General features: G+C 41.0%; 6 protein-coding genes across 6 annotated transcripts; 2 read left to right on the top strand and 4 right to left on the bottom strand.

Annotated features, from left to right (window-relative positions):
* Window positions 1-150: 150 nt before the first annotated feature.
* MAS1 (MAS1 proto-oncogene, G protein-coupled receptor) lies at window positions 151-1080 on the top strand (the record flags this gene model as incomplete). Its single annotated transcript, XM_083350193.1, has 1 exon — window positions 151-1080. The coding sequence occupies one exon, from the start codon at window positions 151-153 to the stop codon at window positions 1078-1080; it is 930 nt and encodes a 309-aa protein (XP_083206319.1).
* Window positions 1081-23297: 22217 nt separating this feature from the next.
* On the bottom strand, window positions 23298-52221 carry PNLDC1 (PARN like ribonuclease domain containing exonuclease 1; the record flags this gene model as incomplete). The annotated part of the gene is made up of 19 exons (XM_083349801.1): window positions 52131-52221; window positions 50280-50325; window positions 49966-50039; window positions 49450-49483; window positions 49225-49348; window positions 48142-48227; window positions 47090-47187; window positions 44955-45034; window positions 44024-44161; window positions 41212-41281; window positions 40381-40466; window positions 36395-36450; window positions 35206-35270; window positions 32476-32529; window positions 30673-30715; window positions 29439-29535; window positions 26272-26447; window positions 24700-24798; window positions 23298-23370 (listed from the first exon to the last, which is right to left on the bottom strand). The coding sequence occupies exons 1-19, from the start codon at window positions 52204-52206 to the stop codon at window positions 23298-23300; spliced, it is 1575 nt and encodes a 524-aa protein (XP_083205927.1). The 5' UTR covers window positions 52207-52221.
* A 1355-nt stretch (window positions 52222-53576) lies between these two features.
* MRPL18 (mitochondrial ribosomal protein L18) lies at window positions 53577-59473 on the bottom strand. The gene is made up of 4 exons (XM_083368956.1): window positions 59307-59473; window positions 58391-58574; window positions 54248-54482; window positions 53577-53959 (listed from the first exon to the last, which is right to left on the bottom strand). Exons 1-4 carry the CDS (start codon window positions 59371-59373, stop codon window positions 53795-53797), a joined length of 651 nt encoding a protein of 216 aa, XP_083225082.1. The 5' UTR covers window positions 59374-59473; the 3' UTR covers window positions 53577-53794.
* A 2849-nt stretch (window positions 59474-62322) lies between these two features.
* On the top strand, window positions 62323-74873 carry TCP1 (t-complex 1). The gene is made up of 12 exons (XM_083372966.1): window positions 62323-62478; window positions 64857-64942; window positions 66716-66844; window positions 68497-68594; window positions 69784-69894; window positions 70074-70255; window positions 71186-71312; window positions 71802-71977; window positions 72392-72515; window positions 72805-72997; window positions 73267-73430; window positions 74039-74873. The coding sequence occupies exons 1-12, from the start codon at window positions 62409-62411 to the stop codon at window positions 74253-74255; spliced, it is 1677 nt and encodes a 558-aa protein (XP_083229092.1). The 5' UTR covers window positions 62323-62408; the 3' UTR covers window positions 74256-74873.
* LOC310646504 (acetyl-CoA acetyltransferase, cytosolic-like) lies at window positions 74859-98439 on the bottom strand. Its single transcript, XM_083373021.1, has 9 exons — window positions 98311-98439; window positions 89511-89645; window positions 88536-88717; window positions 84897-85014; window positions 84484-84627; window positions 78760-78882; window positions 77813-77967; window positions 77126-77236; window positions 74859-75085 (listed from the first exon to the last, which is right to left on the bottom strand). The coding sequence occupies exons 1-9, from the start codon at window positions 98363-98365 to the stop codon at window positions 74918-74920; spliced, it is 1191 nt and encodes a 396-aa protein (XP_083229147.1). The 5' UTR covers window positions 98366-98439; the 3' UTR covers window positions 74859-74917.
* A 14133-nt stretch (window positions 98440-112572) lies between these two features.
* LOC310646513 (acetyl-CoA acetyltransferase, cytosolic-like) lies at window positions 112573-128847 on the bottom strand (the record flags this gene model as incomplete). Its single annotated transcript, XM_083373034.1, has 9 exons — window positions 112573-113554; window positions 117725-117835; window positions 118440-118594; window positions 119120-119242; window positions 121671-121814; window positions 122083-122200; window positions 125308-125489; window positions 126856-126990; window positions 128793-128847. The coding sequence occupies 9 exons, from the start codon at window positions 128845-128847 to the stop codon at window positions 113387-113389; spliced, it is 1191 nt and encodes a 396-aa protein (XP_083229160.1). The 3' UTR covers window positions 112573-113386.
* Between the last annotated feature and the right edge of the window lie 15332 nt (window positions 128848-144179).

The following is a 144179-nucleotide window of genomic DNA, read 5'->3' as shown; positions in this document are numbered from 1 at the left end:
AGCCAATCTTGTGGGGACAATCAAACAAGCATTCCTATCTGAAAAGCTGATTCATCGAAGTTTTCCTAACTACATACTTTGCCACATTGCACTAATACTTTTTGTGCTTGATTTTTGGCAGATTGAAAAGGATCAACTGATAGCTGCAAGATGGCAGAAACATACTCTTTGTCTTTCCATACTATTGGACAACATAAATATGTTGCAACAGAACTGGAAACTGGATACTCTTTGCAAAAAGCAATTATGGTAGTTTCAATTCCAATCTGCATTTTAGGATTATTTGGGAATGCAATTATCTTCTGCCTTCTCTGCTGCTCAATCAAGAAAACTAACTTTACTGTGTATTTCCTAAATTTGGTAGTGGCTGATTTTGTTGTACTCATCTACTATGTTATTGTTTTTGTTTTATTTTTGAAAGCTGTTCCTATCAGTCTATATTCGTTAAATATAATGGAGCTGACACATGCATTTGGATTCAACGCCAAGACCTATGTGCTAACAGCTATCACTGCTGAAAGATATGTCATGGTTTTTTCTCCAGCCTGGTATCAACTTCATCGGCCCAAGCATTTCTCAGAAATCATGTGTACCATTTTGTGGGGCTTATCTGGCCTGCTAGCCATCATATTATATTATTCTTGCTACTTGGAGACTGATACATTACTTATGGAAACTAATCAGCATTGTGAGCCTACAAAAATGGCCAGAGTAATAATCAACCTCCTCGTTTTTCTTCCCATCATGGTCTTTTCTACATATCTTATTTTCACAAGAATGCTGAGTGTATCCCAGGAAACTCCTCTGAGAAGACTTGATATCACTATAGTGGCCACAGTTCTTCTGTTTCTTATCTTTGCTGCTTCGGTGAGGATTATTGAAATCATAGCCCGTTGGGTTCCAAAAATCCATATTCCAATTCTCTTTCTCATTCTTCATTTTCTTGATGCCATTGACAGCAGTGGGAACCCCTATGTCTACCTGATAGTTGGCTATTTAAAGACAAAGACTGATTGTGAAAAACCTTTCCAAACATTACTTGAGAGAGCTTTGTTGGATGATGGAACAACAGAAAGGTAGGGAGGAACTTATTCAAGAAGATTGTACCAAAGGGATGCTAATCAAAAATTATGCCATTTGTTATTGCCTTGAGTTCCAGAATAAATGGATTACATTTATTGCATAAAGTTTGGCTTTGCTCATTACTTCTAATGTACCTACAAATTTCTATACTATGCTTACCCTCTTCTACAAACAACACATCTCAAATCGTTTACTTAGGGCTGTGCCTCAAGGCTACATAAAAAACACAACAACACCTGATCTTTGAGCAGCCTTGATGACCAGTCCCTATTCTGCCTTAGTAGTGAGGCCAGCAAATGGTACTGTCCATGCAGATAGAATGGAGATAGTAAGGAAAGCAATTGGTGGATTCCCTGGTTTTATTTCACTTCTCACTAAATATCACCAAGAAAAACTTCAACCAATGACTCTCCTCAAAGTGGGCTGAGGCAAGAGTTGATTCATAGTTAGACTTGTGGACAATTTGGATATGTGATAAGATTTCAAACTGATTTGCATCAATACATGCGTATGTTTTTGGATTTGAATTGGATTTAACAACTTAATATGGTTTAAATTCCATACTACAGAGGATTTTAGCTCTGGCACTGAAAAGAGGAGTAAGGCTAGTAAAACAATTATTCGACCCCAGGATTGTTGAAAGCATGATAAAAAGACCAAGAAAAGACACACCTCGTCCTTGTTGACCTTACAAAGGGGAACTGAAGTTTTTGGATGGCCTTTTAAAATTAACATGCCCTAAATGCCATAGCATAGCATTCCTGGAACCCCTGGGCCTCTTTCTTGACTGGTCTACTTTGAAGGGCTGATTGAACTGATTGTTCAAAGCGTTGTTCAAAGAGAAGACTGTAAGAGAAGAGGAGGCAGAGTCTGGGAGCAGAGTCAAGATAGGAATCAGCTGGAGTCATTATGTTCCAACAAGTGATCCAAGTTCACCTCACCAACCCCCCCTTTGAATTCTCTTAGCTCTTATCTAGTGCCAATTTAGTGCTGATCTTATTTGCCCACATTATTGTGCACAGTCATGAGCAGTAAATCAACTTAACTGGAGTTTAATGTGTGGTCCTGATTTTTTGCACCTGGCAGATTAGGAGTAACTTGCACAGATTTTGCTCTTTCAGATCCAGTGTATTTCTTGGAAATACTGTAAGCACCTTCTTGCTATAGATAAGAACAGTGTATTTTTTCAGTGGTAAAAATGATCAGCTTGTAACTATATATTGTCAAGTTACCGGTAGATACTTTTGTGTTTATATATATATATATTTTAAAAAAAGAATACCACAGAAACTAGCATTAACTTTAGTGAATCTCAAATTGTCCATAACTGACTAGGAATGAAGAAGTTGTTCTGCCTGTCTGTTGTTGGCTTTTCTTCACCATCCAATCTATTGTCATTTAAGCACTCCTGGAATGTAGCATTCTGGCTTTTCCCCTAGTTCAGGCATGTCAAACTGCTGGCCCGCGGGTCAGATGCATCACGACAAAACCGTGTCTTCCCCATTGCTGGCAATGGGGAAAAAGTCGCGATACGTCGCGCAACATCACGTGACGTCGCGAGTTTGACATGCCTGCCCTAGTTTTCTATCCTGCCTATTCTATTTCTCTTTTTTTCCATATTTACCAAGTGCCTTTTCTCTTTTGGGCAGAAGCCAGAGGTCTCCCACTGTATGGTCAAGCCTTTTTACAATTAAAGATAGTCCTCCACTTACAACCACAACTAAGCTCAAAATTTATGTTGCTAAGCGAGACATTTGTTAAGTGAGTTTTGCCTCATTTGACCACTTTTCTTGCCACAGTTGTTAAATGAATCACTGCAGTTGTTAAGTTAATAACCCGTTTGTTAAGTGAATCTGGCTTACCTATTGACTTTGTCAGAAGGTCACAAAAGTTGTTCAATGACCTCAGAACACTGTGACAGTCATAAATATGAACCCGTTTTCCAAAGCATTCAAATTTTGGTCACATGACCATGAGGATGCTACAATGGTTGTAAGTGTGGAAAATGATCATAAGTCAACTTTTTTCAGTGATGTAACTTTGAACTGTTGTAATCTGAGGATTACCTGTAAGTGGAATATCAAGATTCTTTAGAGCAAGTCTCAGCCAGTATTCATGAAATAGGAACTGAAAAACAGAGCTAAATATTCTCTGGATTATTTATTGTCTTCTTTTTGTAGAATTACTCAAGAATCTTTAAATTACGTGCAATCTGTGTAATAGGATAAAATGACAAAGGGAATAAGAAAACAAGGAAAGAGTCATTACCAGTTTCTTTATTTTGTTATCTGAAAATTATAATCGCTGTCCTACAAAATATCTTAATGTTGCAACAAGGAAAATAATTGGTTCTGGAAAAAATTATGGAAAGGCAGGAGTTAAAATAGCAATTGGTAACAACTAGGCTTGTATTTGCTTGATCCAGGGTGTTCAAATTTTTGCATGCAGATGCACGCAGCACACCTGCAAGCTCTGTGTCAAGTGCTCTGGAATTCATCCTTGTATCTTTCAGCTGGTACCTTTCAGCCAATTTACTCTATAGGTTTGTTATGGAGATTAACTGGAGGCAAGAATATTACCTAGACTAGAGATTGAACTCCTGGAGGAAAGGTAGAATATGAATGTAATAATACATTTTTTAGACTAGATAATGTAACTGTATAGAATCACGCAAGAAAGTTCAAACAAGGAATTTCCATCCCATCTTACTATTAAGTTCTGAAACCATGACAAAGTTCAACTTCAGTTTTATTGTGGTTTATAATCAGTCAGTGCACAAATATTGAGACACTATACAGATACACTTCTATTTTGCAATCTCATTGTCAGAAAAAAGAAATCCCACAGATTAATGGAATAATGGGGGGGGGAACTGTTCAGAAAATTAAAATCTTGCCTTTTAGGTCCAGCTCATCTGCCAACTGCTGAAATCTATTGACCTTCAAGCCCCCAGACAATAGATTAATGATAACTTTGAAAATGCCATCACAGCGGAATTGAGAACCACTGTGAGGTCATAAGGTTCTCATACACCTTGGCTGTGCTGCAACATATCACCAAAGTTGTTCACACTTTGTCAGTATCAAGCTTCTGAGAAGAAAATAAGCAAGGTAGTAACAAAGGTGAAAAGAAAAAATGGAGAGGAATCATGGAGGCAATTCAAACAATGACTGGGAAGTTGCCAAGTTCATCCTTCTGGAGAATTAGATATTTTATTTATTTATTAAATTTTTATGCTGCCTGCCTCACTAACCAAAGTGACTCTAGGCCAGAGGTACCCAACCCCTGGTCTGCAGATCAGTACCGGTCTGCAGCCCATTGGAAACTGGTTTGTGCAAGCGGGAGGCAAGTATGTAATGCTCTATTTGTGCATGCATAGGAATAGGTTGCATGGGTGAAACCATCCCCCTCCCCTCCACCGCCACAGCCGCTACTGGTCCGTGTTGCTGGAAAGGTTGGAGACCGCTATTCAAGCCAGCTTACAATGGCATAAAAGTATAAATGTGAAAGCATTGGAACTGACAACAATTAAATAGAGGTTAAAGACCAACAGCATGAATGGCACAGGGCAGATTTTTTGACTCTCACTCAACCAACAACTTCCAGTATAGTGCACCCCTACTGGGGCCTAAAGCCAACCTGCAGAGCCATATTTAAGGCCCTTCCAGAAGGCCAAACGTGTGAAGGTGGATCTCACCTCCAGTGGCAAGATGTTCCAGAGGTCATGGGCCACAGCAGAGAATGCTTTTTTCCTTGACTCTACTAGCCAAAATTCCTTGGCCAATGGGACTCCATAGAAGAGCTCTTCTGATGGAGTGAGTAGGGCAAACCAATTCCAATGGGGTGAGACAGTTCCTCAAATAACCTGGACCCTGTGCTATGAAGGGCTTTAAACATGATAACCAACACCTTGAATTGGACCTGGAAATAAACTGCCAAGTAATGCAGCTCACATAATAGCGAGTGTTACACAGGCTACTCTTAACGACTTCCAGAACTGTCCGTGCCACTGCATTCTATACAGTTGGAGCTTTTGAATACTCTTTCAGGGTAACTCCGTATAGAGCACGTTGCAGTAGTATGTTATTTTTTATGTTTTACCTTATTTTTCTCCTGAGAACACCAAACTATAATAGGCGTACACGTCTGTGCCTTCTGACATCTTTCCAAAAGCAAGTCTGGTTTGCAGTGCCAGAGTTGGAGTCCTCATGATGCAGAAAAAAATGGGTAACTTTACAAAAGAGATGGCAAGGGAAGCCCCTCAGTAGCCTGTCCTCCAGAAACTCTTGTGCCAGGAAAATTTCCAGAATCATTCTGCCTTTTTTCTGGCTTCACAGTTTGAGGCCACTGTTTCCTCTTCTCTCACTTGGATCCTTGTTCCTATCAGGGCCTTGCAATTCCTTTCAACTTAAAATATGATACAGTCTGATTGAATTCTGGCTTTATTCTTCTTGAACAGGGGTTGCTGTGACCTAAATGTAAACACTCCCATATAGACGTTGGTTTCCTGAGTACAGCTGATTTTTCAACCTAAATGCTTGCCCTGAGTAATGCGGTGTCCCAAAGGGCTGGTTTTTTGTGCAAGATTCCCTCTAATTGAACATTAATTGCACCTCACATATTGAAATGTTAGTTGGGAATAACAGAAATACACGAGATAAGGTTTTAAAGATGTTAGCATCTCCTGACTTTAAAAAAGAAATTAATTGATGGGAAATGGGCCGTGTAGATTCAGTTATCACTAAATCTGTTCAGAATGGGCTGGTGACCAAAATGCATAAAAATGTATGTTTGTAGCATTCTGCACGCTGTTGGGAGCAGGTTTTGGCAAAATAGGCTTGACAAAGGACAACACCAATGTAGCATTTCCAGTGAAATCATTATGCTGTTAATAGTGTTATAATAGATAAGCCAAAGGACATTTCCAGAAGACAGAATAGCACCCTAGGGCCTATTAAAATCTTAACATAAACCTATATTCTGACTCCAAAAAACAGACTGTCAGCATACATTCCAGTTAGCACTTATCTTACAATAAATATCTGTGAAAACAACACAATGATAGTATTATTGCCAGACAAGGGATACTTTTGAGTGTTTCTTAGTTCTGTAAAATATGTCAGTGGCTTAATAATGAGAATTGTGTTTAATTTTGACAGATTTGAGAAGAATTATTGAACACTGGCTATGTCAACATGACAGAAGCAACTACCTTGCCTTCCCACACTATTACAATGAAAAAAAATCACACACAGCTAGACAATTGGCCACGGATAGGCAGCAAAGGATTTTTCCTGGAAATGGTGGCAGCTTTATCCATTCCAATCTGTTTCTGGGGATTGATTGGGAATGCAACTGTCTTTTGGCTTCTCTGCAGAAAGGTGAAGAAGACAACATTCATAGTTTATGTTCTCAATTTGTTAGTAGCTGACTTTATGCTGGCTGCTTACTTCCTTATAGTGTTTATTGTATTTCTGACATCATTTTATATCAGTTATTATTTTTCACGTGCAATGGAGAATATTAATTTATTGTCAACCAATGCCAGCATTTGTTTACTAACAGTTATGTGTGTTGAAAGGTATTTTATGGTCTCTTTCCCACTCTATTATCAAAATCACCGTCCAAAGCATCTCACAACAAATCTATGCTGCATAATATGGGTCTGGTCTTCCCTAGTTGCCCTGATACTATATGTCGCCTGCTACCCAAAGTTGCTTCCATCCCTCTATTCAGGCAATTCTTTATGTGATGGGGCTTTAATATTTGAATTTATTGCTCAGCTTCTGGTTTTTTTCCCCATCATGTCCTTTTTCGCTTTGTCTCTTTTTATCAGAATGCGGAAAATTGCAAACCCGAGGACCAAATCGAGACTTGATATCACCCTCACAATCATGGTTGCTCTTTCTCTTATTTGTATTTTTACATTTCAAACTCTTGGTTTTATAAGCAGCTGGGTTAACATTCTTCGTGAACCAACTCTATTTCAACTCTCGCTGCTGTTTGACTCCATCAAGACCAGCATCAATCCTTTGGTCTATTTCTTCGTTGGAAATCGGCAAAGACAGAAGACCGCAGAACCTATGTATAAGTTGCTTGAGAGAGCTTTGAATGACAAAGAAAGCACAGATGCTCCAGACACCAGTTAGCTATAGTTGTTCACAAAGGGATTTGGGCATCAGAAATGAAAAAGATATAAAGACATATTATGAAACTTTTTCATTCCATAAAGGCACATTGCAGATATATTTACTGTTTGCTACTTCTAACTAAATTTACTACCTAATGCCTTTAGGGGAATCAAGCTTGTGTTTTAAAAAATGGGATTTCAAGATTTTATAATTGTAAGGACCATTCTGACAGGGGGAAAACGCCTTAAAAAAGCATGATCAAAAGGTATGATCTACACGGCAACCATACAAGATGGACTGTTTATATTGTTTCACTAAAAATAAAACTAGCACTATTTACCTGTACCATTTCATCATGTGTGGCCTTTATAGCTTGGTTAATTTCTCCTATGAATAGGAAATGGCTCTACAAATAGATGTGTGTTTTCTATATTGTATACTTCAAGAAAAAGAATGACAAAAGAGAACACCTAGAAGAAGCTGCCTCCATCACATCTTTCTGAAAACATAGAAACACTAAGAATGCTATGTGCAGGGTAATGCCAGAGAATAGAATAGAATAGAATAGAATAGAATAGAATAGAATAGAATAGAATAGAATAGAATAGAATAGAATAGAATAGAATAGAATAGAATAGAATAGAATAGAAGAATCCTTATTCAATAAATCCAATTTCTTCATTGATTCAGTTAAGAAAATACATTTATTGAGTACACTAAAGCTAAAAGCCACTTGAAACACTCTTAAACTCTTTGTTCTGCCGGTTACACTGTCGATAAGGCATTAACCAATACACAAATGGATAAAAAGTTATTACTCCTCAAGAATAGATTCAGATAAAACAGCATATACCACTGTATTGTAGGAATGATATCTTATGAATAATGAATTCCTTAGACGATTTCAAGACACAGGGACCGCCACATCAAAAAGACTTGCATTTAATCTTCGATGGATGGACTTTCAGTTATCTTAGATAATATTTAAGGCTCTATTAAACATTAGAATAAGTGGTGGTGGGGAAATTATGGTACAACTTATGACTAGCAGTGAGTAAGATAACTGAAGTTTTGAAAGATAAAATCAATGATCTTTATACAGGATTGTTATAAACCAAATAGAAGTTTGTCAATGTGATCCCATAGAATCCCCTTTCTATACGATATATGACCTAAAAGTTTTGATTCTAAAATGTTGTAAATTGAGCTATTTTCAGCCTTCCCAGGCAAACAAGACAGGAAATGACTAGATCAGCTAAATCTGCTTTAAGGCTACATTAACAGAATCTTGTAAATCTCAAGGTACAAAATTACTCCTGCCACTTTTAACCACCTGATCAATTAGGGCGGGTCTTTCCTGCTCCTTCCTCTGACCCATTAATCCATTGTCTGATCATTTCCTATGCAGCATCTCTTTCCCTCATCTCCAATGTTATCCACACATACTATTACATCTATCAGTGTCAGGTGGGAACATCCAGGTCTGCACGTGAAGAATTCAATTAGCTGACATTACTCATGCCTAAATGCGGGAATCTCTTCCAACTGATTGTTTGCACCTGGGTAAGACTAGATAAGGTTCAATGGCATTCAAGGTGAGGTTGGACTTCACCCTCTTGTGCCCGTACAAGGATTCTAGACTGGGGTCCCCAACCCCCAGGCCGAGGCCATTAGGTCTTGAGAAGTTCGGAACTGGGCTGTGGAAGTGGCAGATGAGCGCGTGCATCCCTTGTGCAAGTAGGTGATCGCATGTGCACACTGCCTTTACACGAGCGACGGGCACACACACACACACACACACACACACACACACACACACCGGTCTGCAAAGCCAGAAAGGTTGGGAAACTCTGTTCTAGACTATAATTCTCTGCTCCCCTAGGTCTGCCAGTCTCTCTCCAACATTCAATCCTTTTCCACCTGATAAGACGGCAAGTACGTTAAGAACTGTGAATGTATTCCAATTGCCCAGGGAGTATAATGGAACAGGAGAAGCCTTAGCCTGTGGTTTTTAAATCATTCTGAGATGGCTATTAAAGTAGAGGCAGAGAACTTGTTTTCTGCTCTGTAATCTGAGGGAGGAAATGTTGGGAATAAGGCTATTAATATTTTAAGTGCAACCAAAGCTGTCAACTTGAGATGTAGTGACCAACAAGAAACACACTAAGATGGCTATACTAGGATAGTCAGCTGCCCCTATGCTATCCCCTTCTGAATTTCAAGAGAGCAATTAAGACTTGGTTTTTCCATCTAGCCGAAGAGGAAGGCATGGTATGAAATGTTGGGATACATCGGCCAAACACAGGACTTTGTATATTTTCCTGTGTCTGGGTTAGCTTGCTATTTTTTGGTGGGAGGTAGGTTTGTTTTCTTTTTATAAAAAATTTGATTGCTAGCCACAGAACTCATGGCATAGGAATACAAAAAAATAAGAAGGGAAAATAAAAATAAAACTTATATCCACTGTATATGGAATGCAAGGTGTTGCAAATCTCTGCATGACAGTTTAATGTAGATATTTAAAGCTCTGGACATGATCCGTAATAATTTGATTTGATACTTAGAGCTGTGGGAGAAAACAGCACCCACCAAAGTAGGGTAAAGTTCTTACAGAAAGTGATTGAGGTACCAGGCTAAAAAGCGGGAGACCATAAGTTCAAGTCCTGCCTTAGCCATGAAAGCCAGCTGGGTGACCTTAGGCCAGTCAGTCTCTCAGTACAACCCACCAACAGGGTGGTTGTGGGAAAAATAGGAAAGTGTGTTGGATATGTTCAGGAGGAAAGTGTGTTGGTTATGTTCGCCGTTTGTTCGTAAACAAACAAACAAGTATTAATGTCTTGGTGTCATACTCTAGAACACTGCCAAAGGTGGAAGTTTTGTCCTTCACCACCATTCTAATCAGGCTGACCAAAAGATGCTTTTGTTGACAAAATCAAAATGTATTCTAAAGACTTTTTTAAAAGTAGATATATTTCTTCTTTTCTGCACAACAATTCATCTACAAGACAGACTCTGAAAACTGAAGCTAGATTAAAATACGTAGGTCTCAAGTGATTCTATTGTGAACCTTACCATACTGTTAATAACAACTGCTCTGAGGTCACGAGATTCTAGTATTCCATTTGTTACACAAGGAACACATCATAATTGTGGAGCCAGCTCTATCTTGGCAGAAATATATTGCAATGTGAAAAACAGAAGATTGATCAATGAAGACTAAAAGGAGAACCGGAATCTGATGTTAGTATTGATTATTTTGTTTAACAGATACTTACGTTAAACTTTTAAAACCTGCATTTCTTGCCACGGCATTATTAAGTGACTGATTAAGATGCTTGTAAGGATCAGCCAAAAATACACTGTAGTATATGATTTGTATCTCCTGAGAATATCCAGTCAATGGATTGATTGTTCATCAATCTACAGGAAATGAATGCATCACATCTGAGATACGAAAAACAAAAATAAAGCCTGAGGAAATTTAATGGCACTCTTCTGGAAAGAGGTGTAATAACCATGCCAAAGGTTTAGACCCAAACACTATGGATTAGCCACAACTTCTTTTTTTTTAAAGGGTTAGTTAACTGAGACTGATGTTCAAATGAGAAAACAACAGATGATTTGAGGTAGAGGTTTGGCCAGTTTCTTATGGCTTTGGAAAACAGTGGTGTTGGAAGATCAGTCAAGTGCCATTCATAAGGGCCATAGGATGATGTTCCTCATGCTTGCCAACTCAATGGAAGAATGCATCCCACCCGTCTTCCTATCTCCGGCTTATTCATCTCTGCCCTATCAATTGTGATCAATCCTATTTTCCCCTTGCTACGTCTCATCAGATACTCTTGCCGCTCTACAGTCAATCTATTTCTCCAATCTTCACTTTATGTACTACCACTTTAATCCTGGGAAATGTTTCTTGCCTACTGATATTTTATACACTGAAAACAATTTTTTCTCATCCAGAAGTAATTGACGCTATGTAGGCTGTGATCTAGTTACATAATATTGTAAATTATCGCTTATCCATTCTGGGAAGCAAGCTTTAGGAGGCAGAAAAAGTGCTTTCACTTTTTACATAAAGATATTTAATTATCTCTCTTCCTTGCCTGGCAACCATGTATGATTGGTTTTGTTTTTTGCAATATGCTTTTTGTTCTTGCCCCCACTCCCCAAGTGCCCTGGAAAAAAATAATTCAGTGCTGAAAATTAAGATAATGCATCCTTAGTTAGAATAGTGTTTATTACAAATTATGCTGCAATCCTCAGGTAATAATTAGGAATGTATCTTGCTGCTTGGTGAAATGAAATTTTGTACATTAGACCTCTTGCCCATCTTCCAAAATAAAGCAAAAGAAAAGAGGCATTTCTTTTTCCATACTATTGACTGAAGAATTCACCTCAGATGAATGTGATGAAAAAGACAAACACAAATGGTCTTTTGGAAGAGAATATTTGTACATCGGGGTTGAAATGAGGGGTTCTTGGTGCTCTCTGAGCTTGGTTGTTTTCTTGCAGACGTTTATTACCAAACTGGGTAACGTCGTCAGTGCTACATTGGCAAGAAAACAACCAAGCTCAGAGAGCATCAAGGACCCCACAGATGGTCTTGTTTAACAATCACTTGTTAAAGCAATAATTCAAAATTAGGATGGGGCTGAACAAATGAGTTATGACTGGTCCTCAGAATTCTGGCCATCACAGCATACCACAGTCATATGATAGCTATTTGCCATCTTCCCTCCTGGCTTCCCACAGGCAAATCAATCGGGAAGCCAACAGATTGGAAGTTGCCGTCACAAAGTCCTCACTTAATGATGCCAACTGGGATTGCTGGAATTGCTGGCACTAAGTAGCATGGGCATGTTGTTGTGCTTTAGACCTGTGCCATTTATTGATGGCAATTCCAGTCCTCATTGCCATTGTTAACAGAGAATTACCTGTGTAACTTATGAGATTGTACAATATCTCTCAATACCGACTTAAAAAATAGTTCACTTAAAGTCATATTCTGAGTGTGTACTATATCAGGATACAGCATTTAGTTGGTGGGATATAGGTAACATCATATTGATAGTTTCTAGTTTGCACAAACTTGGGAGTAAAATTGGGCTTTGATGGCACATAGGCTACATTGACCCAATGCGCCACAGTGGCTGAAATTGTGCTGTTAGCATGTGGCATACCATATTGATACAACGACTGATCACCTATTCTATCCTTTCTTTTGCTGAAAACTGAAGTGAAGCTAGAATTAACTCAAGTTATTACAAACTGTAGAGGTCAATATTTAGGGATTCTTCTGAGCACTATCATGCCATGTGGAATATTGTGCCTTGGAATGGAAGAAAGTAAAATGGTAAAGAACATAAGGTGTTCATCTGTTTTCTCAAAGAGGGGTAACAAATCCTTGATGTTATGGTATTCAGTAGGCTGGCTCTTCCCAGTCAAAGCATCTTTTTATCTTAAAGGTGATTTTGTTCAAAGTTTCCCACCTGTTAATAATTGTGTTTGATTTGACAGGCTGAGAAAAAGTGTGAAACATTTTAATAGCAACATGGAGGCACAGGAAAGTCCCTTGTCTTCCCGCTTTCTTGCTACAGAGGAATACAATTTAGAACAAAAAGTACTAATCATCTGTCTTCCAATCTGCATTTTGGGATTCATAGGAAATTCAATTATTCTTTGGCTCCTTTGCTGCAAGCTCAAGATTAAATTAAGCCTGTATTTTGTGTGTGTGGCAGCTGCTAATAACATTATGGCCTTCAGCACCATTTTTGAGTATATTATGTTTTTTAGACCACTGAATTTCAGTTTAATGTATCACCATGTCTTCCATATTTTGCATGTAAGCAGTCATCAAGTCGACTTTTATATCTTTACGGCTATCGCTGCTGAAAGATGGTGCATTCACTTTTTCCCCATTTGGTATAAACAGTTTCGGCCCATGAATTTCTCAGCCATTGTGTCTTTTTTCTTGTGGGGGCTCACCTCCCTGGTATCAATTGTGAGCCACTATATTTGCTCTCCAATAATAGAAATACACTTCAGTGACATTGACAGTTGTACAACATCAACCATAATACAAATCATCACCCAAACAATTTTTATTCCAAGTATGATATTTTTTTCTTTGGGCATATGGATTAGAACTCATGTGAGACAAGAGGAAGCTCCTCCACTGAGACTAGACGTCATCATCGTAGCTACAGTTCTTCTCTTCCTGATGTTGAGTGTACCACTTAACTTAGCCAGGATCTCAATGTATTGGGTCAACAGCATAGATGGATATATTCTGGGTAACATTTGCACGCTGTTCGAGTCTATCATCAGCTCTGCCAATCCTTTGATATATCTCATTGTTGGGTGTTGGAAGAAGCCAAAAATGAAGATATCCTGGGCATTTCTTGGAACAGCTTTATCAGACAACAGCCGTGATTGTAAAATCAAACCCAAACTGAAAAAATCAACAACTGCATGCATAGAAGAAAATGGATGTGCATTCTCTGCTGAAAAATAAATTCTTTACAAATATTGTATGCGCTGTTACTGACTTCTAGTGTATGACTGTGTATTCTGTGCGTTGCCCCCGTAACATACCAAGCCCTCATTCTTTGCAATGAGCAGAGATAAGGAGATCAGCTGGTACAAATTCAAAGCGCTCCAGCCAAACTTCATGCAGGAGGCAAAGGTGACCAACCTGTAAAGCGGACGGGTATTTTATCTTGCAAAAGAAAGTCTTCCATCAGAAGGTGATCTAGTTCAGGATGGTTTTTTTAAAAAGAACCGCAAGAAGCAAAAACAGAGACCTCAAATTGCTCCTCAACAACAAGAGCAGGATAGTAAATGGGGCAGGTGAACAAATCACCTTGGTATGGTATTCTCAGCATGAAAATTATTTATTTATTTATTTATTGATGGGATTTATATCCCGCCCTATCTCCTGAAGGACTCAGGGCGGCTCACAATAAAACATATAATAAGTACATAAATCAAGATAAAATGAAAATTGAGAACATCAGTGCAATAAAAAATTAGAGAATTTTAAAATGAATTAAAAATACTAAATATAAATTAATTAAAATGCCTGTCAGTCTAGGTCAGCTTGGTGGAACAGGTGTGTTTTGAGGCCGCGGCGAAAGGATTGGAGGTTTTGGGCTATCCGAAGCTCAGGGGGGAGCTGATTCCATAGGGTTGGTGCTCCCACAGAGAAGGCCCTCCCCCTGGGGGTCGCCAGCCGACATTGCCTAGCTGACGGTACCCTGAGGAGGCCCTCTCTGTGTGAGCGTACTGGACGATGGGAATTTGTCCCCGGCAGCAGATGGTCCCGCAAGTATCCCGGACCCAAGCCATGTAGGGCTTTAAAGGTAAGTACCAGCACCTTAAATCTCACCCGGAGGGCAACTGGTAGCCAATGCAGCTCACGCAGGAGGGGTGTAATATGGGAGTATCGGGAAGCTCCCATCACAACCCGTGCAGCTGCATTCTGCACCAGCTGAAGCCTCCGGGTGGTCTTCAAGGGCAGCCCCATGTAGAGAGCATTACAGTAATCAATACGGGAGGTAACGAGTGCGTGGGTGACTGTACGTAGGGCATCTCGGTCCAAAAAGGGGCGCAATTGGTATATAAGACGAATCTGGGCAAATGCCCCCCTAGCCACGGTTCCAATGTGATCTTCAAAACTGAGTCGTGAATCTAGGAGGACGCCCAGATTGCGTGCTTTATCAATGGGAGGTAACATCTCTCCTCCTATAGTCAGAGATGGAACCTCTTGGACTAAACGAGATGACGGTATGTACAGCCACTCAGTCTTGGCCGGGTTGAGTCGAAGCCTGTTTTCTCCCATCCAAATCTGTACCGCTTCCAGACAACGGGACATCACATCAAGGGCATCACTGGGTTGGTTCGGGGTGGAGATGAATAGCTGGGTATCATCAGCATATTGATGATATTTCACCCCGAAGCTACGGATGATCTCTCCCAGCGGCTTCATATAGATGTTGAACAGGAGGGGCGAGAGCACCGAACCCTGAGGCACTCCACAATTAAGAGGCCTAGGGCTTGACCTCTGCCCTCCTGCCAACACCGTCTGCGAACGGTCCGAGAGGTAGGAGGAGAACCAACGCAGAACGGTGCCTCCCACTCCCAGCCCCTCAAGACGACGCAGTAAGATACCATGGTCGATGGTATCAAAAGCCGCTGATAGAAAATTATATCGTGCAGGCGTATAAAACATATATGTAATATATAGCTACATGCATATTTCATGCCAATTTGTACTGTTCTTTGGGAACGGAGGGGGCAATGCCTATGCAGTCATCAGCTGAGCCACCACAGAATGAACCAGGGACCTCTTAAGAGTTGATCATTCAATGAAAATTCTACAGAAGAGAAAGAAGTTTAGGCAGTACCCCTAATGCCAAAATACAGGGAGTCCTCGACTTACAACAGTTCACTTAGTGACCATTCAAAGTTACAATGTCACTGAAAAAAGTGACCGATGACCACTTTTCACACGTACGTCCATTGCAGCATGCCCCACAATCACGTGATCACAATTTGGATGCCGGGCAACTGGTTCACGTTTGTGACGGTTGCAGGGTTCCAGGCTCACGTGACCACCTTTTGCGATTTTTCTGACAAGCAAAGCCAATAGGGAAGCCAGATTCACTTAACAACCTTGTCACTAACTTAACAACTGCAGTGATTCACTTAACAATTATGGCAAGAAAGGTCATAAGATGGGGCAAAATTCACTTAACAACTTTCTCACTTAGCAGCAGAAATTTTGGGCTCAATTGTGGTCGAAAGTTGAGGGCTACCTGTATTAGAAGCACATAAAAATGAGGATTCAGAGATGCTCATTTTTATTTTTATTTTTAAAAAAGAACTCTAGCTAAGTACTCTGCTGTAAAAGTACAAATTGAATGATGATCATTTGAAAGCAGCATCCAGGGTCTCTGGGATTCCCAATCATTTTGGGCTAGTGTCAAAAGCCATCATCTGGAATCTTACTTTGTTGTAGGTCCATTCGGAAAAAAAGGGGACTTGCCCATTCAAAAAATGACTATCCTTGTAAACATGTTTCCTTGAAAAACAGAAGGCAAACTACAAGCATTCAAGAGCAAGGCAAAAGTATTTCCGAGTTCAAAATGTTACGTGGAACCCAGTCTTCTACTCCAGGAGCCATTTCACAAAAGTTGTCCTGGTAAGCTTGAGAGATAAATAACTGGTCAAGAATGATAGGTGGGATCTGAACCTCACGTTTCAAAGCGCAGATTTGTTTCTATGAAACGTAACAGAATCTTTAAAAAAACTGATAATTATTGGCTTCTGGCACAGCATGGAGGTAAGGATCACCCATGCTTGATTCCTTACAGGCGCTCCTTGAGAAGAAAGCACAAAACAGCATTCCTCAATGGGTTTGAGAGAGAAGGCAAGCTGACAATTTTATTTTCAAATGATAGATATTCTATGGAGCCTAAAAGCATTCTTGGAAATAGAATGGAAATAGTCTTGGAAATTTTATGCATATATTTGCTTACGGTATGTTCGTTTTTCTCAGGTTTGGGATGGGGTATTTGTCCTTATCAGAAGGAAACAAATAAAGGAGCATAAACTTATTTATTTATTTATTTGTTTGTTTGTTTTTATAAACCACCCTTCTCCCGAGGGACTCGGGGTGGTGTACAGAGTAAGATAGGCAACATAATGAAACAGTATTGAAAAAACATTGCAATCTATGATGATACTATTTAGCAATTCAAATGGAATAAAATTCAGTAGGTAGTTACATGGACGAGGGCACTATAATTAACTACTGTGCTTTGGAGCGTCAAGAAAATCTGCCATGGTTTTCAATTGGATCAAAATGGGAAAAATTGATTCACCTGTGGGGCAGACAACCCATAGTGATTATAAATCATATAAATCACTATCATATCTCATTAAAAGGTGCAAATGTAGAAAGATAACCCAGAAAGCTTCGTGTATTGGGAGAAATTGCATATAAAACAATGCAGATTAAAATAAATTCTAATTAGAAGAAAAATGGAGTAATATATACAATCCAACAATACTAAAATGAGACTACTCCACGGATTCCAAGCTATAATTTAATACTACATACTAATTTATTTGTGATTTCTTTCCAGTTATCTCTGGTTTCTGAGCTGCCAGAGAAGATGCCCCTTAAAAATGATAAACATAAGTCATGGTGGGCCTGCCTCTTTTACTTTATAGATCACCTATTCCTATTGGGAAATTAAGATGGACTCTGTCCTCAAACCAAGACAAAATTCACAATGAAACAGATTCAGGATGATACTCTTTTTGAGCACAATTAAACTATGGTTAACAGTTGCTGTGAGGTCATGGGATTCTCATTCTGTTGCTTGGTCCATACATCATCATAGGCACCTGGTCATAGAATTAGATGTTTATGATGAACCAGAAACTTGATCAAAGACAGTTGAAAAAATATGGGGTCATAACCATGGTAGCATTTACTTTTCTATCTAATTTGATAGACAAATTTATTAACTACAAGAAGTGTCTATTTAAGAGGCATTCTAGGGATTTGTGAACATAATGTTGCATAATGTATTCTGTAATTTGATTGTAAGAATATTTAACCAGTGATCACACCGTTAAAAAGAGATCACAGCACCAAAAGAATAGTCCTTATAATAGCTGGAAGGAAGTTTGGAACTGAGGCAAATGAAAATCATCTTTTCTCTTCTGTGTTTTCTCCAGAAAGAAGGTTAATGTGTTGACCTCACCTGTCTTTCTTAACCTGTTTGCTATTGGCTTCAGAGAGGCAGAGTTAGAGTTTGATCTGCAGGTGACTGGATAAGTAGTCTCTTCAAGTAGATACTGATAAGCTCCAATACAAGTTATTTTACATAATCAGTATCTTAATAGGTGACTGTGGACAGTTCCAGCATAGACAGTGTAAGAATGGAGACCCTGTAGTCTTCCCAATGTTGCTAAACTACATCTCCCAGCATCCCTTCCCTTTGCTGATACTGCCAGTTAATAATACCTAACGGATTACTGGTTACTTACCTTATCTATAGCCTTGGTGGAGCAGTGGGCTAATGCCTCCTTAAGTAACACCAGCTGCCTGCAATTAGTGCAGGTTCGCATCCCACCAGGCTCAAGGTTGACTCAGCCTTCCATCCTTCCGAGGTAGGTAAAATGAGGACCCAGATTGTTGGGGGCAATTAAGCTGACTTTGTAATAATGCCGCTTGGGGTGTGTGTATGAAAGCCCTAATAAGCAGGCATATACATAGAATGAAGGCTACTGCTAAGCTTGTAAGCCGCCCTGAGTCTTCGGAGAAGGGCGGGATATAAATGGAATTTAAATAAATAAATAAATCAGTAATTAAAGAGGTATCTAGAACCATTTCAATTACTAGTCCAGCACAGAAACTACAACCGGTAAATGATTCCAAAGGTCTGGCGTGCCCACAGAGAACACCCTCCCTCTGGAGGCCGCCAGCCGACACTCTCTGACCGACGGCACCCTGAGGAGACCCTCTCTGTGGGAGCGCACGGGGCGATGGGAAGTTGACGCCGGCAGCAGGTGCTCCCGTAAATAATCCAGACCCATGCCATTTAGGGCTTTATAGGTCATCACCAGCACCAGCAATAGCACTAGCAATAGCACTTAGACTTATATACCTCTTCACAGTACTTTCCAACCATTCCTAAGCGGTTTACAGAGCCAGCCTATTGCCCCCAACAATCTGGGTCTTCATTTTACTGATCTTGGAAGGATGGAAGGCTGAGTCAACCTTGAGCCAGGGAGAATCGAACTGCCAAACTGCTGGAAGCTGGCAGTCAGCAGAAGTAGCCTGCAGTACTGCATTCTAAGCACTGTGCCACCACAGCTCAATACAAAATCCCATTAGATATCTTAATTTTTTATTTTATTTTAATCCCATTTATATCCCGCCCTTCTCCGAAGACTCAGGGCGGCTTACAATTTAAAGCACAAATCAATGTGCTTAAAAATAAATCCGCGTGAACAGAGCCCATAACATAATGACAAGAAACTGTGTTTGCTTTTGACAGGTTGAGAAGAATTTCAAAACATGTGAACAGTGTTGTGTCGGAACAGATTAGCAATATTCCATATATGCTGACCCAGCGAATGAAAATGAGACTGAAGTGTCACTGAAAGCACAGCACACTGACATAAGCAATGATCCTCATTGCTATTCCCATCACCATTTTGGGAATATTTGGAAACCTAGTGGTTATTTTTTTTCTTTCCTTTAAAATTAAGAAGACCAGGTTTACCGTATATGTCCTAAATATAAGTATTGCCGATCTTGGTATTCTAATCTATCTATATGTTTATTTTATGCTATTTTTAAAACCAAGTCTTGTCAATGCATCTGTGTCCTATATAATAGAACTGATATACGCAGTTGGATACAATTCCAGCTTCTATATTCTAACAGCTCTCTGCTTTGAAAGGTATTTAGCTGTTTTTTTCTTTACCTGGTATCAATGTCATCGGCCAGAGCATATTTCATTTTTCCTCGTGAGCACATTGTGGGTATTTTCTGGCCTAGTATCGCTCTTGGAATACTTCGCTTGCTATCCAAGGTTCTACATATATTTGGATGAAAATACTTTACAGTGCAGAATCATAAACCTATTTCAAATATTTCTTGAGTTCCTGATCTTTATTCCCATCATGGTCTTTTACACTTTGGCTATTTTTATCCGAAGGCAGAAAAAAAACCAGCAAACTCCCCCAGCAACACTTGATATCTCTATTACGGCTACTGTTGTTCTTTTTCTTGTATTTGATGTATCGGTTAAAATTTTTAATTTTATTGAATTTTGGTTTGATGCAGTACACGTACCAACATTTTCAGTGGCGGTATTATTTGACGTCATAAGCAGTAGTGTCAACCCGTATGTGTATTTTATTATTGGAGGCTTTCTGAGAAGAAGCTTTGATCCTCTTGACGTTTTTCTTGAGAGAGCTTTGAAAGATGAAGGAACTGTGGTGGAAGGAACATAAATGCAGCAAGAACAGTTTTCCAAATGAGCCAAAGAAATACCCATAGAAGAATACACGACTGACTTACAATTCCAGTTCCAAAACAGTTCATTCATTATATATCACCCAGGTCCATTAGTTAAATCAGCCAAATGCTTTATTTGGCTCACAACCCCTTGTCTATTTCTGCCATACAAAAAATCAGTATAAAGAGCTTGGTGGCCAGGAAAGAGAGGTTCCTCTGAGGAAAGAATTTTAATTTTACAAAGATTTTGTTGTGCTTATGAACCATAAGACCAAGAGCCCTAAAGAAAGGAAGGACAAGCAACTGTAGACTGCCTCTACACATGGAAGATTGGAAGGAAGGAAGGAGAAGAGAAAGCTGTGAAGTCAAAGGAAGCCAAAAGGAGTGGAAAGAAAAAAAAATCTACAGATGGGAATATACTGGCATTTGTATATCCCTAAAGACTGACAGAGGTTTATGTTCACAGTATTTAACCCTCATTTCCTTCTGGAAGATTCTGATAGGTACGAAGTGATGTATCTTGACTCTGAGTTACCTACATTGAGAAAGCACAATTGTTTATCTTTAGAATACAATGTACTGCTTTAAAGGACTTTAACCTAATTAGAACACATGGGACAGGTTTTCCCAAAGGGGAAAAAAAAATCTCCAAACTTTTTGGATTTTGTATGTTAATGTCATAAACTTTTTATTTGAAATTTTATACCTAGGATGACATTGTACTGAAAGGTTCTGATGATGTAAACTTAAAAAAAAAACACAAAATAGTAGAAATTTGCCAAATAAAAGGATAAAACCAACAAATGATAACCAATGCAGTGCCTATTTTTTTTTAAAAAAAAATCAAGGGCAAAATCAGAAGCCAAAATAGTTTTTTTTAAAAAAAGCATAAAAATTAACTGGTAGAATTAAAAACCATTCTTCACCTGACAGGAAAAAAATCTAAAGAAAAAAAATCTTGTATTGGGTAATTATTTCTGGAAAGACTGAAGGAGACAGAATACTCAAATACTTCACAAGACAGTTTAATGATGTAACCCAAATGAGGGCAGTACCTTTCATCTCTGCCATTTTACTAAAACAAGCGGGGGGGGGGAGATTCTACCATAAAGATGAAAGAAACAGGAGTAGGAATGTCTGCAAGGGGTCGTGGTAATTAATGAAGTTAAAATGGCAGTTGTGACCATGTAACTGAAGCCCCACCCCTTTTTGACATGTGTTGTAACAACCATAAAGGGGAAATAGATTGCACGATTGTAGTTGCTATCTTGATATTTTTTGACTTTCACTTACAAGTGGCTAGATGAAGGTAAAAATATTTGGAGAACTTGTTGCACTTCTTCCTTTTAAAAGGTGTTCCTCAGATGCCATGTTCAATTATCGTGAAACTGGATACTGTGACATTGTTTGATGGATTTATAGGGCCAACCAAATCCAACAGGCCACTTGTGAAAAGTTATGAAGACATCAGACAGCTTCACGTAAGTTATTTCGCTTTAAAGTCAAAAAGGCAAAAAAAAAAGGCTACTTCAATCCTTACCCAGAAGCTGACAGCCCAGGTTCGAGACCCAAGCACCAACAACGGGATGAGCTCCAGTTACTGGCTCCAGTTTCTGCCTACCTAGGAGTTTGAAAGCATGCAAATGCAAGGAGATAGATATCATTTTGGTGGGAAGATTAACACAGTGTTCTGTGTGCTTCAGCATATAGTCATGCTGGCCACATGACCAAAAGTGATGAAGAAATGAGGCTTAGCCAAACTTCATGCCCATTTAGGCCACATTACAACTATGAAGTTAGATGGATCTTTCAGCTCTCAGCTACTTGAATCACCAGCCAACTGCAAAAACCTCAGTTCCCGCAGTCTACCTAGGAGGAGTTGCTGTCCAGGGTACATGTGGATGATCTCACAATCTCTACTTTCTCCAGAGAGAATATGGTGGCCAAGATCTACCCCTGGCTGCCAATCTCCACTGAATGCCATCAATGCTAACTGACAGGTGCCTAGGTCACCATGTCCTCACTGGAAGTTCTATGAAAGAACAATTCCCAGTAAATATGAGTCATATGTGTCTGTGAACTACGCAAATTATAACTCTTATCCACTTTTAATCTTTTATCCACTTAGGTGCATATTAAATTAATTTTTCCATTTTTTTTTCTACATGGGAACTAAAAACTATTGAAACCTGATTTGTCATCCCTTGGGTCCTGAATCCCATTCAGCTCAAGAGGCCAGAAGGAACAATGGGAAGAAGACATAGCTTCTGGGGCTATCAAAGAGAACTGATTACATAAGTGTATTTTTAATACAATTTTACATACTGCCCCTATACCCAGTCCTGAGTTAATAAGACTGTTAAATTACACACACTTTATGTTCTGAATTATTGTCTCTTTTTTCTATGTTTCTTTTTGTATAGTTGTAATGCACTATTACAAGTATATTCACAGCATTTTTTTTAAAAAAAGTTCAAAGCAAGGACATAAAAGTTTTACTATATACCTAGAAGGGGGAAAACTATTATATTTCTAAATTAAATTTAGAATTTTTCTTTAAGCAAGGTGGGATGGTCTAGTGTTTGGGCATATCCTTCTGCAGAACAATGAACTACTACTACGATTAACTTTTTGGCATCAAATAGAGTTATTCCACTTCTTCAAGAATTTAACATCTATTTGTGTAGTTTATACATTAAATTATTTTGGATTCTCTAGATGAACTGCCCAGGAAGCTTCATATCCCCATTGAAAAGATTGTATACAAGCAGCAAGCACAAAATATTTTGTGCAATACTTACGCTTTAAGAAAATCCACCATATCTGTCCCATTACTCTTTTCCATTCTTCTGTATTTTTTTTTCATAATAAAGAAGTTTGATTTTCACTGCATCCTATTTGAACAAGTTCTCCTTTCCTATTCTTCTTTCCATATTAGGAACCACACAATTTTGGGATCATTGCAATGTGTTTTAATCTATTATTGTACAGCTTACATTGAGAGAAAAAGAAACCAAGCATTTCTCGTGGATGAGCTGTTACACACGACAACTATAAGAGCCTCCAAGCAAGAAAGCCAGCAGAGACCAAGAAGCCACAATGCCACATATTCTGAAAGGGCATAAAAATATAAACACAAATGGAATTTATGTCAAACAACATCAAGAGTTAAAAAGCTTAGTTCTATCTGCCATAGATTCAGTTTCACTTGACTTTATCATTCAAAATGGGCAATTTAATTACAAGGGCATTACACAATGGTTTAGATCAGACATGTCAAACTCGCAACATCGTGTGACATCGCGCAACGTATCAGAGCCTTTTTGCCATTGCTGGCAATGGGGTGGGCGTGGCTTCCAGATGATGCGTCCGGCACGTGGGCTGGTAGTTTGACACCCCTGATTTAGATATTCCATGCTTTAGTTATTGTATAAAATCAGATAATTCCCAAAGCAGCTTATAGCATAAAAATCTTTCAAATATATTAAGTCATATTAAGTAAGCAATTTTAAATAAAGCCAGTTATAATGGAATACAGTATCCAGTTATCACAATCCTGTTAATCCTGAGAATCTTTCTCAGATTCTCTACTTGCTCAGCCTTTGTCTTCAATACTTGAAGTAGCAAAATAACCTCTAGCAGATTCTTCCAAGTATATGGGAATACAGCTCACTTCAGCCTCGGCCTGTGCAACTATGGAGGCCAGAGATGATGAGAACTGCATTTCTTATTCCAGAGGAAATATGGCTGTATATTCATTGAACCATTAGAAAGTGGCCGGAACCATGCTTAAGAGTGCATTATCAATAAAACTTAAAATAAATTCTGCACTCTTTCAACCCTGATTCTGTTCTACCTTCCCATGGCTTTAAGCACTGTACTTCATTAAGGCTAAGGACCGACAGGTTTTGCACTGGTAAGATCCCAACTGTATTCCACAAACAGTGCAATTTCGAAGATGGAAGTGTTTTCAATATATCAATTCAACATCTTGAATAATTAAGCCCCTGAATGATGCTATCCAGGATGGAAACTTAACAGTTACACATAGTTTGAGAATTATCTCATAAGTTCCAGCTGGCAGAAAAGGCAATTGGGCAAGTGTATGCCATACTAGTGTACGTAGCTGTTCTATCTCCAATGGGATGCACAGCTGAGAATGTGAATCTGGGCGATACTGAACAAGCTTTTAATCATTCATATTTTGAAGATTGATGCTTGGCCAACAGAGAGCAGTGGAAAGTAATCATGCCAGACAAATGTAGCACACTTCTCTTGAAGAATGTGCTTCCAGTTGAGCAGCTGCAGCCAGATGCAGAATGCAACGACTCAAGCAATTAAGCAGGGGTAGATTTCTGCATTTCAAGACCCAGACTGAATTCAGATTAATTTTTTGTAAATGGCCATTCCAAAAGGTAGCATAAAGTCAAGCTTACTTACTGTAGGAAGCTAGCCACTCGTGGAGAATGCTTCCAACGGTGATACACGGAAATCTGTAGGTTAGGATGGGCCTTATATGCTTTCAGAACTATCCTGATGCTGTAAGAATAATTTGAAGAGGAAACTCAGCTTGCTGGCTAATATACAGCAAAGAAGAATGCTTCATACAACCAAATGATAGTTTTGCTACCAAAAGAAGCAGGCACTAATCAATGCTGGGAAACTGTTGCCTCAGCTAGTGTTCCTCTTGCCTACAAAATAAGTCCCACTCTTAGCCAGAAGTCTATAGCCACCCACGTAACCCTACCAGAACATGCTTACTCACATTCTCACAGCTCAGAGGGTTTATATGATAGCCCTTTGTCCTAAGGAAAAGAAGACTTCACCTTTCTTTCCCTCAAGCTTCCACCTTTTCCTTTTTTTTTAAATCCCATTTATATCCCGCCCTTCTCCGAAGACTCAGGGCGGCTTACAATCTAAAGCACAACTCAATGTGCTTAGCAGTAGCCTTCATTCTATGTATATGCCTGCTTATTAGGGCTTTCACACACACACCCCAAGCGGCATTATTACAAAGTCAGCTTATTGCCCCCAACAATCTGGGTCCTCATTTTACCCACCTCGGAAGGATGGAAGGCTGAGTCAACCTTGAGCCTGGTGGGACTCGAACCTGCACTAATTGCAGGCAGCTGGTGTTACTTAAGGAGGCATTAGCCCACTGCTCCACCAAGGCTCTTTTAACTGTTCTTTCTAGGCCAAAGCAAAAGACCAGGAGGAACAAACCCACAGCAATTTCTTGTCTTCTCCCGCAAAACATCACATTTCCTTTAAGCCCATCTTCATCTCCCTATTTTGTTTCTAGGATTAAAAATTAAAAGCCCAAGCAGGGCGCTAGCATATAATATGCTTGATTCAGTTTTGCCTTAATAGATTTATGAACCTGTCCATTCTGGCACATAAGCCATGGTTTCCTCAACCAATCTTTAAACCACTGACGAAGGAGGAAGTAGCTGCAAAAGAAAGACTCAGAATTGTTGAGAAATTATCAATATTTTTTCTTATTCTTTGAAGCTAGAAAAAAGTTTTGTTTCGAGATGGGAAAAGAGAAACGTAAGCAGAAGCAGGGGTTGAGAGGAAACAAAAAGTCGGAAAACTAATGGAATTTGAACTATTTAAATTTTTAGATAAGTTCCAGATAGTACATAACTAGAAAGTGAGACCATTTAAAGAAAACAAAAAATAAGGGGAATAGTCCTAAGATGTTTGAGCATGTAAAGACAATTTTAAGAGTTATCCATCTTTCAAATATGTTTGACAGGTTAATTCTTATATTGTTTGGGAAGAAAGAAAATATTACTCATAAAATCATAAAGTAGGAAAGGATCTTAGAAATTATCTAATTCAACCTCATGCTCAATGCATGATCCACTAGAGCCTCACTGATAGATGATCATCCAACTCTGAAAATCCGTATCAAAAGTGAACATACAGTCGGCAGCCTGCTCCATAGGCTGATAGCCCATGCAGTCAGAAAGTTGCAGATTCAGGGGCAATTGGATTTTAATCACATACTCTTTAAAATTATTGGCGAGCAGGAGAAACTGGTTCACTCTTAGCCGACGGACATCAAACCTGCAGAAAGTCCTCAACTCTTGATGAATCTGCTCTTCAGTTACCCCACGCCACCCCTTCACAGTGGCTAATAGGAGGGGAGGACGTGTTGTTAGGTCATCCGCGCCAGAAAAATTCTGAGGAAATAACAAATTTTCAGTTACTGAGAGCACCAGAAAGATGTTTCAGACTATGAATTGAAATATTATGGCATTTTATACAAAAGAGATACACGCTGTGCGGTGATGGGATCTTAGAATTAACGTAAATATTTTTTTTAAAAAAAACCCCAGCTATGAGCATATCCTTTAAATACTGCCTTGCTTATTAAATATACTAGTAACATTTTGATGGCAAAATCTAAGTCCAGTTGACCTTGGCTGATCTAAAGGAAATGTTGGTCAATACTTGCATGGAAAAAAAGTAGGAAATTCCAGAGCTACAGTTTAGAAAGGAACATTAAAAAAAAACATTTGGGAAGAAGGTAATACTGTAATGAACCATTTCTTGTGCTGTTAGTACTTTAACAGAGCTTGGGAACACAGATGAGCCATTAAGGCAATAAAGGGAGGAAGCAAAGCCGTTAGAGAAGAGATTCTGGAGTCCAGGGAAAGGGGAGAATTGTGAGAAACCAAGTAACTAGCTGTTGTGTAGTGAGTTCTGAACAGTAGGAATGATGCCAGGCAGCTGAGTACAGTCAAACAGCTCTTTATTTGGTGACCATAACTGTACTGAGGGTTTAGGGGGTACTTGCACTCTTTATATACCTTTCTGAGTAAACAGCCAACCAATCAGATTGAACCTAAATCTCCCGCCATAATTGACTCCCGCCAAAACGGTTACAGTTCAAATGCTTACTGGTAGTTAACTGTTATACAAGTGCTTAGGTGTTTCTTTAAGCCTTAATACACAACACTAGCTTTCTTTTTTGCCCATCTTAAGAGACACGTAACTCTGGGCAGCTCACAACAAAAGTAAAAATAAAGAAAAATTAAACCACAAGGAAAAACTTGGCACCTCAGCCGTTCTCCTCCAATGCAGCTAGGGATTACACTAGGTATAGGTTAATCTGGAGAATTACTTTGGCAAGATTTCAATGTTATCCGACTGGCATTAAAAATCTCTCTAGAAATTCAGGTGGTACTTGTTTTTTTAAAGCTTGGTAGCTTCAGAGGGGTGGGCAATATTGCTGCAAAACAAATTGCACGGCCTGATCCGGAAAACCACCAAGAACTGAGTACAACTCAAAGGCATCATACCATCACAGACTGCAACAGTTGGAAAAGACCTTGAAGATTAAGCTATATTCCAATTCCTTGCCCTGGGGTTTCTATTACTAAAGCAGAATCTTTATTCTCTTCAATAATGCTACATGGTTGGGAATCCTGGATTTGATATTCAGGATAGGTAAAAACACACTTGGCAGACTGTAGTCCTGAAAACATGAAATGTAAATGTGAAACAATCACATTCATTAAGAATCAATGCTCTTGGAATATAAGTTCAGTATGGGGCTATCATATGAATTTTTAAAGGAAATTTGCTTTTAGAGATAAATGACGACTAATCGCACGAATCTGTAATTAAGGATGGCAGTGTAGCCTATTTCCCACTGAATTCCAGACTGTAATTTGATCCTTTCCATTTTTAAAAAAGTTACATAATGGAATTGCTTAATATATTATTTAAATACCAAGACCTCACAGCAAGACAGGAGTCTTCTGCCATCACTTCCCTCTTTTCCTTCACCTATGGTATCGTATACTGCTGCATGCTGAACTTCTGTCCAGCCACATTAAAACTCAAAAACAAAGAGGGAATGGAGGGGGGGGGAAACCTCCATGACAAGAGGGTGGGGGGATAAAAATGACAAAGAAAACAGTGAGAAGGTAAAAAAACACAACTGCATGCTGCTCAGATGCCCATATTTAGAGAAAAAAGAATGTTGTCAACATTGGAAATTAATGATGTTCCCAAACTTCGTGATAGTCTATTTTAGGTGGGTCCCTGGAAACAAATTTACTCAAAAGACCCTGGAGATTAAATTAGATCTATTTGAGATGAAGAATGTTTCTCTATGCATAAGGACTAGGGCAAAATGTTTAGTCAAATGTTGCAAACTAGGACATGTAGTCAACTACCTTTATTATTGTGCTGATGATTATTATTAATCAGAAAAGCTGGACATTTACTTTCTTCCTATGATATGAACAACATGTATGCTGCCCATAACACTATCTTAATAAATGATCCTGTTTTAACTCCTTGCCTATATTGGGAGAAAGAGAAAGAAGCAGGGGAAGAGAGAGAGAGATCCTTAATTTCACAATTCCTCCCACAACAGACACAAGCTCTGTAAGGTAAAAGGTAGGCTCCCCTGGCTATAAAAATCATGTTTCTTCACTACCCAATAGAAAAAAAGGGCGAGTGCGAGAGGAATCTGGTATAAGCAATTGATGATGTGGAGAGGTAATAGTTTTAATGTTTCTTTTTTCAAATTCTGCTTTTAAACATCCCAGCCTTTCACTGTGTAGCTATAACAAGCCTCCTGCCCCCAAACTTCTTCTCCCTGAGGCCCACTACATAAGCCAGGGATGGGGAACTATGACCCTTTTGCGATCGGTGAACTTCAACTCCCAGAATTCTTGCGCCAACATGGCTGGCTTGGGAATTCTGGGAGTTGAAGTTCACAGACCATAAAAGGGCCATAGTTACCCAGCCCTGTCATAGACCAATCCCTTAGGATTTTAGCAGATGACGGAAGAGCAGCCTTTTTCTGCCTGGGATAGAGGGCGACCGTAACTCAGCCTCTGTACTCTGACTGAAGACTCTCATTGCTTGTGATGCTGTGGCATCATTGTGGCAGCCAATCTAAAATAGAGGGACCTTTTGTTCTTAATTTTTTTGATTTTGAAATGGCTCTAAGGGACAAAATATGCAATCCAATTTGGGGATGGGAGGTGGGGGAATTTAAGGAATACAACTAGTGCCTTAATGAAAGATTTACTACATTAATTCCAAACCCCCTTCCCCAAGGAAACAGGGTTCAAATAGTTAGCCCTGCCCATTCCAAGGGAAATCTGAAGCTGCTCGCCCCAGCCTGCTAGCTTCTCTCTTGTCATACTCACAATTTTCTGAACTCCGCCTCGAATCAAGTTCACCTGATTCACATATGCAGCTAAGACATCAAGGTACTGAGAAAAAGTGGGTGCTGCTGTTTGATCACTAAATGAAATGAAATAAGGTGAGTTGTTAAGAATTTTACAAAGTTGCATTGGACCAAGATATCATGACTGCAGTGTATAAATGCCAAATTTCCATTTAGTGCTTTTTGTCCGGCTTAAAATATTTGTTATTTGAAAAAAAAGGAAGAAAAATAGACAATTTGCACCTTTTTTAGCCTAATAATCATCATATACAATATTCCAGTATTCCTTCTTCGGTTTCTTTTCTTTTTTTTTTTTTTTGTAGTTTTTGAACGATCAAATCCAAGCTTAATGCTTCTTTTTCAAACAAAACTACCTCCAACACTGTAACCTTTTCCGTACACAAAAATTGCTCCATTTTTCTGTAACCTCAGTTGATTTATTCATGTCCTTTTTCCAAACCTACAATACCTACCGACTGTACCAGAAAAATATGTATCATTTCATGCGTAGTACAAATATGAAGAAATTTATCCTTTATCCAAAGCAAACAAACATACTGATTCAACAATCAACGATCCAAAATTCCAAGGCTGCCTCTTGAATAGTTATCATTAATTCAAATCCTAAAAGTTACTTAGGATTTTTGTCTCCTGCCATAAAATAAATTCTTTTAAACTTCCCTCAGTGAAGAATATGACATTTGGTGTTGTGAATTTTTTTAACCACCGTATCGGAAGGTCGGCAGTTTGGCGGGTCATATCCCGAGTGCCGTGTAACAGAGTGAGCGCCTGTTACTTGTCCCAGCTTCTGCCAACCTAGCAGTTCGAAAGCACGTAAAAATGCAAGTAGAAAAATAGGGACCACTACGGTGGGAAGGTAACAGCGTTCCGTGCGCCTTTGGCGTCTAGTCATGCCGGCCACATGACCACGGAGATGTCCTCGGACAAGCGCTGGCTCTTCGGCTTTGAAACGGAGATGAGCACCGGCCCCTAGAGTCGGAAACGACTAGCACGCATGTGCGGGGGAAACTTTACCTTTACCTTTATAAGTAATTTGGTAGGGTTAGCAAATGTAAATCAGCTCTCTTAAAATTCTAACTTTTAGAATATTTATCAGTTATATAGATGTTCTTCAACTTCTACACGAAGCAGTATTCAGTAAAGAAAATTATTGCCATTCACATCTATCATTGAAAAGCCAAACTGTTACTTACCCAGTTTTTCTGCAAAGGAGCAAATGAGCTATTTTAAGAAGAACTAGAAGAAAGGATGTATATACAGTTATACCAATTGTTAGTTACTATTAGTGTTATGACTGGAAAAATAAATGTGAAAACTGTTAAGTGAAAAGAGAATGATCTTCCCCTACCATATTTCATACAAAGTATTAAGAGCTTTGGAAGAGCTTTGGGCCTTTGGAACAAGTACAGATTTGCTGGAGACAGATGGAGGCGACAAGGATTGGCCCAATCACTCAGAAGTGAGTCTGTCTTGAGGGCACCCAACTAACTAGCCCTTCAGGTATTCCCATCTGCAAAAACTACAGTAGTACAATTATGACTGGTTCCATAGGTAAGAATTTACAAAGGACTGAAACATGTGCTCTTGCATGAGACACAAATATTACTGTTTCATTTACTTAAAGAAACGCAGACAAAGAATTATACAAGTGGTCTTTGCTAAATGAGCATTAATTCAGCAACCATTCAAAGTTAGTCATGACTGGACCTCAAAGCTACGGCTGTTGCAATGCCTCTAAGTGATCACATAGCAAGAGCACTTATATACAGCTTTCATAGCGCTTTACAGCCCTCTCTAAGCAGTTTGCAGACTCAGCATATTGCCCTCAACAATCTGGGTCATTTTACCGACCTCGGAAGGATGGAAGGCTGAGTCAACCTTGAGCCGGTCAGGATCAAACCCCTGGCATTGGGCAAAGTCAGCCTGCCATACTGCATTCTAACCACTGCACCAACATGGCTCCAAAATTTGTGTAATTATTTCTGACTACAGCGTGCACTTCAATTCTCCGTACTTACCTATCCCACTCCATCTGTAGCCTTTTGCCCACCCTGCACTCCTCTGAAACCTACTCCTGCTGCCCCTCACTGACCTTTGCCACCTTCTCACTTCTGCTGCTGAGGCACACAAAGCATTGCAAATGGCAGCAGCTGCCTCGACTGGAGAAGTGTGAGGTCTTTTCGTAAGAACAGTATAGCCCTCACTTTATCAAACAAAGGGATTCCCAGAACTACTGTACCATTGCGAAGTGGTGCAGTCAGGGGATGTTTCACCTAAGAAACCGCTTCAACTAACAACAGAAATTTCAGTTCCAAGTAGGATAACTAAATGAGGACTGTCTGCAAATGGAAATCTGGGGATTACCAGTGGGGAATTTACTTTCAGAGGAAAAGCATAGAAATCTATTTTTAAAAAATGAGTTATCCATGGAATTTCACTAGCAACATATGAACATTTACAGATTGTATATACTCATGAGCCGTGAAGGTCAGGATCCAGACATCCTTCTCATATCAGCTTACATGTTAATATAGCCATACATCCTTTACGAAGGCAAAAGCTGCAAAGCGAAAGCTCTAACTATGCTGAAGTTTTCCTTTCTATAACAGAAAATCGGACAGAAGCTACTTGGTTGCATCTGAACAAGTGGACAGCATAATTCTATAAAGAGCTGTGGTGACACAGTGGTTAGAATGCAGGCTAATTCTGCCAACTGCCAGCCATTTGAGTCTCACCAGCTCAAGGTCGACTCAGCCTTCCATCCTTCCAAAGTCAGTAAAATGAGGACCCAGATTGTTGGGGACAATATGCTGACTCTGTAAACCACTTACAGAGAGGACTGTAAAAGCACTGTGGAGCAGTATATACAGCAAGTGCTATTGCTATTGCTATAACTGTAAAGCCACCAGTTTCCCACCCCTTGGTTAGTTCATATCTGGAATTGGACAAAGCCTAAAAAAAGGAATATATTAGATTCTTAAAGATAAAGCACGTACCTGCTCCACAGAGGAATGCATCATAGCCGGCCTCGTGAGGACATTTATTTGTAGCTGAAAGGTTTTAAATGCAGAGAAAAGGTAAAGCTTCCCAGATAGTTTCCTGACACTTTATTACACGAACAATCTAAAGTTTTCATTTTAACTTTTCTATTGTTATTCTCATCCTACTTTTTTTTTAAAAAAAAACAACATAAAAATGATGTTGGCCCAGGGGTTAAAATGCAGTATTGCAGCCTAACTCTGCATCCCACTGCCAGGAGTTCAATTCTGACCGGCTCAAGGTTGACTCAGCCTTCCATGGTCAATAAAATGAGAACCCAGATTCTTGGGGGCAACATGCAGACGTTGTAAAACGCTCGGAGAGTGCTATAAACCACAATAGGGTGGAATATGAGTGATATCGGTATTGCTACGCAAGAATTTTATTACAATCTAAAATTAGGATCCAAGATCATATGCTCCACTGGCAGTTTTGGTTTGGTACTTAGTAATCAGATCAAAGGAGAACTCCGTGAGAAAGCAGGCAATATTCTGGACTCCCAGAAGAAGAAATGGCAGACAGAAGATGGCTCTGTTAAAAGGGGACCAATGCCACTGCAAAGTGAAGATCTCTCAAGTTGATCAGCTCTTTGAAACCTCTTCAAAAGAAGGAATTGACTTGAGATCACCCACAAGAGCTGCAGACAGCTACTCCCTTTGAGAAGACCTCAAAACCTCAATCTGGTGGGTTTTAGAGCTCTGAGAGACAAGGGCAGAGCCATCTGGTTCAAATCAACAGACAGTGTCTTTGAAAAGAAGCAAAAGAAGGCATACTTCCTTTTCTAATCGCTTTCAGAAATTGTTGGATTAGCTGCTTTTCAAGCATTAGAAACCTTAGAATCAATGCATCCGACAGCCCTGGGTGAGTATTCTTTTATCCTTAGCAAAACAAAGTTTTAACTACAAGTTTAAGAACTTAAAAAAATAAATAAACAGCCAAACAAGCGATTGTAACTTTGAATTTAAAAAGTCTCAGAAGGACTAAGGACCCAGATAAATTCGAAAAAAGGTTTTAAGAATTAATTGTAAAGAACCTTTCTCAGGAAAAAAAATTGCTTTTGTTTCGATTTTTTTTAAAATAAGATTTTAAAAATTGGATACTAGAGGAAACTAAAGATTACCAGTAAAGGAGAAGAACACAAACTCGACTTACAATTACAGAATGAAGCAAAATAGTCTAGCATCAGAAATACTGAAGGATATTTTTGAAAAATTGACTTAGAAATTAATATTAATAGTGCCAACAGAGACATCTGCCTTGAAGGCGAGATCATGTCTAAAAGAGGTTATGAAGAAGGAACAGGTTTTATCTGAGAAGAGCAACACTGAGTTAAAAGTGAATTTATAAATGACAGGCTACAAGAATGACATGGAAAAAGATGTTACACTAGACATATAAAAGAAGCCGGCTGATATTTTAATAATTAGAAAGGATATATGAACCAGAAACCAAGAGAGTAACCAAAATAATTTCTTTACAATGGATTTACAAAAAAAAAATCTGGTGACAAGGGACAAAGAAAAAATGAAACAAAGTTTTGCAAAATTATCTGAATGGACTGAAGAGTAAGATTGTTAGAATTGAAAATAAGGAATATAAAGTTGGTTTATTTGGTTAAAGTTTATAAATGTAATTCATAGAGTAAAAATGGTTAAAAGATTAAAAGAGAAATGTTGATAAACAAATCTATAAATAATAAAGGGAAGAAAATATTTGTTATATTTAAGAGGTGATAGTATTCATATTTGTTGTGATAAAAGTGGAAAGTCACTTCTTCATAAGTTTTTTCTTTTTCTTTACTATATTTTTACTTTTTTGCTTTTCTATTTTTCATTTTCCTTTCTTTTCTGTGTATTCTACTTTTTACTGTTTAGGGTTTTTTTACTTTTATAATCATTAATAAAATTATTATTTAAAAAAGAGGAAGTAGGTAATGGCTTGGGTCCGGGATATCTGAGGGAACACCTGCTGCCAGCATCACGTTCCCTTCATCCAGTGCGCTCCCACAGGGAGGGTCTTCTCAGGGTGCCACCGGTAAGAGATTGCCGGCGAACGACACCCAGGGATAGAGCCTTCTCAGTGGGGGCGCCTGCCCTGTGGAACCAGCTGCCAGTGGAGCTGAGGACTGCCCCCGACCTCCGTTCATTCCGCCGGGACCTGAAGACCTGGCTCTTCGAGCTCTCTGGCCCAGGCTGAGGATTAATCTTAATTTTAACTGGGGTTTTATTTATGCAGGGACGAATATAATTTTTTAATTTGTTTTTAATTTTTGTATCTTTGTTTTTTAACCACCCTGTAAACCGCCCTGAGTCCTTTGGGAAAGGGCGGTATATAAATGTAACAAAAATAAATAAATAAATAAATAAATAAATAAATAAATAAATAAATGTCACACTCTATTAAGTTGACCTTGCTATTCCTTATAGATAAGGAGTAAGACAGCAACAGAATAGATAATTCTGTAAAGAACAGAAGGGTAGCTGATACTCTCTTTCAAAGCATACCTGAGTGTCTCCTGCAATGAAGCCAACTGAACAGTGTGACAGCTCTCAAATTTATGCCTATTAATATGATCTTTTCTTCAAGACTATGAAAAATCTCTTTCAAACTAAGCCAAGGACATTCTTTAGATTTACCAGTGATAATGGTTTACCCGTGATAAGACTTTCCTTCCAAACCAGACGTACCGTATCTGAGGCAATCATCTGAGTGAAAGATCTCTGGACAAAGCTGGTCGGTTGGACTCACAACACTGTTAAGAGGGAGAAATAATTTTTAGTCCCTGCATGTTTCTTTCTGACAGTACTAATAATCTTCATTCTCTGGCTTTTCTTCAAAAAAAACCCCACAAAAACCCTAGGTGGACTTTTTTATAAATTGAAGCAAGGAAAGACCAGCTGAATGAGTGAATGTATAGTATATGTGTTCTGCTAATGTTTTAAACAGAATCAGGCCTAAAGACTCACCCTCCTTCCCCCCCAATGGTTGGGACAATATTTTAGGTTGGGCTTTGGGGAAGTCATCTGTCTCCCAATGAAATTCTACCGCTGCACCATAGCAACTTTCTTTTCATGAGGGGTTCAATCCCTTCCCTTCTTCTCTCCTCTTCCACTTCCACTCATGTGGCTCCTTTGAAACGGAGAAATTGAGTGGGACTAGAATTTCTAGAATAGGCCTCCAGTAGTCAGATGTAAAGACCTCATACTGCTATTTTATACTCTCCTGTAACTTCTTAACCACACCATTTATATAAAATTTCTATTGTTAGAAACTATGCATAAGTCAATCCTATAAAGTAGAACAGAATAAGAAACAAGCACTATGTAGGCCTTAAACTACTTTTATTAAAATTGACTACAGTAACACAATCTTGCAAGTGTGAACATGTTCTGCTCAATCCTATTTTGTCTATCATGTGAAGTTTGTGTGTATGTCTGGACGGATGCCTGGCTGAGACTTTATTGCCCCCAGCCCCCAAATCTGGGATTCTGCAACTGTTGTCTCCATCAAGGTCATCCTTTTGACTGTCTACAGTCTATAGATTTATGACCATGACATCAGCAAATTCTATAGATGGATTGACTTTAATGTTATCCTAAAATCTGCTGCTTGAAAGGACTACTTTACTGAGAACCACAAGACTTTTGGGCAAAACATTGTTTTTTTTATTCCTCTTTCAAATGTCAAACTGAGCAACGTGCCCTTTAGTTACGTCTAAATGAAGGAAACAGTGAAGACAGAGTACGAAAATAAAACACCATTTGATTCCTGGGAATTTTTACTAGAATTCAATGAAATGAAATAGTTATTAAGATTACCAATCATATATTTAGTGATTAAACAGGAAAGAGTTCAAGAAAGAGGCAAGTGGCTGACCTGCACAGCATTTCATACAACTCCAAAAGATAAGAAACTTGAGGAAACTTAAATTCCTGTGTTAAAGGGGGAAAAAAGAAACAAAAAGCATTAGGGTCCCGTGGATATGAATCAACTGGCAAGACAGCAAGAATATGGAAGCCAGGTGGAAGGTGTGAAACCCACGGTGTTCCGGAATTTTCTAATAATACGGTCCTCGGGGTCTTCCCCTCTTACCTTTGTTTTCCTATGAGGAAAATAAGATTATAACCCATTTTACTATTAAATTTTCTATACTCTAAACACAAGACCCTTAAATAAGCTTGGTATTTACATGCCCCAGAACTGATTTAAAGTATGTTTATACTAGTTCCTCTGAAAACACATCTCATCTTCATCAGCTGCCCCTCCCAAAAACTGGAAACCTGAGAAAATAGGATCCTACGCTGAAACTCAAGAAAGGACAGCTCCAGTGGCAAGTAATTTGCGCCCCCTAACTCGTGGATTTTAGCACTCGAGTCTCTTCCACTAATTAGTTGCGCTGCGCTGGGCGGCCGCTGCACTGCCCCTCCCCCAGATAGTTCCTCGCTCTCTCTCTGCTCCGCACGCCTGGCACCCCCCCTCCACAGTGGGCGGCGACCCGGCGGCTCAGATCGGATTCACACAGCCAGCACTGCAGTGAGAGAGAGTGAGTGAGCCAGGCAGGGGCAGAGAGCTGCGAGTGCGAGCGCCCCCCCAGATGTTGCGGCCGGTGCGGCCGGCCCCCCCTGCACCCCCCACGCTACGCCACTGGACAGCTCTACTCCTGTTTCTGCAATGAGGATAAGTATTAACAATGATCTTAGCAGCCCATGCTGTTGAGATCAGTGTGCGGAACTTACAAAGCAGCCCTCAAACTGGGGTATAAGCACTGTCACTCTTGAGCCGAGCCAGTGGTTACATGCTTCCCATTAATTTTCAAAAAAAAGAAGTTTCTATTTGCTCAGCCTTAAAGTATACAACTTTTAATAAATGTAGTACTCAGGTTCACAGGGAACCTGCCAACACTTTCTTGAGGTTCCCCCAGCGCTGGGTTCATAAACCTTATGAGGAAAAGGATCAGAGGCCGGCAAGTCTATCACTTCTACTGAACTCTGGGATCACTGTTCCTCTAAGAAATGCTGAACAATGCGACTTCCGGTGGCGACGCGACGTCGAAAGACAGCCGTTTTCGGGCTGCCCGCTCCGCAGCTGTGTTTTTCCATCGTAAACAGCGTCTATCAGCTGTTTAGATGGATTTGAAGCCCTCTCCTCGGGAGAAGAGGAGGGGGTGAGGCCCCAGGTAGGGGTTGAGCTCTCTGGGGCCGCCTGAGCTGAGAGCTTGGGCGGCTGAAGGATGAGCCCCCCCGAAGCCTGGGTTGCTCCGAGCTGCGCAGCGCCTCTGCTCTGGGATTCTTGGAGCAGAGCCAGGCGTTAGCAACCACCCCTGCCAAAAGGAAATACTTTTGATTATCAAGATGCAGGCAGAGCGGTACAGGAGGTCAAGGTGAAGTGGACTCTTTATTTTTACTCTCTAGCTCAATGGATTTTATAGCTTTAAAGTGAAAGTGCGTAATAAGTGGAAGTGGGGGAAGATGGCGGCTAAAACTTCTAAAGCTCTTCGGAATGCGGGGTCTTCCCTGGTGCAAGAGACCTCACTGCAAGCTTTGCTTCCTCCTGCATCTCCTCCGGTATTGACGCTTAAGGATTTACAAGACGCTCTTGGAAAGCACGCACAACTGATGTCTGATATGATGGATGAAAAGTTGAAAAAGCTGGAGGAGAAATTGGAGGAGAAAATGGAGGAGAAAATGGAGAAATTGGAGAAGAAGATGGAAGAGAAGCTGAGAGCAATGAGGGTGGACATTTTGTCTAAGGTTGTATCCGTAGCTGAATGTGTGCAACAGCTGGATGTAAAAGTGGAGGATCTCAGTCAAAAGAACTCTATATTAGAAGCAAAGGTATTAGAAAATGAAAATATAAGGGATAAAATGGATGAAGAATTGAGCCGTGTTCAGTATAATCAGATGCAGAATGCTATTAGAATTAGGGGTTTAAAGGAGAATGGTAAAGAAGATTTAAAGCAGCTGATTTCTGAGGCTCTGGAAGGGGTACTGGGCCAGTCAGCATCTGAAATTGAGGGAAATATGGACAAAGTTTTTCGTGTAAATTCATGGATTGCAAGACAGAGGAAGTTACCCAGAGATGTGGTGGTCTATTTTACAAAGAGAGTAATTAGAGATGAAGTCATTCAAGCTGCTTATGATACTAATTTGGTAGTGGCTGAGCAAGAAGTTTTGGTTTTAAAAGAGATTCCTCCGAAGATCCTAAGGAGAAGGAAAGATTTCGCATTTCTAGTACAGGAACTTAAGAAACGTGATATTAAGTTCAGATGGGAGATTCCAGTTGGGTTGGTGACAACGCACGAAGGTAAAAGACATCGTTTGGTTACTGTGGCCCAGGCACGTGATTTTTATAGTAATGTGTTAAAAGCAACACCCTTATCATTTTTGGAAGCTGCAAAAGGACATGGTGTGGGAAAGTTTCAAGATGTAGCAGACAGACAGGCAGAGGACAATGGTGGTGGAGGGGATCAAGCTACAGTCTCATCGGTTGCTGCAGGAGGCCACAAGATGACGCGTGCCGCCCTAAGAAGAGCGAGACGAGAGCAAGAGCAAGACCAGCGGAAAGTTATGGAATCTTCAAAGTGTGCTTACAATGAAGATGTAGGAGGAGAGCGGTCTAAAGAAGTTTTGGGGGTCATGACAGAGGTGCTCCAAAAGTTTTGGGGCGTTAAGATTGCTGATTAAATTTTTAGATTAGAATGTCAATGGAGTAAAATTATTATAGAGGAGAAAGAAAGTTTTTTTTCTTTTTTTTAATATTTTATATAATTTAAGATTGATGTTATTTGCTTGCTAGAAAAGTATATTAGGGTTACGGACTTAAAGTATGTGTTGAACTAAGAGTGGGTATGTAAGCACCTAATTAATAACAAGTTGTCTTAGAGATTGCTTAAATTTTTTTTTTATATATACTCTTTTTATTTGAACTTTTATTTGAACTTAAGGATGATTTGGAACTGTGAGACATTTGGCGTGATACACGCAAGAACTATTTTAGATTATAGTTTAGTTTGGTTGGAGATTATTAAGATTAACAGAGATAAGCGCTTTTGGTGCGTAACTGAGAATTTGTTTGGAAATTAGAGAAAGGTGGGAGAATGCAAATAGCAGGTGAAAGTTTTTTTTCTTTCCCCCTTTTTTTTTTTGAAATTAATATGAATAAGGACTGGGATTAAGAAAATTTATTTTGAGTAAAGATCTTTTTTTGTTTTCCTCTTTTTCTTCTCTACTTTATTTGTAATATTAATATTGTTTGTATTCATTTTATATGAGCTAGAGAGAGATAGAATTTATACTTTATTGTTGATAATATAGGGGTGTTTATGTTTGTTTTTTGATTTTATGCCCTGTATTTAGCTCTGGGAAGTCGGGGGGGGGGGAGGAGGGAGTGGGGGAGAGGGATAGGGGTGGGGGAGGGGGGATTAAAGTCAAAATGTATTGTAAAACTTTTTAAATAAAAAAAAAAAAGAAATGCTGAACAATGAAAAACGAACAGGAGACTTCCTTGATTTTTATTAAAAGGGGGAAATGACTATATGCTCATTTATTTGAATAAATTAAAATATTTAATTTGAAAGAAAACGTAATATAAAAGTGACAGAGCTTGATCTGTTTAGTCTAATAGTCCAGAACCATTCACTTTATGCCAATGGCTCTTTATTGCCTCATACAAGTGTTGTTGTTTTTTTTCCCCCCAGCCTCAAACTGAGATCCTTCAGCTATTTAATCTGGGAAATTAAGCATACTTTTTTAAAAAAAACGGAAGAACTGAACTATAGTCCCTCACTTTGAGAGGAAGAAAGAACTGCAGGTGAAAACAAGCTGGAACATTTTTAATTAATTGTGCTAGAGAATGAAAATTACCTTCCACGTGGCTTTGGAAATGTTCTTCGTATCCAAAAGCACAGGAAACAGAAAGTGAAGGTTATCTTTGAATTCTTCATACTTTTCTGAAAATCGTTAAGTAAAAAAAATGGGAAAAAGGAGGGAGAACAAATTACAGGTAGTCCTTGACTTACAATCGGTCAATTAATGGCTGTTCAAAGTTACGAAGGAGCCCCCCCCTCAAGGAAATTAGGACTTGGTTCTGAAATTCCAAAGGCCGCCCTCCATAAGGCACATGGCCAGCAACCGGCCTGCATTTACTTCGAGTTTTCAGCAAAAACATGCCACAGAACAGGGGTCCCCAACCTAGGCTGTGGACTGGCACTGGTCCGTGGCCCTCCAAGAACTGGTCCACACAAATGAACGGAGCCCATCCATACTCACGCAGGACCCAGGCAGCATGCAAAACCATGCCTCCCCCCTCCCCAGGCCATGGAAAACCCACCTTCCACAGAACCAGTCCCTGGCACCCAAAATATTGGGGGGTGCTGCCCTAGAGAACAATGGGTTCACTTAACAACTGTGGTGATTTCTTTTAAAAAAAAGGGTTGTAAAATTGGATTGGTCATGTGGGTGACCTGCTTTGCGACCACCGAGGCGTATGACAAAAACGGGCAGACTCCATTATGGTTATTAAGTGGAGGACTATCTCTAATGCTTGCTTGTAAATTTATTAAGCTAATGTCATTAAACTTGCAAGAGACCAAACTGTACCAGTTCTTTCCTAATAGCAAAGATCAAGAGCAATTGCTTGGAGCTGAAAGAGGGATACGCTAGATCCTACACGACTGGTATTCGAAATGGCTTTACCAGGAAGGGGTCTGTAAAATTTCTCATGTAGATAGAGAAGATCCAACAGCATATTGTGTCCCACCAGCGGCTACAGAGAGCGGAAACAAAAACGAAACAAAGCAAAACTCTGTAAGATTGTCAGCATCTCATTGCGGTTCTGCGCTGCTCCTTTAAAAACACTAAGCGCAATTTGCTTGCCAGGGCTATGCTTTGCAGAGGGGCAACTTTCCAGACCCAGAAACAGACTGATTTACGTGTGATCAAATTGGTGTCAGCTTTCAGAATTCTTTTTTCTAAAAACAAAAAAAAAGCATTAATTCAAATGCAACGGGATACACCTTGTAGGCAAGCCTCTCTCTGCTTTGGAATACTTAGCAAGCATGTAAGAGACATCCTAGGTACAATCCTGCTGGATAGAAGAAGCTTCTAGTTTAGTTTTCTTTTTTGCAAGCAGCTTTGACCTTGGAATATGCATTTGAAATCAGGAAGGCTCCCATCTTCAGCCTTACATTGCTACTGTATATAATTATATATTTGGAAATGCATTCAAATCAACTCCATCACAACTGAGAGACTGCTAGATACGTGACTTAGGGCCCATATATACTTATTATGAATGATGTTTAAGACGTAAGAATTCTGTCTTTTTTACCAGTGAATTAGGGGGGAAAAAGCATTGTATTTACAGGTAGTCCTTGCTTATCAACTGCCTCGTACAACTGATCCAAGTTACGACGGTGCTAAAAAAAATTTGTTTTTGTAACCAATCCTTGCATTTACAACCATTTCAGTGCCCCAACGGTCATGTGATCACCATTCAGCTGCTCTGAAACTGGCATGCATTTATGACCATAATATCCCTCAATCGTGTGACCGGTACTCACTTGTATTTTTGCTTCCAACAAGCAGGTAGTGCAGAACATAGATAAACAAAGCAACGGAAATGAAGCAGGTTAGTGCAAGAACATAAATGAAATCGTAAGTTGTGATCATGTGATTTTATGCTTAGCAACCACACTGCTTCACTTAATGACCAAAGGGGAAAATAAGGCTGAAAGCCCACTTGCGGTCGTGAGATTTTCTGCTACGTGACCACGTTACTTAGCAACTGAGCTGCCAGTCCTAATTACGGGTAATGCTCAACTTAATATCATAATCAGGACCAGAATTTCCATTGCTGATCAAATGGGTGATTAAGTGAATCACACCCAGTGTTAGGACCTTGTTTGAAGGGCTCCTTGGGGCTTTCTGCGTTTGGTTTTGTTTCCTTCCTAGTTCATTATCCAAACTAGGTAACATCATCAATGCTAGTCCAACCTTGTTTGCAGTGGTTATTAAACGAATCACTGCGCTTGTTAAGTGAATCGCACAGCCGTTAAGCCAATCCAGCTTCTCCCACTGACTCTGCTGGTCAGATGCCAGTTGGGAAGGTTGCAAATGGTGGTCACATGACCCTGGGATGCTGCAGCCATCATAAATACCTGTTGGTTGCCAAGCGCCTGAATTTTGCTCATGGGGCCACGGGGGGGGGGGAGGAGTGCTGCGATGGTCATAAATCACTTTTCAGTGGTGTAACTCTGAACAGTTGCTAAATAAGTGGCTGTAAGTCGAGGACTACTTATACTATCATAAACAGGCTAATCATTTGCCTTAACAATATGCAACTAATGATACTTGAAAATTGCCTGTAAAGTAAAAGTGTGTGCAACGGAAGCCCCAGGGTTGCATTCAGCCCAAGAACACCAATCTTTTGGAGTGACTTACTTTAAACGTCACTACCAAATTTCAATCTGATAGAAGGAAAAATAATTCCATAAAAAACAGACCTATAGGCATGCAAAATTTAAATTAATTTTAAATGTAAATAAAAGAAACTTTTTAACTTTTGTCCACCCTTTCTAGAGCGTGACCTTTGGAATACCATGTAAAGGTCAATTGTAGGTTTTAGCCAGGAAAGCCTGTCCACTCCTGTTATAGTTTCACGTAACAACAATAATTTTGCACATCGTGGAAACACCATGACTAGAGAATGTGGCACTTAACAATGCATTCAAACTGAAAGTTAATTTCCACAAACAAAACGTGGAATCCAGCAATTTCACAAACAAGATTTCAAGATTATTCTAAATCGTGTGGAATGTATGTGTCCTACATATGTGAATATGGTTCCTGCTAGGACAAACCCATCCTACTCATGCCGGCAGAGAAGGCCTACTATGGGTCCCATCAGTCGAAGAACTCCGACTATCAGGATCCAGAAGAACAGCCTTCTCTGCCAGAGGACCCACCCTTTGGAACATCCTACCTTCTAGGGCAGGGGTAGGCAACCTTGGCTCTTTTATGACTTGTGGACTTCAATACCCAGAATTCCTCAACCAGCCATGCTGACTCAGGAATTCTGGGAGTTGAAGTCCACAAGTCATAAAAGAGCCAAGGTTGCCTACCCCTGTACTAGGGTAAGCTCTGACCCCACCCTCCTATTCTTCCACAAGAGCCTGGCTCTGCCTGGAGACCCAATGGGGGAGTTCCGGACTGGAGGCAACTGCTGGCTTGATGACAGACTCCACCTTCCTCCCCTCTTGCTCTCTGCTCCCCGCATGTCCATCTTTTTTGGTTATCATATGGATGTATTCTCACTGTTTTCTTTTTCACTGTTTATTCATCGTTCTATTATTTCTGTTTTGTTGTCACTCACTTCATTTCTTCCTTTTTATTGTTGTAAGCCATCTGGAGTATCCCCAGGGCGAGATAGGCGACAAATAAATAATAAATATTTCATAGGTCAGGTTTATATAATGAATGAACTTTCTAACAGAAAACTGGGCTTTACCTTCTTAGCTTTCACAAGTGTCTGAAAAATATTGGTGAAGCCCCTTGCAGAAAAAAGAATTTGTTCTCTTTGACATGGATCGAAAGCAGTGTTTTCCAGGACCCAGCGGTATTGTGGATTCATCTTTTTCACCATCAACTAAGAAATAAGAACGGTAGCTGTCAGTAACTCATTCTTTCATTACATCTGCCTGGGTAAATGTTTTAATACACTCAGTCTTTTTAATTTTCAAAACACATTTGTCTGTTATGTGAAAACAATACCTCCATGGCAAATTACATTACTTTCTACTCTTCTTCAATCCTTCTTTCCCTGTTCCACTTATCTGTTTTCATTTCATGCTAGTTGGTATCATGGTTAAATCAAGTTTCATTTGTCCAATGACATGGGTCCCAAAAACTCTTTATAAAATGATACTGCAAATTTTCTCTTAAGACAATCACTCCCTTTATTATTCTTGTATATTTCAAATAGTTGATTGTTTCAATATTTAGTATTTTCATTTAATTTTCCATAAACACTTATTCATTTAACATTCCATAATAACATTTGTTATTTTAAAAAAACTAATACAATTTCTAGAATTATTTGTAAGTGGATATTTCCTTAAAAGTATTGTTCCTTAACAATTAGGCAGAATCTAAATGTAACTCCATGTATGCCCATGCCTTACATATAGCATAAGCTGCTAATAGAGAAGCAATTTATGTACCGTAATTTCCAAGGCTACATCACAAGCCAATTTTGTTCTGTGCCCAGTGATACGTCAAGCCTAATTTAACAATTACTTTTGTATAATCCCAGCTAAACGTTTGTCAGAAATCTCAAAGTAACAAACATGGAAACCTGTTCAATGGCAGGAACAGATTGATTTTGAGGATATTAATACATATATCAATCTTACCTCAATATCCTACAATATTAAACTCACTTTTTCATCTTCCAAAGGAATAGTCCAAATATCTGGAAAAGCTTTTCTTAGAATGAGCTGTAGTTCAATCACTTGAAAGCCTATAAGACAAAGTAGAAGACAAATAGCATAATGGAAAGTTGAAAATAGTATAATTACAATATATTTTTCTGTGACTAAAAAGGTTTTTCAGCCTTGCATTAAAGCATTTTAGTGAGCAACTGATCGCAGTCATACAACTGAGAGATGAGAAAGCACCAAAGAAAAATGTTAACACAACATAAGAAACACAAATAAGAACACAAGAAACACTCATACCAATAGAAATGAGATTCATACACATTTTCTTATCCTTTTTTTCAGTATATTATTATGATTGGTCACACAATCAACCAAATGTTTAGACTGGATCTGGCATTTTTATTCACCCCATTGAGTCCTTCCCAAGGCCCTAGGATAGGCCAATGTTGTTTGAAGGTGTTAAAGGTATCACAGTAAAGCTACCTTTTGCAATTGACTGACAGCGATTTTGTCAATGCCAATGGTGTTAAAGTGGTGCTCCAGATGTTTTGGGATTGCACCCAAAGTGCCTATTACTATTGAATATTTTTGCTTTCTTTTGCCATAATTGCTCTACTTCTATTTGCAGGTCTTTGTGCTTTGTAATTCTTATGGTTGGTTGCATAGCTAGCCAGATGTTTAGAGTTGGCATTTTTATCTACCTATCAAGTCCTTGTATTACACACATATTAATAGGTATAGCTCCCTGTAATAGAGTCTTTCAAGGGGTTGGACTAGATGATCTCCAAGGTCCCTTCCAACTTTATTATTATTATACTACGCTACCAATATACACACCCATGAAGGAGAAAAATTCTGTCATGCACATTAAAACAATCACCCACCACCACCGACTTGGAGAAAAAAAAATTGAGTTTTGAAAGAGAAATGGACAAAATATCAGAAAAGTCTCTGAATCAAGGCTGGGAAGGAAGAGAGTTTGCCATTCCCCCACAGACTATTTCAAATTTGAAAGCAAAGAAAAAGAGAATTCAAGATAAAAAGGGATTTTGTTTCTGTAGAAATGGTTAATGTTTTAGCCAGGAATCTATACCACATTCTTGACTTATATTCCTGTGTTGTGCTAAAGTCTGAACATTTTTTATTTCTCTGTACCACTTAAAATAATTCCTATATTTATGCATTCTGAAGGCATGTCCAAAATAAATCCTTGCTTTCTCCAGGCTTCTCAAAGTGTGGTCTGAGGATCACCCTTTCAAGACCTTTCAGGTGGTCTGCAAAGTCAAATAAGTAAATAAATAATTTAAAATTCTCAGTAAACACAGTAAATATTGATAGATCTAATGAAAATAAATCAAAGCTCTCTGGGCTCCTCAATCATTTTTAAGAATGCAAAGAGGTCCCGGGACCAAATTGTTTGCTGTAGAGTATCCTTGGGAACTGCAATATTCTCTTTCCTTATTCCAGACCAAAATCAACTTGTGGTCTACCCAGAATATTCTATTTCTGTTAGGGATGTTTTTTGTTTTCCTAAATTTCTAATTTTTTTTTAAAAAAATTTAACTTTAAATTATGTTTACATTTTATCTTTCCTTCCTTTTAAAAAATAAAGATATTTGTTTTTCTCTTATGGTCTAATTCCTAATGGGCTGTGTGGGGTAAGGACTGAATCCTTTAGCCCATTTGCATGCTCTATGCCCACAAAGTGGCTTTACAGATATAAATTAAATTAATTTATATTAATATAATATACTAATAAATTAATAAAAATAAATTAAAAACTTTTTTAATTTTTATCTCTGAAATATGTTTGTCTCACAGTCTAGAGTTGGGATAGGAAGCCAACTGAGGCAGTCGCTGAAAGACAGGTGGTGGAAGAAGAACTACAAAGATGCTATCAAGAATTATAATGATAAATTTGATTGGGGTGATAGTTATAAGATTATTATCTTTGCAAGGCATACCATAAAGCAAATCAATCTGCAAAAGTCTTTATTACATATTGTTCGAATGGTTTGAAACTATAATTATCCCCTTTAAATTGAATACTGCTCCCTAAAAGAACAATATAAAAAAGATTTTCAAGGCACCAATAAAGAATTTTTAAAAATGAAAGGATCTTAATTAATTCATACCATATATATCATGCAGAACCACAGTATCTTCCTCTTCTGCTGAGGATATCCAACAAGTTACTTGATCAATCACTTTTTTCACTTTGTCTTTATCAAAACTACAGTAAACAGAGTAAGAAAATTGAATGATACTATTCTCCAACTCAGCCTTTCCAGTACCTTCAGCTTCTCAGAAAATTAACTTTATCAACAGTAAATCTCTAGAAAGGCCCAGCTTCTCAGTAAGATGCTTTCTAGAAGCCAAACAAATAACAAATTATGCGCTATAATGACCATATATTTAGTGGTCAGATAGAATGGTAAGCTAGATACAAATGTTCATACAACAAAATGCCTTCACAAATGCTTCACAATCTTCATTAGTAGCCCGATTACTTTTCTTGAATAAAAATGCTATGTATCTGCCATGGAGAAAATTGAATCCACCTCTAGGAAATTGTAACAAAAAGGACAAAGCAGGTAGCATATAGATAAGGAGTGGGAAATATGTGAGTAGTGAACTGCCTAATGCAGCATGAAACATACACTGAAGATGAGAAGAACAGATGCTATGAATTTGAAGTTAAATAAAGGATAACAGCTCACAAGACTAGAGAAGCAAAATGGCCACAGACATGTGAGAAGGAACACAAACAAAAATTCAGGAAGAATGGAGGACAAATAAAGAAGACCATGAGGGAAAAGTGTCTGAAATTAAGGTGATGGTCTTTTATCTATTAAGGAATTGCTTTTTAATTTATCCTAAGGCCCACCAATAATTCTACCAAAGAACCTGCATCTCATACAATATAAACAAAATTTTCCAAAGAAGGATTTCTGTATGTTTAGAGGCCTCATGTTAATCATTCACATTTTAAAGATTTTCAGTGACTTAACCTAAGTCTCACTTAGACTATTTTTGAATTTCGGTTCTTGGAGAGTGCCATTGGTTGACAGCTACTGTTCTAAGAACAGAATCCTGTCGCTCTAATTACTTAAGTGCATAAAGAAACACAGAAGAAAAAAAACACACCCAACATTAGTATAGAAACCATAGTGTGGAAGAGGTTTACCTTTGGACCATCCAATTACCAGATAACAGATGCTGAAGTTTCTTCTCTTGTGTTTCATTCATATAAGGGATTCCATCTTTAAGAAACTAAAGGCAAATAAATAGTGCTACATAGTATGAAATTCAGGCATCAAGATTGTTTTCTCCAGACTTAAAAGAAAATCATGTACTAGGGTTAGTCAAGAAAAGTAAAGGTTCTCTTAACTTCGCTTCTAATAACTACATGGACATATTCCTACATTAAATAATAAGGTATTCATTAAAAATTCAAGATTAAAAAAAACAAAAAATGAACTATTTATCAACCGCAGTTAATAAGCACTGTTCATCCTATGGTCAAGTAATCTGATAAACTCAAGTGCTGCAAGCTGTGGATTGACAAAAAGGGTGGAGGAAGAAATCATTTTCACAATAGATCACAACAGCATAAAATTGTGTATATATATACCAGTCAAAAAGGCTGGTCTAAATTATTCTACTTAGTTAGAATGATGGACAATTAGTAGACTTGCAATCCTTAAAATCTCTTATCTACCGTGCTAACCTTTCCATTCCATACCAACCTCTACCCTACATTCACCATGGTCTTTGGGAGGAAAATGTTGATGAAGATTCTCAGTCATCTAGGTAGTTTCATGACAAATGGACTTTTCTTTTTTAGTTTTAAATGTTTCATTGCTTATCCAAATAGCTTCTTCAGTTTGAAGAAGAAGCTACTTGGATAAGCAATGAAATACTTCAAAGCAAAAAAAGAAGAAGTCCAGTTGCCATAACTCAACTTCCAGACATCTTTCTGGGAAACTGGCCACTTACAAATCCTACTGAGGAATCTTGATCAAATGCTGGATCTTCTCCCTCCTGAGACAGGACCCCTGCTCTGACCTCACATAAAGAATGAAGCAATTCAAGGGGCCCTCAGATACTGACAGTGATAAAAATTAACTATCTCATTCAAGTGGAAATGAAATGTTGAAAATATATTTTATTATTACTGCGTTTCAATAGCATTTTAAGGGCAAAATCCAAATCTAGTTTCTTTCCTACTTAAAGTCCTTTCCACTCTATTAAACAACATAAAATATACCTTGTTATAGTCAAAGCCATAATGAGACAGGAACTGAACACTAGATGCTTTGCAGGAGAACTCAGAATCCATTTGGCCAAATGTGGCAGGGAATAGGAAGAAGTTATATGAATGCACGATATACCTATAAAAATTAACCAAAATAACTAAGGCTGACTAACTGGCAGGGAAGACCCAAAAGTTACCATCAGGTAAATATAATTGACAATAAAACAATTTACTTACTCATTTGACATCCCCTTGCAAAATATGGACAAACCTAAAAGAAGAAAAAATGCAGTTGCACGTGCAGCAATATGCTGACCACAGGGTCTCCTTTGTTTGTGTTTTTCCAACTTCTGTGTTAACTAGCATCTTCAGGGATGGATTGTGGATGAGCCCCCTTTGTATATATCATCATATATGTTCTATTTGGGAGCAAATGTGTTGGTCTTATGTGTAAGAGATTTGTGAATCAACATCTTGGGTGGGTGTGGGGTTGGTTGGTCTACCATGAGCCTTTACAGGAATTGCTCATTCATACACTCTTATACTGCAGATAGCAAAATTTTCCTCTCAGTTTCTTTAATACAATTGGGGAAATCTACATAATATGTATTCTTTTAAGATAAAAACAAAAAAAGGTTTTGAGAAATTAAGGTGACCTTGAAAGGGATTTTGTTTCAGATACTATTTCTAAATTTCGACTCCAACATTTTAAGCTACCTTAAAACCTATCTTTTAGAAACTAGAAGAGCTCACCAAGTTGATTCACTGTAAACCGCTGAACACTCTGTCTGGCTTTCCGATACCATTCAGCAGGTAAATCAAAGAGACTGGGAAAAAGAAAAATATGAAGGATTTCCATGTTGTTCATCATGTTCCTAACTTCTATGGCAGGGGTGTCAAACTGTCGGCCTGCACGTCGGATGTGTCATCAGGAAACCGCGCCCACCCTATTGCTGGCAATGGAGAAAAAGCTCCGATACGTAGCGCAACATCACATGACATCACGGATTTGACATGTCTGTTTATGGGGACATCACTAGGAAATATATTTATTCCAACAAGCTTACCTAGGCTGCCTGTCAGAATGCAAACCTGTGAATTCCATATCAAGGCCTGCAAAAGACAGAACATGTGCCTTTCACTATTATTACAGGATGGATACAAAGTTTTATTTAATTCATATATCTTACATAACTAGGTTTTTATGCTATTCATAACAATTCATATTGAATATATTGAGTTGAAAATATATAGATGTAGTAGTTAACATGCTCCTAAACTTTAAAACAGGGATTGAGGGATTTCTTCACAATCTATTGTGCAAGATACTTACAGCTGCAATCCTAGTTTTTGAAAGTATAAGATTTTTTAGCTTCCCCCATTTCAATAACTTTCTCATTACTCTGAGTATGAAATGGAAGTGAAGTTGAAAGAAAGGTGCTAAGAGGAAGTAAAAAGCCAAAAGATTACCCACTACTATAACAGCCTTCTAACTTGTTCCAAATTATGAAGTAATTTATATCTGATTTTTGTAAACTTGAGAGATGTATACATTTGATTATTCAATAAAGTGCTTTGTTACAAATATTTTAATGCACATACAGATTTTGTCCATCATCCGCAGTATCTTCTCACCTATCATATTCTATAGTAATGCATTTAATATATTCTTCAATGTGCTTTATATCAGTTGGACCAAATTCTTGTGTTCACATATTTGCTAGTGCTAAGTATTGATACTATGTCTTTATAAGTCAATTTTAAATATTAGCAAAACTTCTACTATCAAGCATAAGATTCAGATATGGAAGGCCATAGAGAAAGAAGGGTGCCAGATCCAAGTTCTTCAAATAATCTCACTATGGGGAAAAACATGACTAAAGAATTTATTTAACTGGGGAATACTAAATGCAAACTTTACAAATTTGGAGAAACACATTTGCCCTGGAAATAACTTATTTTTAAACTATGAAATTCAAGGCAGTGTTTTTGCTCCTCTTGCACAAAGTATCACCATACTCATTTAGCATAATCCTGGAAGCTTTCTTAGAATTAAATGCTTAAAACACTGTTAGGGAAATACTGTACTGATCGTGCTACAACTCTCAAAATCCCGTATTGGCTAGGATGGAAATAAAAGAGCTCTGCAATGATTTCTCGAGTATAAATTATGTCCAAAATCAGAAGGCATAATCTATAGCAACATATGGATACCTATTTTCATAAAACTCATCACACTTGCATACAATCCTCTCCTTATATCCTTCTTACCACAACCCTGTAAAGTAGGTTGAGATGATTGTGATCATATACTAAATCATGGTTTGCTCCATCAGCTATTTAACAAGCCACAGCTGTATGATTTACAATATCAAGATGTGTAAATTATACTGGCTGGCTGGCTAGCTATTTTATTTTCTATTTCATATATCATCTTTTGGCTCCATAAGCCGCCCTGGAGTCATCCAAAGGGCCAAGTCGCAGTGGTGGGATTCAAACATGTGAACAACCAATTCTCTCTGTGGATGCCACTTCCAGAAGTCCATTCTGGGCCTGAGCAACAACAAAAAATTAACTACCGGTTCTGCCGGAGTGGTGCGGACTGGCTGAATCCCACCACTGGCCAAGTGGGAATCCAATCAGTGATCCAGTCCCCCATCTACAGTAAGCAGATCCTGGTAAGCCCCTGAAGTAGATCCAGCAATTTGGGGTGGGGGGTGGGGGGGTTTGTCAACAACAGCTTTCTCCATTTAAAACACCTCCCAAAGTTTAAGGAGGCAGGCGCCATTCATATAACAGCTGAGACCCGAGTTAGCACGCATAAGGGTAGACGTGCGTGAACAACAGGGCGGTCCTCTTTCGTAGTTAACCTATAAAGATGGGGAAGGTTCGCCTTCCATATCACGCCCCTGCCTCACCCACAAAGTCGCAGCCAAGGACAAGCTCCTCTAACCGAGGCAGCATTTCTGGAAACTGTGCGGCCCCCACATCCATCCCGCCCTGGCTGCTTTCTCTCCGCGGGGCCCGCCAACTCCTGCCCGCTTCTCCTGGGAGGCTAAAGGGGGCGGGACCCCGCCTCGCTTGCTAGCCCGCCCTCCTCCCTCGCTCGGCATTTTTAAGACTTTCCCTGAGCATCTGCGTTCCTCGATCGCTTAAAAAAAATAATGATTGTCTGAATCCGGCCATCGGTGCTTTTCGTTATCCCTCTAGCAAAACAACCTTTGGGGTGCTATTAAGAGTGCTTAGTTTCCCTCAGTGATTATAAGGGGCTGAGGAGCCACTCTTTTTACAGTTGGAACGATTATTGGCTAAAGTGCAGATCTGCTATTGAGAAATTAACACGATTATATAAATGGGGTCGTTTTGGCTTCTGAGTTCGATAGCATTTATGTAATAAGACTTAAGATTACTAATGTTTACATGCCACATGACTCCTAGCGACTCTGGACCGTTAATATATACCTGCAGGTTGTTTCCCCTTTTGTACTCTTAGGGCTGTTTAACTACTTTACTGAAAGAAAACAAAATATTTTTTATTTTTTTTATTTTAATCCCATTTATATCCCGCCCTTCTCCGAAGACTCAGGGCGGCTTACAATCTAAGCACAAATCAATGTGCTTAGCAATATATAATAAATAAAAATAAAAACTGCACTTCCTTGGCTTAATGCAGTATCTTGCTGAATATATTGTGTCCACGCATTCATTGAGAATGAGTCAAAATCATACCTATTTTGTTTTCTTTAATCAACTTCTCTAGTTGCAGGAATTTAATCATTCCTCTCAAATGGTATCTTCTCTAGTAGACCAGAAAGCCATGGTAACAATGACCAATCTAGACAAATAGCTATGAGATATTTTTTTTCCTAAAGAGCAAGAGAATAGTAGTTTGGTGCTGTGGTTATAATACAAATAAAACCTCTTTTCTTTATGCCGAATATCTCTTATCCTTTGTTTATGAGGTTTGCTAGAAAAGAGACAAATGGAAGATATTGCAGAGCAAGCATACGGATAGTCCTAATCAAGCTTCTATTACAGAGATGAAACCCATTAAGAAGCTTCCAGAGTCAGCAGAAAATGTACCAGACTGCTAAAATTTAATTAATCCCATGTGGCTGAAGGTCCAGAATGAATTTTGGAACACCAGCTTCCAATGTTTTCCATTAAGTAGATCATAATATATTAATCACTTTTGTGGACCAACAAAAGTTTTAAACACTGTCAAAAGAAATCTGATATATACATATTTGCAACAAATCAACTGTTTCTATCATTAAAAGAAATAATTCATCACAGTCGAGTGGTTTATTGTAAAATGCAAAAGGAAATAATAGAGCCTATTGTTACTGCAGGTGAATGCACACCAGACCTATCATTTATTGTTAAAGAGAAATAACAATGTTGGCTTTTTTTAAAAAAAAGAGACAATATAGACACATTGGCTAGGGAACCACCTAGAACAGGTTATTGTTTTATGCTGTTATAATAAATATTTTATGAAAACAAGAAAGCAAACAAAAAACTGTCACCAGCAGTTGTACATCTGTTGGATTTTTATTTAATATAAAAAGATTAAACAGTATTATGTATTAAGAGCGATGTGTGATTGACTGTCCTCCAAGGATGGAACTGCAGGATTCTGAGGCTGTACTTCCTTGGGCAGCTTGTCACCATATTTATTATAAATTCTTTCAAGTTCTGTCAGTTGAACACCACCTTCAGTCATAGCCTGTTTGAAACGTTTCAGCTATTTTCATTTAAAAAGAAAGACATAACTGTTAATTTCCTCAGTTCTATTAGTACTTTCAGCATTCACAGTATATTACAGTTCTCTTAAAATTCCCTTCTCCTCCCAAATAATGCAGTTCTCATGTTAAGAGTACATGCCAACTCTGACATAAAACATTCATTGATATTTACATTTTTAATGCTTTGGCCATAAACCATACTATAAGTAAGCGGCAAAATATTGTGGTCAAGAACATAAAATGTAGGGTAAGTAGCAACCAAAGTAAGAAAAACAAAATCAACTTGCCCCTTCGCCACGTTTTTCCCATGGAATTGTAGCCTTGTCATCCACAAAGTTGATTCCAGCTTCGAGACAACGTTGTGCTAATACACGCCCCACATTCTCACATGCTGCCACACCAGTTGTTTTATAAAGATGCTTCTTAATAGCCCACTCACGAGTGGAAGCAGAGACTACAATATGACCGCTGCAATGTTCAATGTAGCCTTCCACATGTTTTTGGGTTTTTTCAAATCGTAACCTGAATTGTTTGATATGAAAAACAAAATGTTTTTTTTTATGAAATTCACCCGCAATAACAAAATTCCTATAGTTCTGTACTTGTAAATCTTATGTCTCATATTTGAAATTATACATATCTCAGATTATTTGTACCATTTTGTTCTCACTTTTCAAACATAAATGGAAAAAAGTCTGTATTAGGATGTGTACTATGTTATCTTGAATGAAAGGTTCATCTCTGAGAAAATGCAATTTGTATCAGACCCCGTCCGACGAATCGCCCAAAGAGTGAAACCGGAACGGGAGCTGGTTCTTCCAAGCTGTGTTTATTATCCGCATAAACGTTCGCTCAAAGACAAATGAAGTCAGCGTTGACTTTACAGCACAGTCAACGCTGTTAAATAACCGACAAGGCTAACTCCCACCACCACACCCTTAATTACAGCACCACGCCCCCACCCTACTTAAACCCCACCTCCCATGGTTCCCTCCTTTTGGCTCCCGTCCCGCCACCAATGCAGCCGGTAAGTTACCCCCAGCCTAACCCTCCCTCCTTTTCCCCAGAGTTCTGCCTTGACTCTTCGTTCCCCGCACCACCCCAGATCGCCGCGAGCTGCTCGCTAAACCCCTTCCCGGCCCACCGGTTGTCTCCAGCACCCCCTGACCCACCCAGGCACCCATTCGTGCCCTGCGGCTCGGGCGCTGGGCAGCCACCGCCTCGTTCTTCGCACGGCCCCTTCCCGGCCTGTAAGCAGCTTCTGGAGCCCGGCTGGCTGGTCCGCGGCCTCCCCAGCTGACAGGCGGCCCGCCGCTGCGCCGTTCTTCTCGCTGTCCCCGTTCCCGATCCGTTGGAGCAGCGTGGGCGTGGCCAACCGTCACTGGAAGCTGGCAGCATGGCGACGAGACGAGGAGGCCTGTGAACGACCCTGCGGCCTGGTACGTTGCTCCGGGCGGTTACCGGGTCGCTGGGAAGGGCCGCGTGCTGACCCGGCCCTCCGGATGACGACGGGCGACGGCGGGAGGCTTCGGGGCCTGACAGGGTGCTTCCGGAGTGCTGGGGAGGGCCGAGTGCCGTCCTGGCCCTCCGGGAGACGACGGCCGCCGGCGGGAGGCTTCGGGGCCTGACGGGGTGCTTCCGGAGTGCTGGGGAGGGCCGAATGCTGTCCTGGCCCTCCGGGAGACGGCGGCCGCCGGCAGGAGGCTTCGGGGCCTGACGGGGTGCTTCCGGAGTGCTGGGGAGGGCCGAATGCCTTCGGGGCCTGACGGGGTGCTCTGTGGGAGCCTGGCGGCCTGGTGAGCCACCCCGCGGCCCGTCCGAATGTCGGGCGTGCTCGGCCCGACATTTTGCACAGACGCCATAGTTGTTTTCTCAACAATGGCCTCGTTTATGTGAAACAGCCTGTCTCTGGATACCTGGACCACAACTCTCCTATTGGGCTTTCATAGAGTTAAACATATATGGCTTTCCAAGATAACATTTGAGGGATTTGAATACTAATCTATCCCTTCCAGGTTGCATATCAAAGGTTAAATTCTAGAATACTTGCTCATTTTGTTTTATTGATTTTAATTCCATTTGTTGATGGATGTAAACTATTTACATTTTTTGGCAACTGAATGGCACAAAAAACATTACAAATAGATTCATACATGCATGCATATATGCTGTACCGATGAAAAAAATCATTCCTCTAGAACAGGGGTTTCAAACTGCCGGCCCACGGGCTGGATGCGTTGCAACAAAACCGCACCCACCCCATTGCCGGCTATGGGGAAAAGCTCTGATACGTCATACGACGTCACATGACGTCGCGAGTTTGACATGTCTGCTCTAGAATAAATGGGAAGTGCCACTAAGTAAAGGATTTCCTGCAGAAACTTCTGTGATGGTAGATACTCAAGTGAGCTCCAAGTCTCTTTGCTCTAGAAGATCCCCCCAAAACAACAAACCTTTATTTTTACATTTTTAGCATAATATTTTCCCTAAATTATATTTTCCAACCATAGATATCCTATTAGTGAATCTACAAAGAGGGCATAATCAGAAACAGAATTTAAAAGATTCAAGAAAATAACTATAACTTCAAAACACTATGGCTGAAATAACAAGTGGACTATTACAGGCTGTAGGTAATCTCAAGTACCAGCAAATTTACTTTAAACAAACTATATAGTCTTGAAGTATGTCTACAAATGCACACTATAATGAAACAGGAATTCAGGTAGTCCTCAACTTACAACAGTTTGTTTAGTGACCATTCAAAGTTACAACAGTACTGAAAAAGTGACTTACGAATATTTTTCATACTTACGACCAGTGCAGCATCCCCATAGTCACATGATCAAAATTTGGATGCTTGGCAACTAGTTCATATTTATGACAGTTGCACTGTCCCAGGGTCATGCAGTTACTTTTTCCAACCTTCTGGCAAGCAAAGTCAATGGGGAAGCCAGATTCACTAACAACTATGTTACTAACTTAACAGCTGCAATGATTCACTTATCAAATGTGGCAAGAAAGGTCGTAAAATGGGGCAAAACTCACAACCAATTTCTCATTTAGCAACATAAATTTTGGGTTCAATTGTGCTCATAAGTCGAGGACTACCTATACTACACCACATTCCATGCTAAGGCAGGTGCCACAGGCTGTGAAAATATTGTATGTTTTGCACTATAACAGTGGTTCTCAACCTTTTCTTCACCATGGGCCCCCTTTAAACACCTTTTGTTGCCACGGATCATGGCCATGGTCCCCCAAGACTTAACTCAAGATTTAAATCATAACATTTCTTCAAGCTTTTGTGGACACTCTGTGATGACATCACAGCCCTCCCAGAGGTCCATAGACCACCGGTAGAGAACCATAAAACAAATGCAGAAGTGCCCAGTGAATTAAAAATACAGTACATTAGCTTCCTATATGAGTTGCTCTATAACTTGCTATGTTCACACAGGGCATTGCTGTCAATACGTAGGCAGAAAGAGTAGGGAACTATATAATTCAAACAGATAGAGGACTAGTATACAATAGCTCTTTAGACTGTCACTCATGCCCTGGTCATCTCATGGCTTGATTACTGCAATACGCTCTATAATGGAGGTGCCCCTGAAGATCATCCAGAAGTTTCAATGAATGAAATGCAGTTATCCAAACAATGATGAGTATATCTCAGTAGGCCCACATAATACCTCTGCTTCATGAGCTGCATTGGTGGCCAGTTTGCTTCCAGGTACGATTCAAGTACTATTCATTACCCATAAAGCCCTACATAGGCCCTGGTTACTAGAGGGTTCATCTGTCTCCCATAGTATCTGTCCTTCAGTTAAACAATGCCATCCATTAATACTCTGGAAGTGACCGTTCTTTGTCATAGCACCTGTTCTCTGAGATTACCCCTGAGATTCGAATGGTCCCCATCCTGCTGGTGTTTCCAAGGTACCAGGCTCTTCATCCAAGCCTTTTGTAGAAAGATTATTGAAGCCTCCTTTTATCCTGGTTTGTTTGCTTTTGTTTCCAGCTTGTTTGTTATTCTGCCATCTCTACCCTTTCATTTCTTGTGTTTATTATTGTCCTTTTCATGTTTTAAATTAGTTGTAAACCATCCAGAATCACTAGGCATTGGGCCCAATATTAAATTTAACAACAACAACAACAACAACAATAATGGAGGAGGATCTATAACTAGTAGTCAAAGCATCTCAAATATCAATATTGGGAATTTGAAATCAAAAAGCAAATTGGAACTCCTGCAGATTCATATCAACACTAGGATAGAAAAGATTGAGGCTGACAACATCAATATCACTGACAACATAATTGCCTTCTTCAGAATAGAAGAAATATTTGATAAAAATTAATTCTTCACAAGTAATATGAAGTTCTATATTATTGAACATTGGTTATTTTGCATTTTTCTAATTTACCTGTACCAATAATCCCGTTTTGGCCATGAGGTTTTCCAACCTAGATCCTTTCTTGCTATAGCCAATCTTTCTAAATTATGTGGGTTTCTATTTGTGAATTCAGGAGCAACAATCTCATTTTCTTTTGTATCCACTTCATCAGGAAGAGGTATGGAATTGGGAACAGAAGAATTAAATTTAACTCCTGCAAGAAAATAAAGAAAAACAAACGTATGCTTAAAGGACCTATAAAACAACCATGTACATCCAAAAGATTATCAGTATAATATATAAATGAAAATATACTACAGTCAGAGACTGATGGTGAAATGGAAATAAGGAAAACAGATAAAAATGCTTAATATTGTTAATTTAGGCAAGCTGAATCTTATTTAAAACATTTTATATTTCCAATCATTAAAGAATACCTGGCACATCGTTTCTAATTTGTGGTTTAGAAAGGCTGCAAAGATGTCCCTTAAATGTTTAACTGCAAAATGTTCATTTCTAGATTGGCTATAGTACAGTATAATCCCGACACCACCTACAGCAAAACAACTGAGTGCTCTCCAAAGTACAACTATCATAATTTTATTCAGCATTTTGCCTGCAATTCAAATTAAAACCATCCGGAGAGCAAAAGGCTAAGAAGGATAGCGGCTTGTCAAAATATTTTGCTAATCGCAGGAGCTGCGTGCTTGCGCAGATTTTGAAAGGGATCTGCTTCCGAGAGGGCAGGTTTAGAATCCGCTGTTCGGATTCAACCTCAAAAAAAAATAAAGTTGCTGTACCAAAAAAAAGACCCACGCAAAAAGAGTTAGAAAAACCTCTCGCTGGCTTAACCGTTCAGTTTCCTTCTCTCTCCCTGCCTTTCTGAATGTCGTATTAAAAGACTCATGCTTCTCCATCAGAAATCTGAATTTTGAAGACTCTCTACCGTGCTCGGCTTGGCGGAATGTCTTGGCCGCCCCGCTCAGCGGCAGAGTCAACCTCCTGAACGCCATCACGTCTGGGAAATTACAGGAAGGGACCTAACCGGACCTACAAGAAGCTGGGGGGCGCCATCTTTTCCTCTGCGGAACTAATTTTCCTCTGCGGAACAAAAATCGAAAGCCTGATTGGTCAACTTCATATTACTCCGCTTCATTTCCTCTAGAATGGCCCTATAAGCCAATAACCATGCGGATGAACGTGGCTATAGATTTGTTAACTGTAGAGCAGTGTTTTTTCAAACTTGGCGACTTTTAAAGGTACGAGGATTTTAATTCTCAGAATTGCCCAGCCGGCATATTTGAAAAACGTTGCTATAGACTAGAGCAGGGGTAGGCAACCTCGGCTCTTTTATGACTCATGGACTTCAACTCCCAGAATTCCTGAGTCAGCTATGCTGACTCAGGAATTCTGGGAGTTGAAGTCCATGAGTCATAAAAGAGCCGAGGTTGCCTACCCCTGGACTAGAGGAATGGAAAACTTTTTGAGTTTTAAATCGGGAACTTTACCACTGCTATAGCAATGTTTTCCTATCCTGTTTCCCCTCTTCTGTGCACCAGAAATGTCCTTAAATATGTTCTTTGTTTTATGCGAAGGATACGTTTAAGGAAATAAAAAAGCTCAACATATTTTCACGGACATCTCTAGATGTAAGCATGGTGTTCAACAGCAAGTTTTACAGGTATATAGAGGCTTCTAAAAAAAAGTAAAATTGAAGTGTAAACAAGAGACCTTGCACCAAAACGTGGATGAATTCGTTAGTATCAATCCATCCTTTACTTCTTGATCTGCTTTCACGAGCTTTGGAGAATAATACAATGTAATAATAACCAGTATCGTTCCTACCGAACGTGACATTTTATTGGCCCAGGATCACCCAGCTGGCTTTTTGCCTAAGGTAGAACCTATGGTTTTTAGCCTGATGTCTTAACCACTACCTCGAACTGGTTCTCAATAATCATAATGATGAAGATTTTTATTTTTATTTATTTTAATTCCATTTATATCCCGCCCTTCTCCGAAGACTCAGGGCGGCTTACAAGCTTAGCAGTAGCCTTCATTCTATGTCAGGGGTGGCAAACTCAATTTCAGCATTGTGGTTGCCCTCAGGGGGCCGGGTGGGTGTGGCCAGGGTGGGCGTGGCCTACTGGGTGGGCATGGCTAGAGTGCGTATGGCCTACTGGGTGGGCATGGCCAGCTCTACATCGTTGGCATCAAGGGTGACTATGGGGGCCTGGGCAGGAGTGGGACAGATCTGAGGCTCTCTGGCAGGAGGAAGGTCTCTGGGCCAGGGCCAAGGCAGTGGGGGCCGTTCCCTCACTGTTTCCAGGATGGCTTCGCGGGCCACATGAAACCACTTCACGGGCCGGATCCGGCCCCCGGGCCTTGTGTTTGACATGTCTGTTCTATGTATATGCCTGCTTATTAGGGCTTTCATGCACTCCCCAAGCGGCATTATTACAAAGTCAGCTTAATTGCCCCCAACAATCTGGGTCCTCATTTTACCTACCTCGGAAGGATGGAAGGCTGAGTCAACCTTGAGCCTGGTGGGACGCGAACCTGCACTAATTGCAGGCAGCTGGTGTTACTTTACATTAGCCCACTGCTCCACCAAGGCTCAGTAATGATGACAGTTCAGAACTTATAAAACGTTTGTTTCCATTTCATCTTCCTTAATTTGCAATATTAAGAGTGGTCCTATTGAGATAGCCAGCATACTTTTTTTTCAGTATTAGAAAATAATCCAGTGTTATCTTAAAGTAAGCTAGTGCTAGTCGTTTCCAACTCTAGGGGCCAGTGCTCATCTCCGTTTCAAAGCCGAAGAGCCAGCGTTTGTCCGAGGACGTCTCCGTGGTCATGTGGCTGGCATGACTAGACGCCAAAGGCGCACAGAACGCTGTTACCTTCCCACCGTAGTGGTCCCTATTTTTCTACTTGCATTTTTACGTGCTTTCTAACTGCTAGGTTGGCAGAAGCTGGGACGAGTAACACACGGCACTTGGGATTCGACTCGCCAAACTGCCGATCTACAAGCTCAGCGTCCTAACCCACTGAGCCACCGCGTCCCTTTGTGTTATCTTAACCGGGGAGCAATTCTGAGTCAGAAAAAGCTGGCTCTGTAGTCCTGTATACATCTGTATACGATTGGGAGTGAACAGATTGACTCAGCCTCCCATCCTTCTGAGGTCGGTAAAATGAGGACCCAGATTGTTGGGGGCAACATGCTGATTCTGTAAACCGCTTAGAGGGCTGTAAATCACTGTGAAGCGGTATATAAGTCTGAGTGCTATTGCTAGTCTATACGATCTTACAACTTCTCCAAGAATAACCGAAATTGCAAACATTCAAATATCAGACTAATAAACGCTTGGGGATCTCTAAGCAGCATCTACAAATGAGTGTGTAATTGTTGGGATGCCGCTTTTCCTTTTTTGTCTCTCTCTATTTAGGTGAGTTTGAGATTCAAAGGAAGCACTTAATTTATATCCGGTGCAACCTTGATTTGGAAAAGGACCACGTGATCGCGTACTTTATGTAACCTTTATGTACTGGTTCAGTGTTTTAAAAAGCCTTTGCGGAACGGAATCTTAAATCTAGTCAGATCGGCTGTTATAAGGAACAAAAGACGTCGTTGATCATTCCTTTTATGGACCATTCTTTTCATTTGGGTTTCTTTTTGAAACGACGAACCCGGCAAGCTAGCAGCAGCCCTTAACACCCTACTTGAAGGAAGCGACTACTCTAATCCGCAATAGAATCTTCTAGAACACATTGACCCACCCGTCTGTTCTCATTGGTCGTCCCGCGGAAAAAAGGGTGGGTCATTTGTAGCCCGGTCGCCAATCGTCTTCAAAGACCCAACGGGCCGAGCTGGAGAGTTCGTTTCTTTTTTCTATGTCACGCTAGTTTTTACGACAGCCGATTCGCCTTTCATTGGTCGATAAGGCTTATCGCCGAGGGGCGGAGCTACCCAGAAGGCCTCGCCTCGCCGTCCGCAATCCCTGCAGGCTCGCGCGCGTTGCCGCCTTGGTCTCTTTTGTCCGGGAAAATGGCGCTGGAGGGGCCTTTGACGGTCTTTGGGGAGCGGACCACCGGCGACAACGTCCGGACGCAAAACGGTAAACTCAAAAAGCTTTTTTTTCCCTCAGGCTTTTTAACCCGGCACAGTCGGGAGTCGCCGTTAACGGTCAGGTGGCCGTCGGCGGCGCGTGGAAACGTGGGCGCGGGCCTCGACCAGGGCCGGCCACGCTGTCTTTTTGAACTCGCGGTTTCGCGAGCAGGATGAGCCGGTCTGGGTGCGAAGTCGGCCCCGCGGAAGCAAAGCGGTGGTTGCCGACCGGCGGCACGTGTTTTCCTAACCCCCCAAAGGGGAGAAGGGTGGCGGCGTTGGCGCCTTTTTTTTTAAGTTGCGGGCGAGGATGAGGAAAGAGGGGCCGCTTTTTAGGAGCCGTCCGGCCCTTGGCTGCCCAGTTGTGGTTGTGCTCCACGACGGAAGACCTGAGATAACTGCCTGAGGTTGCTGTCCGCGCTGCAACTGACTGACACGTCCAGTTATCTCTCGAGTCTCACGTGGGAGAACTTCAGTCACGCCCCGTGTCAATTGGTCGTTTGGCGCGATCTAAAGACGTATCTTTTTGAACAACCTGGCCTGGCCTGGCCTGATGGGAGGGGGTTGGGTTTTTATTACTTTTAAATGCGTTTTATTCTATCGTAAGAGTTCTGGGCACTTGTTTAATCCTTTTTTCAATTTTTGTATTCTGTTTTTTAACATGTATTGCCCTGTTCACCGCCCTGAGTCCTTCGGGAGAAGGGCGGCATACAAATAAAATTAATTAATTAATTAATTAATTAATTAATTACTGGCCGGGGTTTAGAGCCTGGATCGCTTCCCTTATAAGTACACTGGCAGTTGAGAAGCAGCGTTGTTAATCCTAGTGGTCTCTAGGGCAGCGTTTCCCAACCTTAGGAACTTGAAGATGCGTGGACTTCAACTCCCAGAATTCCCCAGCCAGCTATGCTATGCTATGCTAAGCTGGCTGGGGAATTCTGGGAGTTGAAGTCCACGCATCTTCAAGTTCCTAAGGTTGGGAAACGCTGCTCTAGGGGAAAGATAGGTTATCGGTGGTTATCTATGAGCGTTTTAAAATTGCTATAGAAAACAGACCGAATATGTTCAGCTATTTAAAAGTAAGCTTGAGAGCCGAAACATTTTGGTCCTTAACTGTTACACCGTAATTTTTTCAGAATGAGATTTTTTCCTTTACGTCTCTCGTGAAGAATGTTAGTTAGTTCTTCTCTTGAAGTTAGAGGTGTTTAAATTAAACGTCTCAATTTCTGGAAGACATTTCAAAGACATAACAGTCCTGTAAAGAGGGTTACCACAGTTTCTATTTAAATATCCATGTCTCTTGCTTTCTGCTCCTGCAAGAAATATAATGTCGTCGAAAATAAATTGCATTGGATTCAGTTTTGATTATTAAGTCTCAGTATTGTATTGCAGTTAAGGTTTGAAGGTTTAGGGAGACAGTAACCACTTTTGTGGTGTTAAGCAAACCGTGTTTCCATGTGGTTACCAAGAGTCCAGCTGTACTACAAGACTGCTTTACTGATTAGTAACAGGTTAGAGAAGAAAACATAAATGCCGTCTCTTTTACTCTGGATCCTATGGTGATATGCATTTATGTGCCTCTTGTTTCAGTGTTAGACATTTAAAAATAGATTTTCATAATCCAACTATATATGAGAGATTTTTTTTCAAAAAAAAAATGCTGTTATATTTCAATTTACTAGATCAGGGGTATTAAACTGCCGGCCTGTGGATCTGTCGCATAATACGGAGGCTGCACCCACCCCAGCTCTGGCAATGCAAAAATATGATTCAGCAAGTTTGACACCTGTGTACTAGATTGCCATACATTTCTCTTATTAAAATAGTTCTAGAAGAAATTGCTAGATGTTATGTCCCATTGTACTGACTCTTATTTGCACTACAAAATAAGAGATAATCCTTATGGGATAAATAAATGTCTGTCACAGTCTGATGGAGAAGAATGAATATCAGCTTCTTTCTATATGAAATGGCAGAACAAAGCATTACAAAGACAAGTCTGACATTTTTAAGACTGAATCATGTTGTTCCTTTGTTAGTAGCTGATGCAAAGAACCTGAAGTTAATTATGCACGAAAATCTTCATAATGGTCTAAGTTTTGATAATAAGCTGAATGGCTGTTTCACAAACTCTGGCCTGTGTATAAAACGTCTGCTTAGTGTAAGTTACAGCATAGTCTGTTTTGAAATTCAACTACAAAATACATTTGTGTATGTAAATTTATGCTGTTAAACCCTAAACAAAGTAATTGCCAATTTTATTGCCCAAAGCTATTTGCTATTTTTAAAAATATTTAAAAGCATATATTTAGCACTTGAATTGCATCAGTTAAAATTTTAGGGAACAATTCTGTTTGTGAAGAAAAAAAATCTGTTTTGTTAAAACAGTTACAGCTGCTGCTTCAATTGCCAATATTGTAAAGAGTTCACTGGGTCCGGTTGGCTTGGATAAAATGCTGGTGGATGACATTGGTGTAAGTAGATCTTCCTTTTTGAAACTACCAATAGAACATAATTTGTCTTAATTTTAAAAGAAGAAAGCTGAACAATCATTATATTCAAGGTAGCTAACTAATATGGTGAGAGATGGATAGGTAGGATTTTTCTCCACCCCAAGATTCTATTCATGTCTCCCTAATCTGGGAAAGAAAAAAAAAACCCTTTACCCCTACTTCTGTATATATGTAGTCTTCACACAGATGTCAGAGAAGGTAGTTTAGAATACTCGGAAATCTTTTCACAAATAACCAAAATTATAGCTTCTTTTGCTGTAGGAATAGCAAAAAAAAATCTTGGTAGCAGTTTTTGGACTGCCACACTAAGTCAACATTTATTTTAAATTTTGTATTTCTAAAATAAATAGAAACAGAAATAGAAACAGAACAAAAACAGGATAAATAGAATGAAATAAAAAACCTTTTAGCCAAAAATAGCATGATAGAAGTATTCCAGTATTTGAGGGGCTGCCACAAAGAAAAGGGCATCAAACTATTCTCCAAAGCACCAGAGGGCAGGACAAGAAGCAATGGTTGGAAACTGACCAAAGAGAGAAGCAACCTGGAATTAAGGAGAAACTTCCAAACAGCGAGGACGATTAATCAGTGGAACAGCTTCCTTTAGAAATCGTGGGCGCTCCATGAGTGGAGATTTTTAAGAAGAGACTAGACAGTCACGTGTCTGAAATGGTAATTGGTTCTCCTGCTCGAGCAGGGGGCTGGACTAGAAGACCTCCAAAGTCCCTTCCAGCTTCACTTCTATTCCTTTGCTAAAGGAAAAGAGAGATGCTGCTTTGGCTTCAGTTTGATAGTTTCACACTGATGATTCCATATCAGGAAAATATTTTCTGTTACTTTGGGCTAGTTACAGTCAGCCCAACCCACTTCACAGGTGGTTGGTTTTATGGAAAATAGGAAGAGGAAGGAGGATTAAATATGTTATTTATAAAAATAATACGGGCAGGATGAAACTAAATATTAATTCTAGACCTTAATAAGGACAATAGCTTATTTTTACACATTTATTTATTTTAATAAATTTATATAGCCATCCAACACATAAAAGGGACGCGGTGGCTCAGTGGGTTAGGACGCTGAGCTTGTCGATCGGAAGGTCGGCAGTTTGGCGGGTCGAATCCCGAGTGCCGTGTAACAGAGTGAGCGCCTGTTACTCGTCCCAGCTTCTGCCAACCTAGCAGTTCGAAAGCACGTAAAAATGCAAGTAGAATAATAGGGACCACTCTGGTGGGAAGGTAACAGCGCTCCGTGCGCCTTTGGCGTCTAGTCATGCCGGCCACATGACCACGGAGACGTCCTCGGACAAGCGCTGGCTCTTCGGCTTTGAAACGGAGATGAGCACCGGCCCCTAGAGTCGGAAACGACTAACACGCATGTGCGGGGGAACCTTTACCTTTACCAACACATAGGTAGCTCTGGATAGCTTACAAAATTTTAAAACCCCACCATATAACCCTCTCTTACTCCCACCCCCCACAGCATCAACAACACAATCAAATCAGCCACTTGATTGGCTCTGTATCCATTTATAGTCACCAGGCCCATTGACAAAACGATGGTTTTTAGGGTATACATTATGCAGAAAAGTAGCTATCATTTAGTAGCACCTACAACTGGATTGTTAGATATATGATGGTTAAATAGCTAAATACATCACTAATTGAAAGGCAGTTATTTTGTGATCCCAATCAGTATTAAGCTGCATGAATGATTTTTGTGTATTTGGACTATTAGGATGTGACCATTACTAATGATGGTGCAACTATTCTGAAGCTGTTGGAGGTAGAGCATCCTGCTGCAAAAGTACTGTGTGAACTAGCAGAATTGCAAGACAAAGAAGTTGGAGATGGGACTACTTCTGTGGTATGTATGGGCATATCATCTGCTCTCACAATCATATCAACATTGAAGTAGCATTATTAGTATTTAAAACTTACATTTTATAATGCAAGTATGTGAAATTAACCTCTGCCCCTTTTATTAATGGCAAACACTAACTTATTGTACCAAAACAGGATAATTAGCTCTGGCACTGTCTTCAGTTAAAATACAGTCTCACTTGGATAGGAAGAAATAGTATGATGTATCGTCAGAGAAGATACAATTCTAATTCCATTTTCAAGGCTACTTAAGTTTCCCTCTAAAAAAATGAAACAAAAACTTTCCCATTTAACTACCATTTATTTTCTCTACAAAATAAATGGCTATGCTGATGGGATAAAGGAATAACTGCCAAAGTCTGAAGGAGAAGACCTAACAATTATCTTTTTCCTATATGAAGTGGCAGAACATAGAACAATTTTAATTCTATAAAGTTAGTCCTAAAGCATTTGTTCAGTGACTGTTGAAGATATGATGATGCTGAACAAGAAGTTATGGCCAGTTCTTGAAGTTGTGACCATCACAGTGTCCCCTGTCATCATGTGATCACGATTTGGGTGCTTGACAACTGACTCACAATTACAATGGTCACAGGGTTCTGGAGTTAGATGGTCATCATTTATGATCTTCATTGCTGGCTTACAACAAGCACAATCAATGGAGAAGTCGTCAGGAGATCGCAAACGGGACTGTGATGCTGCAACTGCATGGGATTCCCCTAATAACTGCAGCTGGAAATGGCTTTTTAAGTTGGCATGGTCATGCGAATGTGCTTTTATGACCACATCACTTAGTGACAGCGTCCCTGGTCCCATTTACTATAGCTAATCAAGGGCTACTTTCAGAAAAAGAAGGCATGTATTTGTCTAATTGTGATGTAATCAACATTACAATTGAATTGTGACATGTGAGCAACTAACATTTTAATTTCTTGTCTATAGCTAGAGCTTTCTTATTGATCTTGCCACCCTGCTAAAAGAAATGCAAAATTGAGGACAAATAATCATTTTAAACTCTAATGTTGGATTAAATAGTTTGTGATGCAAGAATTTAAATCCAGAAAATGTTCTTAGGCTCCCGAGGTAACTCTAGGGTAGTCTTCCCAAGAGAGGTCCCCTGGGGATATTTTTGCAAGTACATGCCAATGTCCTTGGCTATTCTGGCTCAGACTTTTAGTTGCAGTCAACAGCATCTAAAACGTCAGCTAAAGGCCTGCGTGCTTCCTTGTCTTCAATGGGGCAAAATTATTTTCAGATTATTTTTTTGTCTTCTTGGGTTCATCCTATCTCCTTGACTTCTGATTAATTTGTGATTATATTCCATGATCGTAGAGAATATGATATACCACTTTCAATGTTGAAAATTTCCAGTAATGCTCAAAATGAGATGATCTGCACAGCTTCAGGCTCAACAGTACTCAAAACAAAAAGTTCTATACACCTGTAGCTTGGACCGTATGTTAGAGAAAGTTGAATATCACTGCCTCTTGAAGCTAATGCAATTTGTAAGTTTTCCAAGAATGTCTTTCATTTGCTGGAGTGAAAGTTTATGTGTTTTTTTGTTTGTTTTTTACTGTTTGTATCAAGGGCATAACTTTCACAGAGTAGTTTTAAATTAAGTGTTCTTTTTCATAGGTAATTGTTGCTGCAGAACTTTTGAAAAATGCAGATGAATTGGTGAAACAGAAAATTCATCCGACTTCTGTCATTAGTGGATATCGTCTTGCTTGCAAGTAAGACCTACTGAAGCACTTCAAATGAGCAATTGTATAAAATTTGCCTGTTAACTTTTACAATTAAGTTTCAAAGTATCACCCAATTCACTTTTTCTTTAATGAATATAGCATTTTTCAAATATTGATGGCCCACATATCACTTTTCAAATATTGATGACCTCTCCTGTCAGTCATGAGGAACAGATAGAGCCCTTTCACTGAGAGTACTATGGTGGTGGAGTGCTTTATCTGCCCCCAAAAACAAGCAGCTGGAAAGGTGGTTTTGGACCTAGATGCAAGCAGGTGTTTATGAGTGAGCAAGTAAAAGATGACGTCAACAGTGCTTTGTCAGTATAGATTAGGCAGCCTGGCTGAGGAATTCTAGTAGTTGAAGTCCACAAGTCATAAAAGGGCCAAGTGAAGACCCCTGGTATAGATTTTCCCCTTCAATGGAAAGAGGATTGTTACTGTCATGATGTTTGAGATTTGTTAAAACTCTTTGTGCTACCTATACCCCAGTTGTGATTCAGTAAAACATAAGCGCTTGGGGGCAAGATAGCCAACAATGGTCTATTGACAGGGAACAATTTTTATACTGTCCCCATTTATGGCTTTTGACCAAACAAATATTTGTCTTTATATAACTATAACTACCCCACAGTATTTTGGTCCTGGTTTTTAATTTACTTAATTTTGGTTCAATTTATATTTAATGTTTTAATATTTTATCAATCTTGTCAGGGCTTTGGCTAGAATATAGAATTGATCTATAATACTGTCCATGAAACTTAAATTTCAAAGCTTATATGTTTAATGATTAAGTGCAATATAGATATAATATGCTATGTTTAAAAATTAGATTTTTAAATGTTTAGTAATATGTTTTAAAATATTAGCATAGAAATAAATTCAGGGCCATTGATAAAGTAAATTTGACATATTTTATTTTTCTAATCTGTACACAACTTACTGTTCGGGGGACAGAACATTCTGGTTCTTTTCTTCTGAAAAACTCCAGAAGTAAATAGTTGGTCTACTCACCAGAATAGCCAGAACAATAGAATCTGGAAGAAAATAGAACTCCTGTTTTTCCCTGAAATACTAAGTTTTGCACACTCCTATTTATATTCACTTTAATCAACATTTCTAAGTTGAAAACATTCGGTTTGAATTCTGACTATTCTATGAAAATTCTTTTCCCCAACAGGGAGGCAGTTCGTTACATCAATGAAAATTTGGTTATTAACTCAGATGAGCTGGGCAAAGACTGTCTTATTAATGCAGCAAAAACATCAATGTCATCCAAAATCATAGGAGTGTATCCTTTCACAGAGTAAATTAGGAACTGGTATTGTGTAGAAATCAGGTACTGACTGAAGTATCTAATTTCTGAAGAAAAATTGCATTTTTATTACCATTTGTAATTCTCAGTGGTGTGAGGGGATTTACATTTCATGTATTCACTCACCTACGTTAACCTTAACAGTGTTCTTGTAGTGACAGTGACTTCTTTGCCAACATGGTAGTAGATGCTGTACTTGCAGTAAAATACACAGACCAAAAGGGACAACCACATTATCCTATCAGCTCTATCAATGTTTTGAAGGCACATGGTCGCAGTCAGAAAGAGAGTATTCTTGTAAATGGCTATGCATTAAACTGTGTTGTGGGATCCCAAGGTAAGATCAGTTCCCCCCAATAAAATAGAACATGGATGCAATTTTAAAAGTTATTGCAATTTTATATCTGTATGTAAACATTTTTTTGGAAATGGTCTTTTTGACTGATAAGCCGGCTAGAAGACATAGAGGTTGGAATTATTTTACACATTTGTAATATAGTTGAGGCAAGTATCTTCAGATTGAGTTTCCTTCCCCTTTGCTTGAATGGAGATGACTTTCCTAAATTAGGTCTCTATTTTCCCTATCAGGGTAAGGTATGAAACTTCAGTTAGGTATAAGTGTAGTTCCATTATATCACTCAGTTTATCTTTAACTTAACTCAGTTTAACATTATATTACTCACTAGCTTTTCCCTCCTAAATTGCCTGAAAAGATCAGGGTAGAAAGTAATATTTAAAAGACAGAGAAAGGTGATAATATTCAGAATGGAACACACAAATTCTTGGTTATAAATGTACTCTCCCCAAAGCATATGGGGGAAGTTTTTGTCTCCACAAGAAAAATAATTGTTTTATACATCTCTTTGGAAAGAGAATTTTCTGTAAATTGACATAAGAATATTGATGATTTTGCAAGATTAATATTAAAGAGGGTGGTTTGACGATCTCTCAGAAAGTTAACTTCTCATTTTGGTAGTAATCAAGGGGAAGTACGATGCATTTGATGTATGCAATGGTATTCCTTCAAAAACTTGAAAGCTTTGGTGAATTTCAAATATTTTAAGATGGATTATTTAGTTTGGCCTCACTGTTTATAATGGAGTGGGACCTCTTTCCCATTTGTGAAAGTATATACAGTTAGTTTTCATAAACTATACTTATTAAAGTCAATAGGAGAAGCAAACCAAGGGATACTTACGAAAAAAAGGTATCACTGTGTTTTTAAATGCATTATATGGAATTTTAAGAGCATTTCTTTTTCTTTTAGGTATGCCTAAGAGAATAGTTAACGCCAAAATTGCATGCCTTGATTTCAGCCTACAGAAAACTAAAATGAAGCTTGGTGTTCAGGTGGTAATCACAGACCCAGAAAAACTGGATCAGATTAGACAGAGGTATTCTATAAGGACCTTTTTTTAACTAAAATGAGTTTTGAAATAGGAAATATAAACAAATCTGTACATTTCCATCATTTGTCCCACGCGTATTAAGAGAATGGCATCTTAAATACAAATTTTGACAAGCAATATAACAGTATTCTGTCAAAATATTATTCTTTCTATATCCAATAGCTACATTAATCTGTAATTTGCAAGATCTGGTTAAGCTCTTTCCTCTTTGCCTGGTAAATGCATTTTTAAAAGTTAGTAATGTCTCTCTTTTTTTGTTTACTGGTAATATCCTGAAGTGTCTTCCTTTAATTAGTTTTGGAAATTAATGATCCAGTGTAACAATGCAGAGATTTCATCTACATTGGAATTTTGAGGAAGGCATGATTAAAGCATTATTTTGACATACTTTCCAATTATTAATTAAAAACTTTTGTGATTTTCTTGAATTTAAGTTTATAGTTCTGTTTACTCAGTGTGTACTTTCTTATGCAGAGAGGCTGACATCACTAAAGAAAAAATTCAGAAGATCCTGGCTACAGGAGCAAATGTTATTTTGACCACTGGGGGCATTGATGATATGTGTCTGAAGTACTTCGGGGATGCTGGTGCTATGGCAGTACGCAGAGTTTTGAAGAAAGATCTTAAACGCATTGCTAAGGCTTCTGGAGGTAATCCCGAGTGCCGCGTAGCAGAGTGAGCGCCTGCTACTCGTCCCAGCTTCTGCCAACCTAGCAGTTCGAAAGCACGTAAAAATGCAAGTAGAAAAATAGGGACCACTACGGTGGGAAGGTAACAGCGTTCCGTGCGCCTTTGGCGTCCAGTCATGCCGGCCACATGACCACGGAGACGTCCTCGGACAAGCGCTGGCTCTTCGGCTTTGAAACGGAGATGAGCACCGGCCCCTGGAGTCGGAAACGACTAGCACGCATGTGCGGGGGAACCTTTACCTTAAATATAATCATGTTTGTCTTGTCAAACAGAGCTTAATTATGTAGATGATTGCTATTGTTAATATTCCTTCAGGCTAGTAGATATAGATATATAAAATTGTGATGATTTATCAAATCTTTACTTTGTATTAGCCACTGTTTGTTCTAATCTGGCAAATCTGGAAGGTGAAGAAACTTTTGAAGCATCAATGCTGGGACAAGCAGAAGAGGTGGTTCAAGAACGAATTTGTGATGACGAATTGATTTTGATTAAAAAGTAAGAAAATACATACATTGTATAATTTGGAATGGATGCATTTTGTTGCAACCTTTGAAAGTATTTCCCATTTAATTGCTGCCATGCTATTTTCAAATTGTATGAGCAGTTATACGCGTGGGATAAATTACTTTTAGTCCCCCTATAAATGTTGAGACAGTAAATGTCTTGACTTGGTTGATGAACTTTGGACAAACAGAATTCTAGCATTTCCCTACCCTCAAGGTTAGAGATTTATAGTTTGATAATTATTTCACAAGGAAAAAAAATTCTCTCTTTTCTGAAACAGTACTAAGGCACGGACCTCAGCTGCCATTATATTACGAGGAGCAAATGACTTCATGTGTGATGAAATGGAGAGGTCTTTGCATGATGCTCTTTGTGTGGTCAAAAGAATACTAGAGTCAAAGTCTGTTGTACCTGGAGGTGGTGCAGTTGAAGCAGCACTTTCAATTTATCTAGAAAATTACGCAACTAGCATGGTAAGTTTTTAGTTAAAGTTTAAATTATGTTTTTCGTAGGAAATCAGACTTATATTAACATTCAGTGCTACCTGTATATGAAAAGGACTGGCGGGAGCTATTTAACAAGTCCTATTTCCTGCTTGCTGCAGATCATATTAAAGCTTTATCCTTGGTGGCTATTCAGTCTTTATTTTAGCAGATCCAGCAAGTGTAGTTTCATTGCCGTTCTCCATTATGTTACCATATATTAACATAAATATTAATAGAATTTTTCTTGTTTCAATTAGGGATCACGGGAGCAGCTTGCTATAGCAGAATTTGCAAGATCTCTTCTAGTTATTCCAAATACATTAGCAGTTAATGCTGCTCAAGATGCTATAGACCTTGTTGCAAAGCTCAGAGCATTTCACAATGAAGCCCAAGTGAATCCAGATCGCAAAAATTTGAAGTGGTAAGTGTGCATAGAATTGATGGCAGTGTCAGAATATTGATTTGCTTTATGCATTTTTGCTTAATCTTGTTGAATGAAACAGAACTGGGCATTAACATTCAGCATTCTAACCCAAAATGATGCTTATTTTAAGATGCTTGTATATAGAATGTGTTTAAGTGGTCTTCTATAGGTGACTTATCACTTTATTAGAAGAAATGGGAGTGTTGTGTATATATTTTGGATATGCAAAACCTAGATTTTCAAATGTGGAGTGTTTTTGATAATTCCAGAATGTTCTGGTTTCTTTCTGGATAACACTTGGACTGGCAATTTCCTAGAAGTTATCCCCCAAACTGGAAGTGGTTTGTTATGTTCTGGAACAAACTTTCCCTTACCATTTTGTAAGCCTCCAGAGTAGCTTTATCAGTGAGATGGGCAGCATGTAAATTTTAAGCAATAAAATATATAATAAAATGGTTGGGTATTGCAGAGATAACTACTAGGTACTATTTAACTTCTGTTGCATTCGATGTTGGAAAGTTGATTTCTTGCTTCAGGTTTAGGGTTTCAGAATAACACATTTGAAACGTACATTCTTATTTAAAAGTATTTCTCTTTTTTTGAAGGATCGGTCTTGATTTAATCAATGGGAAACCACGTGACAATAAGCAAGCTGGTGTATATGAGCCTACTATAGTCAAAACAAAGAGTTTAAAGTTTGCAACAGAAGCAGCAATTACTATTCTTCGAATTGATGATCTTATTAAGTTGCACCCTGAAAGTAAAGGTGAAAAAGGAGGATGCTATGAAGACGCAGTTCAATCTGGAGCAATTGAAAACTAAATGAATTTTTATTTGCCTATTCCTGTGAAATGCTCTCAAGTCTCTAGTAACTAGTTTGTTGATGAAAGCGAGCTGTCAGGCTTCTGAATAACCAGAAAATAAATGAAATATGGCCATATTTTGTATTTGCATCAGTATCATAACGCAGAATGTAAAGGGGAGGAGGTTGGAGAAAACCTGAAGGCTTCAGCAGTAAGTCAAATTGCAGCCAAACACTTAGCCTTTGGTGCGTTTCTTGTTAAGTATTTTGCGACAGAATAATGAAGCAGAATACAAAAACCCTCCTTTGTGTACACACAAACTGTGGTCGTAGCTTTATGCTAGTATTGGAGAAGGGGGAAAAATTTATAATGGCTGTTTTTCTTAAAGGCAGGATGAAGTTACCTGCACGTGTTAATATTAGGGTTGCTGTGAATGCTATGTATCAGCTGCCTTCTGCTTTTAAAATATTCAGTGGATCCCTTGTCTTCATGAGGAATCTGAGGCATGAAGAGACCAAGTAGTTTGCTGCAGAAAGTTCTGTTTAAACTGACAGCAGGATGCTTAGATCTTGCCTAGTATCAAGAAATAGGTATAGTATTGCCTAATATTGTTTCTTTATTACTTACTAATAAAGATGAGTCATGTTACAAATTAGTACAACATCACAAGAAAAGTTTCCTTTATCTTTCTACACACATAGCTATGCCCATTCCTCCTCCTATACATAAAGCCGCAACTCCTCGTTTTCCACCTGTTCGTTCTAGTGAGTGCAGAAGTGTAACAAGGATTCGACACCCAGATGCTCCAAGGGGGTGGCCAAGGGCAACAGCCCCACCTTCAATGTTAATCTGCCAAAATAAATAAAACAATACATCAGAAGTATCTGTTAAATGTAGGAATCTTCCTTTCTTATTTTGGAACCTAATGTTTAGACCGGATTGGAAACCTCTGACAATAGATTTTATAATGAAGTGAGCAAGACTTATTTTCACGTTGAGATCAGAGGAAAGTGTGTGATTGAGCCATTATTTACACACACACTTGCCTGCTTCTACTTCATACCTACCTTTAAATTTTCTTAGCATTTTTAAAGCAAGCACCTCCTATTTGGCTATTCAGTTTTTATCCCCAGCCACCAAATCTGTGGAAGGAACATTCTGCTGGGACCTTAAACTTTAATACTCTCCTACGAAGTACTGGAGCTAGCATAATGGTGATCATAACTTCTTGCAGTTCTAGGTCATGGCTTTTCAACCAGTGGTACGGGTACCACCTGTGGTACATTGGCACCTGGCAGGTGGTACGTGAACATCCTAGAGAAATAGCGGGGAAGGGGAATGAGCTGAACCGGTGGCAGCACTGCACAAGCCTGAGCAAGAAATGGCTGGAGCTGCAGGGCTCAGTGGAAGCGCCAGGATCAGCACTTTCGGGGCTCAGTGGGAGCACCAAGATCAGCACCAGGCTCCAGCTGGAGCTCGGTGCTGATCCTGGCACTTCTGCTGAGCCCAGAAGAACCGCCGATCAGCTGGAATGGTGCAGCATCTCCAGGGTCTTGTGATTTACATTCAGATGCTTGGCAACTGATTCATATTTATGACGGTCAGAGTGTCCCAGGGTCATGTGAAGTGACCAAAACCTGCTTCAACCATCCAGCAGATGGGGGGAATAAAAACCAAACACCCCCACTGCCAATCCTCAACAGAAATGCTCACAACAGTGAAAACTTCGGACAGGAGAAAGAGCGCCGCCAGGTGGCCAGGCAGGTGTCTTGCTCAGCTGTGGCTTGGAAGGCACTTTTTTTTTCAGTGCCATTGTAACTTCGAACAGTCACTAAGTGAACTGTTGTAAGTCAAAGACTACCTGTACTTCATCACTTTTCCTTTTTTTTTTTTTTTTTTTGGTCATCACGTTTTTGACACCTTGCTAGGCGACTGGTGGTACTTGGATGTTGCCATATCCTAAAAGTGCTACAATGGGTGAAAAGTTTGAAAAGCCCTGTTCTAGGTAAATCAGTCATGTCTGCATGATGAGGGAATTCCTGCAGTGCAATAATACTGTTCAGTTGCAGAATCTACTAATGCACTTGAAGTAAATGGACCACCAGAGAAAGGACGAATTCTATTTTACGAAGTAAATGGTTAATAGCTTTTACTGTCAGAGACATCACTGATATCCAGCCTGAATATTAACCAGGACGTACAACTCACTGATTCTGATCTCGCCCCCTGGGGAAATGGAGAACCAATCTAATCCTTTGTAGGACAGCCCTTTAGATAAGATTCTTTCCATACATCCCTTCAGTCTTCTCTTCTACAGCCTAAATATATCCAATTCCTTCAATCGTTCAACGTAGAACTTTGTTCTCTGAACTAGCTTTAATTTTTTTATGTCCTTTTTGGACTGCAGTGCCTAAATATATTCCCTGTGGACAGCTACTAGAGATGTACAACTCAATGTAAGTTTTGTTTCCAAAGGTCAATGAAATTGTATTTCAATACTAGCATCACTGAGTGCCAAGTTATATCTTATGTTCAATATGTCTGCATTTAAAAAGCATTTTAAAAAAAAGTGAACAAGATTTAGAGAGGTTATGGATCACTGCAGAGAGAAAGATAAGCTCGTAATCACGGAAGTACTAATTTGCACTGGAAGGAATTCCCCATTTATATAGTTTGTCAAATTTCCTCAAATAGATACGCTGCAAATTATTTCAGATGACAAACTACTTTGAATGTTACCCATCCCATCTAGCAAATATTTCAGGCTTGCATCAAGCAAAATATATTTCCGTGCCCTATTCATCTGGAGCAGAATATGCATTCTAGGCTATAAACAAACAGATTTACAATATTTCAGGTATTGTGCTTTTATGGCAATGTTGAACATACCTTTTCTGGTTTCAATTTTAGTTCTTTTCTTATTGCGACACCTAGAGCAGCAAAAGCTTCATTAATTTCATACAGATCCACTTGATCCAATGTCCAACCAGCTTTTTCAACCTACAAAAGACCAACAAGCTTGTTCAATTAACATGGCTAAAAATCATGGCTGAATTCTGTTAGAAAATGAGTTCTATCCCCCCCGCCAAATATAATTATTTGTAATAAGAGAGATAAATGAGGATCTGATTACAAATACGATGTTCATTTCTAATAAAAAATTTGACGCTCAAATCAGTAAGATATGGTACTGAAATAAACTAATTTCTAATTTAAGCACGCATACGGGGATAGGCCCACAAATGCATGATGTTGGAGTCATCCCGTTCTATAGCTATGGAAAAAATGCTCAATTCAATTAACTCTTGAGTGTTCAATCTTCACTAATGACCAATGCACTTGTTTTCTTTCCACAAAAGTGTGTGCACATATGCAAGTGTGTACACGCACATTTAATATAAAAAAAAATACCTGGAAAAATTCAGTAACAGTTAATGAAACATTTATTAGCACAGCTACCATAATTCATCAGGATTGGGACGGGTTATACATATGATATGAATATACTAGGCTTTAAAAAGTTTAATTTTCAGAATTAACACTAATTCAGTGGAATGGACCCTCTTCCCTGCTTACAGCTTTTCTTATGGCCGTGATGGGTGCTATTCCCATAACTGAAGGATCAACACCAACTTGAGCCGAAGACACGATCCATGCCAAAGGAGTGAGATTTCGTTTAATCGCTTCTGATTTTTTCATAAGAATTACAGCAGCAGCACCATCGTTTATACCTGAAGAGAAAAAGAACTAAACCTAGCTTTAAAGTATCTAACAAAGCCTGATACCTCCAGATATATCAGTTTTGCCCAGCTTTATCTTCATGGACGTATCCATCATAAAGCAGTAATTTCCAGTGGAAATTTTTAGATTTGGCCAGGATGAGGCATGAAAGGAAAAGAAATTTTCCCCGGAAAATATCTACTCCTTTAAGCTAACACTGCTTACCTCTGAAACATTTTTTGGCTAGATATATAGCTTTTTAACGGACGTGGTGGCTCAGTGGGTTAGGACGCTGAGCTTGTCGATCAGAAGGTTGGCAGTTTGGCGGGTCGAATCCCGAGTGCTGCGTAACAGAGTGAGCGCCTATTACTCGTCCCAGCTTCTGCCAACCTAGCAGTTCGAAAGCACGTAAAAATGCAAGTAGAAAAATAGGGACCACTACGGTGGGAAGGTAACAGCGTTCCGTGCGCCTTTGGCGTCTAGTCATGCCGGCCACATGACCACGGAGACGTCCTCGGATAAGCGCTGGCTCTTCGGCTTTGAAACGGAGATGAGCACCGGCCCCTAGAGTCGGAAACGACTAGCACGCATGTGCGGGGGAACCTTTACCTTTACCTTATAGCTTTTTAAACAGTGTAAAGTTCATATTTAACAGGAGGATATGTAGGCAGTACCAGAATCAATACTTTTCCAGTTGTAGTTAATGATCACTAGCACGGTTTTCTTTCTTTCTTTCTTTCCTGATTGCTAAAACCAGAACAGATGATTTTATGGCTTATCTTTAAATTGCTCAACCAACGCACCTGAGGCATTTCCTGCAGTCACAGTTCCTATCCCATCGGTTACGAAGCAAGGTTTCAGCTTTGCCACTGTTTCTATGTTGCACCCATGGCGAGGGTGCTCATCTGCTTTAACTTCTGTGGGACCTGTCAAAAACAAGAATTTCAGCAACAGCCCCTTTTGCTTTTTCCAAAGATATGCACTGCCCTTACCGATGGTATTTAACGTCTGATAAACTGTCAAGATGCATAAGGATGTGTCAAACATATGTTGGAAATGTAATCAGCCTGAAGGTACATTTTTATCATCTTTGGAAGAAATGGGAAAAGGCACAGCAATACTGGAATCCACAAATGAAACCAGATTTTTTTTTTAGGCTTGATAGATTAAATGTCTTGGGGGAAAAGGGTCTGTTTTTATTTATTTATTTATTATTTATTTATTAATTTAATTTGTATACCGCCCTTCTCCCGAAGGACTCAGGGTGGTGAACAGGGCAATACATAATAAAAAAACAAGGTACAAAAATTAAAAAGTAATTAAACAGCAATGCCCGTAATAAATTAATACAGATTAAAAGGTTAAGATCAATTTATAAAACCCGACCCCATCCCATCAGGCCAGGCCAGCTTGTTCAAAGAGGTAGGTTTTAAGATCGCGCCGGAAGGAGCGGAGATCATCAGCAAGACTTTTGTATGTACATCAGCAAGACTTTTGTATGTACAGGAATGGAAGCACTTACAGATTCCCACAACGGAAGAATCGATGGTGAAATGAATGGAATTGGTGGAAACAAAAAAAAATACTTTGATTAAAGAGAAGACTCTAGCTTTGTTTCCACTTGGAAAACACTTTTTGATTTTTTGCTTGAATTCAAAACAAATGAAACTTTGATTTTGGTATTTGACAATTAGAACTGTTTATGACTATAGAAATATTGTGTTACCGTTGATCTTAGAGTAAAAGGTTACTGTATGTTATTTTTGTGCCTCTACTAAAGACAGTGGGAAGTTTTTTTTTTCCTATTTTCTTTTCCTTTTCTGCACTCCTAGTCCTGATCCCTTCTTGACTTTTTCTTTACGACTTCTTTATATTTCTATTTTCTTACATTTTTTTCTTATGAAACGTAAACGTTTCATTTTTTAAAAAAAATGCACTGCCCTTCAATAGAGTTGTAGAAGAGTCATCTGCAGTGGCATTTTATCCTGGAATTCTAACGTCCAGTTCACAAGCTATAAACTATATGCTTCTTATTATTAAAAAGTAGTAATATTATGCTTATTTCTCCCTTTGTATGACAATGACTATTAGAACTTTTCAGTGACTGCAGTTTCCCACATTCCTTAATTACATGTATTCTAGCCTAGGAGTGATAAACTGAGTTCATATATTAAGTCATAGAGTTCTACGTTGGGCTTTAGATACAGTATGAACCCAATTTATGTTGTTTGGTTGATTTTGGCTTAGCATAAGATGTAAAGTTTATCTGCTGTGATTTATTCAATAGATCACTATTAAAAAAAACTACAGCGTAGAAAAATATATTAAACTCATAATAAGGTCCCAAACATTGATTTAGTATGTCTTGAAATTAATTCACAAGAAATTCTAAAATTGGGCTTAGACAGGGGCCTCGAGCGGAGATGTATTAAGAGGCCTCTGATTCACTTTTTAGCCAGTTATTTTAAAAGGTTAGGGAGGGTGAGGGGATTACTAACCGGCACTCAGTCCGGGCCGGTTTGGGGTCCCGGCGGGTCAGGGCGTGGGTTAGAGGCGGCTGGTTCTGGATGTGTTGGGGTGGGGCTTCAAATCCCCACGACGATAGGGAATGGCAGTAGGTGTGTGCACGGAGGGCTGTATCGACATCCGGGATCGCGCCCCTGCTGCTTGCGAGCGGTGACGCGCTCCGACCCTCCAGTTAGCACCCTTTTCCCCGGGGTTGAGGGTGATCAGGCCCCTGAGCTCCGGCTGGTTTACCTTAATGCCAGATCCATTGCCAATAAGGCTCCCCTCGTTTGTGACTTGATCGAGGAGGAACGCGCGGATCTGGCATGCATTACAGAAACCTGGTTGGGCTCGGAGGGAGGGGTCCCTCTGATCGAGTTATGCCCCCCAGGTTTCTGTGTGCTATACCAGCCATGGGCTCAGGGTAGGGGCGGCAGGGTGGCGGTGGTTATAAGGGAGACTTTATGCCTGCGGGAGACTACCATTGTCCAGATTGGCGAGAGTGAGTCCCTCCTCCTGAGATGTGTTTCTCGGGTTCAGATGAGCTTGTTGCTTACATACCTGGCGCCCAGCTGTGTGGCAACAGCTCTGCCCGAGCTGCTCGACACCCTCTCAGGGTTGGCGGTGGAGTTCCCCAGGCTCATAGTGCTGGGTGACTTCAACCTGGCTTCACTGGGAAGGTCATCGGAGCTAGCCCGGGAGTTCATGGCTTCCATGACGGCCATGGACCTGACCCAGGTAATTCAAGGCCCGACTCATGTGAGGGGACACACCCTCGACCTGGTGTTCCTGTCTGGACAGTGGTTGGATAATTTGGAAGGGGGTTTACCGGTTGTTACCCCCCTGTCATGGTCCGATCATCATCTCCTGCGGCTGGTCTTCCGTTATGCCACCCCCCGCAGCTGGGCGGCGGAACCAACTAGATGGTTCCGCCCCAGGCGCCTAATGGACCCTGAACGGTTCCAGATGATGCTTGGGTCTATACCCATCGCCCTCACTCACAGCCCAGTTGATGCCTTGGTGGATGCCTGGTAAAAGGCAGCCACTAAGGCACTCAACTTTGTTGTACCCTTGCGACCTCTGACCCGGCGCAGATCCTGTTGGGCTCCATGGTTTTCTGTGGAGCTCCGGGAGATGAAGCATCGGAGACAGGGTCTAGAGAGCAGTTGGAGGTCCAGCCGTTCCGAATCTGACCGATTGCAGTTAAAAACCTTTATAAGGTCTTATCTTGTTGTGATAAGGACGGTGAGGGCCAATTACTTTGCCGCCCTCATCGCGTCCGCAGATAATCGCCCGGCCGCCCTGTTTAGGGTGACTCGCTCCCTTCTTAACCAGGAGGTGAGGGAGGATCCCTTACAGCAGACATGTCAAACACAAGGCCCGGGGGCCAGATGCGGCCCGCGAAGTGGTTTCATGCAGCCCGCGAAGCCATCCTGGAAACAGTGAGGGCCCCCACTGCCTTGGCCCTGGCCCAGAGACCCTCCTTCTGCCAGAGACCCTCAGATCTGTCCCACTCCTGCCCAGGCGCCCATAGGCACCCTTGATGCGAACGATGTAGAGCTGGCCACGCCCACCCAGTAGGCCATACGCACTCTAGCCACGCCCACCCAGTAGGCCACGCCCACCCAGGCCACACTCACCCGGCCCCCTGAGGGCAACCGCAATGCTGATGCGGCCCTCAATGAAATTGAGTTTGACACCCCTGCCTTACAGGGACGGGCCGAGGAGTTTAGTCATCATCTGACGGACAAAATCGCTCAGATCCAGACCGGCTTGGACTCTGACTGGGCGGAGTCTGACGCGGAGGAATCGGACGGTCTTGAGCATGTTATCTGGACTGAGTTCGACCCTGTTTCCCCTGATGATGTGGACAGGATCATGGGGAGGCTGAGCTCCACCACCTGTTTGTTGGATCCGTGCCTCTCCTGGCTGGTTTATGCGGCCCGGGAGGGGACACGAGGCTGGTTCCAGGCAGTAATAACTGCTTCTTTGAAGGAAGGTGTCTTCCCCCCCCCCCCCGCCTTGAAGGAGGCGGTGGTGAGACCCCTCCTCAAAAAGCCTGCCCTGGACCCGGCTGTTTTAAATAACTATCATCCAGTCTCCAACCTTCGCTTTTTGGCGAAGGTTGTTGAGAGTGTGGTGGCGCATCAGCTTCCTCTGTTCCTGGAGGAAACTGATTATCTGGACCCGTACCAATCGGGTTTCAGGCCCGGGCACAGCACGGAGACGGCATTGGTCGCGCTGGTGAATGATCTCTGGCGGGCTCAGGACAGGGGTTGTTCCTCCATCCAAGTCCTATTAGATCTCTCAGCGGCTTTCGATACCATCGACCATGGTATCCTACTGCGGCGTCTCAGGGGGCTGGGAGTGGGAGACACCGTTTTACGGTGGTTCTCCTCCTATCTCCTGGGCTGCTCGCAGTCGGTGTTGACGGGAGGGCAGAGATCCACCCCGAGGCCTCTCGTTTGCGGAGTCCCTCGGGTTGGTTCTCTCGCCCCTCCTGTTCAACATCTACATGAAGCCGCTTGGTGAGGTCATTCATGGTTTTGGGGTGGGGTATCATCAGTATGCTAATGATACCCAACTTTTTTTCTCCACCCCAAACCAACCTAGCGATGCCCTCACCGTGATGTCCCGTTGCCTGGAGGCGGTCCAGGTCTGGATGGGGAGAAACAGGCTTCGTCTCAATCCTGCCAAGACTGAGTGGCTGTGCATATCGGCATCTCGGGTTAACCAAATTATTCCACCTCTAACGATGGGGGGGTGAGGTGTTACCCCCCGTTGACAGGGCTCGCAACCTGGGCATCCTCCTGCATTCACGGCTCAATTTTGAAGACCATATAGGAGCCGTGACCAGGGAGGCTTTTGCCCAGGTTCGCCTGGTGCGCCAGTTGCGACCCTACCTGGACTGAGATGCCCTACGCACAGTCACTCATGCACTCGTGACCTCCCGTTTAGACTATTGCAACGCTCTCTACATGGGGCTGCCCTTGAGGACCACTCGGAGGCTTCAACTGGTGCAGAATGCAGCCGCGCGAGTTGTGATGGGGGTTTCCCGATACTCCCATGTAACACCTCTACTCTGCGAGCTGCATTGGCTTCCGGTTGCCCTCCGGGTGAGATTCAAGGTGATGGAGATGACCTATAAAGCCCTGAATGGCTTGGGTCCGGGTTATTTGAGGGAACACCTGCTGCCAGCATCAAGTTGCCTTCGTCCAGTGCGCTCACATAGGGAGGGTCTTCTCAGGGTGCCGCCGGTAAAAGATTGCCGGCGGATAACACTCAGGGAGAGGGCCTTCTCTGTGGGTGCGCCTGCCCTCTGGAACCAGCTGCCCGTGGAGCTTAGGACTGCCCCCGACCTTCGATCATTCCACCGGGACCTGAAGACCTGGCTCTTTGAGCTCTCCGGCCAGGCTGAGAATTTTTAACTGGGGTTTTTATTTTTAGGGATAATTTAATCTTTTTTAATTCTTTTTTAACTTTTGTACTTTGTATTGGTTTGATTTTAAAATACCCTGTAAACCGCCCTGAGTCCTTCGGGAAAAGGCGGTATATAAATTTAATAAAAATAAATAAAAAATAAAATAAAATAAAATTCAGGGGGATTATTCTTTAAATTACTATTAAATTACCGGTAATACATTTTTTTTTACAAAAATACATGGTATTCTATCAGGAAGAAACTCTGGTTCAATCTATGAACCACTTCAAAATTGACACTGTGGCAGCAATGAATATTAGATGACATTTTTTCCAGATCTGTAATTATACTTCTCTTTCCAAAATCTAGATGGTTATTAACTGGCAGGACATAATGGTTACATTCATAAATTATCTTCATCTAGCAGTAAAGACTAAGTAAATACGCTTGAGGTTACTAAGTGTCCCTTCCTTTCCCAATACACCAATTATTCTAATTTATGAGGAAGAATTGAAGCAAATAAAAATGAATACAAAAGTGGGTCATAATACTTAGAAACAGGTCCCAGTCCCTTGTCCAGTATGTCAAACTGCTCACTGACCTTTTCTAGAAGGTACAGAAACAGGTACAATCTCTTTATTAAAATATCCACCCTTCTGGGCATTTTCAGCCTTATTTTGAGACATTACAGCCTGCTGGTCTTGTTCTTCTCGACTGACCTTCCATCGTTTAGCCACATTTTCAGCTGAAACAATTTAAAAATACAGTAGATACTTTAATCACAATGCATCACAATGCAGTTATTGTATACTTATTACATTTATTACCCTGAATCTTCAAATACTGAGAGAGAATACATTGTTTCCAGCACGTAATATTCACACGTTCGTACCAGTTTTCCTCTCATCCTTGTAATGTTTGCTTTCTGTCCACTCTTCCTTTTTTTTTGGTGAAATCAAGTTGGGACACGCTTTCATCTAACCTTTTTGAAAAAGCTATTTCCACGTGGCTTACCTGTAACACCCATGTGATAACAGTAGAAAGCATCTGTCAAGCCATCTACGATAATACTGTCTCGTAAGGAGGCTTCCCCCATCTTCACCCCACCACGCAGATGAATGACATGAGGAGCCTGGGGAGAAAAAGCATTTTGATCCATTTAGAACATTGAAAGCAAATTTTGTTGCAACTGGATAGAAATAATCTCTGGAGTGCCCATTCTCACTGTATGACTCTTCTGTTCAACTGCCATTAGTAAATCTAATATACAGAAGCAATCTCAACTCAGTTGTAGAGCACATGCTTTGTACGCATGAGGTCTCGGCTTCGATCCCCGATATTACCCAGTAGAAGAATCACACGATATGTATGAAGGCGAAAGAGTGTAAGAAAAAAGAAGCTTCCATACTGTGGGACAGCCCACAATGTCTTGTGCTGTGCTCGCTACCCTCTGTAATGCTTTCCTATTCGCGGCTGTCAGACCAGCATACCAAACCACAATGCAGTACAAGAGGACGCTATACTACTATAGCTTTTATACTACTATATACTTTTATCCGTCTACTATAGTAGACGGATAAAAGAAGGTCATTAGCCATTGTTCTACCCTGTTCTTCCGCAAGACCCTGAGAAAGTGAAGCCTCTGTTGGGCCTTTCTGGTAGACTCCCAGGAATTTAAAGGAAGAAACTCTTTCCACACAGCCCCCCCCGATGTAGAGTGGGGCAGGTTCCTCTCTTTTCCTCCAGACGTCTAGCACCATCTCCTTTGTCTTGCCGATGTTCAGGTGCAAGTTGTTCTCTAAACACCATAGGGATAGTTTTTGTACCTCCCCCCTGTGTGCTGTCTCATCTCCACCTGTAATAAGAGCCACTACGGTGGTATCATCTGCGAACTTAATGATCGCAGTGGATGGGTCAGACGATGCACCATCGTATGTGTACAGTGAGTACAGGTAGGGGCTAAGCACGCAGCCCTGTGGCGAGCCCGTGCAAAGCTTCAGGGGGGTGGAAGAAACAGACCCGACCCTGTAGCCAGTCCCTTAGAAAGTCTTTAATCCAATTGCAGATGGAGGGGGAAAAATTCAAGTCAGTCAGCTTTTTAATAAGGATGCTCGGCAGAATAGTGTTGAAAGCCGAGCTATAATCAAAGAAAAGCATCCTGACATAGCTTCCAAGTTTTCTCCAGATGGCTTGCTACAGAATGTAGAGCAGTAGCTATGGCATTGTCGGTCGACCTATTCCCCCTGTAGGCAAACTGATGTTTGTTGAAGTCTGGTGGGAGGCATGTCCTAAGATGTTGGAGAACCAGTCTTTCAAAGTATTTCATCACTACAGACGTTAATGTGAGAGGTCTATAGTCACTCAGGCACTCAATTGCTGTTTTCTTTGGGACTGGGACAATGGTAGCTGCTTTCAAGCATGATGGTACACAGGCCGTTTGCAAAGAGATGTTAAAGATCCTTGTCAGGACCCCTGCTAATTGATCGGCACAATTCTTAACCACTATCCCCAGCACCCCATCTGGGCCTGCAGCTTTGCTGGGATTCACAGCCTTCAATACAGCTTTCACTTGATGTTCCTACAAGGTGAGTGACTGAGAATCAGAAGGCCGGCCAGCAGAGGCTACGGGGTCTGGTCTTTTCACCTCGTAGCGAGCGAAGAAGATATTCAGCTCCTCTGCCAACGAGGCATCGGTATTAACCATGTTCCTCATGTTGCCCTTATGGTTGGTTAGGTGCTGCAGTCCCTGCCACACTTGCTTTGGGTTGTCGTCTGCTAGGTGGTTCTCCACCTTGTGTTTATATTGTTGGATTCGAGCTGAGAGGAAGGTGAAGGCTTGAAATGAGCTGAAGAATATTTCACTTTAAGATTAGTGGCATATCCAGTGCAAAGAAGTATACACACCCACTATATGCACAATAATCTCCCTGCTATTTTTTATCAGAAGCAACAGTGAGACAAAAGGATCAGAAGAACAGTTCGGCCTCTGCCATGGAAGTTTCAGAAGTCATTGTCCCATTCAAAGATGAAATCTCAGGCCAACATCCAAATGCCATCAGCATGAAGGAATGCCAAACAGTAGTATCTCTTCTTTGCTGATTGTGTTTGTGTATGTGCATGTTTGTGTATCTTTATGTTTGTGTATGCATGCAATGATTTTTATATATATAAAACTAACCCTAAGCCTACGTACATTCACACAGACACGTACATTAAATAGACTCTGTTCAGCTATCTTTCTCTCTGGCCAAAGTGCTTTCCCTACTTCTTCTATTCATATATACTATAAAGTCAAGGGACAGAATGGATAGGTTCATTTCACGATAAACCATGGTTCGAATAACTCTGGTTATTTTAAAACTAAGACCACAGCAAACAGGCTGCACCTTAGTTATCCAGTGTGATTTAAACCACAGCTGCACAATCCCCCTCCCCCCGAAAAAATGACTAAGGTAAAGGTAAAGGTTCCCCCGCACATGCATGCTAGTCGTTTCCAACTCTAGGGGCTGGTGCTCATCTCCGTTTCAAAGCCGAAGAGCCAGCGCTTGTCCGAGGACATCTCCGTGGTCATGTGGCCGGCATGACTAGACGCCAAAGGCGCACGGAACGCTGTTACCTTCCCACCGTAGTGGTCCCTATTTTTCTACTTGCATTTTTACGTGCTTTCGAACTGCTAGGTTGGCAGAAGCTGGGACGAGTAACAGGCGCTCACTCTGTTACGTGGGACTCGGGATTCGACCCGCCAAACTGCCGACCTTCTGATCAACAAGCTCAGCGTCCTAACCCACTCTATTTCAACTTAGTTTCTCTCCAAGGTTTAGCAACAACCTGTTTTTCCTGTAAAATTATTTTATTCTTGCTCTACTGGTTTTTATCGACATTCTGGCATGAATAGCAGCTAATCTAAAGCGCTAAGTTGTTCCTTCCTTTGGCGGGAGCATGAAGTGCTAAGCAGTTTATTTAGTGGAAAGTACTAATCCTTCTGAAAAAATAACATGTTGTTGTTGTTGTTTTAAAAAAAACACAACCTTGCACCATGTTTTATAAACTTTTTAAGAAGCTTTATAAACCCACAAAAATATGTCCTTATATCTTAATCCAAAACAATCCTGGTTTATTCCAGATTTGGCTTTTGTACCTTGCATGAATCAGAAAGTAACCTTGCAAAGCAGGATTACTCGATCTCCAGTGTTTGAATGTTTAACTTATGTGTTGGCCTTTGGCTGTAATAATAAATTGATTGATCTCGTGTTGTATTCATAGCAATTACATGAGCCACTCAATTTCATCACTCGAAGGTTTGGATATTGGTGATGTTCATCTATGATTTGTTTTTGGCATCGAGCCATGCTCTGTTTAGCAAACTGTGGTTTAATAACTCTGGCTTAAGCTTGTGTGCCAATAAGTATCTCAAATCAGTGAGGGGCTGGACATGGCCCACTTCTGTCCAGCCTCAGTCCACTGAAGCCCAACCTCTTACTGGTTGGGAATGTAGCTGGCGAGATAGAAGTCACCCTTGATAACGCCTAATGTGCAGCTTGTGTACTGTTTAATGCAGTAATTCACCCATGGAAATCATTCTTCCGTGCCTTTACGGCATAACCTTTCTAGAAGCAGCAAGCCTTAACCTCTATGAAAATCAAGCAGCCTTACCTTGCTCATGTTTTCCATTCCACCAGCCACCACAATACTGGAATCTCCTGTCATAATAGACTGAGCCCCGAGACATACGGCTTTCAGGCCTGATCCGCAGATCATTTGACAACTCCAAGCTGGTATCTCATATGGAATCCCTGCCCCGACACTGGCCTGTCGAGCAGGATTCTGGCCAGCACCTGCAGACATAAACACACAGGGACAACCATGCTAAATTCTTTCAGCTCATTCTCCTACCTCACCTCTTAGTGCCAGACAGGTGCCCATGTTATCTGCCTGTAACGTTACTCATAACCAGTTTGAGTTTTAAATTAATAACCCGACTCTTGTTTCTAGGCACTGCTTTGTAAAAATGAATGTTTGACTCTTCCTTACAATGCCCATGTCTTAATTTTATAAGTTACTTTTATTCTGAATTCTCTTAGGCTGACCTTCATTGTCTTTGGGCTATATTTCAACACTGCTGTGCACAGGTGAAGGTAGTGTATTGTTTTGGTTTTTTGCTTTTAACCTTCAGTGTAATGTGAATGTGAAGTTTATTCCAAGGGCTGTCTGCATTCATAGGAATTTGCCTACGTTTTATGACCAAAATCAGCCAAATAGTTTCTGTTTCTGAGGACTGGATCAGTTAGATCTCCTCACTCTTAGCGCAGCACCTTAATCACTACACCATACTGACTCTCATAGAGAAGCATATTCATGTCAAGAAACTGGAGAAGGCTGAGGAGAAAAAGACCAATGGGATGCAAAGCAGTAAAAGTAGGGGCAAGAATACAGGCAGATAAAACAGACTGACACATTGCTGATTTAACACACCCAGAATTGTGTGAGACCTAGAATATATGGGAAGAAAGTACAATTTATAATAAGTAAAATTCATTTTATGTGTATGCGTGTGTAATTTCTGCATTACAAAAATGAACAGAAGAGGCCACATCAAAATCCTGGATAAATGCTTCATCAGGTTCATACCTGCTGCCAATACCTGTCCAAGTATAACTTCAGATATTTCTTTAGGATCAATTTTTGTCCTCTCCAACAATTCTTTAATGACTACTGAAGCCAATTCATGGGCGTGCAGGGTTGACAAGGCACCATTGAAGGATCCTAGATAAAAATCAGAAATAGATGTTTAATTTTACTCTATTCCATCTTTCCTTTTATTCTATTCTTCTTTTAAGCATTCTAGGTAACAAACACAGATTACAATTCTAGGGAAATAAACAAATATTATATTTTTATGGGTATACTTGAGGTTTAAGTTATATCTATATTGTTCATTAAAAGCCTGGCATTTTATTTTATTATCTGGTCTAATGTACTGTCAAGACCTGATTCTTCCAATATGGTAGCATTTTCTTGGTCTTCCAGAGTTATGTATAGTTATGTGTAGTGTATACATACATACATACACACACACACACACACACACACACACACACACACACACATATATATATATATATATATATATATATATATATATATATATATATATATATAACACAAATATGAGCTGTCACTACTGTGACCACTGCCTGTGGATAGCCTTGGGTTAGGCTGAAACAGGAAATAAAGATTTGTCCCATGTTTGGGGCCTAGCAAGGTAATCTAAATACTTAACAAACATTATATACATACATACACATATACACATATACATATATATGTCAGTTCTATGCTGCTATTATCCCCAAAATTAAACAGAACCACTAGATTCATTTATGAATCAGAAATCAGTCTTCAGTACAAGGCTGTAATAGGGAAAACACTATTCCAGTTGTCATACCTAGTAAACTTCAATAAATTCATTTTGTGTATCTATTTCTTACATCCCTATGCTAAATAGACCTCGAACTATTAGAACAAATACATTTTATTTACAGCTTTTTCAATTAGAAAAACAATGCAGAAAACAAAAGGAAACTTGGAACAACTAAACGCTAAGACAGAGGACCCAACTGACCAACAGACCTAGCCAACTGAAAAATCAGAAAATGGAAAGACAACATTGAAAATGGAAAAGACTTTTTACAAATCAAGAAATCAGAATATATTTGAGGAAAAGGAAGAAGAACGGATTGAATGGAAGATAAAGTTATCAGGATAACTGTGGGAAATTGGAGTAACAGGGAGGCAGCTTAATGAATAACAATGGGCTTGTTCTTCCAAAAAAACCTTTAGCCAAATGGTCTTTCTTATTCCAGATAATATATATAAAAATAGAGGGAGAACTATTTGATGTTTCAAAGGCACTGATATGGAAGGCTAGCTGGCAAAGGAAGAAAGCCAGACTAAGGCTGAAGAAAATAATGGTGTTGATTTTATTACAGGGGATATTATATTACCAATTAGATGGTTGAATATGGTGGAAAATAGATAACTTTTAGAAAATAGAGTAATATTATAATTAGATACATAAGATGTGTAAATAGAATATTAAACTTTGGTATGAAAAGGGAAAAAGGGAGAAGTTGAGATAAGGGAAGCTTCTGGTCACCTAAATATAAAGTACTTGGAAATCATAATAGTGTTTTCTTGAATATTTGATAGGAAATTAAAAGTTTTTTTGGGGAAAAGCAATAACAGCATATTGTTTATACAAGGACATTAAGTGCAAACACAGTCAATAATAATAATAATAATTAATAATAATAATAATAATAATAATAATAATAATAATAATAATAATAATAATAATAATTTTATTTATATACCGCCCTTCTCCCGAAGGACTCAGGGCGGTGAACAGGGCAAGCATAAAAAATACAAAAATAGCTGCTTTCTAGCTTAATGGACTTTATAAATTTAAAAGTGAAAGTGCGTAGTAAGTGAAAGTAAAGATGGCGGCTAAATCTCCCCCAAAAACTCTTCGGAGTGCTGGAACTTCTCCGGTGCAACAGTCATCATTGCAAGCGTTGCTTCCTTCTGATGTATTGACACCGAAGGATTTACAAGATGCTCTTGAAAAATATGCCCAGGTAATTCTGGAAACAATGGGTGATAAATTTGCAAAGATGGAGGAGAAAATGGAGAAATTGGAGGAGAGAATAGAAGAGAGGATGGAAGAGAAGTTCAGAGTGATGAAGGTAGACATTTTGTCTTCAGTGTATAGAGTGGCTGAATGTGTGGAAGATTTGGATGAAAAAGTGGAAGATTTGACTCAAAAGAATGCCATATTAGAAGCAAAAGTACTGGAGAATGAAGATTTAAGAGACAAAATGGACAGAGAACTGAGTCTTGCTCATTATTACCAGATGCAGTATGCTGTTAGAATCAGAGGTTTAAAAGAGAATATTAAGGAAGACTTAAAGCAGCTGATTTCTGAGGCTCTGGAAGTAGTATTGACTCAGCCAGCATCTGAAATAAAGGGAGGCATGGATAAAGTGTTTCGTGTGAATTCATGGATTGCTAGACAGAGAAAGCTACCTAGAGATGTGGTGGTTTATTTTGTAAAGAGGGAAATTAGAGATGAAGTTATTCAAGCTGCCTATGATACTAAAGTTGTGATTGCTGATCAAGAAGTTTTGGTTCTAAAAGAAATTCCTCCAAAGATTTTAAGGAGAAGGAAGGATTTTACATTTTTAGTGCAAGAGCTTAAGCAACGAGATATAAGGTTCAGATGGGAGATTCCAGTTGGGTTGATGGTGATGCATGAAGGTAAAAGGTACCGTCTGGCCACTGTGATGCAGGCGCGTGATTTTTACAATAACATTTTAAAAGCAACCCCACTATCACTTCTGGAAGCTGCAAAGGGATCTGGAGAAGGAGAACATCAAGAGGCTGAAGATGGACAGACAGAGGAGAATGGTGCTGGAGGAGACCAAGCTACAACTTCTTTGGATGATCCTAGAGAGCAGAGGGTGACGCGTGCTGCTTTAAAACGATCAAAAAAAAAAAAAGAACAAGATCAGCAGAAGTCTATGGAATTTCCAAAACGTACTTACAGCCAAGCAGTGGGAGGAGCACGGCCTAAAAAAGATAGTCCTATTAAAGCAGTGCTCCAAGAGCTTTGGGATGATATGCATGGCAATTAAATTTTTAACTTGGAACGTTAATGGACTATTAATGGACTAAATTCACCACAGAAGAGGAAGAAAGTTTTTCAATATTTAAAACAATTCAAGATAGATGTTATATGTTTGCAAGAAACGCATATTAGGGTTGTGGACCAAAAGTATTTATCGAACCCAAGGTTGGGCACGCAATTTGTTGCTTCTGCAATGAATAAGAAAAATGGAGTGGTTGTTTATGTTAAAAGTGCTTTAACAGCGGACTTAATTGAAGCAGATAAGTATGGAAGATACGTTATGATAGAGTTGCTGCTAGAAGGTAAAAAGATGCTTTTAGTTGGATTATATGCTCCTAATCAACAACAAGCTGACTTTTTTTAGTTTATTTCATATAAAGCTTACCCAGTTGGATTATAAATCTTTTATTTTTATGGGGGATTGGAATGGTGTTTTGGATGTACAGATGGACAAGGTTGGAGCTTTTAAGCGCGTCCCAAGTCATGCTAGACTGCCTAAATCCTTTTTTGAAATGAAGGATGACTTGGAACTGCGAGATATTTGGCGTGAAAGACATTCGCATGAAAAGGATTATACTTTTTTTTCTGACAGATATCAATCTTTTTCCAGGATCGATTTTATTTTGTTGACTAATGACTTTTTTTCAAGGATTAAGAAGGAAGGATTTTTTTTGAAATTAATATGAATAAAGGCACCTCTATGGACATGGTTTGGGATGCTAGCAAGGCCTATATGAGAGGGGTGTTGATATATATGAACAATAAACATAGATGTGCTGTGGAAGCTAGGAGGAATGAATTGGAGAATGAAATAAAGGAAAAAGAAAAGGCTTTGATTTTGAATCCAGAGGATGTGAAGTCTAAGGAGGCTATTAAACTGTTAAGAGGAATGGATTGAGTATATCCAGAACAAATATGGGACTAAGAAGTTTCATGTAGCATTTGAATAAGTCTTCCTTTCTTTTTTTTGTTTTGTTTTTTTAATATATTTTATATTAATAGTGTTTGTAGTTATCCAATATGAGCTAGAGAGTGATAGATTTTAGAGTTTATGGTTATTAGCATATGGTTGTTTATGATTCTTTTTTTTGTTTTTTATACCTTGTACTTAGCTCTGGGAAGTCGGGGGGTGGGGGGGTGGGGAGGGGGGGAGGGGTAAGGAGGGAGGGATAGGGGAGGGGTAGGGGGGATTGTTAAAGATAAAATGTATGATAAAACTTTTCAATAAAAAAAATACAAAAATACAAAAGTTAAAAGGGATTAAATATATGCCCAAGTAAAAACAGTAAATACAAATATTAAAATAGCAATAAAAACCCCACCCATCCCCCATCAGGCCAGGCCGGCTTGTTCAAATAAGAATGTCTTTAGGTCGCGACGGAATGAGCTAAGATCCGGAGCTCAACCGGTAACCGATTCCATAGCTCCGGGGCGCCCACAGAGAAGGACCTCCCCCTGGGGGCCACCAATCGACACTCTCTGATCGGTGGCACCCTGAGGAGGCCCTCTCTGTGGGAACGCACAGGGCGGAGGGAAGTTGATGCCGGCAGCAGGTGTTCCCTAAGGTACTCCGGACCCATACCATGTAGGGCCTTAAACACCATTACCAGTACCTTGAATCTCACCCGGAAGACAACTGGTAACCAATGCAGCTCACGGAACAGAGGTGTAACATGGGAGTATTGGGAGACTTCCAACACAACTCTCGCGGCTGCATTCTGTACCAGTTGGAGCCTCCGAGTGGTCCTCAAGGGCAGTCCCATGTAGAGAGCGTTGCAGTAGTCTAGACGAGAGGTCACGAGCGCATGAGTGACCGTACATAAGTCATCCCGGTTTAGATAGGGCCGCAACTGGCGCACCAGGCGGACCTGGGCGAAGGCCCCTCTAGTCACAGCCACTATGTGATCATCCAGAGTGAGCCGTGAATCTAGGAGGACTCCCAAGTTGCGAGCCCTATCTACGGGGGGTAATAGTTCACCCCCCATAGAGAGAGATGGAATATCCTGAATAACCCGGGATGCAGGTATGCAAAGCCACTCAGTCTTTTCGGGGTTGAGTTGAAGTCTGTTCCACCTCATCCAGACCCGAACCGCCTCCAGGCAACGGGACATCACGTCGAGGGCATCACTGGGGTGGTATGGGGTCGAAATAAAAAGCTGGGTATCATCAGCATACTGATGATACCCAACTCCAAAGCCACGAATGATCTCACCCAGCGGTTTCATATAGATGTTGAACAGGAGAGGCGAGAGGGCCAACCCCTGAGGAACTCCACAAACGAGAGACCTCGAGGTCGACCTCTGCCCCCCTGCCAACACCGACTGCGAACGTCCCAGGAGATAGGAGGAGAACCACTGCAAAACCGTGCCTCCCACTCCCAATCCCCTGAGACGCCGCAGCAAAATACCATGGTCGATGGTATCGAAAGCCGCTGAGAGGTCTAATAGGACTAGGACAGAGGAATATCCCCTGTCCCGAGCCCTCCAGAGATCATTCACCAGCGTGACCAATGCCGTCTCCGTGCTGTACCTGGGCCTGAAACCCGATTGGTACGGGTCTAGATAATCCGCTTCCTCCAGGACCAGAGGGAGCTGATGCGCCACCATACTCTCAACAACCTTCGCAAGAAAGACCGGATGAAAGTTGTTCAACACAGCTGGGTCCAAGGCAGGCTTCTTGAGGAGAGGCCTCACCACCGCCTCTTTCAAGACGGTGGGGAAGCTACCCTCACTCAAAGAAGCAGATATAACCGCCTGGAACCAGCTTCGTGTCCTCTCCCGGGCTGAATAAACCAGCCAGGAAGGGCACGGGTCCAATAAACATGTGGTGGAGCTCAGCCTCCCCATAATCCTGTCCACTTCCTCCGGAGTCACAGAATCAAACTCCTCCCAGGTAATATTGACAAGACCGCCCGTGTCCTGATCGTCAGACTCTGCCCAGTCAGAGTCCAGACCGGTCCGAATCCGAGCGATTTTGTCTGACAGATGTTGGTTAAACTCCTCGGCATGACCCTGCAAGGGTTCCTCCCTCACCTCTTGATTAAGGAGGGAGCAAGTCACCCTAAACAGGGCAGCCGGGCGATTATCTGCGGACGCGATAAGGGTAGCAAAGTGATTAGACCTCGCCACCCTTATCGCAGCGAGATAAGACCTAATGTAGGTTCTTAGTCGCAACCGGTCGGATTCGGATCGGCTGGACCTCCAACTGCTCTCTAGGCCCCGTCTCCAACGCTTCATCTCCCGAAGCTCCACGGAAAACCATGGAGCTCGACGGGATCTGCATCGGGTCACGGGCCGCAAGGGTACAACTCGGTCAAGAGCCTCCGTGGCTGCCCTTTCCCAGGCCTCTACTAAGGCATCCGCCGAGTTGTGAGCAAAGGATGCAGGTGGGGACCCCAGCGCTGCCTGGAACCTCTCAGGGTCCATTAAGCGTCTGGGGCGGTACCATCTAGTTGGTTCCAAACGCCCACGGTGGGGAGTGGAAAAACGGAAGACCAGCTGCAGGAGATGATGATCGGTCCATGACATCAAGATATGTATAGGCTAAAAATTATCGATAAATGTAAGGAAGATGTTTCTACTTAGTTGAAAATAAGAATTGTGTTTGCCCAATATGAGATAACAGATATTATTGGAAAGAGAGAGGAAGTATTTGATGTTCTAATATTAGACTTAAACTAAAAAATTATGTATATTACTGAACCTATAATGGGTTTTGATTTATTAGGGGATACTGTATTATCAATTAGATCACTTAACATGGTGGAAAATAGATAACTTTTAATAAACAGAGCAATATTATAATTAAATAGATGTGTAACGAGAATATTAGAGTTTGGTATGAAAAGGGAAAAAAGGAGTAGTTGAGATAAGGGAAACTTTTGGTCACCTAAACATAAAATACTTGGAAATCATAAGTAATAGTGTTACTCTGAATACCGATGGGAAATTAAAGCTTGAAAAAAAAGCAATAACAGGACATTGATTGTATACAAGGATTAAGTGCAAATGCAATTAACTACATGTCTTACGTAGTTGTTTAAGAAGCTGATTTAAGGAGGTTTTTTTAATTCTTATACAAAACTCTAGGAAAAGCCTTATGAAATATAAAAGCCCCATAGGATTGACCAACTGCACCTACTCCATCAGAAGTGGCAGGCTGCAGACCAAGTGATTTCCACCTTTTGAAATATTGTGTCAGACAAGGTGAGGTCTGCTCCAATCTTGCCCTCCTGAAAGGAACTGGAAACCTGGTTCTGCCAACTGGCTTGGTGGCCCAATGGGGGCATCCTATTCTGGATTTTTTTTCCTAGATTAGGAGAAAACCCCACCCTCACCCCATTTGCGTCCCTTTTATCCAGTTTTGTTTCCTTTCTACGTTCTCGTTTTTAAAGCATTTATCATGCTTAATTGTTTTAATGCTGTAATTGTTTTTATATTATTGTTTTGATAGCGTAAGCCACCCGTAGTCACTTGACAGTGAGATGGGCGGCAAATCAATATAATAAATAAAAACGTGGAATAACTAATCAGAAGAGGAAAGAAGGATCAAAGAGGACGGGGACCATAAGCCAAGCTAAGATGCGAGGCCGTGTTTGGAAGCCAGGGCTCCAAGGCTGACGAGATGCTCTTCACTGTTTTTCTTTGCGTTGCAAGACCAAAGGATTTTATTAATGGAAGGAAACGAGAGCCGGCGACCAGGCAGTCCTGGTTCTACCGACCAAACGCCAATCAGAGGACGAGGGACTCTTGAGCAAGAGTCGCCAGGCAATCACGGCGCATCTTCACGCGGTGGCTCTATAACTCATTGCCCAATCATTGCAAGGAAAGTACAGGCGAGGGAGGAGCCTTCGGTACTACGCAAAAAACAAACAAAGCAACTTGCTGTGAATAAAGCCAACGGGGCAAACAAGAGGGGATTCGGTTTTTATATCGTTTATCCTCCCGTACTAGCATTAACCTTTTATATATATTAGGTGAGGTGTACACATTTGATAAATAAACCAAATGGGCAACTTACACCCAACCTTAACATGGAGCTTAGCGAGTGGCAAACACAGATTCCAACACTCGCTCTGCTAATCATTTCCCGTGTGTCAAACTGTTCGCCTAATGAATCTCGATTGCAGACAAATAAGGGAGCCAAGAAACAAAGATGCCAAGCTAGCACGAGCTTTGTGGAGGACAGACTGAAGTGTAGCGTCGAGGGGTAAGCAAATGGGTTAGAAGAACGATTTAGCCCGCTATTTGGGCATAGAGTAGCTACATTTCTTTTTTTTTATTGAAAAGTAGCTACATTTCAATCTTCTTAAACTCAGTCGGATTTCCAGACACACCGTTAGACAGCGGTGTCCGTTTCCAATCTGTTATCCGAATAGTTCTTAACAGTTAAGTGAGCAGGTAACAAAGCCCTACTACATACATCCTCGCCCTCGCAGTTCTAGAGTTCTCTCGCTCTCTCGCGGGACATCCGTAGTACAATTCCTACCACAATCCTACTACCTCGGCTCATTTTCTTACCTTTCTGCCATGGGAAGGAAATAGGGCAAGATTTCCTCCCTTAACAGGCAGCATAGACGGGGGAGGGGGGGAGGGAATGGGCGAAGGCAAATTTCCCGCAGGCATCAGAATGAATGGACCACTCAAGGTTGGGAGCAAGCGTAACGTCGGTCCATGAAAACGCCCGTTTCAGAGCAATGCGAGGTCGAGGCACGAAATAGCAGCGGTAGTAGTTTCTACTCACCGACCGGGGTCCTTGCAGCAGCAACGAAAACAACGGCCTCGTCCCCGCAATCCATGATGCCTCAAGGTAGTAGAAGCCCCGTCGCTCCTTTGCTCTGGGCAAAGAGCCTCGCGCCTCCCTTATAGCCAGGCAGCGATGGGCACCCTAGTCCTGATTGGTTACCCCGGGCCCCGCCCACCTCTTTCTTTGCCTGGGAGAGGGCTGGAGTCCGAAAGGGCGGCGGTCGTCACGTGATAGAAACTGGGTTACGGCTGATGGAGGACTTTTCAATCGGAGACAATCGAGAGGAGAAGGCCGGCCTTTCCATCCCTTTCGGCGCCGGTACTGCGGGTTCTACGCCGGCAGCGATGAAAACCAGGAAACCTATTTATTCGTTACGGTCACTGTAATAATAATAATAATAATAATAATAATAATAATAATAATAATAATAATAAAGAGTAAGACCAAATTGCCTAACTTATTTGGACTTTCTTACAGATATCACAGTTATTTTGAGGGTCACATCTTTTCCCCCCTCCAAGTTTAATTGCAGCTTTTTGTCTCTTGCCCTCAGATTTACACATAAATCCCTGGATCTGTTTGGGTCCCACCTTTTAACCCAACCTCTCTAAGGCCCCATAAAAGCCTTATTTTGGTTGCTAAATGCCACACAGCAACATTTCTGGAATTACACTAATTTTCGACATGTTGAACAAGATATGTAGAATTTTAGGGCAGTCTTCTTCAACTTGATGCCCTTCAGATGTGCCAGATCAACTCCAAGGAACATATAGGCAACAAGGCTTTTATATTCGCAGTGAAATTCAGAGGTTTGTTCGGTACTTTTAACATATCAGAAATGTAAAGTTGCTTTCCAGGCAACAATCATAATTCTGTCCCATAGTGAAATTTTGGAACATCTACTCTATAAACTTGAACTGGGTCAATTGGTGCATCACAGTGAAATCCTGAGTGAACTTGTTAAAAATTACGTTAGGTTTTGTGGTTGCCACAAATTATATATCCTGGGATTACTCTTGAATTCAAAAGTTCTCTTAGTGCTTCAGACTTTTTGCAATTCAAAGGATCTGTGCACATGGTTAATTCTCCATTTAAGGCCACTTTAAGGTTTTTTACAGGTAGTCCTCGTCTTATGACCACAATTGAGTCCAAAATTTCTATTTCTAAGCAAGGCAGTTAAGAGAGTCATATCCCCTTTTTATAACTTTTTTGCCACGGTTAAGCAAATCACTATAGTTGTTAAGTGAAATGTGTTCATTAAGCAATTATGGCTTCCCCCATTGTTAGAAGCTCCCTAGGAAAGTTGCAGATTATAATCTCAGGATGCTGCAAGCATTGTAAATACATGGTCGTTGCCAAGCATGTGACTGTGGGGATGCTGCAGTGGTCATAAGTGTGAGAACCGGCCATGTCACTCTTTTCTGTTCCACTGTTACTTTGAATGGTGATGAAATGAATGGTTGAAAGTTGAGGACTAATTCTATAGCATGAATTAAAGTCCACTTAATGACATAAACAAATTTGTAATAATCAACTGGAGGTTTTTTTTAGGTTAGCAGGATTATATGGTGGATGTTCAAGGAGGTCAGTGATATTGATAATGCATCAAAATAACAGCAACTAAGACATGCACACACATTTTTTGAGGCTCCCAGTTTTTCCTTTTCTGAGGGAACCGGTTCTGAGTGGCTCTTTCACTGTTTCAGGTTGCTGACCCCTGTTCTAAAGTATAAAGTTCTCATAACACGTCACTGCCAGAAACAATTGCCATACACCAAATAAGGAATGAATTTCTAGTCATGTCATCTAAACACACAGTTTAAAAAGGTTAGTAAATCAGCAACCTTTTTGAACTGAATGCCAGCAAAATGTTGAAACAATCACAGTAGAGAAGACTAATAGCACTGATGAACTGGAGTGCAACTGCAGATTCTTCTTATTCAAATTATCGCATCTTACATCAGCAGTTACAATATTGACGTCCAAAGAGGTACAACATTCAGAATATTCCAAAGTACATTCGTGACAGTTGATTAAAGAAAGATTACCCTCTTTCCATTTTTTAAAAATCATATAGATTATACTTTCACTACCTGTTATATAGCACTGTTATTCATAGCATAGAACCTAACTTTCTGATCCTTTAGGAAGTCTGTTGCAACAACACAAAAGGGGAGATGTGATATCATGACATACTAAGTCCCATCACTTATGGGAACTCAAGTAAAGCTGGTAATACTTAGTGGTATGTCTCTAAACCTGGCCAACGAAATGACGTCGACAAAGTTCTTTTCAGTATTTGGAGTCTATGGGAGCATGGGTAAGAAGAACTCGGCTTAAACTCAACCCTTGTAAGCCGAGCGGCTGTGGATTCTAGGTCTCCTTAGATCTTGGAATTTTCTATCATTGGTTCTGAATGGGGTTGCATTGCCCAGCAGGGGTACATTATGATCTTTGTGTGTCCTAACCACTTTTGTCTTGATTGGTTTCCTCTCTTCATAAATAGTATTAAACATATTTTCAGTGTTTTAATTGCATTTTATAGAAACATAGGGAATAGTAAATGATATTTTTATTGTTTTGTAACAAAACAATAGTTTTGAGTTATTAAAAGATGAAACTGATTTTCATCTTTTCATGAAATAATCCAGGAACTTCACATTAAAAGCGTTATAAAATTAAAATTTAGGTAATAAATTTGTACTTATACATGGAAACATTGCTATCCAAATGTAATATTTACTTTTCCCTTTTAGGTTTATGTAATTTTATATAGCATGCTCCTGTGAAAATTGTTAAGAAAATTTAATAGCCCTAGTGACATTTAGTATATGACTGAGCTTTTCATTTGAACTGAATTACATGTATATTTTACATGTATTCTAATTCTATTTATCTATTTATTTATATTTTCAAGACAAAAAGTACAATAAAAATAGGCAATGTGAGCAGCCAATTTCATTCCAGCAATAGTTTTCTATCCCTTTAAGGATAGGTGGAGCACACTTTGGGGGGGGGGGGAGCTCTGGTTGTTGAAAAAGGCCTAAGGCATAAACCAAGGTTTACAAGTTATACTGGATGAGTTCACACACTATGCTCTAAACTACACCAAACTCATGGTAGTTTAGCCATTACAGTAGATATAAACTAAATTATTAACTGCTTACTTGGAAATAAATAACCTAATTTAAATAATGTATTGAAGAAGCTTCCAATTTTATTTTTTCACATCGATTTTGAGTAAGCAATTAAATGAGTTAATTTACGGTTATGTAATAGTATTTATACTAACTAGGTAGGGAGACATTACAGTACTTGAGTTTCAAAGTTTGCTCTTTATAGCCTAAACACACACACCACACACAAAGGTTTGATTTTAGAAATGTGGAATTCAGAACTTGAAGAAAGGTGCTTGTAAAAATAAGGGAAAATAAATAGATAGGCATGTTTAAAAGGAGGAATATCCTTGCGTATTTCAAGAAGAAAGCAATACTACAGTATTGTACTATACTCAGGTGTCAACCAGCTATTGCATCTAGAATATAAATATCTGGACAATCATTAGCTGACAGTGGAAAAAAATACACTAAATCTCTTAATTGCTACTTAGTAATAGTCTAGATTTTGTATTTTACACCTGCTAACCCTCCTTGAGAAGATCTTTAATTTAGATCAATAGGATTTGGGGTATTTCTATACTGACCACACTGAAAGTATTTGGAACCCCTAATTTTATAAAACTGAATAATTTGGACTGCTTCTTCTGTCAAAAGTCATAATGTGAATTATATGGTACACTGCAAGAGGCTTCTTATATTTTGCTGCATCGTCACCTGGAATGATAAAACGAGTATGTAGAATTATAAAAAATCTCAACCTTTCCTGTTCCCCAACCGGTGCTGCAGGCTTCTCCAGAAAAACAGAAACTTTAAAAGCACTGCTGCTTTGCTTACTCAACCTCATCAGCTTAAATATATATATATATATATATATATATATATATATATATATATATATATATATATATATATATATATATATGCATATCAGTCTCCCTTAATTCTTTGTTAGCAATTTAAAAAAAAATTACACAAATATGAGCTGTCACCGGTGTGACTACTGCCTGTCGATGGCCTTCAGGTTAGGCTGACACAGGAAATAAATATTTGTCCCATGTTTGGGGCCTAGCAAGGTAATCTAAATACGGTAGTTAACAAGCATATATACATATACATACATATATATATATATATATATATATATATATATATATATATATATATACACAAAGGACGCGGTGGCTCAGTGGGTTAGGACGCTGAGCTTGTCGATCAGAAGGTCGGCAGTTTGGCGGGTCGAATCCCGAGTGCCGTGAAGCAGAGTGAGCGCCTGTTACTTGTCCCAGCTTCTGCCAACCTAGCAGTTCGAAAGCACGTAAAAATGCAAGTAGAAAAATAGGGACCACTACGGTGGGAAGGTAACAGTGTTCCGTGTGCCTTTGGTGTCCAGTCATGCCGGCCACATGACCACGGAGATGTCCTCGGACAAGCGCTGGCTCTTCGGCTTTGAAACGGAGATGAGCACCGGCCCCTAGAGTCGGAAACGACTAGCTCGCTTGTGCGGGGGAACCTTTACCTTTACTATATATATAGGTAAAAGGTAAAGGTAAAGGTTCCCCCGCACATGTGTGTGTGGATCTTTGGTCATTCGGGTTTTTCCCCACATAGAATTGAAGGTGTAGGAGCAACGTTTCGACGGAATCCCATCCGTCGTCATCAGGCTGGTGGCTTCAGCTTCCTTGTTCTGGGAGAAGCATGTGGTCAGCTTCCTTCTTCTGGGAGAAGCATGTGGTAGTAGCTGTTTGTTCCTCTTTTTTAAACTGCCAGAGGGGGTGTGTTCTGTGGGTGGAGGTGTGCTCTGATTGGGTGGGGGATTAGGTGTGTTCTGATTGGGTGGGAGTATGTTTTGAATGGTGGGGGTGTTCTGATTGGGTGGGGGTGTGTTTTGAGTGGATGGGCTGGTCTCAGCTGCCAGCCTTAGACCTGAGCTGGTGAGTTGTGCTGCTTTTGTTCGGCTTCGTGTTTGTGGTGGTGCCATGTTTTTATAGTGGGTGTCAGTTTGCTTATTGTGTGGTTTGGAGGGGTTTAAAGTGGCTGATGTTGCAGCTATAGTTAGGTTTTTGTTTTGTGGTTGTGCGTCGTTATCATTGTGGGTTCGGATTTGCTTTTTGAATGGTTGTGTGGTGGTGATGTCATGTGATGTTATCATGAGTTTGGGTCTGGTATCATTCTTGGTGGTTGGGACTCGTCTGTCAATCAAGGCGGGTTTCCAAATGGCTGGTAGGCGAGAGGTATCATCTTGTTTGTTCATGCTGTGGGGGCGTTTTTCTATCTCAATGGCTTCTCTGATTATTCTGTTGTTAAAATGTTCGATTTTGGCGATAGTTTTGGTTTTTTTAAAATCAATTTCATGTCCTGTGGTTTCAAAGTGTTGGACCAGGGATGAAGTTTGTTCTCCCTTTCTGAGTGAGTTTTTGTGCTCTTCAATGCGTGCACTTATTCTTCTGTTGGTCTGTCCGATGTATGTGGTGGGGCAGGTGGTGCATGGGATTTCGTATACTCCTTGGTTTTCTAACCCAATTATGTCTTTGGGGTTTCTTAGGATGGCGGATATTTTTCTGTCTGTGTAGAATGCTGTTTTGATGTTGTGTTTTTGGAGGATCTTGCTGATTCTGTCTGTGGTCCCTTTTAAGTATGGGAGGAGGGCTTTGCCATTTTCTTGTTCTCTGTCTTGGGTTTTTGTGGGTGTCTCTCTTCGGATTAAGTTGGTAATCGTGTTTCTTTGGAATCCATTGGCTGTTAGTACATTAGTGAGAGTGTGTAGTTCGGTTTTTAGGTGTTTTTCGTCAGCTAGGTGTTTTGTTCTGGAGATGAGTGTCTTGGCTATGGAGTTGATCTGTGCTGGGTGGTGGTGTGAGAGTGCGTTCAGATAGCAGTTTGTGTGGTTTTTTTTATGGTAGATAGTATGTCCTATGGAGCCGTTGGATTTCTTGTAGACTAAGACATCAAGGAAGGGAAGTTGATTGTTAGCTTCTGTTTCCATGGTGAATTGTATTTTGGGGTGTAGGCTATTGAGGCTATTACAACCCCTCCTACAAGTGTTTAGAACCCCTCCTGTCAAAACTCACCTGTCAAAATCCCTTGACTTACTACATTGTGCGAACCTAGCTGTCAGTGTTTCAGAAACACAATTTATGCTAATCATACATGAATAAATGAATGCATATCAGCTTCTTTCTATTCAAGGTAGCTAAGTGCACAAGCAGAGGGCCGTATCGACACCGGGAGGGTCATCTCCGCTCTCTACAAGCGGTGAGACGCTCCGACCCTCTGTCCCTTCCCCGAGGACCCGGGAGCGAAGATGTGCAGCCTCCTGAGCTCAGGCTGGTCTACCTAAATGCCAGGTCCATTGCTAATAAGGCTCCCCTTGTTCGAGATCTAGTTGAGGGTGAGCACGCGGACCTGGCTTGCATCACGGAAACCTGGCTGGGCCCAGAGGGTGGTGTCCCTCTGGTTGACCTCTGCCCGCCTGGTTTCCGGTTGCTGCACCAGCCTCGGCCTCATGGTAGGGGCGGAGGAGTGGCAGTAATTATCAGGGAGACCCTTAGCCCGCGGGAGACCACCGTTCCTCAGATAGTCGGGTGTGAGTCTCTCTTTCTGAGATACGGTCCTGGGGCGCAGTTGGGCCTGCTGCTGGCGTACCTTCCACCTAATCGCGCAGCGGCAGCCCTGCCTAAGCTACTCGATGTCCTCTCGGGGTTGGTGGTTGAATTCCCCAAACTCATAGTTTTGGGCGACTTCAACCTACCGTCCCTAGGAGGATCGTCCGAACTAGCTCAGGAGTTCATGGCTTCCATGACGGCCATGGACCTGTCGCAAATAATTTCTGGACCGACTCATGAGGGAGGCCACACCCCCGACTTGGTTTTCTTATCTGGACGGTGGCGTGATGATCTTGGTGGGGGCTCCCCAACCGTTATGCCCCTGTCATGGACCAATCATCACCTCCTACGGCTAGACTTCCGCTTTGCCACCCCCCACCGTGGGTGCGCGGAGCCAACCAGATGGTACCGCACCAGGTGTCTAATGGACCCTGATAGGTTCCAGGCAGCGCTTGGGAACCCACCTGCACTCCCTGCTCACAGCTTGGCGGATGCCTTAGTGGAAGCCTGGGAAAGGGCAGCAACAGAGGCACTTGAACGAGTTGTACCCTTGCGGCCCTTGACCCGGCGCAGATCCCAGCGAGCCCCATGGTTCACCGTGGAGCTCCGGGAGATGAAGCGTCAGAGACGGGGCCTAGAGAGCCGTTGGAGATCCAGTCGATCCAAATCCGACCGGTTGCGACTAAGAATCCACACCAGGTCTTATCTCGCAGTGATAAGGGCGGCGAGAACCAATTACTTTTCCGCCCTTATCGCGTCTGCAGATAATCGCCCGGCTGCCCTGTTTAGAGTGACTCGCTCCCTTCTGAACCAAGAGGTGAGGGAGGAGCCCTTACAGGGTCGAGCCGAGGAATTTGGTCAATATCTGTTGGATAAAATCGCTCAGATTCGAACCAGCCTGGACTCCAACTGGGCAGAGTCTGAGGAACAGGACATGGGCAGTCTTGTCAACGTCATCTGGGAGGAGTTTGATCCTGTGACTCCAAAGGAAGTGGACAGGATTATGAGGAGGTTGAGCTCCTCCACATGCTTATTGGACCCGTGCCCTTCCTGGCTGGCTTATGCAGCTCGAGAGGGGACACGAGGATGGTTTCAGGCGGTCATCTCTGCTTCTCTGAGTGAGGGTCACTTCCCCGCCTCCTTGAAGGAGGCAGTGGTGAGACCTCTCCTCAAGAAGCCCACCTTGGACCCAGCTTCATTGAATAACTTTCGTCCGGTCTCCAACCTTCGCTTCCTTGCGAAGGTTGTTGAGAGTGTGGTGGTGCATCAGCTTCCTCAGGTCCTGGATGAAGCGGATTATCTAGACCCGTGCCAATCGGGTTTCAGGCCGGGCTACAGCACGGAGACGGCATTTGTCGCTCTGATGAATGATCTCTGGAGGGCCCGGGACAGGGGCCATTCCACTGTCCTAGTCTTATTAGACCTTTCGGCGGCTTTCGATACCATCGACCATGGTATCTTGCTGCGGCGCCTCAGGGGATTGGGAGTGGGAGGCACGGTTCTGCGGTGGTTCTCCTCCTTTCTCCTGGGACGCTCGCAGTCGGTGTTGGCAGGGGGACAGAGGTCGACTCCGAGGCCTCTCATTTGTGGAGTCCCTCAGGGGTCGGTCCTCTCGCCTCTCCTGTTCAACATCTACATGAAACCGCTAGGTGAGATCATTCGTGGTTTTGGAGTAGGGTACCATCAGTATGCTGATGACACCCAGCTTTTCATCTCAACTCCAAACAGCATCAGTGATGCCCTCGACGTGATGTCCCGTTGCCTGGAAGCAGTTTGGGAATGGATGGGGAGGAACAGGCTTCAACTCAACCCGGACAAGACTGAATGGCTGTACATACCGGCATGCCAGGATACTCAGAGCATTCCATCCCTTAACATTGGGGGTGAGTTATTACCCCCTGTTGATAGGGCCCGCAACCTGGGTGTCCTCCTAGATTCACAGCTATCCTTGGAAGATCACATAGGAGCTGTGACCAGGGGGGCCTTCACTCAGGTTCGACTGGTGCGCCAACTACGACCCTATCTGGACCTGGATGCCTTACGTACAGTCACCCATGCACTTGTGATCTCTCGCCTTGACTACTGCAACGCTCTCTACATGGGGCTGCCCTTGAGAGCCACTCGGAAGCTTCAGCTGGTGCAGAGTGCAGCTGCACGAACACTTTTGGGGGCTTCCCTATACTCCCATATCACACCTCTCCTCCGTGAGCTGCACTGGCTTCCAGTTGCCTTCCGAGTGAAATTCAAGGTGCTAGTGATGACATACAAAGCCCTACATGGCATGGGTCCGGATTACCTACGGGAGCACCTACTGCCAGCGTCAACACCCCTCCGTCCTGTGCGCTCCCACAGAGAAGGCCTCCTCAGGGTGCCACCGGTCAGAGAATGCCGGCTGGTGGCCCCCAGGGGGAGAGCATTCTCAGTGGGTGCACCAACCCTCTGGAACTGCTTGCCTACCGAAATCCGGATGGCCCCCAACCTTCGCACCTTCCGGCGCGACTTAAAAACCTACCTGTTCCAGCAGTCCGGCCTGGCCTGATAGCTCTTGGGGTTTCATTTGTTTTTTACTATTGTTTAACTGTATACTTACCTTGCTCTGTACACCGCCCCGAGTCCCTCGGGAGAAGGGCGGTATATAAAAACAAACAAACAAACAAACAAATAAATAAATAAGTAAATAAGTAAATAAGTAATATGATGGGAGGATGGACAGGAAGGATTTTTCTTCACCCCAACATTCCTCTTTACGTCTCCCTAATCTGGGAAAGAAGAAAAAAAATCCCTTACCCCTTCCTCTTTGTATATGTAGTCTTCACACAGGTGTCAAAAAATTAGCCTAGGATACTCAGAAATCTTCTCACAAATGGCCAAACTAGTAGCCTCTTCTTTTGCTCCAGAATAGCAAAAAAGCCTTGGTAGCAGGTTTTGGACTGCCTCACCAAGTCAGTATTTATTTTTTAATTTTGTATTCCAAAAAAAGAGAGAGAGAAATAGAAACAGAATAAAGAAAAGCAGGATAAATAGAATGAAATAAAAAGAAACTTTTGGTCAACTTTTTAGCCAGAGTTGGCATGCATGCTCCCCTCCCTCTCTTTTCCTTTGCTGCAGGGAAAGAGAGATGCTTCTTTGGCTTCCGTTTGAAAGAGGTGCTTTCACACTGATGTTTCCATATCGGGAAAATATTTTCTGTCGGTTTGGGCCAGTCCCAGTCAGCCCAACCCATTTCACGGTTTGGTGGTTGTATGGAAAATAGGAAGAGGAAGGAGGATTAGGTATGTTATTTATAAAAATAATACAGGTGGGATGAAACTAAATATTAATTCTAGACCTTAATACGGACAGGAGGATCTTACATGTTTATTTATTTTAATACATTTATATAGCCACCCATCTCAACATAGGTGGCTCTGGATGGCTTACAAAATTTAAAAAACCCACCATATAACCCCCTCCACTCCCACCCCCCACAGCATCAACAACACAATCAAATCATCCACTTGATTGGCTCTGTCTCCACTTATAGTCACCAAGCCCATTGATAAAACCATGGTTTTTAGGGTATACATTATGCAAAAAAAAAACCCAGCTATCATTTAATAGCACAGGTGGATTGTTAGATATATGATTGTTAAATAGCTAAATACATCACTAATTGAAAGGCAATTATTATATTCCGTGGTCCTAATCTATATTAGAGTACATGAATGATTTTTGTGTATTTGGAATATTAGGATGTGACCATTACTAATGATGGAGCAACTATCATTGGATGTAGAGCATCCTGCTGCAAAAGTACTGTGTGAACTAGCAGAGTTGCAAGAGAAAGAAATTGGAGATGGGACTACTTCTGTCGTATGTATGGGCCTATCCAGGTGCTACTGCCAGTAGGGACAAGAAGCATATTTTTAAAATAGTCAAGAATGCCAGCAAGGACTGTGATGTGGATGCTATTGTACATCTTGGCACTAACGATCTGTCCCAAAAAGATGTATTCTCTGTGCAGAATGAATAAACCGAATAAACTGCATGAATTAGAAATTCAGGTAAAGGAGGGCAGATATGATATTTTTGCCATTACGAAAACTTGGTGGGATGAAACCCACAAATGGAACACACAGCTAGAAGGATTTAAATTATTTAAAAGAAACAGACCAAATAAAAGAAGAGGCAGAGTTGCTCTCTCTCTCTATAAGAAATAACTACATCTCTACAGAAATACAGCACAACAAACATGAAAACTGTCTTGAATGCATTTGGGTCAATATAAGCGGGGGAATGACATTGGCACCCAACCAAACAGAGGAAATAGATGAACTTTTTGGTAGTCAGTTAACTAAGGTATGTAGGAAGCACTTCACAATAGTAATGGGGGACTTTAATTACCCCGGAATCAACTGGAGACAAACTCTGCACCAAGTGGAAGATCAAACAGATTTCTGACAAACCTAGCAGACAATTTTGTCTCTCAAAAAGTAGAAAAGGGAACTAGGGGATCAGCCATATTGGACCTAATTCTCACTAACTGAGATGAAATGATAGAACCTTGTGGGGGAAGTGATCATGCAATATTGGAATTCAACATTATGCAAGCACAAACAATAGAACACAGTCAAACTAGAGTCTTGGACTTTAAAGAGAGCTAATTTCAATAAACTTAAGAGAGGGCTTGGGAAGGATTCCATGGATGAGAATCCTCAAGGGGAAAACAACTCAAGAAGCTTGGGAAATTTTGACAAGTGAGATTATAAAAGCCCTGTCTAGCACAATACCAACGGAGAAGAAAAATAACAGCTCTCAAAACAAACCAGCATGGGTGCATAAAGAACACTGATAAATTGAAAGACAAAAAGGACAAGTATAAAAAGTGGAAAGAGGGGCACATAACTAAGGCAGAATATCAGCAAATAGCCCGAGCCTACTTAAAAGGAACTAAGGCTTGCAAGAAAAGTCAAAAATAACAACAAGATTTTCTTTCAACATGTAAAAAACAAGAAAAAGGTTAAGGAAATGATTGTGGGAAAGTGGAAAGAAGGTAACAAGCAACAGGGAGGAAGTAGAACTACTTGTTTTTTTGTATCCATCTTTACACAAAGGGAAAAAACAGTCCAACCTATCAAAAACAGTACCGTAAAAAACAAGATCGGCAAGAAAATGGTAAGTGAGCACCTGTCCACCTTAGACAAGTTCAAATCACCAGGACCAGATGGATTACACCCCAAGGTTCTGAAGGAACTGGAAGATGTGATCTCAGAGCCACTGAACTATATCTTTCAAAGATCCTGGAGCACTGGGGAACTACCAGAGGACTAGAAAAGAGTTGATGTAGTTCCCATCTTCAAAAAAGGGAAAAATGGATCCAGGAAACTTAAGATCTATTAGCCTGATCTCAATACCTGGGAAGATTCTGGAAAAGAGAATCAAGTAAGGACTCAGCGAACAAAGACATTACCAAAAGCCAACATGAGTTTGTCAAAAATTTAATTTAATTTAATTTAATTATATTAGATTTATATACCGCCCTTTCCCGAAGGACTCAGGGCGGTTTACAGGGCATTTTAAAATCACACCAATACAAAATACAAAAGTTAAAAAACAATTAAAAAGATTAAATTATCCCTGAAAATAAAAACCCCAGTTAAAAATTCTCAGCCTGGGCCGGAGAGCTCAAAGAGCCAAGTCTTCAGGTCATGCCAGACAAATCTTATTGCATTCTTTGACCAGATGACAAAATTAGTGGACCAGAGGGATGCTGTGGATATAAAAGAGCCTTGGTGGAGCAGTGGGTTAATGCCTCTTTAAATAACACCAGCTGCCTGCAATTAGTGCAGGTTTGCATCCCACCAGGCTCAAGGTTGACTCAGCCTTCCATCCTTCCAAGGTAGGTAAAATGAGGACCCAGATTGTTGGGGGCAATAAGCTGACTTTGTAATAATGCCACTTGGGGGCCCCATGAAAGCCCTAATAAGCAGGCATATACATAGAATGAAGGCTATTGCTAAGCACATTGATTTGTGCTTAGATTTTAAGCCGCCCTGAGTCTTCAGAGAAGGGCGGGATATAAATGGGATTAAAAAATTTTTTTTACTTGGGCTTCAGTAAGGCATTTGATAAAGTAGACCACACCCTAATACTTGATGAGATAGGAAAATGTGGGTTAGACAGCATTTGCCAGAACATATTATAGAACAATTATATACAATAAAGCATTTGTTCAGTGACTGTTGAAGATATGATGATGCTGAACAAGACGTTATGGCCAGTTCTTGAAGTTGTGACCATCACAGTGTCCCCTGTCATCATGTGATCATGATTTGGGTGCTTGGCAACTGACTCACAATTACAATGGTCACAGGGTTCTGGAGTTAGATGATCATCATTTATGATCTTCATTGCTGGCTTCCAACAAGCACAATCAAAGGAAAAGTCAGCAGGAGATTGCAAATGGTGATCACCGGACTGTGACGCTGCAACTGGATGGGATTCGCCTATAACTGCAGCTGGAAATGGCTTTGTAAGTTGGCATGGTCATGCGAATGTGCTTTTATGACCACATTACTTAGTGACAGCGTCCCTGGTCCCAATTACTGAGGACAAGTAATCATTTTGTCTTGGGAGTTAATTTTAAACTCTAATGTTGGATTAAATAGTTTGTGATGCAAGAATTTAAATCCAGAAAATGTTCTTAGGCTCCCGAGGTAACTCTAGGGTAGTCTTCCCAAGAGAGGTCCCCTGGGGATATTTTTGCAAGTACATGCCAATGTCCTTGGCTATTCTGGCTCAGACTTTTAGTTGCAGTCAACAGCATCTAAAACGTCAGCTAAAGGCTTGTGTGCTTCCTTGTCTTCAATGGGGCAAAATTATTTTCAGATTATTTTTTTGTCTTGGCGGGTTCATCCTATCTCAACTTCTGATTAATTTGTGATTATAAATGCAATTTGTAAGTTTTCCAAGAATGTCTTTCATTTGCTGGAGTGAAAGTTTATGTGGTTTTTTTTTTACTGTTTGTATCAAGGGCATAACTTTCGCAGAGTAGTTTTAAATTAAGTGTTCTCTTTCATAGGTAATTGTTGCTGCAGAACTTTTGAAAAATGCAGATGAATTGGTGAAACAGAAAATTCGTCCGACTTCTGTCATTAGTGGATATCGTCTTGCTTGCAAGTAAGACCTACTGAAGCACTTCAAATGAGCAATTGTATAAAATTTGCCTGTTAACTTTTACAATTAAGTTTCAAAGTATCACTCAATGCATTTTTTCTTTAATCAATATAGCATTTTTTTCAAATATTGATGGCGCACGTATCATTTTTCAAATATTGATGACCTCTCCTGTCAGTCATGAGGAACAGAGAGAGCCCTTTCACTGAGAGTACTATGGTGGTGGAGTGCTGTTATCTGCCCCCCAAAACAAGCAGCTGGAAAGGTGGTTTTGGACCTAGATGCAAGCAGGTGTTTATGAGCAAGTAAAGAATGAAGCCAACAGTGCTTTGTTAGGACAGATTTTCCCCTTCACCAATGGAAAGAAAGGATTGTTACTACTATAGTCAAAACAAAGAGTTTAAAGTTTGCAACAGAAGCAGCAATTACTATTCTTTGAATTGATGATCTTATTAAGTTGCACCCTGAAAGTAAAGGTGAAAAAGGAGGATGCTATGAAGACGCAGTTCAGTCTGGAGCAATTGAAAACTAAATGATTTTTTATTTGCCTATTCCTGTGAAATGCTCTCAAGTCTGTAGTAACTAGTTTGTTGATGAAAGCGAGCTGTCAGGTTTCTGCATAACTAGAAAATAAATGAAATATGGCCATATTTTCTATTTGCATCAGTATCATAACGCAGAATGTAAAGGGGGAGGAGGTTGGAGAAAACCTGAAGGCTTCAGCAGTAAGTCAAATCGCAGCCAAACACTTAGCCTTTGGTGCGTTTCTTGTTAAGTATTTTGCGACAGAGAATAATGAAGCAGAATACAAAAAGCCTCCTCTGTGTACACACAAACTGTGGTCGTAGCTTTATGCTAGAATTGCAGAAGGGGGGAAAAGTTATAATGGCTGTTTTTCTCAAAGGCAGGATGAAGTTATCTGCAGGTGTTAATATTAGGGTTGGTGTGAATGGTATGTATCAGCTGCCTTCTGCTTTTAAAAGATTCAGTGGATCCCTTCTCTTCATGGGGAATCTGAGGCAAGAAAGTCCCAAGTAGGTTGTTGAAGAAAGTTCTATTTAAACTGACAGCAGGATGCTTAGATCTTACCTAGTATCAAGAAATAAGTACAGTATTGCCTAATATTGTTTCTTTATTACTTACTAATAAAGATGAATCATGTTACAAAGTAGTACAAAATCAAAGAAAAGTTTCCTTTTATCTTTCTACACACATAGCTATGCCCATTCCTCCTCCTACACATAAAGCCGCAACTCCTCGTTTTCCACCTGTTCGTTCTAGTGAGTGAAGAAGTGTAACAAGGATTCGACACCCAGATGCTCCAAGGGGGTGGCCAAGGGCAACAGCCCCACCTTCAATGTTAATCTGCCAAAATAAATAAAACAAACAAATAATACATCAGAAGTATCTGTTAAATGTAGAAATCTTCCTTTCCTATTTTGGGACTTAATGTTTAGATCAAGGATTGGAAACCTCTGACAATAGGTTTTATAGTGAAGTGGGCAAGACTCATTTTTACGTTGCGATCAGAGGAAAGTGTGTCTGTGATTGAGCCATTACTTACACAACATGCTTGCCTGATTCTACTTCATTGCACAACATGCTTGCCTGATTCTACCTTTACATTTTCTTAGCATTTTTTTAAGCAAGCACCTCCTATTTGGCTATACAGTTTTTATCCCCAACCACCAAATTTGTGGAAGGAACATTCTCCAGGGACCTCCAACTTTACTGCTCCCCTACGCTCTGGAGCTAGCATAAAATGGTGATCATAATTTTTGGCAGTTCTAGGTAAATCAGTTATGTCTGAATGATGAGAGATCCAAAATTATCAGGAAGATAATATATCTTGCAGTGCAATAATACTGTTCAGTTGTAGAATCTGCTAATGCACTTGGAGTAAATGGACCACCAGAGAACCTCCAGAGAAAAGATGAATACTATTTAATGAAGTAAACTTGCTGTTAATAGCTTTTACTGTCAGAAAAATCATTCTGATATCCAGCCCGAATATTAACCAGGACTTACAACCCACTGATTCTGATCCCGCCTCTGGGGAAATGGAGAACCAATCCAATCCTTTGTAGGACAGTCCTTTAGGTAAGATTCTTACCATACATTCATTCAGTTTTCTCTTCTACAGCCTAAATATATTCAGTTCCTTCAAATGTTCCACGTAGAAGTTTGTTCTCTGAACTTGCTTTAATTTTTTGATATCCTTTTTGGACTGAAATGCCCAGATATAGAATAGAATAGAGCTGGAAGGGACCCTGGTGGTCTTCTAGTCTGGCCCCCTGCTCAAGCAGGAGGACCTATACCATCTCAGACAAGTGACTATCTAGTCTCTTCTTAAAAACCTCCAGTGTTGGAGTGCCCATGATTTCTGAAGGCAAGCTTTTCCACTGGTTAATTGTCCTCACTGTTAGGAAGTTTCTCTTTTAATTCCAGGTTGCTTCTCTCTTTGATCAGTTTCAAACCATTGTTTCTTCTCCCACCCTCTGGTGCTTTGGAGAATAATTTGACCCCCTCTTCTTTGTGGCAGCCCCTCAAATACTGGAATACTGCTATCATATCACCCCTATTTCTTCTTTTCTTTAGACTAGCCAAACCCAAGTCCTGCAGCCCTTCTTCATATGCTTTAGTCTCCAGGTATTGAAGCTTACTGACCCTAAGATGGAGCCTTGTGGTACCCCACTGCTTACTTCTCTCCATGTGGATGTAGTACTCTTAAGTACGGTTTGTCAGCCAGCTATAAAGCCATCTGGTGGTGATGTTATCTATTCCACCATTTTCTAGCTTACCAAGCAGTAGATTGTGGTCTACTTTGTCAAATGCCTCACTGAAATCTAAGTACACTATGTCCACATCGTTTCGCTGGTCTACTAATTTAGTCACTTTATCAAAGAATGAAATACGCTTGGTTTGGCATGATCTATTTTTAACAAACCCGTGCAGACTAGCAGTTATAACTTTGTTTGCTTCTAGTTGTTTGCAGATCTGGTTTTTTTTGTTATCTTTTCCAGGATCTTCTCAGGTATTGATGTTAGACTGATCGGTCTGTAGTTTCCTGGGTCTGTTTTTCTTCCTTTCTTGAAGATGGGGACATCAGCCCTTTGCCAATCCTCAGGTACTTCCCCGGTGCTCAAGGATTTTTGAAAGATATGGTGCAATGGTTCTAAGATAACATCTGCCAGCTCCTTCAGAACTCTGGGATGTAATCTGTCTGGTCAGGATGATTTATATTTGTCATGGTTGGATAGGTGTTCTCTTACTATTTTCCTGATTATTTTAATTGCTGTTTCTAGTTTTTTGCAGTACCGTAGTTTCCGGCGTATAAGACTACTTTTTAACCCATGAAAATCTTCTCAAAAGTCAGGGGTCATCTTATACGCCGGGTGCTGAAAATTTAGGGACAGGGCTGGCTGGAAAACCTGGAGCGGATCTCCCATTTAGTCTGCGCAGGGAAAGCGGGACCAATTGGAGAAGAAGCTGCAGTCTGTGATTTTTTACAGGCTGGGGTCTGGGCGTCTTTTCTTCTAAAGTTGAAGACCAGCTGTAGTATATCCCAACTTGAAAGGCAGGTGGGGAAGCCAGCAGCCAGAGCAGCAGCTTAGCTCTAAGGACACATTTGACTCAGGAACTGGGCGGGCTGGCTGGAAAACCTGGAGCGGATCTCTCTTTTTTTTTTTAATCCCATTTATATCCTGCCCTTCTCCGAAGACTCAGGGTGGCTTACAATTTAAAGCACAAATCAATGTGCTTAGCAATAGCCTTCATTCTGTGTATATGCCTGTTTAATAGGGCTTTCACACACACCCCAAGCAGCATTATTACAAAGTCAGCTTATTGCCCCCAACAATCTGGGTCCTCATTTTACCTACCTTGGAAGGATGGAAAGCTGAGTCAACCTTGAGCCTGGTGGGATGCGAACCTGCACTAATTGCAGGCAGCTTGTGTTACTTAAGGCTCTGCGCAGGGAAAGCTTTAGAGTGAATTAGGAAAAGTGAAAAAATGAATTAATAAAATAAGGAATGGTTGCTGGAATCAGGGGCTGCCACAAAGAAGAGGGAGTCAAGCTATTCTCCAAAGCACCTGAAAGCAGGACAAGTAGTAACGGATGGAAACTAATCAAGGAGAGAAGCAACCTAGAACTAAGGAGAAACTTCCTGACAATTAGAACAATTAACCAGTGGAACAACCTGCCTCCAGAAGCAGTGAATGCTCCAACACTGGAAGTTTTTAAGAAGAGACTGGACAGCCATTTGTCTGAAATGGTATAGGGTTTCCTGCCTTTGCAGGGGGTTGGACTAAATGACCTCCAAGGTCCCCTCCAACTACTACTACTACTTCTTCTTCTTCTTCTTCTTCTTCTTCTTCTTCTTCTTCTTCTTCTTCTTCTTCTTCTTCTTCTTTTCTTTTTCCTTATTCTTCTTATTATTATTTAATCCATTTGCACTGTTTTATGTTTACACGTTTGATGACAAACAGCCTTATGTTTATAAGTGACAGTTTTCCTACTAAGCACCTGCATGTCATAAGCATTTGAATTAAAATTACCATATTAAAATCAAATCTGATGTTTTTTAATTTTTATTTGGTGTGCGTTGGAAGAGGTGTAGTCTTATACGGCGAGTATAGCCCAAACCCTATAATTTAACAGGAAATGTAGGGGGCCGTCTTATACGCCCAGTCGTCTTATACGCCGGAAAATACGGTAGTTTATCTGGTATGTTGGGCTATTTCTTTTTCTGTGAGGACTGATGCAAAGAAGGAGTTAAGCAGCTCTGCTTTCTCCCTATTGCCTGTTACTTCCTTGCCATCTTCTCTCTTTAGTGGACCTACAGTTTCCTTGACTTTTTTCTTGTTGTTAATATGTTGAAACTTTTTTTTATTATTCTCGATTTCTGTTGCAAATCTTTGTTTATTGAGCCTTTGCTTTCCTGACTTCGCCTTTGCATGTTCTGGCTGTCTGCTGATAATCAGCCTTAGTTACAGTATGTGTCCCTCTTTCCATTGTTTGTACTTGTCTTTTTTGTCTTTCAGTTTGTCTGAGAGATCTTTGTGCAGCCATGGTGGTTTGTTATTTTCATTGTGAAGTGCTTCTAGAAGTATACAGCTCAACTTTCTCCCCCCCCAAAGTCAACGAAATTTTATTTGAATACTAGCATCACTAAGTACCTAATTATACATCTTTGCATTTAACAAGATGATTTTTTAAAAGTGAACATAAGACTCAGAGGTTCTGGATCACAGCAAAGAAAGATAAGCTCTTAATCACTGAAGTACCTCTTGGCACTGGAAGTAATCCCCCATCTACATTATTTGTCAAGTTTCCTCAAATTGATATCCTGCAAATTATTTCAGATGACAAACTGCTTTGAATGTTACCCTTCCCATCCCACCTAGCAAATATTGCAGGTTTGCATCAAACAAAATATATTTCCGTGCCCTATTCAACTGGAGCAGCATATGCATTCCAGGCTATAAACAAACAGATTTGCAGTAATTGTGTTTTTATGGCAATGTTGAACATACCTTTTCTGGGTTCAGTTTTAGTTCTTTTGGTATTATAACACCTACACTAGCAAAAGCTTCATTGATTTCATACAGATCCACTTGATCCAATGTCCAACCAGCTTTTTCAACCTACAGAAGATCAAGAAGCTTGTTCAATTAACACCGTTAAAAAAATCATGGCTGAATTCTGTTAGAAAGTTCTATTCCCCCCCCCCAAATATATATTTGTAATACTTAATAGATAAATGAGATTCTGGTTACAAACACAATGTTCATTTCTAATAAACAATGATGCTCAAATCAGTATTTAAGATATTGTGCTGAAATAAACTCTAATCTCAAATTTAACCACACACACAGGATAAGCCCACAAATGCATACAATTCCAATGTCTCCACTGATGCTGGATTCATCCCCTTCTATAGCTATGAAAAAATGCACAATTCAATTAACTCTTGAGTGTTCAGTCTTCACTAATGATGGATGCAATTGTTTTCTTTCCACAAAAGCATAGGTGACCATGCACAATTACACACACACAATTTAATATGCAGAAAAAATACCTGGAAAAATTCAGTAACAGAGAGTTAATGAAACATTAGTAAAGCTATCATAATTCATCAGGATTGGGACAGGTTATACATATTATGGTATGAATATACTATGCTTAAAAAACAATTTAATTTTCAGAATTAATGCTTTAATTCAGTGAATGGACACTGTACCTACTTACAGCTTTTCTTATTGTCGTGATGAGTACTATCGCCATAAATGCAGGATCAATACCAGCTTGAGCTGAAGACACAATCCGTGCCAAAGGAGTGAGATTTCGTTTAACTGCTTCTGATTTTTTCATAAGAATTACAGCAGCAGCCCCGTCACTTATACCTGAAGAGAAAAAAAAATATTAACTTTTTAGGTTGGATATATAGATGCTTTTTTAAAAAGTTCATATTTAATTGAAGAGTAGATAGTACCAGAATCAAAATTTTTGCAATTGTAGTTAATGATCAGTAGCACAGTTCTTCTTCTTCTTCTTCTTCTTCTTCTTCTTCTTCTTCTTCTTCTTCTTCTTCTTCTTCTTCTTCTTCTTCTTCTTCTTCTTCTTCTTCTCCTTCTCCTTTCCCCCCCATTTTGAGGAAGATGGTCTTAGAATTAGGTATAAATTTGCATGGTTTTTTTTGTTTTTGCTTTAGTTAAATCTACTTGCATTCTTCCTCTGCATTCTTCATCCAAGACCTTAATCACAACACCACACTCCAATAATTCATGTTTCTTCCATTAAATTCAAACTATATTAATTGAATTAGAAAAATGTCTCCCCCCCCCTTCATCCAAGTGAAATAAAGTTAGATTGCGAAAACTGGAATAGATGATTTTATGGCCTATCTTTACATTGCTCAACAAACCAACCTGAGGCATTTCCTGCAGTCAGAGTTCCTGTCCCATCGGTTACGAAGCAAGGTTTCAGCTTTGCCACTGTTTCTATGTTGCACCCATGGCGAGGATGCTCATCTACTTTAACTTCTGTGGGACCTGTCAAAAACAAGAATTTCAGCAGCAGCCATTTTATACTTGGTGCAAAAAAAGGAAAAGTGCAATTTTCCTATTAGAAATTCTAGTTCTCGTGCTTTTTTTCAAAGATACACACTGTCCTTACCGATGGTATTTAACATTTGATAAACTGTCAAAGATGTATAAGGGTGTGGCAAACATACGTTGGAAATGTAATTAGCAGTTTTATCATCTTTGGTAGAAATGTAAAAAGGCTAAGAAATACTGGGATGAAATATGTATTCAGAGAATTCTTGGAATAAATGCACAATTGAAATCAGAATTTTTTTTAGGCTTGATAGATAAACGCTTTGAAAAAAATGGGTCTGTTTTTATTCATCAGTAAGACTTTTGTATGCACAGGGATGGAAGGACACACAGATATACCTGCAAACGGAAGAATTGATGGTGAAATGAATGGAATTGGTGGAGATGGCAAAACACTTTGATCAAAGACAAGACTCTTATCTAGCTTTGTTTCCACGTGGAAACCACTTTTAGATTTTTTTGCTTGAAACCCAAGACAAATGAAACTTTGATTTTGGCATTTGACAATTAGAACTGTTCATGACTATAGAAGTACTGTGTGTTACTGTTAGTCTTAGAGGTTACACTATGTTACGTTTGTACCTCTAGCAAAGAAAGTGGGAAGTCATAATTTTCCATCTGTTTTTCCTTTTCTGCACACCTAACCTTATTCCCTTGACTTTTTCTTTTCTACTTCTTTATTTTTCTATTTTCTTACATTTTATTCGTTAACACTTTTAATAAACTTTTATTTTTTTAATTTTTTTAAAAAAATGCATTGCCCTTCAATAAACAATTGTAGAAGAGTCATCTGCAGTAGCATTTTATCCTGGAACCTCTAATGTCCAGTTCACAAGCTATATACTATATGCTTCTTCTTATTAAAAATATTAATATTATACTTATTTTTCTCTTTGTATGACAATGACTATTAGCCAACTTTTCAGTGACTACAATTTTCTTCATTCCTTGTGTTCTAGTCTAGAAGTGATAAACTGAGTTCATGCGTTAAACCATAGAGCATCAAGTTACGAAACCTGCTGTCCTTAGGATTGCTGCATACTTCTAGCTTGCCAACTGTGCAAGAGTTTTTGAATCCACAGGTGTTCCTTTATCAACGCGAGAGCAGAAACTGTTGAAGAGTTGTTTTGACGAACTAAAATTTTTTCTCATAATAATTACTGGAAGATATATTGTACAATGTGACCTGAACTGTCAGAGGGGGAAGGGCAAGTTTCATTCTTTTAATTAACTGCTTCCCACCATTTTCTCAGAGATAGCTTTAATTCTATCGTACTGGTTTGCTAATGCCTAATAAAGTTAATGTTAGAGAACGCAATGCCTCTGGTGTTTTGCTTCGTTGGGCTTCTCAGCCGGAACTTGACATAGGAGTTCTACTTTGGGGTTTAAGTACAGTATGAACCTAATAATCTATTTTGCTTGGTTGATTTTGGCTCAGGATAAGATGTAAAGTTTGTCTCCTGTGATTTATTCAACAGATCACTATTAAACAAATTTTAACATAGAAAAATATATTAAACTCATAATAAGGTCTCCAAAATTGCCTTAGTATATCTTGAAATTAACTCACGAGAAATTCTAAAGTTCAGCGGGATTATTCTTTAAATTACTATTAAATTAATACAATTTTTTGTAAAAAAATACACAGTGTATCAGGAAGTAACTGGTTTAATCTATGAACCACTTCAAAATTGACAATGTGGCAGCAATATATTAAGTCACAGAGTTCTACGTTGGGCTTTAGATACAGTATGAACCCAGTTTATGTTGTTTGGTTGATTTTGGCTTAGCATAAGATGTAAAGTTCATCTGCTGTGATTTATTCAATAGATCACTATTAAAAAAACTACAGTGTAGAAAAATATATTAAACTCATAATAAGGTCCCAAACATTGATTTAGTATGTCTTGAAATTAATTCACAAGAAATTCTAAAATTCAGGGGGATTATTCTTTAAATTACTATTAAATTACTGGTAATACATTTTTTTTACAAAAATACATGGTATTCTATCAGGAAGAAACTCTGGTTCAATCTATGAACCACTTCAAAATTGACACTGTGGCAGCAATGAATATTAGATGACATTTTTTCCAGATCTGTAATTATACTTCTCTTTCCAAAATCTAGATGGTTATTAACTGGCAGGACATAATGGTTACATTCATAAATTATCTTCATCTAGCAGTAAAGACTAAGTAAATACGCTTGAGGTTACTAAGTGTCCCTTCCTTTCCCAATACACCAATTATTCTAATTTATGAGGAAGAATTGAAGCAAATAAAAATGAATACAAAAGTGGGTCATAATACTTAGAAACAGGTCCCAGTCCCTTGTCCAGTATGTCAAACTGCTCACTGACCTTTTCTAGAAGGTACAGAAACAGGTACAATCTCTTTATTAAAATATCCACCCTTCTGGGCATTTTCAGCCTTATTTTGAGACATTACAGCCTGCTGGTCTTGTTCTTCTCGACTGACCTTCCATCGTTTGGCCACATTTTCAGCTGAAACAATTAAAAAATACAGTAGATACTTTAATCACAATGCATCACAATGCAGTTATTGTATACTTATTACATTTATTACCCTGAATCTTCAAATACTGAGAGAGAATACATTGTTTCCAGCACGTAATATTCACACATTCGTACCAGTTTTCCTCTCATCCTTGTAATGTTTGCTTTCTGTCCACTCTTCCTTTTTTTTGGTGAAATCAAGTAGGGACACGCTTTCATCTAACCTTTTTGAAAAAGCTATTTCCACGTGGCTTACCTGTAACACCCATGTGATAACAGTAGAAAGCATCTGTCAAGCCATCTACGATAATACTGTCTCGCAAGGAGGCTTCCCCCATCTTCACCCCACCACGCAGATGAATGACATGAGGAGCCTGGGGGGAAAAAGCATTTTGATCCATTTAGAACATTGAAAGCAAATTTCGTTGCAACTGGATAGAAATAATCTCTGGAGTGCCCATTCTCACTGTATGACTCTTCTGTTCATCTGCCATTAGTAAATCTAATATACAGAAGCAATCTCAACTCAGTTGTAGAGCACATGCTTTGTACACATGAGGTCTCGGCTTCGATCCCCGATATTACCCAGTAGAAGAATCACACGATATGTATGAAGGCGAAAGAGTGTAAGAAAAAAGAAGCTTCCATATTGCTTGAATGAATGAACCTTTATTGTCAAAGTACAACCTGTATACATTGAGATTGGCTGAGCCTCCCTTCGTGCCCCCACCACCACAGCTCACAGTGACAACAAACCCACCATCTTGTTACACCATGTGAGCTAATTGCACAACACACCGGCTTCGCAAGTCACTCATACATAAAGTTATTTCCCGTTCAAGAGCCTGACAGCCCATGGATGGAAGCTGTTCTTCAGCCTGTTGGTATGGCTGGCTATACTCCTGTATCTCCTACCCAATGATAAGAGAGTAAAGAGGTACCGACCAGGGTGTGAGTTGTCCCTGAGAATTTTCCTCACTCTTCCAAGGCAGCGAGCCCTGGCAATGTCATCCAGTGGTGTCAGGGGACAGCCCACAATGTCTTGGGCTGTGCTCACCACCCTCTGTAATGCTTTCCTATTTGCGGCTGTCAAACCAGCATACCAAACCACAATGGAGTACGAGAGGACGCTCTCTATAGTAGACTGGTAAAAGAAGGTCATTAGCCATTGTTCTACCCTGTTCTTCCGCAAGACCCTGAGGAAGTGGAGTCTCTGTTGGGCCTTTCTGGCCAGCTGGGTTGTACTGACTTTCCAGGTAAGATCTTCACAGAGGTAGACTCCCAGGAATTTAAAGGAAGAAACTCTTTCCACACAGCCCCCCCCCCCGATGTCGAGTGGGGCAGGTTCCTCTCTTTTCCTCCAGCAGTCTAGCACCATCTCCTTTGTCTTGCCAATGTTCAGGTGCAAGTTGTTCTCTAAACACCATAGGGATAGTTTTTGTACCTCCCCCCTGTGTGCTGTCTCATCTCCACCTGTAATAAGACCCACTACGGTGGTATCATCTGTGAACTTAATGATCGCAGTGGATGGGTCAGACAATGCACCATCCTATGTGTACAGTGAGTACAGGTAGGGGCTAAGCACGCAGCCCTGTGGCGAGCCCATGTAAAGCTTCAAGGGGGTGGAAGAAACAGACCCGACCCTCACTGTTTGTAGCCAGTCCCTTAGAAAGTCTTTAATCCAATTGCAGACGGAGGGGGGGAAATTCAAGTCAGTCAGCTTTTTCATAAGGATGAAAGCCGAGCTATAATCAATGAAAAGCATCCTGACATAGCTTCCAGGTTTCTCCAGATGGCTTGCTATAGAATGTAGAGCAGTAGCTATGGCATCATCTGTCAACCTATTCCCCCTGTAGGCAAACTGATGTTTGTTGAAGTCCGGTGGGAGGCATGTCCTAAGATGTTGGAGAACCAGTCTTTCAAAGTATTTCATCACTACAGTCGTCAATGCAACAGGTCTGTAGTCATTCAGGTTTTCTTCGGGACTGGGACAATGGTAGCTGCTTTCAGGCATGATGGTACACAGGCCGTTTGCAAGGAGATGTTAAAGATCCTTGTCAGGACCCCTGCTAATTGATTAGCACAATTCTTAACCACTATCCCTAGTACCCCATCTGGGCCTGCAGCTTTGCTGGGATTCACAGCCTTCAATACAGCTCTCACTTGGTGTTCATACAGAGTGAGTGGCTGAGAATCAGAAGGCCGGCCAGCAGAGGCTACGGGGTTTGGTCTTTTCACCTCATAGCGAGCGAAGAAGATATTCAGCTCCTCTGCCAACGAGGCATCGGTATTAACCATGTTCCTCATGTTGCCCTTATGGTTGGTTAGGTGCTGCAGTCCCTGCCACACTTGCTTTGGGTTGTCGTCTGCTAGGTGGTTCTCCACCTTGTGTTTATATTGTTGGATTCGAGCTGAGAGGAAGGTGAAGGCTTGAAATGAGCTGAAGAATATTTCACTTTAAGATTAGTGGTATATCCAGTGCAAAGAAGTATACACACCCACTATATGCACAATAATCTCCCTGCTATTTTTTAGCAGAAGCAACAGTGAGACAAAAGGATCAGAAGAACAGTTTGGCCTCTGCCATGGAAGTTTCAGAAGTCATTGTCCCATTCAAAGATGAAATGTCCAACGTCCAAATGCCATCAGCATGAAGGAATGCCAAACAGCAGTATCTCTTCTTTGCTGATTGTGTTTGTGTATGTGTATGTTTGTGTATGCATGCAATGATTTTTATATATATAAAACCCTAACCCTATGTATTATTACTTCCTTTGGTGGGAACATGAAGTGCTAAACTATTTAGCGCAAAGTGATAATCCTTCTGAAGAAATAACATGGCTGTGAGTTTTTAAAAAAAATTACATCATGTTTTATAAACCTTTTAAACTTCAAGAAGCTTTATAAACCCGCCAAAATATGTCCTTATATCTTAATCCAAAAATATCCTGGTTTATTCCAGATTTGCTTTTGTACCTTGCATGAATCAGAAAGTAACCTCACAAAGCAGGATTACTTGATCTCCAGTGTTTGAATGTTTAATTTATGTGTTGGCCTTTGGCTGTAATAATAAATTGATTGATTGATCTCCAGAGTTGTATTCATAGAAATTTCATCACTCAAAGGTTTGGATATTGGTGATGTTCATATATGATTTGTTTTTGGCATCGAGCCATGCTCTGTTTAGCAAACTGTGGTTTAATAACTCTGGCTTAAGCTTGTGTGCCAATAAGTATCTCAAATCAGTGAGGGGCTGGACATGGCCCAATTCTGTCAAGCCTCAGTCCACTGAAGCCCAACCTCTTACTGGTTGGGAATGTAGCTGGCGAGATAGAAGTCACCCTTGATAAACGCCTAATGTGCAGCTTGTGTACTGTTTAATGCAGTAATTCACCCATGGAAATCATTCTTCCGTGCCTTTACGGCATAACCTTTCTAGAAGCAGCAAGCCTTAACCTCTATGAAAATCAAGCAGCCTTACCTTGCTCATGTTTTCCATTCCACCAGCCACCACAATACTGGAATCTCCTGTCATAATAGACTGAGCCCCGAGACATACAGCTTTCAGGCCTGATCCGCAGATCATTTGACAACTCCAAGCTGGTATCTCATATGGAATCCCTGCCCCGACACTGGCCTGTCGAGCAGGATTCTGGCCAGCACCTGCAGACATAAACACACAGGGACAACCATGCTAAATTCTTTCAGCTCATTCTCCTACCTCACCTCTCAGTGCCAGACAGGTGCCCATGTTATCTGCCTGTAACGTTACTCATAACCAGTTTGAGTTTTAAACAGTGGCGTAGCGTGGGTTGTCAGCACCCGGGGCAAGGCAACCGGAAGCGGAAATAGAGGGGCGGGCGGGCGGTGACGTCACGGGCTGAAAAGACGCGCCCCGCAGCGGCGTAGACTTTCCAAGAAGAGTCGCGCGCATGCGGGATGCTTCCGGGTCCCTCTTGAGGGCGGCTGGGCGGGGCTCCGACCTGCAAGAGCCGCTGCATTCAAGCTCGCACGTGAGCCCCGCTAAATAAAGCCACGCATGCGCACGAAGCTAGGCCGGCCGGCCAGCAGGTCCGTCTTCGCTCGGCCAAACCTGCCAGGGCGCCTGCGGGGCGCTTGCGGTTGGCCTGAGCCTGGGCGGAGAGTTGGCCGCTTCTATTTATTTTATTCAGTTTATGTGGCCGCCCATCTCACTTGCCGGACTCATTTCGCTTTGCAAGAAAGAGCAGCTCGAGAGCGGAGCCAAGCCAACTCTGTGCAGCCCTTGGGGCTCCCTGAGCAGCTCAGTGCAAGCGCGCCCCCCCCCAGATGTTGCGCCCGGTGCGGCCGGCCCCCCCTGCACCCCCCACGCTACGCCACTGGTTTTAAATTAATAACCCGACTCTTGTTTCTAGGCACTGCTTTGTAAAAATGAATGTTTGACTCTTCCTTACAATGCCCATGTCTTAATTTTACAAGTTACTTTTATTCTCAATTCTCTTAGGCTGACCTTCATTGTCTTTGGGCTATATTTCAACACTGCTGTGCACAGGTGAAGGCAGTGTATTGTTTTGGTTTTTTGCTTTTAACCTTCAGTGTAATGTGAATGTGAAGTTTATTCCAAGGGCTGTCTGCATTCATAGGAATTTGCCCACGTTTTATGACCAAAATCAGCCAAATAGTTTCTGTTTCTGAGGACTGGATCAGTTAGATCTCCTCACTCTTAGCGCAGCACCTTAATCACTACACCATACTGACTCTCATAGAGAAGCATATTCATGTCAAGAAACTGGAGAAGGCTGAGGAGAAAAAGACCAATGGGATGCAAAGCAGTAAAAGTAGGGGCAAGAATACAGGCAGATAGAACAGACTGACACATTGCTGATTTAACACACCCAGAATTGTGTGAGACCTAGAATATATGGGAAGAAAGTACAATTTATAATAAGTAAAATTCATTTGTGTGTACGTGCGTGTAATTTCTGCATTACAAAAATGAACAGAAGAGGCCACATCAAAATCCTGGATAAATGCTTCATCAGGTTCATACCTGCTGCCAATACCTGTCCAAGTATAACTTCAGATATTTCTTTAGGATCAATTTTTGTCCTCTCCAACAATTCTTTAATGACTACTGAAGCCAATTCATGGGCGTGCAGGGTTGACAAGGAACCATTGAAGGATCCTAGATAAAAATCAGAAATAGATGTTTAATTTTACTCTATTCCATCTTTCCTTTTATTCTATTCTTCTTTTAAGCATTCTAGGTAACAAATACAGATTACAATTCTAGGAAAGTAAACAAATATTATATTTTTATGGGTATACTTGGGGCTTAAGTTATATCTATATTGTTCATTAAAAGCCTGGCATTTTATTTTATTATCTGGTCTAATGTACTGTCAAGACCTGATTCTTCAAATATGGTAGCATTTTCTTAGTCTTCCAGAGTTATGTATAATTATGTGTAGTGTATACCTTTTTAAAGGGACATGGTGGCTCAGCGGGTTAGGACTCTGAGCTTGTCAATCAGAAGGTCGGCAGTTTGGCGGGTCAAATCCCGAGTGCCGTGTAACAGAGTGAGCGCCTGTTACTCGTCCCAGCTTCTGCCAACCTAGCAGTTCAAAAGCACGTAAAAATGCAAGTAGAAAAATAGGGACCACTATAGTGGGGAGGTAACAGTGTTCCGTGCGCCTTTGGCGTCTAGTCATGCTGGCCACATGACCACAGAGATGTCCTCGGACAAGCGTTGGCTCTTCGGCTTTGAAACGGAGATGAGCACTGGCCCCTAGAGTCCGAAACAACTAGCACGCATGTGCGGGGGAACCTTTACCTTTACCTATACCTTTTTATATATACATAAGTCAGTTCTATGCCAAAAATTAAACAGAACCACTAGATTCATTTATCATCCTGCAGTAGAAGGCTTTAATAGGGAGAACACTATTCCAGTTGTCATACCTAGTAAAGTTCAATAAATGCATTTTGTGTATCTTTGTTACATCCTTATGCTAAATAGGACTCAAACTATTTGAACGAATAAAATTTATTTGCAGCTCTTTCAATTAGAAAAACCTGGGCAGTCTAACTTTTAATTATGCGTACAAGAGACTCCATTGTTTGTTAAATATAATCAAGAATTATTCATATATCTAACCTCGATGTCTTACATAGTTGTTTAAGAACCTGATTTCAGATTTTTTAAAAAAATTCTTACCATACAAAACTCTAGGAAAGGTCTTATGAAATATAAAAGGCCAAAAGAATTGGCCAACTGTACTCATGCCATCAGAAGGCAGCAGACCCCGTCAGCCAAGAAATTCTGGCTGGCGGGGTCCAGGAAAAGAGCCTTTTTCTGCTGTGACTTCCACCCTTTGAAATATCTCGATTGCAGACAAATAAGGGAGCCAAGAAACAAAGATGCGAAGCCACCTCGAGCTTTGTGGAGGACAGATTGAAGGAATGTCAGTGTAGCATTGAGCGGTAAGAAAATAGGTTAGAAGAACGATTTAGCCTGCTATTATGCATACAGAAGCTACATTTCAATCTTGTTTAAACTCAGTCGGGTTTCCAGACATAGCGTTAGACAGCGGTGTCCATTTCCAATCTGTTATCCGAATAGTTTTTAACTGTTAAATAAGCAGGTAACAAAGCCCTACTACATACATCCTCGCCCTCGCAGTTCTAGAGTTCTCTAGCCCTCTCGCGGGACATCCGTAGTACAATTCCTACCACAATCCTACTACCTCGGCTCATTTTCTTCTCTTTCTGCCACGAGCAAGGAAAAAAGTACAGAATTTCCTCCCCTAACAGGCAGCATAGACGGGGGAGGGGGGGGGAATGGGCGAAGGCAAATTTCCCGCAGGCATCAGAATGAATGGACCACTCAAGGTTGGGAGCAAGCGTAACGTCGGTCCATGAAAACGCCCGTTTCAGAGCAATGCGAGATCGAGGCACGAAATAGCTCCGGTAGTAGTTTCTACTCACCGACCGGGGTCCTTGCAGCAGCAACGAAAACAACGTCCTCGTCCTCGCAATTCATGATGCCTCAAGTCCCGTCGCTCCTTTGCTCTGGGCAAACTTCCCAGCGCCTCTGTTATACTCAGGCAGCGATGCTCACCCTAAAATATCTCATTGATTACCCTGGGCCCCGCCCATCTCTTACTTGGACTAGGATGGCTAGAGTAGACCGAAAGGGTGGTCGTCGTCACGTGACAGAAACACCTAGCCAATCAGGCTTTTGTATTGGCAGAGAAATTCAGAGGTTTGTTTTAACTTTGCAGGCAACAATCACAATTCAGTCTCATAAGTGAAATGTTGGAGCATTTACTCATGTGTCTATAAACCTGAACTGGGCAAATTGGTGCATCATAGGGTCAAACATTTTTCACGAGGCAACTGGACTTTCTTGTTGTTGTTGTTTTCTTTGAAGACGTTTCACTTCTCATCCCAGAAGCTTCTTTTTAATCAAGGTACTTGATTTTTAATCAAGGCACTACAGAATGTGTCCAAAACGTACAGAATGTGTCCAAAATACAGGACATATGACTCCTGTGGTACAGAGGTTTGGCAAATGTTATAAAAATTTCATGAGATGAAAATTATAAAGTATTTTATGACAACACAAAACTGCATAAAAGATTTCTTGTGATCAGCTTCTATTGTTTGACTGTGCTATACAGTTCAATGTGGGCTATTCTGAAGGCAGATACATCTTTGAGTATCTCCCTGAATTTTAAAGAATTTTTCAAGTACATTAGAAGCTCTTATTTATTTATTTAGCGTATGGCTGGTCACACACAGAATTAAAAGCACTTCATATTTACAAGTTAGAACAGTTAAAACAATTTTTTTTAAAAAAAGAAGCAATTATAAAACCTAAGAGGAAAACAGAAATAACATTTCAGAGTTTCATGTCGAGTTTGGAGATCCAGTCAGTAGCTGCCGTTGTTACGCAGAGGAAGTCCTTAAAATCTCCTGGGTATCTTCTATTAGTGCATTCCCTCACTATATGTTGGATAGTCTGTCGGGGAGCCCCGCAATCACATTGTGCTGAAGGTGTCTTTCCCCATTTATACAGAGAATCGGCACACACCCCATGAGTCGTTCTAATTCTATTGTATGTCACCCATATGTGTCGGGGTAGATTAAATCCTGGAGGTATACTATTAGGATTAATATGCTCAGATATATCTTGGGAGGTATAGCTACTCCATGCTTCCATCCATTTTTGTATAGTGCTCTGATGTTCGGCCAGCAGCTTAAGCGCTCTGCCACTGTTGAAAGCATTGAGGAATCTGATAAGGAAATAACTCTTGACAAAGGGTTATTAAGCCAAAGGGTCACTGGTTGTCCAGAGAATACAGTAATAAAGAGCAGCTAACCAGATAAATACCATGGTAAGGTATTAAATGGTAAGGAGCACAATATGAAATCTGTCTTAAAATAAATCATATCACAAATCACATAATTCGCAGCACTCAATGAAGTCATTATCAATCAGTTCCAAAAAATTACCAGTGAAATTCCGAGTGAACTTGTTAAAAATTATTTTAGGTTTTGTGGTTGCTACAAATTATATAACCTGGGATTACTCTTGAATTCAATAGTTCTCTTAGTGCTTCAGACTTTTCATAATTCAAGGGACCTGTGAACATGGCTAATTCTCTATTTAAGGCCACTTTAAGGTTTTTTACAGGTAGTCCTCGACTTATGATCACAACTGAGCCCAAAATTTCCATTGCTAAGCAAGGTAATAATCAACTGGCGGCTTTTTTTTTTAGGTTAACAGGATTATATGGTGGAAATACCTTTGTTCAAGGTGGTCAGTGATATTGGTAATGCATCAAAATAACAGCAACTAAGACATGTATGTGCACTAATCATAATTACAGTTCTTATACTTCAAAGCTACAGTTGCAAGAAAAAGTATGTGAACCCTTTGGGATTACGTGGAGTTTTGCATGAATTGGCCATAACATGCGCTCTAAACGTCATGTAAGTCACAACAATAGAAAAACACAGTCTGCTTAAAATAATACTACACAAACATTAGCTGTTGTCATGTTTTAATTGAACATAAGATGGAAACATTCACAGTGCAGGGTGGGAAAAGTATGTGAACCCCTAGCCTAATGACTTCTCCAAGAGCTAATTGGAGCCAGGAGTGAGCCAACCTTGACTCCAATCAGTGTGATGATATTGGATGTGTTGCTGACAGCTGTCCTGCCCTTTAAAAACACACACCTGTTTTGGGTTTACTGGTCTCAAGAAGCACTGTCTGATGTGAACCATGCCTCGCAGAAAAGAGCTCTCAGAAGACCTACGATCAAGAATTGTTGACTTGCATGAAGCTGGAAAGGGTTACAAAAGTATCTCCAAAAGCCTTGATGTTCATGTGTCCACGGTAAGACAGACTGTCTACAAATGGAGAAAGTTTAGCACTGTTGCTACTCTGCCTAGGCGTAGTCGTCCTGTAAAAATGACTGCAAGAGCACAGCACATAATGCTTAATGAGGTAAAGAAGAATCCTAGAGTGTCAGCTAAAGACCTACAGAAATCTCTGGCACATGCTAACATTTTTGTTGACACATCTACAATACGGAAAACATTAAACAAGAATGGAGTACATGGGAGGACACCACGGAGGAAGCCATTGCTGTCCAAAAAAAAAAAATTGCAGCACATTTGAAGTTTGCAAAAGAACACCTGGATGTTCCACAGCACTACTGGCAAAATATACTGTGGACAGATGAAACCAAAATTGAGTTGTTTAGGAAAAACACACAACACTGTGTGGAGAAAAAAAGGCACAGCACACCAACATCAAAACCTCATCCCCACTGTAAAACATGGCGGAGGGAGCATCATGGTTTGGGGCTGCTTTGCTGCCTCAGGGCCTGGACAGATTGTTGTCATTGATGGGAAAATGAATTCCAGAGTTTATCAGGACATTTTGCAGGAAAACGTACGACCATCTGTCCGCCAACTGAAGCTCCTCAGAGGATGGGTGATGCAACAGGACAATGACCCAAAGCATACAAGTAATTCAACAAAACAATGGCTTCAACAGAACAGAATATGCCTTCTGCAGTGGCCCAGTCAGAGTCCTGACCTCAACTCGATTAAAATGCTGTGGCATGACCTTAAGAGAGCGATTCACACCAGACATCCCAAGAATATTGCTACACTGAAACAGTTTTGTGAAGAGGAGTGGTCCAAAATTACTCCAGATCATTGTGCAGGTCTGATCTGCAACTACAGGAAACGTTTGGTTGAGGTTAGTGCTGCCAAAGGAGGGTCAACCAGTTATTAAGTCCAAAGGTTCACATACTTTTTCCACCCTGCACTGTGAATGTTTCCATCTTATGTTCAATTAAAACATGACAACAGCTAATGTTTGTGTAGTATTAATTTAAGCAGACTGTTTTTCTATTGTTGTGACTTACATGACATTTAGAGCGCATTTTATGGCCAATTCATGCAAAACTCCACGTAATCCCAAAGGGTTCACATACTTTTTTCTTACAACTGTATACTAGCCATGACAGCCGACCACACCTGGCTGTAGTGCACCAACAATCTTTATTGTTGGTTGGCATAGCAGTGACCTCTGTGTTCATTGGCCACCTAGCACTGACATGTTCCGCCTGTTTTTTCCACTTTTATTTTAATATTAAAAAAAATGAGGTAGCCCATTCAGAGTCAAAGATACTATGCGTAAGACAGAGAAAGGTTGAGCCTTCTGCCCTGCTTTGAGCTCTCATTACCCAAAGAAACATCTGCAAGAGAACAACCAAACTCAGAGCACTAAAGACCCCACAGTTTAACCCTGAGCTACAAACATTGTCTTCTGTTGGTATTAGCATTTCTGTTTCACCCTCAAATGCAAACTGTAAAAACACACAGACAAAAACCAGAAACAACAAAGATGCCGCAACTGAAGCAGACTCATTTTCAGCTGCTTCTGCTTCCCATGATTGGATCTGGGAGAGAAAAAGGAAAATCACTTTTCTCCCTAGTTCTGATGTATTCAGTACAATAAGTAAGATGATTACAAAGCTACAACCATAAAAAGAAATGATATGATATGTCTCCATATTAAGCTATGATATGTCTCCATATTAAGCTATAATAATATAATATAATCAGTGGTGGGATTCAGTCGGCTCGCACCACTCCGACAGAACCGGTAGCTAATTTTTTGTTGCCCAGGCCCAGAATGGACTTCTGGAAGCAACATCTACACAGAGAATCGGTTGTTCACATATTTAAATCCCACCACTGAATATAATACAATATAATAATAATAATAATAATAATAATAATAATAATAATAATAATAATAATAATAATAGTGGTAGTAGTAGTAGTAGTAGTAGTAGTAATAGTAATAGTAATCTAAGCCCAACTAAGCCAGCACATATCAGGCAAACCATTCTCTGTATTTCACAAGAAAGTTCTTACTCATAGATATTTAAATTATAATTAATTCTGGTTACCAAAGGATGAACATGTTGAAACTATTATATAGCAGTTCAGATTATTTCTCCTCTATGTACTTCAGTTTGCTGACAAAACAGGCCTTAAATAAATGAATATCTTTCAACTCAAGTCTCAATTTGCAGTATATAACCCTATAGATTGTACAGGAGTTTTTGAAAGGAGGAAATTTACGTTCGAAAGCACGGGTGTCAAACTGCCGGCCCACGGGCCAGTTGCATCATATGGAGGCTGCGCTAACCCCAGCTCCAGCAATGCAAAAAAAGTTGTGATATGTTGCGACACGTCACATGACATGGCAAGTTTGACACCTGTGTTCTAAAGTATAAACATATCGTGACATGTCACTGGTAGAAACAATTGCCATACAACAAATAAGGATAAATTCCTAATCATGTCATCAGACATACAGTTTAAAAAGGTTAGTAAATCAGCAACCTGTTTGAACTGAATGCCAGCAAAATGTTAAAAACAATCACAGTGTGTCCCTATTAAGGATTAGATTAGACTTGTAGCATTGATGAAGGATGCTGATTTTACAACTAGAGTCCACCTTTTTCCAGTTTACCAAGCAGTAGATTGTGGTCAAATGCCTTACTGAAATCTAAGTACGCTATGTCCACAGTGTTTCACTGGTCTACTAATTTAGTCACTTTATCAAAGAATGAAATAAGTTTGGTTTGGCATGATCTGTTTTTAACAAACCTGTGCTGGCTACCAATTATAACTTTGTTTTCTTCTAGTTGTTCACAGATCTGTTTTTTTTTTTGTTATCTTTTCCAGGATCTTCCCAGTGAAGGGTTCTGTAACTGGAATAAAGGGAAATTGTTTAGTCTAAATGTTGCTTTCTTGCTTTCTGTAATTGGCTTTTGCACCAGGGAAATCTCATGCAAGCGTGGGTATTGTGTAGTGGGTCCGACGCAAGAGAGACACCAGCCGGTGTGTGAGTTCAGCTCTTTATTGGAAGGGGAAGTGAACTGAGGAATGAGGGCTACCTGGCCTCCTTATATACCTGGCCAGGTAAGCTAACAGCCAATGGGGTTGGCCCTAGGTTTCCCGCCGAAACTGTCCAGGCCAACGCCCCCTGATGGCTGTTGCTATGCAGATGCCTGCATACATAACACCCCTCCCCCCTTAGAGAAGACCCACATAACAACAACAACATGCAACTACTATAACTATGAGTATATATATAAAAAAACAGTGGTGTCCTTGTGTGAGGGTCACTTGCACACATAGTCCGACAGGTAGGCTGGTGTCCTGTGTGGACGGGTGGATCGTCTGGGTGTGCTTGGCCCCTGGGCTTGGACCGTGGGTTCCTGAGGCCTTTGTGCAGGGCTGCAAGGAACCGGCATCAGGAAGTCCTCCTCCTCTGGTCCCTGCCCTGTGACGTCCTCAGCTGGGTTGACCCCTCCTGGGGTGTGGTCCTCCTGTTGTTTGTGTGCGTTGAGTTCAGGGACGTGTGTGACGCGCTCAGGGGCGTGTGTGACGTGCTCAGGGACTCTTCCTCTGAGCTGATCGATGTGTCGCCTTATGCGTCTGTCCCCCTCCACCCCTACAATGTACGAAAGGGGTCCTGTTTTCCCGACCACTGTCCCCGGAACCCAAGGATGTCCAGCCCCATAGTTCCTTGCCCAGACCAGGTCCCCCAGGTTGAGGACCCTGTGTGTGGGTGATGATGGCAATGGTGATGGTAGTGATGCTGGTGGTGATGGTGATGATGGTGATGTTGCCCTACCGGTTTCGGCTGCTACCCGGTCTGGGTGTAGGCGGTCCAGCTTGGTGATGAGGCGCCGTCCCCATCGCAGTTCTGCTGGGCTCTTGCCGGTAGCCACGCATGGTGTTGTGTGTTGGGCTAGTAAAAATTTGGCCAGTCTGTGGTGCCAGTCCCCGCTGATGATGCGCCGGAGTGCATCTTTGGTCGTCCTTACCATCCGTTCGGCCTGCCCGTTGGTAGATGGATGGAAAGGCGCAGAGGTGGCGTGCCTAATCCAGTTCGCCTTCAAGAACGCCTGGAAATCAGCAGCAGTAAACTGAGGCCCATTATCAGACACAATTACGTCGGGGAGGCCGTGTGTGGCAAAGAGAGCTCTGAGCACCTGGATTGTCCTCCCCGAGGTCATGTTGGGGACAGGGACTACCTCTAACCACTTGGAGTGACTGTCCACCACTACTAAAAATAGTTGACCCTGGAATGGCCCCGCATAGTCAATGTGAATGCGGGACCATGGCGTGTGTGTGGCCTCCCACCGGTGTACTGGTGCATGTGGCACTTCTGGCCTGGATCTCTGGCACGTATAACAGGCCTTGACCCGATCCTCAACCTCCTTGTCCAACCCGGGCCACCAGAGGTAGCTCCTAGCCAGTGCCTTCATCCTGACCACCCCCGGGTGCCCTTCGTGTAAGGAGTCCAATACCCTGGCGCGTAGTGCAGGTGGAATGATGACCCTGCTACCCCAAAGGAGGCACCCTTTGTGTGTGGAGATTTCATTGCGTCTAATGAAATAGGCCTGAAACTCTGGTCCCGGGGATTTGTCCTGCCACCCTGTGCAAACCCATGAGTGCACCCTGCCCATGATGTAGTCTGTGGCTGTGTGGCTGGCAATGTCCTTGGCAAGAACTGGGCACTCGGGTAGTTCCTGCAGGGCTAGGATCTGTGTGGCTGGTGCTGGATCTGGGTCGTGTGTCTAGGGGGAGCCTAATTAGACTGTCTGCGTGGCCCATCTCCTTCCCTGGCTTGTGTACCAGCTTGCAATTGTATGCTGCAAGGAAGATGGACCACCGGAGCATCCTGGGGGACAGAATCTGGGGGGTTTGCCTGTCTGTGGTGAACAGGCCCAGGAGTGGTTTGTGGTCCGTGAAGACAGTGAACTCCCTGCCATATAAGTAATCGTGGAATTTCTTGATTCCTGCCACGATTGCCAGGGCTTCTTTGTCTATTTGGGCGTAGTTTCTTTCTGCTCCAGACAGTGTCCTAGAATAGTATGCTATGGGGACTTGTGCCCCGTTGGGCTCAAGGTGGCTTAGGACAGCGCCCACACCATAAGGGGATGCATCGCAGGAGATACAAATGGGCTTGGACTCGATGAAATGGGTTACTGTGGACTTGTCCGACAGCAATGCCTTCAGGGCCTTGAAGCTCTGATCATGGGTGGCCGTCCAGGCCCATGTTGCCTGTTTGTCTAGCAGCCTGTGGAGCGGTTCAGCGATGGCTGCCTTGTGTGGGAGGAATGTATGGTAGAAATTCAGCAGACCCAGGAATGCCTGAAGCTCTGCTTTGTTCTTGGGTGTGGGTGCTAGTTTGATGGCCTTCACCTTGGATTCTGTGGGGTGGATTCCCCTGGCGTCTACTCTGAACCCCAAAAATTCTGTGGAAGGAACGCCTATGCTGCATTTTTCCTTTTTGAGTTTGAGGCCAGCTGTGCGCAGCCTTGCCAGCACTTCCCTAAGCCTCCCTGCCAGTTCCTCTGCTGATGCTCCTGCGATCAGGATGTCATCAAAATAGGGGCAGACTCCTGGAATGCCCTTGAGTGTCTTTTCCATAACCTCCTGGAAAATGCCGGGAGCAACACTGACTCCAAACTGCAGCCTGTTCACCCGGAACGCCCCCCTATGGGTTACTATGGTTTGGATGTCAGCTGTTTCCCTAGTGACCGTGAGTTGCTGGTACGCCTGTGCAAGATCGAGCCTTGCAAAAATGGCACCGCCTTGGAGGGAAGCGAGAACGTGGCTGACCGCGGGAACCGGGTAAGCGTGCGGGTTTAGGGCGCGGTTCACCGAGCACTTATAGTCGGCGCAGATCCTTATTTCCCCGTTGGATTTGAGGGGGGTCACGATGGGGGTTTCCCACTCCCCTCCATCTACAGGCTCTAAGATTCCCTGGGCCACCAACTTGTCTAGTTCGCGCTCGATTTTGTGTTTGAGCGCAAACGGGACTCGCCGTGGCCGGACCCTAACGGGGGAGACGTTCGAGTTAAGCTTGAACGATATGGGGGTCCCGGTGTACTTGCCTAATGACCCGTCGAAGACGTCGGCGAACTCCTGGCAAACGGCCTCAACGGAGTCCCCCTGGATCCGATGGATCCCGGATACTGAGATTCCCAGGGCCTCAAACCAGTCCAGCCCGACCAGGCTGGCTCTGCGGCCCTCTACCACTACAACGTCCAGGTGCCCTTCGCGACCTTTAAACCCCACTGAAATGGTGGCCTTCCCCTTCACCTTGACCGGCGAATTCTGAAAATCGGTTAGGGTTAATTTAATAGGCCGTAATTTAATCCGTTGCTTGCTTCGGCTAATTATGTGGTTAAGGGTCTCATCTGAAATAATCGAGACCGCTGATCCGGAGTCAAGCTCCATGCTGCAAGGGACACCTTGCAAACAGATTGTTAATCTAATTTTGGGTTTGAGCAGCCGGCGGCTACCCGTGTGGTTAATGGCCAGCCGGCTCTCAACATAGCCAATTTTTGTTTTGGTGGGGGCCCCAGTACCTTCGAACGGCGGTTCCTCTGGCTGCAGCTCGTGGATCTCCTCTCGGGGGCGGCGGCTATGGCAGACGGCGGCTTTGTGGCCTGTTTTCTTGCAGGCCCGGCACGTGGCGGACCGGAACTTGCAGAAGCTGCGCATGTGGTTCCCACCACACCCTGCGCACCTCTGGGGAACGGCAGTGTTGCTGGGAGGCCTGGGCCTGTCTGGGCGTCTGGCTCACTGGTCGGGGGTCGACTTCCGCTGGAGGAGGTCGATGCTCAGGTCGTCCTCCTCTGTGGCCCCTTGCCGGTGGACGCTGGTTACCTGGTTGCCGGGCCGGGTTCCCTGGCAGGCTTGGACAGCCCCGCAGGCCGCTTCGTGGGCTAGGATGGCGTCCTCGGCTTCCTGGAGAGAGACCTCCTCTCTTTCGAACAGGCGCTCCTGCAACCGCCTGTCGCGTAGGCTGCAAATCAGCCGGTCCCGTAGTCGCTCCTCCAAATTTGTGAACCTGCAAGCGACGGCAGCTTCCCGTAGGGCGGCAAGGAAGTCGGCGCCGGTCTCGTCGGGGCGCTGGTCCCTTTTCTCGAATTGTGACCGTGCAGCCACCTTGGAGCGCCGGGGCCTGAAATGTGCGTTGAGCCTGGCCACGAGGTCTCGGTACGCGACGGTGTTGATGGCCTCCTGGGGGAACAGGTTCGTGGCGACTTCCAGCAGCGCTGGTCCCCCAAGGCAGAGCAGGGCGGCCGCCTTTGCACCGTCCTCCGATATCTGATTGAACCGCATGTACAGTTCAACGTGAGCCAGGTAACGGGTCCAGGTTTCGGGGCGGCGGGTCTCGAATTCGCGGGGTTGTCCGGCTCTAGCCATGGCGGCAGTTGATCGTGGATGTGGCACTTGGCGTTGCCGGTTCAGCTGGTGGTCGTGGGGGGAAGAAGGAAAAATGCCTTTCCCTTCAGCTCGCGGAGTGTTTCCCCAGTGACTTCAGCTCTTGGTCGGCAGCAATCCCACCTTCGTCGCCACTATTGTGTAGTGGATCCGACGCAAGAGAGACGCCAGCCGGTGTGTGAGTTCAGCTCTTTATTGGAAGGGGAAGTGAACTGAGGAATGAGGGCTACCTGGCCTCCTTATATACCTGGCCAGGTAAGCTAACAGCCAATGGGGTTGGCCCTAGGTTTCCCGCCGAAACTGTCCAGGCCAACGCCCCCTGATGGCTGTTGCTATGCAGATGCCTGCATACATAACAGTGGGAAACATGTACATGGATGCAATGTACTGAAGGAGGGAATAAGGGAGTGTACAGGAATGGTTGATGTCTTCCTTATGATGTAATGGCTCTGATGTCTTATTTTCATTGGCTAACAAAGTTTATAAAGCAATGCTACTAACTTTCTAAGGTGTGGCACTTCCGGACGTAACTCAGCTAGCGTTCCAGATTGTATGCCACCCAGCTGCTTAATTTGATCAAATAAAGTGCTGCTTGATCAAGGAGTCTCCGCTGGGATTATCTGATTAGATTGATATGATATCTAAATCCAAGTAAGGGACTGGGACCTTACATCAGGTATTGATGTTAGACTGATCGGTCTGTAGTTTCCTGGGTCTGTTTTTTTTCTTTCTTGAAAATGGGAACCACATCGGCCCTTTTCCAATCCTCAGGTACTTCCCCAGTGCTCCAAGATTTTTGAAAGATATGGTGCAATGGTTCTGAGATAACATCTGCCAGTTCCTACAGAACTTTGAGATGTAATCTGTTGGGTCAGGGTGATTTATATTCATCAAGGTTGGATAGGTGTTCTCTTACCATTTTCTTCCTTATTCTAATTTTTCTTTCTAGTTTTTTTGCAGTAGTTTTTCTGGTATGTTGGGCTATAATTTTTGTGTGAAGAAGACTGATGCAAAAAATGAGTTGTCTGCTTTTTCCCTATTGCCTGTTACTTCCTTGCCACCATCTTCTCTCTTTAGTGGACCTACAGTTTCCTTGATTTTTTTCTTGTTGTTAATATGTTGAAAGAAACTTTTTTATTATTATTATCCTTGATTTCTGTAGAAAGTCTTTGTTCATTCTGAGCCTTTGCTTTCCTGACTGTTCTGGTCACCTGCTGATAATCAGCCTTAGTTACAGTATGTGTCCCTCTTTCCATTTTTTGTAGTTGTCCCTTTTGTCTTTCAGTTTGTCTGAGCGATCTTTGTGCAGCCATGCTGGTTTCTTATATTCCTCACTGCCCTGGGCTCTCATTACCCAAAGAAACATCTGCAAGAAAACAACCAAACTCAGAGCACTAAAGACCCCACAGTTTAACCCTGAGCTACAAACATTGTCTTCTGTTAGTACTAGCATTCCTGTGTTCACCATCAAATGCAAACTGTAAAAATATATAGACAAAAGAGAAAAACAAGAAAGATGCCGCAACTGAAGCAGACTCGTTTTGAGCTGCTGCTTCTTCCCATGATTGGATCTGGGAGACAAAAAGGAAAATCACTTTTCTCCCTAGTTCTGATGTATGCAGTGTAATAAGTGAGATGATTACAAAGCTACAACCATAAAAATAAATGATACAGCTGTCTCCATATCAATCTAACCCAACTATACCAACACTCATCAGGCAAACCATTCTCTATATTTCACAACAAAGTTCTTATTCTCAGGTATTTAAATTATAATAGAGTCTGGTTACCATAAGATGAACATGTTGAAACTATTACAGTATATAGTAGCTCAAATTATTTCTCCTCTATGTACTTCAGTTTGGTGACAAAACAGGCCTTAAATAAAGGAATATCTTTCAACTTAAAAAGTCTCAATTTGCAGTATATAATATTATTGATTCTACAGGATTTTTCAAAGCAGGAAATTTATGTTCTAAAGTATAAAGATGTCATGACATGTCACTGCTAGAAACAATTGCCATACATCAAATAAGGGATGAATTCCTAGTCATGTTATGAAACACAGCTTAAAAAGATTAGTAAACCAGCAATCTTTTTGAACTGAATTCCAGGAAAATGTTGAAAATTCACAGTGTGTACCTATTAAGGACTAGATAAGACTAATAGCATTGATGAATTAGAGCGCAACTGTAGACTCTTCTTGTTCAAATAATCGTATCTTACATCAGCAGTTACAATACTGATGTCCAAAGAGGTAAAACATTCAGAATATTCCAAAGTATATTCATGACAGTTGATAAAACAAAGATTACCCTCTTTCCATTTTTTAAAATCATATAGTTTATACTTTCACTGCCTATTATATGGCTGCTGATTGAATTAATTACATTATGATCTTTGTGTGTCCTAAACACTTTTTTTTATTGAAAAGTTTTACAAAGTTTAAGAAACATATAAATTGAACACCCCCCATCACCCCTCCCCACTTCCCAAAGCAGAATACAGGGTATTATGTATAGCAATCTTATACAAACATATGCTAAATAACTATTAAAACAGTAACAAACCTTCCACTCTTTAACTCCCTTATAACAAAACTATAATAACTATAATAACACATATTTTTAATTGCTAGAGATTATTCATAAGCTATTTGAAACTTTTTAGTCCCATATTTATTTTGAATATAATCAATCCATCTTCTCCATTCCAAAATATATTTTTCTTTTGTCTTCATTGGCATTCAGTTCAAAAAGATTGCTGGTTTACTAACCTTTTTAAACTGTATGTTTCATGGTTATAGCTTTGTAATCATCTCTTATTGCACTGCATACATCAGAACTAGGGAGAAAAATCATTTTCCTTTTTGTCTCCCAGATCCAATCATGGGAAGCAGAAGCAGCTGAAAACGAGTCTGCTTCAGTTGCGGCATCTTTCTTGTTTCTGTTTTTTGTCTGTGTGTCTTTGCAGTTTGCATTTGAAGGTGAACACAGGAATGCTAGTACTAACAGAAGACAATGTTTGTAGCTCAGGGTTAAACTGTGGGGTCTTTAGTGCTTTGAACTTGGTTGTTTTCTTACAGCACGTGATGTGGATCACAGGACATGCCTACTCTGTCCCATCTCTTTTTGATTGGAGAGCTGGTCACCACTGGCCATCTCCTCAGCCCACTCAAGGGTCTTGCCCTTGGCCCGCAGGTGGAGCGCATTCCTCTCACGCACCTCTGTACCTACCGTGGCCGCCAGCTGTTCCACAGGTCCATTAGGCTGCTGCCCAGAGCTGCAGGCCCACCCAGCACGGAGGTGAAGTGGTCGGCTAGCAAGCCCCGCGTAGAGGTGGTAGAGCACGCCCAGGGCCAGCAAGCAAAAGGCCACCCCGAGCAGGGAAAGCCAGATCCCCATCGGCGTCATGGCTGCCCAGGCCCAGCATTGATTGGGGGGGGGGAGGCATGGAACCCTAGCTGGGACTGGGGGGCTATGGCACCAATGGGGATCTGGCTTTCCCCGCTTGGGGTGGTCTTTGGCTTGTTGGGTGTGGGCATGCTCTACCACCTCAAGCTTGCTAGCCGGCTGTTTTGCCTCCTTTGTGCTGGGTAGGCCAGGCACTCTGGGTGGCGGCAGCAGCCTAATGGATCTGCGCAAGCTGCTGACAGAGGCAGCCCGAGGCAGGATCAAGGTGTGTCGGGTGCATGAGGCGAACAGGCTCCATACATGGGCCAAGGCCAAGTTCTGTGAGGGGGGGCGAGGAGATGACCAGCAGCGACCTGCTCTCCAACTGCAAGCAGATGGGATGGAATGCACGCATCCAGCGACCTGCATCACATGCATCCCCCCTTCCCTATTCTGCCTGCTGCTGGAGGGCTGGCCCGGTATTGGCAGCGGAGCCCCAGAGTGCATCAGTCGAGGCGCTGGCAGGCTGTGGCTGCTGATGGAAACTGTCGGCCCCTATGTGCTCTCTGGCCTCTTTGTGTGGGGGTTGATGGTGTCAGATAGCAGCCGCCCCGGCCCCTGCCTCATCTTGCCCCGCTGCAATGCCATGCCCTTTGCCTCATCTCACTCTGCAGGATGAGCCTCCTGCCCACTGCCCCACCCACCAAGAGACCCCCTGGATCTCCCCCAACCCTGCCCGGCCCCCACAGGCATCCCCCCAAGCAACACCGTGATTATAGCCACACCCACCCAGTCTACCGTGATTATAGCCACACCCACCCAGTGGGCCACACCCCCGAGGGCACCACAATGTTGATGCAGCCCTGGCACTTTGCGATAAATAAGTGGGTTTGGGGTTGCAGTTTGGGCACTCAGTCTCTAAAAGGTTCACTATAACTGGTATAGGGTTTCCTGCCTGAGCAGCGGGTTGGACTAGATGACCTCCAAGGTCCCTTACAACTTCTTCATCATCATTATTATATGAGTTAATTTACCATGACATAATAGTATTTATACTAACTAGGTAGGGAGACACTGTAGTACTTGAGTTTCAAAGCAATGCTACAGTCTTGTACTATATTCAGGTGGCAATCAGCTACTGCGTCTAAAATATAAAAATCTAGACAATTATTAGTTGACAGTGAAAAATACAGGAAACAAAATCTGTTCACTGCTAATTAGTGACAGTCTAGATTTTTGTATTTTACATCTGCTAAGCCTACTTGAGAAGATCTTTAATTTAGATCAATAAGATTTTGGGTATTTCTGTGTTGACCATACTGAAGGTATTTTGAATCCCTAATTTTATAAAATTGAATGATTTGGACTGATTCTTCTGTCAGAATATTGTGAATTACAAAGATTATTAGGTGCAAATAGAAATATATACTATTTCCACAGCAAGGAAGATAAAACAGGAATGGTTAAGTTGATCATTCTATTCAAAGAGGAGAATATATTTGAGCATATTTTCATTGATATCACTTCTGGATTTTGTGCTTGTGATGAAAAAAAACATGAAACTTTTGTCTTTGGTTTAGTTGATAGATTTGTCATTATAGAAATGGCTAGTTATATATTAATGTATAAAAACAAAAAGTTGAGGCTGGAGTGTTTTTATTTAGTACTGTAGTAAAGAGTAGGAAGTCAACATCTTTTTCCCCCCTTGTACCTCACACCTTCTCTTCCCCTCTCCTTTTCCCTCCTTAATTTCCTATTTCTATTTTTTTGTATTTTATATAATAAAAAAATAAAAATTGCAAAAATAACTAATAATGTGAATTATACGGTACACTACAAGGGGCTTCTTATATTTTGCTATATCGTTACCTGGAATAAAACGAGTATATAGAATTATAAAAAAATCTCAACTTTTGCTGTCCCCCTAGCGGTGCTGAAGGCTTCTCCAGAAAAACAGAAACTTTAAAAGCACCGCTGCTTTATTTACTCAACCTTATCAGCTAATATATATATATATATATATATGTGTAAATTACTAACAAATATAGGAATTGTCCGGTGTGACTACTGCCTGTTCGATAGCCTTCAAGATAGGCTGAAAACAGGAAATAAAGATTTGCCCCATGTTTGG

Source organism: Vipera ursinii, assembly GCF_947247035.1.
Source record: "Vipera ursinii genome assembly, chromosome: 1".
Classification (NCBI taxonomy): domain Eukaryota; kingdom Metazoa; phylum Chordata; class Lepidosauria; order Squamata; family Viperidae; genus Vipera; species Vipera ursinii.
The sequence above is the reverse complement of the archived record's forward strand: the minus strand, read 5'-3'. Positions and strand labels throughout refer to the sequence as shown.

What these genes read in the sequence shown, in the direction of transcription:
- LOC310646504 (XM_083373021.1), bottom strand. Translation starts at nt 98,365, where the DNA reads ATGGATTGCGGGGACGAGGCCGTTGTTTTCGTTGCTGCTGCAAGGACC. An exon ending in TGCTGCAAGGACCCCGGTCG is followed by an intron (nt 89,646 to 98,310) that starts GTGAGTAGAAAC and finishes ATTTTTATCTAG; the next exon opens with GATCCTTCAATGGTGCCTTG. An exon ending in TAAAATTGAAACCAGAAAAG is followed by an intron (nt 75,086 to 77,125) that starts GTATGTTCAACA and finishes TTATTTTGGCAG; the next exon opens with ATTAACATTGAAGGTGGGGC.
- MRPL18 (XM_083368956.1), bottom strand. Translation starts at nt 59,373, where the DNA reads ATGGCGTTCAGGAGGTTGACTCTGCCGCTGAGCGGGGCGGCCAAGACA. An exon ending in ATTCCGCCAAGCCGAGCACG is followed by an intron (nt 58,575 to 59,306) that starts GTAGAGAGTCTT and finishes ATTTTCTTGCAG; the next exon opens with GAGTTAAATTTAATTCTTCT. An exon ending in GGGAAAAACGTGGCGAAGGG is followed by an intron (nt 53,960 to 54,247) that starts GCAAGTTGATTT and finishes AAATGAAAATAG; the next exon opens with CTGAAACGTTTCAAACAGGC.
- TCP1 (XM_083372966.1), top strand. Translation starts at nt 62,409, where the DNA reads ATGGCGCTGGAGGGGCCTTTGACGGTCTTTGGGGAGCGGACCACCGGC. An exon ending in GGATATCGTCTTGCTTGCAA is followed by an intron (nt 68,595 to 69,783) that starts GTAAGACCTACT and finishes TTTCCCCAACAG; the next exon opens with GGAGGCAGTTCGTTACATCA. An exon ending in TCATCCAAAATCATAGGAGT is followed by an intron (nt 69,895 to 70,073) that starts GTATCCTTTCAC and finishes GTGTTCTTGTAG; the next exon opens with TGACAGTGACTTCTTTGCCA.